Here is a 121,896-nt window from a genome sequence, read left to right as displayed (position 1 = left end):
TGGTAGGCTTTTAAAGGATGACAGTTCCACAGAAGTTGTTGCATCACAGAGAAATCCCTGCTTCTTGAAGGCTGTGGCTTGAATGAGGCTGTGGCTTGAAGATCTATTGTTTTAAGGAATCCAAACATTTTTATATTAGGGTAAAGGTCCCTCTGCTTTTCTTTTAGAAACAAAGCATCCAGAGGGCAACAGCCAACATCATGAGAGCAGATTTACCCTTTATATTCTATCTCTGAAGTCCCCTGCCTCTCAACATTCTGGAGGGTTCCTTAACCACATTTTATACCTCCACCCAAAAAAGTACCCAAACAGCCTGTTGGTAGGGAAAGGAAAACTAGGCATGTAGGAGGCGAATTCCCTGGATGACAAGATCCAGGTTTGGGGCAAGTACTCTTTGTTGAGAGAAGACAAACAAAGATTTAAAATCTACAAAGTAAAGTGTGGAAACACAGATTATTAGAGCTTTAAATATGGCTTCTAAGTCCCTTCCAAAGTTTCCAACTTCCCTTTGCATAGAAAAAGACCACACATTTGGTTAAAAATGGATTACTTACAAACTCTTCAAAGGTCAGAATCATGTGCTTTTCTATACAGCATTCAGAAAACCCGGGAAGCAAAACTTGGGTTAGTTCCAAAGTGGTGAAAGTTCCTACATTATTTGTATAGGGACACAATTATGGCTTTGTAGAAAGGCTTGGAGCAACCAGCTCAGACCTCTTTACACATGGAAGTTCACATAGTAGACCGAGGGAACAATAAACTTAACTTCTTACTTCCAAGGTGAGGGTGAGTGACCTAGCTAAGTGTGGCAGGGCAGCTTACTCTATGGCATTAACCCCTTCATGTATTAATTAGACTTAAGCACTTTGGTTATATGAGTGTCAGGGGCTGGGCAGAGGAGGAGGGGGAGTGCTGGAGATTGCCTCCCCATTCTGACCCTTCCAGGGAAGAGGAAAGGGAAGACTATAAATTTGCAACAGTGATTTGCGGGAGGTCACAGCTCAGAGGCAGGTGAGGGGGAAAGTTGGGAAATAATGGGAGAGGAGGAGCAGACAGAGCTGGAGCAGCAGCTGGCTTACATGTTGTCACTAGAAAGCAATCCAGACCCACCATCTCTTAGGACCCAGCAAGCCTTAAAAGTAGGAAAGCAAAGAGTTCAAAGACAGAGGGCACTTAGCGGCACCTGTAGAGGAGATTATGATGATGACAAATGAGGAAGTGGGAAAGACGGGGGGTGGAGATTCACTCGGGATAACGCCATTATCCAAGAGGCTTGGTTCTATAGCCTCTCTCTGTAAAGTTTGAAATAAAAAAGGATGGTAAGAAACTTTTCCTTATCTTTATACTTTCCTGGGCAACCAGCCAGGAGCTGCTGACAGCACCCTGGCAATGAGGCAGGCTATCCTACACAGCCACCATTGATTTAAGGTAGCCCAAGATCCTATATCCTTTTCAGAAACCTGCCATGAAAAATCCACTTTCCACAGGTTATCAGCTTTAGCCGCAGTTTCAGAGAACAACCTCGAACTTTTAAGTTCTTTTGAACTGGAAATAATGGATGACAACTGACTTTCAGGAATGACAGCTTGTTAACAGTTTCAGAGCAGCAAGGAGCCAACCAATAAACTCATGTGGATTTTTCCTCCAACACTAGCTGTCAGTCTCTCGATCTTCATTTGAAGACACTTTAGGCAAAGCACAGCATGAATGATGACCTATTTTGTCCTTTAAAAATATGCAGCGTAACTAAATGACCTTGCTTTCATCTTCATTATATCCATTGCTTTCAGCATCATATTGGCCACATTAAGCCAGATCTAATGATATGATAGAATTGTATTTATTGCCAGCATCAGAAACAGACTGCCAGCTGAGAAGTTATAAGCCTGAAAATGATCTCGGCTGGGAGGCAACTGCATCTCTTTGAGATGGAAAGGTGTCAGATTTGTCTGGAATATGTCCTGCATTTCCTGAGTACTTGAATGTCACTACCACAGGCTTTTGGTAGACATTGACTTAATGAAGGCAATTTTTTTGCCTTTAAAATATTAGGATGATTCTTGTTGGCCTGTCTAGTTATGGAGCAGATCATAGGAACATAAGAACCTGCCTTATTTGAACTTTCAAATAACCTTCTCAGGGGTCAGCAAACTTTTTCAGCAGAGGGCCGGTCCACTGTCTCTTAGACCTTGTGGGGGGCCGGACTATATTTGGGGGGGGATGAATGAATTCCTATGCCCCACAAATAACCCAGAGATGTATTTTAAATAAAAGGACACATTCTATTCATGTAAAAACACACTGGTTCCCATACCATGGGTGGGCCAGATTTAGAAGGCGATTGGGCCCGATCCAGCCCCTGGGCCTTAGTTTGCCTACCCATGCTTCAGATCATTAGTCCATTTAGCTCAGTAGTCTCTACACTGATTGGCAGTGGCTCCCCATGATATCAGGTGAGCAGTATTTTCTCAGCCTACCTAGAAATGCCGGACATTGAACCTGGAACTTTCTCCCTGAAAAAACCTGAAAAAACATCTGCAGAAACTGGGTTTAATTTATGCTCTGATATATTTTTCCAGGGTAGATGTGATCTTTCCCAATTAGCCTTCTTGCGACTGCAGTGGCATTCAGAAAAGCTAGGCATAAAAGATCCTGAGAGATAAGAACGGAATATAAACCTGCTGGGTTAGGTCAACATCCTAGTCCAACATCCTGTTGTCACAGAGGTCAATGTGGCGTTTGCCCTCCTATGTGTGTGACATCATACTGGGTTCGTAAGGAAAGGGTTAACTAATTGTCAAATGACTAACCAATGGGAACCCAGGGGGCACAGTTAACTGTGTATAAGTTTTAAGCACAGAGGTTTTTAGGGAGTTAGAGTTGTTGAGAAGACAGTCTGGAGTTAGAAGAGACAGAGAAGATAAGTCTGTGGGTTGGGTTGTCTGGTGTGAGAGAGGGAGAGAATTTGTTAAGAGGAGTCAGTCAAACAGTTGAGATAATCAGTCAGAAGGTATTAGGAAAGTAGAGGCCGGTAAAGAAACGAAAGTTAAGATACTGACAGGAATATTATCTGTGAAACCATAAACTTGTTAGTGTTTGTAAAATAAACTTGGTTTTTTGGTTCACTTTTAACAACTGACTGGACTCAGTGTTTTACCAGAGAGTAACTGGTTGGTGGCAGTGGGGAAGCGAGCACAGTGGTGGCACAGGGATCAATAGACAGTTAAATGTCCGGGGACCCTGTGTGATCGCCACAAAAAACAAGATGCCTTTGGGGAGCCTTCAAGCTGGACATGAGTTCAACAGAATGCTGCTCAGTAACTGATACTCTGAGGCATGATGCAACTAATAGAACGACTATGAAGACATGGAACAAACTGGCAACATTGGGCCTACATCATGTATCTTGCAAACTGAGGATTTCCCCCCAACTCCATTCATAAGCATAGCGTAGCTCCATGCATAGAGGATGGGATTTCACAGAATAACAGAATTGTAGAGTTGGAAGAGATCCCGAGTGTCATCTAGTCTGCCCCTGCAATGCAGGAATCTCAACTAAAGCATCCATGACAAATGGCCAATGGTGGCAAAGGGGTGGAGGTGGGGAGACTTCCTGGATGCCAAGATCCAAGTTTGGGGCAAGTGCTCTTTGGTGAGAGAACCACAACAGAGATTTAAAACCACAAAATAGGCAGAAAAGTAAAACTGGAAACATTTATTTCATTAAAATGTATAGACCACCATCTGTGAATCTCAGAGCACTCCACAACATAAAAACATAAGATAAGAACACAAAGCTTACCGATTTTCATCAGAGAAATGTTGGAGGGTATGGAGTTATGCGACCCCTGAGCCAAGGAGATTAGTAACTATACAACCTTTAGAAGACACCTGTATAAGGAAGTTTTTTAGTGTTTAAAGTTTTGTTATGTTTTTATATGCTGGAAACTGCCCAGAGTGGCTGGGGCAATTCACCTGGATGGGCAGGATATTATTATTATTATTATTATTATTATTATTATTATTATTAGCACCCCTATTTTCATGAGAGAATTCTTGCAGGGTATGTTCTCTCTAGATAATTGTGTCTGAAATTTACGGTGCAATCCTATGCGTGCTTCTTCTGCAACATTGTGCTCTATGGGAATGACTCATAGTAAGCGTGAAGGAAAAGGTAGTTCATGATGTGCTAGCATACTAATAATGAAGAGGTGTATACACATGTAGTTGAAGTTATTCTCCAGGCATTTAGATCAATGCTTGTAAAGGTAATCTTTACAGTTGCTTGCCTCTCATTACAACCGACAAGCAGCACTGCTTATTCAAACAAAGAGTAATAGATTTTTGACACACTGGGAATGATTTCTCAGGAGGCTAAGTTCTTTCTGTTCTGCCCCAAAGAAGTGTAATTATTCAGGTTCATGATTAGACTGATAAGCCAAATCTTTCATCTCCTTTCAGCAATTTATCAATGCATTCTTCATCTTACCCTTGCGTTTCTGCAGATATCTTCTGCAGGTATATGTCTGTGTAGGAAAATACATTTAACACAAGGCGGATATTAATAACCTCACTTTTTTTTATCTGGGGGTTGTGCATGTCCACAAGGTAATAATGTTATTAGTTAGTGTGGTTTGGGCACCTCTCCTGCATTCATGTGTAAGCTGGCACGCCCAGAACCTCAATAAAATTCACAGCTCTGAAATAATCTGCAGGAAATAAGCGAGTTTGTTTTTTCATGCCTTTTGACCATTTTTCTTGACCTAATTCCTGGCAGGATATATTGCTCAGCCAAGACAAGCTGACAAAAGGAATGGATAACTCAACTTATCATTTGCAATTCCAGCTTATTACATTGCTGCAAAATTTATCACAGGAATGCAATCAAAACTCAAATAAAGCAAATGTAGTGGGGAAATATGAAACAGGCATGAGATTCAGAAGCAGGAACTTAAACCTGCTATCAGGCCTGTGGAACAACGGTAGTTTTCTTGACCTGACCCTTGGCACTGTCTCATGTCACTGTCCCTTCTCAGACATCCTCCTCTTTACTGGGACATCTCAGTTGATAGCAGACTCTTCATACATACATATCACGTCCCATCCTGCATCTAGGCAAGCAACAGGCATTTAGAGTTCAATGACACATTCAAGGCAGGCAAAAACACTCAAGGATGGGGTGAGGCAGAGCTGGTGAGCTATACTTGGAGGCTTCCTTATTTCATTATATTGCTATGTTTGCTCCTTTCCTGTGAGAGATTCCTCCTGGCCAGTTGTAATACCCCGCAAAATATGTCAATGAACGATAGATGATTAGCTGGCCTCTCTTGAAAGTGATGCTATCATTATTACTCCTTTAAGTCAAAAATAATTGGTTCTGAAAACGGCAAAGATTTAAAATGCTCTACAGTTTTAAAATGATTGAAGTACGAATTAAAATTCAATATTAGGCTCCTGTAGAAACATTCCAGTGCAGCCAAATTGAATTAATGGTTGTTCATCTCCTGTGATTTGTGTGAAGACAGTAGCACAGACTCTGGTATCTAAGTTTGTATTAACATCTCAGCCTATATTTTAAACAACGAGCACAATTCAAAGCGTTGGTGCTGACCTTTAAAGCCCTAAATGGCCTTGGTCCAGTATACCTGAAGGAGTGTCTCCACCCCCATCATTCTACCCGGACACTGAGGTCCAGCGCCGAGGGCCTTCTGGTGGTTCCCTCACTGCGAGAAGCCAAGTTACAGGGAACCAAGTTACAGAGGGCCTTCTCAGTAGTGGCACCCACTCTGTGGAACGCCCTCCCACCAGATGTTAAAGAGAACAACAACTACCAGACTTTTAGAAGACATCTGAAGACACCTGTTTAGGGAAGCTTTTAATGTTTGATGGACTACTCTATTTTAATATTTTGTTGGAAGCTGCCCAGAGTGGCTGGGGAAGCCCAGCCAGATGGGCGGGGTATAAATAATATATTATTATTATTATTAGCCATCGTGGTTGTGACAGCATAAACTATTAGAATACTAGTTGAAAGGAGATCCTTATTTCCCTCACAGATTCCAGAGTTTTTTGGGGAAAGAGATTGATCGCTAAATGTCTCTGAGAACTGTAGCTCTGTGAGGTCCCCTGGCAGCTCTTCGCACAAACTACAGTTCCCAGGATTTAGGGGGAGAAGCATGACTGTTTAAAGTGGTATTATACTGCTTTCAATATATAGTGCAGTTGTAGCTTTAATACAAGTAAATGCTGGATTTAATTGATTCAGGAATTTACCCATTATATAAATGTCTCATGCATCAGTCATTGCTTTTATCCACATAATACAATCCAAGATCATTAAAAACAGGGGGATGGATGACTCCCAAAGACTCTTGCTTGAAACAAATAGCACCTCAAAGCAGATCATGCTGACAGGAAAATAGGACATTCTTCTCACATTAAAATTAATTGTTTTTAATGCAAATTTGTGCCCTTGAAGGCTAAAGCTTTCATTTAAGTTTATTATGAAACATCTGTGCCCATGAGGCCCATTAATAATTTGGAATAATTACTTAGAATAATAATTTAGAAACTGGAGTATGAGAGGCATTGACATTTTGAAGAATTGCTAATAAAAACAGGAACAGAATTCACAAGGAACATTTTATTGGGCAAAGACGGCTGAATGGCAGCATCAAAACACAGAAATTCTTCTTCAAGCATCTTCTCTTGATGCTATTGGGATATCACAGCCTTTATCATTATCTCTGGACAATGCCACCTGTTTGCAAATAAAAATGATTTATTTATTTTTTTAACATGGCCAAGTCTTTATTATCAAACACATGGGGAGTAAGTGACCAGCAAGATGATAGTTTGCCTTCATATAGCCAGTGTGGTGCAGTGCTTAAAGTACTGGCTGGGACCTGAGAGACCAGGATTCAAATCCCTGCTCTGTCATGAAACTCACTGGGAGACTTTGGGCCAGTCGGTTACTGCCTCTCAGCCTAACCTACCTCACAGACTTGTTGGGGAGAACCATGTTACACCACCTTGAACTCCTGAGCAGAATGGTGATCATAAATGTATTAACAAATAATTTATTTTTTAAAACACAATAATAAAATACAGCCAGATATCAGCGTTATAGGCATCTAAGATCCACCAGAAGGCAAGGAGGTCATTATAGGAGACTGAGTGCAATCTATGAGGCACTTTCATGCAAGCATCTTCTCCTCCTTACAATGGAAATTGCAGTCTGTGTGGAGATTTTTTTTTAAATGTAAAAAGTAGATAACTAAACATTATCATGATTCCCCTCCTCCTCCACAGTCTCCTCAGCAACCCAATAAGGATTAATGTCTTTATAATGTTCATTCGTGTTTCCACACATAATTTTCCTAAGCTGTCCCATCAGGCTTGTGTGAAAGCATCCATCCATGTGGGAAAAAATTACCAAGCCTGTGGACCAGGGGTGGAGAAACTCAGGCCTTCTCTTTCAGGCTTTTTTATCCAACCCTCAAGACCATAGGTAGGCAAACTAAGGCCCAGGGGCCAGATCCGGCCCAATCGCCTTCTAAATCCGGCTCACGGATGGTCCAGGAATCAGTGTGTTTGTACATGAATAGAATGTGACCTTTTATTTAAAATGCATCTCTGGGTTATTTGTGGGGCATAGGAATTTATCCATTTTTTTCCTTCAAAATATAGTCTGGCCCACCACAAGGTCTGAGGGACAGTGGACCAGCCCCCTGCTGAAAAAGTTTGGTGACTCCTGCTCAAGACCTTCTTCAAGCTATGGGCTCCTTCCTAGACCACCCCAGATTTCTCCGTAAGCCATCCTTGTAATTGGCCCTCACTCTGTAGTGTTTTGACCAGGATTCAGTATGTTCTTCAGCTGTGTTGATGCCTGGGGAAAATGTGCATCACTAGGATTGTGTGTAAATCTTTGACTTTTGTGCAGCTGGAAGGTAGCCTACTCTACAAAGAGCATAAGAACATAAGAAGAACCAGTTGGATCCATAGCTTTCAACGTTTCCCTTTTTTTAAGGGAAATTCCCTTATTCCGAATAGGATTCCTAACAAGAGAAGGGAAAAGTTGACTGCTATGGTTGGATCAGGCCAGTGGCCCATCTAGTCCAGCATCCTGTTCTCACAGTGGCCAACCAGATGCCTGTGGGAAGCCTACAAGCAGGAGACAAGCAAAGGAATACTCTTCCCTCCTTCGGTTTCCAGCAACTGGTAATCAGAAGCATCGCTGCCTCTGACTGATGGGAAGGATTCCTGCCTGAAACCTTGGAGACCCACTGCCTATCTGTGTTGATAATGCTGATGCAGAGGGGCCAATGGGCTGACTCATTATAAGGCAGCAATAATAATAATAATAATAATAATAATAATAATAATAATAATAATAATTTATTATTTATACCCCGCCCATCTGGCTAGGCTTCCCCACCCACTCTGGGCGGCTTCCCAAAAAATATTAAAATACTATAATACATGGTGGGAGGGCGTTCTACAGGGCGGGTGCCACTACCGAGAAGGCCCTCTGCCTGGTTTCCTGTAACTTGGCTTCTCGCAGTGAGGGAACCGCCAGAAGGCCCGCGGCACTGGACCTCAGTGTCCGGGCAGAATGATGGGAGTGGAGACACTCCTTCATATAAGTATGTGCAGAAAGATAGCATTAAAGAACTGTGTGAATAAGGGCTGGAACATGTTGTATCGTGTCCCTCTGAGACATACTGCATGTGTGGAGAAACTTTGTAGCCTGGGGTGGGGCAGATCTTTATCTCTCTCCAGCTGCCTACTTCCATCACTGGGCTCCATTGAAAACAACTTCTCTGTGCGAACCAGGAAGTGACCTCTCTAGACAACAGAACGACTTCTTATTTTCTTATCTCTGCGGCCACAATATCCTAGGTGACGTGGACGCCATTAGGCAGCTGAACATGCATGCATACTCCATCCATTTCCCTTCCACCCACCCCACTCTGCACAGCCCCAGGTGCTGGCAACCCACGCTATGCCACTGACCACTGCTATTTCAGTAGCTGTTTCAATGCAAACTGTTTCCTGCTTTTGGAGCAATTGGGAGCTCAGTTTTAAGCTCCTGATTGTTCCTTTATAGCCACATTGGAACCTGCCCCATACGTGACATCAAATATGACATTGGGTGTGGGGCAGGTGGATTTGGATTGTGAGAAATGCCTCCTGGGCCAAACAGGGATCACTGCTGGGTAAATTTGGCCCTTGGCCCTACTGTCTAACTTTGCCTTGGTTCTCATCACAGTTCTCACAGTTTTCATTCTGGAGCTAAAGTGGCAGAGAGAGCTAGAGAGAGATTTATTTGATTGCTTCTTAATTAGAGCCATGACAAAGCTTCTTGTCACAAAGGATAAAATCCTGGCATCCATCAAAGAACATTCTGCGTGTGTTTTCTCACTGGAGCAAGAATGTCGATAACAGCCTGTTTCTTGTTCAGGATGCACTGAAGGAATTTAGGATTGCATTTCTTCATCCAACCAGCTGTGCTATGCACCATGTGCAGTAACAGTGTGAGATATGGACAAATAGAGGCAGGATACTGCATTACAGTCCTTTCACTTTAATTTCCCCTCCTTGTTAACAGTCGGTTTCTATCCTGTTAATGATCAGCTAAGAGATCTATAGCAGTGGCGGCAAGCATTCATAATGTGTGCATGATTTTTCACAATTCACCAGTTTGCATACATTCACCTTTCTAGCTCTCTCGCACTCATTGCTTTTGCCCATCTGTGATGTAACCATGTACCCACATCAAACTGATTATGTAGCGCTATGCTGTCATTCCACCACATGATTACATATGGATGATCCAGAAAGAGCACTCTCTTGCAGTTTCTTTCAATTTGTTTGTTTACTGTGAATGACTTCATCATGTGGCTAAGTCAGATGTTGCGGTGTGACATCATCCTTTCATAATGTAATTCCTAACTGGCTAGAATTATTAGTGAGACTGATCCTGGAACTCTCCCTCTCTTAATTGATATGTTTGCTATAGTGCCATCACCATGTAACCCTATTAGCTTGGCTATATAATATGACATAATCCTTTCATTATATGGATTCCTAATTGACTAGAATCACCCATGTGACTGATTTGGAAACTAATTCTCTCTTCCCTCCCCCCCCCCCTTTCTAGGATTGTTTGCTCTCAGTGATAGGATCGTGTAGCACATCAGACAGGCTATGTTGAATTGTGGCATCTCTCTCTGTCAGTATGTGACTGCCATCTGGGGGAAAATAGCAATTAATGGGTTCGGAAATGGAGAAAATATTCTCAACATTAAAATGGTCCCCCTTCCCCAGAGAACAAGATAATCTTCTGTGTGGTGTAGCTATGTAGTCAGTAGGGGCCTATGCAGTGGTTGTTCTCCTGGAATCCAAACATGTTTTTAGTTTTTTACCTGGATATAAGCACCACTGAAATCAATGGGATTTCCTTCTGAATACAATATGCCTAGCAATGCACTGTGAATGTCCATTTCTAGAGTATCCCAAAAGTTAAATGGCAATATAATTATAGATCCCTGACAGTAGGGAAATAAGAAGGCATTGATTCCTGTTCCAGTGCACATTTGTCTCATGTAGTGCTGTTTCTGTTCCAACGTAGTTCAGCTTCCAACAAAAAACCCCCTACAATATTCATCTTGCTGTCCACTATGGCAGAGTTTTTCATAATTATCTGTGATATTTATTACTTTGTTATTACATTATTCCACAATGTTCATTCCAATGCAAAAGCCGTTCATTTAAGGGCAAAGCAAACTTAATGCAAATAGGTGGGGGGACCCATCAAAGTTTGCAGATAATATTCACTGGATTGATTTCCATTTGAGACATGAGATGAATAAGCAAACATCAATGATTTCCGATTCCATTTACGTTTCCGTCGCAATTCTCTGACATCCCTAATTGACAGTGATAAAGTACTCCAGCCACCAGCAGAATCGTTCAAGAATTTGGCTGTCTTTTTTATATCACTGATCAGAGAAACACCGGGTGGTTTTCCACATCAGAAAGTTTATTTAAATTTTTGTATTCATGGAGCCATGAAAAGTAAATTGGCATCATGCAGCTCCCATTACTGAGCATACTGACAACAGGTATCACCATGCTGTTCTTTCTTAAATTGATTTCACCCTCTCTAGCTCAAAGGTAACCAAGGAAGTGCCCTCTGGATTCTGTTGGACTACAATATCCCATCAGCCTCAGCCAGCATGGCCAATGGTCACAGACGATTGGAGTTGTATTCCAGCAACATCTGGTGGTCACTATGTTGGCTACCCTGGTCTAGATCAATAAGTACAAAGTCACCACTCAAAAATACTTTCCTCAAAATTAGGTCTCATAACAGTAACTAGTTTCATAACAGTAACTAGTTTCTAGGAGGATGATTCCTCCTAGAAACAATACAATATACAATATTATAAATAAAAAGCGGGCAGTAAAATGCACTTCTTCAGACCTTACAAAATTCTGTACACACTAAAACACATAATTCCAGCAACAGAAACACAAATACAAGAATAAAAATATTTAGTTCAAGCTCAGAGATGTTTTCCAACAGACACTTTCACAATGCTTGAACTATGAAAATGAGGTTCATGAATTTGAAATGCATGTTATATTTAATCACATCAGGTTTTGGGAAAATTCAAAGGGCAATATATTCTTCTGTACTTCGGAATGAGCTTTGCACACCTAGCGATAAATCATGATATTATGGTAATGCTTCATATGCAAAGTTGTCTGCAGTTTTGCATACCTAATTAATTCTGTTTCCACTTATATGCAAGCCACATTCAAACAAAAATGTTCACCATGTAATATTTATATGGCAAAGTCACCGCATAGAAAATAGGATTCAAGTTTTCAAAACAATGCACTATATGGATGTATGCATCTATTTCTGGTAACGACTTATATATCCTGGTTTCCAGACATAGGTTCTCAAAATGGCGAGCTTGCTGAACCTTGCAGGCCCCTTGCGAAGCACTGAACTATATACCACTTTGAAAGAGGCTTAGCAAGACCTGGCATTCATGTGAAGCCCCTTTCAAAGTGCTGCCTTGCAAGAGGCTTCTCAAGCAGGTCTTGTGGAACACTTTGCAAAGCACTCTGCAAAGACCTATGGGGGGGGGGATCACAAGCGATTGTGAGGTGTGTGGACCCACCCACCTGTTCAACTTGGTCCATGACCTGTGGATGATTCCAGACCCAGTTCCCCACATTTGCTTGAGAAAGATTTAGGATCGTCAGTTCTCTTTGGAACATTTCATGTGAGTGATTTTTGATGACTGAGAATGGGTTGGCATTCTGCTCTCAGGCTCATTTGAGTCCCACTTCGCACAATTATTTCTTGACGTAACACACACAGTTAACAGCACACATAAGTATTTGTGCTAATGTGCTTGTAGCTAGCTAATTTTGGCTGAGTTGAGAGGAAGTCAAGAGTGGCTTCCGCCATTTAATTTTCATTTTAAAAGCTGCTCAAGGGCCTGTAGCCTGAGAAAACATTTCAGAGCCTTTTGTTGGAAAAGTGCCTTTCTCGTCTTAGTATTGTCTATTTCACTGGAACCCAAATTATATTCTATGTCACAAAGGGCCCGGAGTACAATGTAATAATATTAAAAATAATAATCTGAATAATGCTACTTTGAGGCTGTGCAAACTGGTCTCTGATTCAAGTTCACTCTTTGATTCTCGTTCTCTCAATTTCTCCACTATCAGTCGCTTCCCCCTTTTTTAAGAGCATGTGACAAAGAGAGAATGAGACTGTGGGGGCAGGGGATTCTGCCTGTAATTTTATGGCAAAATCCATCTGCTAAAAATGGCTAACTGCTATCACAGCAAACCCTCCCACCAAACATTGGTGAACTAGCTGCATGCTATGGAATATTCACAAATATCCAAAATTATGAAGGTGAAGGATAATTCACAAAACATTGACTGACCATGGTGACAAATACTGTTGAGCAGTGCAGAAAGAGTCAAGGCCTATTTTTCAGGGACCAAATAGGGGTCAGACTGTAGCTCAGGGGTAGAGAACATGCTTTGCATGCAAAGGGGCCCAGGTTCAATCCTTCGCTTCACCAGATAGGACTAGAACAGACCCATGTCTGAAACCCTAGCTGTCAGTCAGTGTAGACAATACTGAGCTAGGTGAAGCAATGGTCTGAACTAGTGAAAAATTGTGGTACCAGAATGATGGAATGTTGCTGGATCAGACCAATAGCCAACCTAGTTCAGCATCCTTCTCTCATTGTGGCCACCAACATGGATGGCTTTAAAAGAGGATTAAACAAATCCATGTAGGATAAGGCTATGTGTTCTGCCTCCATGGTCAGAAGCAGTATGTTTCTGAATGCCAATTGCTGGAAACAACACAAGGGCACAGTGCTGTCGCACTCAGTTCCTGCTTCCAGGCTTCCCACAGGCATCCCGTTGGAGGAGGAGGAGTTTGGATTTGATATCCCACTTTATCACTACCCCAAGGAGTCTCAAAGCAGCTAACATTCTCCTTTCCCTTCCTCCCCCACAACAAACACTCTGTGAAGTGAGTGGGGCTGAGAGACTTCAAAGAAGTGTGACTGGCCCAAGGTCACCCAGCAGCTGCATGTGGAGGAGCGGAGACGCGAACCCGGATCACCAGATTACGAGTCCACTGCTCTGAACCACTACACCACACTGACCACTGTGAGAAAAGGATGCTGAAGAGCCCTTGGCCCAATCCGGCAGGCTTTTCTTGTGTTAGATGTCCTCTAGCGCAACTTCCAATGATATGATTCTCCCTCCTGGTGGGGCTGGGGCTGGGGCAGAGTAGGCTGCATGCTGACAATGATCGTCAGATAGTTCAGCAGGGAAGAAAGAGAGGAGTTAGGATGCTGCAGAAATAAGACCAAGAGAAAAGAGTGTTGAGTGGATCTATCCTAGTACTTGGACGAGGGAAGCTACAGGAGAAGGGAATCACGAAACAGAATGCCAAGATGACAAGGAGGCCCCAGAAGAATGGGAGCTGAATTTCACGGAGTGAATTCTTGAATTGGGTTAGTGTGAGAATGCTAAGAGAGTAACAGGTCCTTTAACCCTCTTTATAGAGGAAGCATACATATATATACAGTTGTACCTTGGAAATCAAACGGAATCAGTTCCGGAAGTCTGTTTGAATTCCAAAATGTTCAGAAACCAAAGTGTAGCTTCTGGTTGGCTGCAGGAACCTCCTGCACCCAATCGGAAGCCACAGAAGCCCCGTCGGACATTCAGCTTCCAAAAATTTTTCGAAAACCGGAACACTCACTTCTGGGTTTTGATCATTTGAGGGATGATTTGTTCAGGAGCCAAGGTGTTTGAGATCCAGGGTACAACTGAATATAACATTGCTCAGAAAATTAAATTTTACTATTTGCTATGGAATGAAAAACTATTCCCCTCACTTTGCACTCAAGATCCCTCTGTAATTACAATTTAATCATTTTAAACTACAGTTGCATATGAGGCAAGCAACAGTAGCGGTCGGCCAGACTGGTATATTAAAACCCAAGAGAGCACTGCTGCTATGTACATTTTAAATCTGGAAAAGAAGCTTACTGCTACAGTGTAAATGTTTGCTTCTCTGTCAAGCACATTCCTTTCCTCTGGTTCTGCAGAGCTGTTTGCCCTGAGTTACTTACTCTGAAGGAACATCCGTATTATCTCCCAAGTGTGTTGATGTGTAGACTTATCTATATGGAGCCTGTGTGGAGCTGACTCCATACCCATAATGCACAGCTTCCTTCCACCAGTAGGAAACACATCTGTGGGGAAAAGGGGGCAGAAAACTGCTGTGCCTTGTGAGCCATCGTGGGGGATAGAGGGTGGGCAGCTGCATCAGGAAGAGGAACAAATGCCATTTTTGGTATTGTATCTCTGGGAGGGGACTGGGGGTATCCTAACAACTCTCAGCACCTGGGAGTTCTAGTCCAAAAACACGTCGGGATGCAGGTTTGGGGAGTCCTGCCCTGGATAATTAATTGGGCAGCTTTCGCTTCATAGCACATGGTTTAGAAAGGAATGTGTAACAATGCACACACTTCTGCCGTTTGCCTCTTAGTTTCCATATAGCAAGCATAGTTTAATGAAATGAAGCAGCTTCCCTGTGGTGTGAACAGGGTCAGCATTTGTAATATCAAGCTCGGTCACATCAAATATAACTAGAAAACAACCAGACTGTTTCAGAACTGGGTGGCTCTGCAAGATCAAATAAAGTAAGAGAGACAGAGCAGATGCAGATGCAGGCTCCAACGTCACAGCACCTGAAAGGAGAAATTGAAATAATGAGTCACCTGAAATGTCAGAGGTGTGTGCAGCAAGGAGGGGAAACAAGTCATGCAAATGTGACCCATCATGTCCTACCTCTTGACAGACCAACTTTCATAGTTTGTTTTTTTAAAAGGAGAAGAATAAAATACACAGGAATGCTGAATTGATGCATGAAGTAGCTCTTTCTGTTGCCACTTGACAACCAGGCTTTTGTAATTGCTCTGGAGTGGATTAACACAGACCATTACAGTGGTACCTCGGGTTACATACGCTTCAGGTTACAGACTCCACTAACCCAGAAATAGTGCTTCAGGTTAAGAACTTTGCTTCAGGATGAGAACAGAAATCATGCTCCGGCAGCATGGCAGCAGCAGGAGGCCCCATTAGCTAAAGTGGTGCTTCAGGTTAAGAACAGTTTCAGGTTAAGTACGGACCTCTGGAATGAATTAAGTACTTAAGCCGAGGAGGTACCACTGTACTTCAAAACACTCCAATGAAATAATAAACGATGAGTGGGATCCAGAGAGCATTTTGCACAAGCAGAAGTCACTTTGTCCACACAGACTGTGGTCTCCAATTTGCGCCTATTGACTTCCTGAGGTCACTGAATGTAAGAGCAAGTCATGCCAAAGGTCTATCTAGTCCACCACCCTAATTTCCTTCAATGCCCAACCCAATGCCTAAGAAACGCCCACAAGCAGCATTGGAGGTTGACATCCTTCTCTGTCGTTCCCCAGTGAATGGTATCCAGAGACCCATAGCCTCTGATCCTGGAGGTGGCAGGTAGCCACCAAGTCATCCATAGCCTTATTCTCCATGCTTTATCTAATTTCCTTTGAAAGCCAATTTGTTGATACAAAGTCCAGCCAGCATCTGGACAGAAAACTGCTCTGAGCTCCATCAAGAAGAACTGTGAGTTACAAAGGTGATCTGTGGATCAAAATGTTGTTAAATATGTTAGGAGCCCCCTGGATAGCTCAGTTGGTTAGAGCATGGTGCTGATAATGCCAAGGTTGCAGGTTTGATCCCTTTATGGGACAACTGTATATTCCTGCACTGCAGGGGGTTGGACTAGGGTCCCTTCCAACTACAATTCTATTATTCTATGGGTATTGGGGTAAGCAGGGATGGGGAATCTATGGCCATGCAATTGTTGTTGGATTCCAATGCCCTTTGGCCCCTGCCAGCATAAACAATGGATATGGGGTAATGGGAGATGTAGTCCAATAATACTTGGAGAGCCACACTATCCCCATCCCTTTATTAAAGACACAATAGGCCTGGATTTTGGCTTCTAGTCATCAATTCTACCTCTGTCAAAAAACCTTCCACAGTTACACCTTTTTCATGGACCTTAAGATGAAGGACACATTTAAAGCTTTGTAGTGCTTCTTTACCTCAGAAGACACACAGGTATCATCAAAAGACACTTTGCTGGATGACAGATAAGCATCTGTGACGGTGATGTCTTCTAGCTCAGTGTGGAAATGGTCTGTCTCCTTGATGACGCTGTAGTTTAGGGCCACGCTGTAGTTGTTGGGCTTCTCCGACTGCTTCTGCTGGCATTTGCAGAGTTTCTTGAAGGCTGCTCTGAATTTTTGGGACATGAGGTTGTAAATCACAGGGTTGATAGCACTGTTTAGGTAAATGCAGATCCTGCAGAACAGCAGGAACCAATTTTCTTGGAAAGGGCGAGACAGGAAAGAGTTGATAACCACCAGGGTCCTATAGGGCATCCACAAAAATGCAAAGAGGATTACAACCACAGCCAGCATCTTGGTAACCTATGGGGAACAGGAAACAAACCATGTGAGCAACAGAGAGGGAGGGGAAAGTAGGGAAGGTAACACAGCAAACAGTTCAGGGTTTATTTCAGCCTTCCACAACTCCCAGCAGCTCCAGCTCAGCAGCGTAGCTAGCCGCTCTTGTGCCTGGTGCAAGGGGGTGTCCTGCAGCCGGGGGCGAGTTGATCCACCCATGGGGGCGCAGCGAGCCTCTCTGATGTTTGGAGCCTCTCCACTGCCTCCCCCTCAGCTGTAGGGTGGCTGAGGGAGAGGCAGTAGGCAGACACAATTCTCATGCTGCTGTTTCAGGGAGTGCAGAACCTGCAGGCATCTAAGCCACCACATCACTCCTAAAAAGTTTCCTGAGTCCATTGTCTTTTATTTAAAAAAAAAACCCCATCTTGTCACACACACCCTCTCAGTGATGACACCCGGGGTGGACCACCACCCCCCCCCCCGCATCCCCTTCCTCCACCACTGCTCCAGCTGCCATAGTTGTGTCGGGGTTGACGTTAACAAAATTGTAAAATCTTAGAATCTTAAGATTATATGTAGAGTCCAGTCCAACCCCCTGCAAAGCAAGATTTTTTTTGCCCAACGTAAGGCTTGAACCCTTGACCCTGAGTCTCATGCTCTACCAACTGAACTCTCCATTGGATGAAGAAAGCAAGCTGGAGAATGTGAAAACCAGATTGGGAAAGGGTAATCTGGTGGAATGCATATTACTACCAGAGACTGTCACCTCGGCGAGATTTCTTCTATGCTGATTAAACATCTGCCTTACATCAGATAAAGAGCATCTCCTCAGCGAAGTTTTGTTAGACCCCTTTCTTTCCCCAGGGCTACAACAGTTTAACAAGAAGGTACAGCAACTTGGGTTGTCAGTGGAACTTTTGCGATCAATGTCCCTACCATCTGCCAAGGCTATAATAAAAACTAGATTGTGGGATATTGAGTGCCAGGAATTAACAGTAGCAGCAGAGAAAACATGTTCTAACCACAATTACCTTGAAATTCTGCTTAACCCTCAAGAAAGAAGGGAATTTTCGCTGGCCAGGTTTAATTCAAATCCATCAAACCTCCTTTGGGGAAGCTTCTCAGGCAGGGTGGAAGGAGAAAGAACTTGCCCATGTGGAAACCCTTACACATATTGTTCTTAATTGTAAACTATTTGCTGATCTCCATCAACTCTGCATCCCCAAATGGAAACCAGAGTTGGAGGTCATACATTTTCTATTACTGGGGAATGTTCAGGAGCTCACCAAGTTAGTGGCTAAATATCTCTATTTGGTTTTTTGTCGTCGAAATACACTGCAGACGTCTGATCTCCCTGGAGACCTAGAGATGCGACGATAGACTGCTCTGCCTCCTTTCTTTTAGCAAATGTTTGTGCCACTGGGGAAGTGGTAATTCTGTACTGATTTGTTTTGGATGTTTGGTTGTTTGCATGCGATGCCAATAAAAGGTTTGATGATGATGATATTACTACCAGGGTGGCAGCATGAGAACAGGCCTTTTCTGTGGTGGCTCCTTCTTTGTGGAATTCTCTCTCCAAGGAGGATCGCCTGACACCATCATTATATATCTTTAGGCACCAGGCAAAACCTTTCCTCTATAACCAGGCGTTTGGCCTTTAACCACCTGTGGCATTTTAGAAGTGGGAGGAGTGTTTTTAATGTAGTTTCCTCCCACTTGGTTTTAATTGTATCTATGTGAGGTGTTTGGGGTTGGTTGGTTGATTGATTGGTTGTAAGTTGCTGTAGAGAGCCTTGGGCAAGATAAAGAGACTAACAAATTTAATAAATAATAATAATAACAATAATAGCAGGCTTTGATTGCTGAATTAAATTTCCCCTATCCCCCCACATGTTTGTGGAGCTCTGAATGAGTTCCAATACTTCGGCAAACCTATAAAATTAATATCCATCTCTATAACATGCCATCAAATTCTGAAAAAATAAAATGCAAAGTGTTCTGCTGCTTCTGAATAATCATAATTGTTTTCTTATCATTGAAACCAAGCCCCAACACTCTCATTAATGTGCTGCAGTGACTCAGTCCTTCAAAGAAAGGTCAATGGATAACTTGCTACACGATACTTTTCCCCATGCTAGAAGCTTTTTGTCTGAGACTTCAGGGGTTACGCGATACTAACCAATCATAAGCAATTTAAGCATCTCAGTTATTTCAGCACAACCTCTGCCCAAGAATTGTCCAGAGAATAAGAGAAATTATTTTAATCTGATGCAGTTACAAGCTCGAACTCGGCGTTCTCCCACTGCACTAAATTAAGAGTGCTCCATTTTATCAGGAGCGAAGAGCCAGCCATTAATGTAGTAGTGAATGGGATTGTGGGACAGAACTATTACAGAAATGGGGCAGGGTGGCAGAGAAAGAGAAAAGAACTGAACGCAGAACAAAGCATTATCTATTGAGGTCAGGCTGAAGGCCTTCTCCCCCCAAGCACTTACTGTAGAGGAAGCCAACAGAAGTTAATGATGATGCCTTAAAGCTAATGGTTCGAGAAGTGCAATTTTCTATCGATTCCCAAAGGGGATACATTTTTGAAAGGCACTGAAGTCAGGTACTTTACAACGTGAGCTGAGGATCTCAGAGTCTAAGGCTGGTAAGCTACTGTGGACTGCATGCTGCAGCTTCTGTATTAGGGGGTATGGACATTATTTTCACTAATATATGCATTTTTATGTACAGATGAATAATAATAATAATAAATAAATAAGTAATTTATGCCCCGCCCAAACATTAAAAACTTCTCTAAACAGAGCTGCCTTCAGATGTCTTCTGAAAGTCAGATCGTTGCTTATTTCCTTGACATCTGATGAGAGGGCATTCCACAGGGCAGGCACCACTACTGAGAAGGCCCTCTGCCTGGTTCCCTGCAACTTCACTTCTCACAGGGAGGGAACCGCCAGAAGTCTCTCGGAGCTGGACCTCAGTGTCCAGGCTGAACAATGGGGGTGGAGACGCTCCTTCAGGTATACTGGGCCGATGCCGTTTAGGGCTTTAAAGGTCAGCACCAACACTTTGAATTGTGCTCGGAAACGTACTGGGAGTTTACCCCAGTACATGAATTTTGTACACATTTATTTGTCTGAAGAAATGGAATGCGAAAATTCAGAGAACTGCAAACTTCGCTTATTCATTTATTTCACATAATATATATATATCACTTGATTGTTTTTTTTTTAAAAAATCAAAAGTTACAACACTAAAACAGTTTAAAATCACCTCAGCTTTCTGAGCATCTGGTAAGCTTGTCTAAACAGGGATGCTTTTAGCAGGCACCAGAAAGAATACTGTGAAGGCACCTCCGTGATCTCAAAAGGCAGGGAGTTACAAAGTTCTTATAGACTCGGGAACGGATATTATGTGGCCCCTGTAGTTGTGCCAATTCTGCAGATCTAAACAGTCAAGTGGGCACACGTGCTTTTTTTCTGGTGGTACTCAATGGTACACAGTACCGTAACCTTCCCCTCCCCCCAAAAAAATCTTGCCATAAGGTAAATGGAGGGTGGGGAGAGCAAACAAGCAACCATGTTTAAGAGGGGAGTTGTTGTAGGAATGATCACTGGGTTGTGGAGCACACTCCCCCTCACAGATAAGGCCACAGCTGTCTGAACATCTTGCCCTCTGTCTAACCTTTTGCGGTCTCAGTAGTCTGCCGTGTCCTGTCTGTGACCTTTGTCTTTGAGACCTTTGTCTCCTTCGTCATACATGGTGCAAGGGGAAAAAATGGCGCTGTGGAAACAGGTGCCAAAATAACTTTGTACCACCCCACGATCTCAGGACTGGAATATGGTCACAGCCCAAAATGTACCTGCCTTGGTTTGCATACTGTGTCAATAAAAGGAGCCTCTGCAGACCTAGCTGGCAGCTTGCTTGTGCACAGCTCACCCGCATTATCAACTCCTGCCTCATGTCCTTCACTTCAGGAGGCTGAGACAGTGGCGAGGAAAACAACGCCCTTGTTTGGGACTGTAGTTGCCACTCTCAGTCAACAGGTTGCAGCACTCTCCCTCAGCTGCCTCGCAATGTATGCTCCCCACCGGATGTGCCGCTATACTGCTGCCTTGTGCACCACGAGCAGCCGGGCAAGCAGAACCACCGCTTCCCTTTTGCCTCTGCTCATTCTTTCCATGTATGTGGGAAGGGAGGAAAAGAGAGAGAGGGGGGGGGAGGCAGCCTCTGCTGCTAGCGCCGCAGTCCTCTGTTCTGTGGCTGCGTGAGCGTGGATGCTGCAGGTGATGGCTGGGAGGAGAGGAAAGGAGGAGAAGGAGAATTGGGAGGGTGGGATACTGGGTAGGTGTGAAGAGCAGATGGGTCAAGGTGGGGGAGAGGTTGAAGAAGGGGGAGGGTCGCACAAAGTGGGGCTTTAATTAATTGAAGGGGGACAGGAGAGAATGAGAGAAAAGGGGGAGAGGATCATGGTGATTACTGACACAGTTTTTTTAAGGAAAAAAGCACCGGGTAAGGCGATCTTGACAGCAGTCACGAAATTAAAGACGCCTGCTCCATGGGAGAAAGGCGATGGCAAACCTAGACAGCGTCTTAAAAAGCAGAGACATCACCTTGCCAACAAAGGTCCGTATAGTTAAAGCCATGGTTTTCCCAGTAGTGATGTATGGAAGTGACAGCTGGAATATAAAGAAGGCTGATCGCCGAAGAATTGATGCTTTTGAATTATGGTGCTGGAGGAGACTCTTGAGAGTCCCATGGACTGCAAGAAGATCAAAAGTATCCATTCTTAAGGAAATCAGGCCTGAGTGCTCACTGGAAGGACAGATCCTGAAGCTGAGGCTCCAATACTTTGGCCACCTCATGAGAAGAGAAGACTCCCTGGAAAAGACCCTGATGTTGGGAAAGATGGAGGGCACAAGGAGAAGGGGACGACAGAGGACAAGATGGTTGGATAGTGTTCTCGAAGCTACAAACATGAGTCTGACCAAACTGCGGGAGGCAGTGGAAGACAGGAGTGCCTGGCGTGCTCTGGTCCATGGGGTCACGAAGAGTCGGACACAACTAAACGACTAAACAACAAAAGGCGATCTTGTAGATAAACTGGTCCCAAGTTGTTAAGGGCTTCACATTCTAATAGTACCACCTTGAACTTGGCCCAGTAGCAAATCAGCAAGCAGCACAGATCTCTGAGCACAAGGCCTCACTCCTGTCAGCAATCGTGCTGCAGCGTTCTGCACTGACTGCAGAATCAGAGAAGCCCCACATAGAGTGCATATGGTAGTAATCCAGTCCTGAAGTAACCAGCACATGAACTACTTTGGCAAGGCTAGGAAGGCTGGCTGTGTTTCGGCTCATGTATTGTTTTGGAAAGTGTGCATTAATTAGGTTATTTTAACATGTGCACTTAATCAGATTTCTCCCCCAATGTACCAGGAGTACACTGGGACAAAATGCATATTTAAATATTATTGTGTAAGAAAATGCATATTGAAGCATGGCAGGTTGATGCAGAAACAGGACAGAATGGACTTATAAATGAATACATGGAGACAGGGATGAAGAATAGTCTGATTCATCCATCATTAAGACATTGAGCATCGCCAAGACATTTGGCCTTGATGTGGGTTTTAACATAGCCACAGTACTTAGAAAGGAGATTAAAAATATGTCATTGAAGTGTTTTGACCTAATCCATTATTACAACCATTCATTAATGCCCTCTCAGGAATGGCAAGATGCTTCCCTCTGAACAAGTCTTCCTTAAACAGCACTTGAAAATTCAATCATCGGGGGATCTTTTTGTATGGAAAACATATTGAATAGGCCTTATTAAGAAGCCTATTAAGATTTCAATTTAGGGATGAGATAGACCTTTCTTTCCCTGCCCCCCCCACTTTATGGTAAAAGTGTTGTACTTTTAAAACATGAAAACACTCCAAAGTGTACAATATTCTCATTAGGATATTGCTTCCTTTGAATTTCGTACTTTTTATAGCAGCTAAGGAAAAAGGCTGAGCCCTCCTTAATTAGCAAAGCAACTCTGCAGCAGGCAAACACTCTGCCATATTAAGAATGCTGCTCTTGTTTGGAATTGCACTTCTGGGTTTCTCCTCACCCCAAATTAATCACCAAACATAGGATCTACCATACTATTCTGGGAATGTGCATGCTAACCCTCAGAAGTGATCGCCAGTACAGTGGTACCTCAGGTTAAGTACTTAATTCATTCCGGAGGTCTGTACTTAACCTGAAACTGTTCTTAACCTGAAGCACCACTTTAGCTAATGGGGCCTCCTGCTGCTGCCGCGCCGCCAGAGCCTGATTTCTGTTCTCATCCTGAAGCAAAGTTCTTAACCTGAAGCAGTATTTCTGAGTTAGCGGAGTCTGTAACCTGAAGCGTATGTAACCTGAAGTGTATGTAACCTGAGGTACCACTCTACAAGGCCCATTATCTGAAAGAGTGTTTCTAATTAGCTTTCTGTGGGAACAGGGGAGGGCTTATGGCCCTTCTGTTCAATACAACATGGATCTTGAGAACTTGCCTTTGAGCCTTCTCTGGGAATAGGGAGCCCAAGGCATCCCAGATGTCGCTGAACTTCAACTCTCACCAGCCCCAACCAAACACAGAGAATCATCAGTGATTATGGAAGTTGTAGTCCAGCAACTTCTAGAAGCCCACAGACTCCAGTCCAAAACCCAAAGGCTCCCATTGGTAAATGAGCACACTGCAGTTCATCTGCTGATGCGACCAAGAATGGATAGCCTGTGTGTGTGTTTACATTCCTGTATCTCACACAACCACCCTTCTGTTTTGTTGCATGAGGAAAGGGTCGTTAACAGGGCTTTGTGGGAATGATATTTCTATAAAATTGCAAGTTCTGCAGGGTAGGGACTTGACTTCTTGGCTTATGCTACTTTGTGAAGCACCAAGTTCATTAATGATACCATGCAATTACTCCCTCTTGCAGTGAATTCAGGTGTGAATGGAAATGTAGCCACTAAGAAGCAAAAGGGCTGTTGCAGCATGCTGTGGGGAACCCCAATGCTTATAGAAGCACAAAAATGGGGGGATCGAAGGTCCCATAACCCCCAAAACCAGCCAAATGAGAATGGGGCAACACTCACTGGCCTATTGCAGGGGATGGGTGTCTGGGGGAAGGGGAATGGAATGTAGTATTCGGGGGGGGGGGTCCAGACCCAGCTGCTTGGAAAACATAGCGTTCCACTTTTATTCCAGTCTGCATCTGTATTGGAACTATTTTGAACTGTGTCTATATTTTATTATTTTTAAATGTTTGCATTGATTTCATATATGGAAATGTTTCTAATTGTTGAATGGATGGAACTGTTTTGATTGTTGTAAGCCACCCTGGGACCTTAGGGTAAAAGCTGGGGAAGAAACAGAATAAAGTAAAGAATCCTTTTATTTATTAAGGTTCCACTTGTTTATGGATGTACCTGTTGAAGAGAAAGAGAGGGAGAGAGGGAGAGGGAGAGGGAATACCTTCCTTGCCTCTGATGCTAAAGAGTTCTTTTCTGCTTGAATTTTGTAGAGAAACATTATTGCAGGAGGTTCAGGTGAACTTAAGGACAGCTGTGCTCTTTCCAAACTGTGCAGTTGACATGAGGCAAATTGCACGTATATATGATACGTGATTTGCAGCCAACTCAGGTACTGATGTTGGGATATAGGGTCCTGGCAGTCGCCTTCTGTGGCCTTAAATGACCCTTGAGGTCCACAATGCTTTCCCCACACTGAACAGAATTACCAACCCTCAATTAGTCTCACCAAATACCTGATTTGATTCATTCATTTGTTAAGGTTCAGCGGCTGCTTGTATTTCAGTATTTGCTGTATTAAGAAGAAGAAGAAGAGTTTGGATTTGATATCCCGCTTGATCACTACCCGAAGGAGTCTCAAAGCGGCTCACAATCTCCTTTCCCTTCCTCCCCCACAACAAACACTCTGTGAGGTGAGTGGGGCTGAGAGACTTCAAAAAAGTGTGGACTTCCGGGTTGGCGCCTCCGGCAGAAAATGAAGGCAGATTTTGTAACTGAGAAGGGCTTGGCAAAGGTATTGGCCACAGTCCCCCAAAAATGCAAGTTAAGATTTCTGCATGGAATAATTATTTAGTATTCTTTTGTTTCTGAATAGCAGCATGTCACAAGTCACGCAGACAAGATAGCAAGCTGTTTTTTTAAACTGAGCGAGTGGAGGGCTAATTGATGTCTCTCCCCACCACGGCTGCACATTTAAAAGTAGCATCTGATGCTGTTCTAAATATGAAAAACGTTCCACTCCATTCATTCAACGCTTTTGTGTGCAAATGAGAGGGCTTGTCATATCACAGCTGCTATATCTGTTTGGCTTTCAAACCAATGTTTTAATAAAAGGTTTCACTTTTTAAAAGAGGGGGGAGGAAATCATCCACATCGGTGAAAACAGGATCCTTACTTTTTTTGCAATCCCAAAACCTATCAAACCACAATCGGTTGTATCCAATCATTTCCTTCCATTTGTGAGAAACTGATCTCCTGGAGGATTCTGCTGATGGAAGAAGATTAGAGGTGATGTTTGCCTAGTCCCTTTCTCCTACAGCCCCCGCCCCATTTTCCAAACTGTTTCAGGCAATCCTCCAACCTTATGGAGTAGATTTTCAGAAGCTGCATATGGAATGAAGGAGAAGTTCTGTTCACCATGCATTTAAAGCAAAACCTATCAAATCCACACATTCCAAAGCAATATGTGAAGTGAAACACATGTGTCCTGCAAAATTCACACTTATCCGAATTTTGTAACGCAGGTCTTCACCTAATGTTCACAAAAATGCATATATTAGGGAAAACTGCTTTCAAATATGTGTATATTAATCAAAACTGTAAATCAAAATGTGTTCATCCGGAAAAATCCACATTAAATGCTGGTGAATTTTTATGATGAATTAAATTAAAATAAAGTTGCCAATTGCTACAAAATGTGGAGAACTGAAATTAGGATTGGAAAAATAAGCAAGCAAGAGGACTAAAATCGACAATTATAATTTGGAAGATAATTCGACATTTTTATTTTATTTTATTATTTTTATTGGATTATGATTTGATATGTTAATTGGATGTCTTTTATTGGAAAATTAATAAAAACAATCTAACAAAAAAATTGACAGCTCCATAGCGGCAGGGAATTTCAGGGAAAATTGACAAAAAAAAAAATCCCATTAGTAGAAGCCTCTGCTAGATCAAAGATGCCTCCACAAATGGAAGGGCACATATTATTTAACATAGGATGCAATTTGACCTTAACTCCCACTGCCCATGTAGGACTGAACTTTCATTGGAGGATTTTAAACAGAGGGTGGTTGACTATCTGTCAGGGATGTAAGTTCTGCATTGCAGGGGGTTGGACTAGATGACCCTTGGGGTCTCTTCCAACTCTACACAAATTTTGTTGTTGTTTAGTTGCTTAGTCGTGTCCGACTCTTCGTGACCCCATGGACCATAGCACGCCAGGCACTTCTGTCCTCCACCGCCTCCCGTAGTTTGATCAAACTCATGCTAGTAGCTTCGAGAACACTATCCAACCATCTCGTCCTCTGTCTCTCCTTCTCCTTGTGCCCTCCATCTTTCCCAACATCAGGGTCTTCTCCAGGGAGTCTTCTCTTCTCATGAGGTGGCCAAAGTACTGGAGCCTCAGCTTCACAATCTGTCCTTCCAGTGAGCACTCAGGGCTGATTTCCTTAAGAATGGAGAGGTTTGATCTTCTTGCAGTCCATGGGACTCTCAAGAGTCTCCTCCAGCACAATAATTCAAAAGCATCAATTCTTCGGCGATCAGCCTTCTTTATGGTCCAGCTCTCACTTCCATACATCACTACTGGGAAAACCATAGCTTTTACTATACGGACCTTTATTGGCAAGGTGATGTCTCTACTTTTTAAGATGCTGTCTAGGTTTGTCATTGCTTTTCTCCCAAGAAGCAGGCGTCTTTTAATTTCGTGACTGCTGTCACCATCTACAGTGATCATGGAGCCCAAGAAAGTAAAATCTCTTACTGCCTCCATTTCTTCCCCTTCTATTTGCCAGGAGGTGATGGGACCAGTGGCCATGATCTTCATTTTTTTTTTTATGTTGAGCTTCAGACCATTTTTTGCTCCCTCCTCTTTCACCCTCAATAAGAGGTTCTTTAATTCCTCCTCACTTTCTGCCATCAAGGTTGTGCCATCTGCATATCTGAGGTTGTTGATATTTCTTCCGGCAATCTTAATTCCGGCTTCGGATTCATCCAGCCCAGCCTTTCGCATGATGAATTCTGCATATAAATTAAATAAGCAGGGAGACAATATACAGCCTTGTCGTTCTCCTTTCCCAATTTTGAACCAATCAGTTGTTCCATATCCAGTTCTAACTGTAGCTTCTTGTCCCACATGGAGATTTCTCAGGAGACAGATGGGGTGATCAGGCACTCCCATTTCTTTAAGAACTTGCCATAGTTTGCTGTGGTCGACACAGTCAAAGGCTTTTGCATAGTCAATGAAGCAGAAGTAGATGTCTTTCTGGAACTCTCTAGCTTTCTCCATAATCCAGCGCATGTTTGCAATTTGGTCTCTGGTTCCTCTGCCTCTTCTAAATCCAGCTTGCACTTCTGGGAGTTCTCGGTCCACATACTGCTTGAGCCTTCCTTGTAGAATTTTAAGCATAATCTTGCTAGCGTGTGAAATGAGTGAAATTGTGTGGTAGTTGGAGCATTCTTTGGCACTGCCCTTCTTTGGGATTGGGATGTAGACTGATCTTTTCCAATCCTCTGGCCACTGCTGAGTTTTCCATACTTGTTGGCATATTGAGTGTAGCACCTTAACAGCATCATCTTTTAAAATTTTAAATAGTTCAGCTGGAATACCATCACTTCCACTGGCCTTGTTATTTGCAGTGCTTTCTAAGGCCCATTTGACTTCACTCTCCAGGATGTCTGGCTCAAGGTCAGCAACCACATTACCTGGGGTGTACGAGACATCCATATCTTTCTGGTATAATTCCTCTGTGTATTCTTGCCACCTCTTATTGATGTCTTCTGCTTCTGTTAGTTCCTTACCACTTTTGTCCTTTATTATGGTAATCTTTGTATGAAATGTTCCTTTCATATCTCCAATTTTCTTGAACAGATCTCTGGTTCTTCCCATTCTGTTGTTTTCCTCTATTTCTTTGCATTGCTCGTTTAAGAAGGCCTTCTTGTCTCTCCTTGCTATTCTTTGGAAATCTGCATTCAATTTCCTGTATCTTTCACTATCTCCCTCACATTTTGCTTGCCTTCTCTCCCCCGCTATTTGTAAGGCCTCGTTGGACAGCCACTTTATTTTCTTGCATTTCTTTTTCATTGGGATGGTTTTAGTTGCTGCCTCCTGTATAATGTTGCGAGCCTCCACCCATAGTTCTTCAGGCATTCTGTCCACCAAATCTAAATCCTTAAACCTGTTCCTCACTTCCACTGTGTATTCATAATGAATTTGGTTTAGATTGTATCTTACCGGCCCAGTGGTTTTTCCTACTTTCTTCAGTTTAAGCTTGAATTTTGCTATAAGGAGCTGATGATCTGAGCCACAGTCAGCTCCAGGTCTTGTTTTTGCTGACTGTATAGAGCTTCTACAGAACTAGGACCTATGATTAAACACAGTGGGGTTTGCATTTGGATAAACCTGCATAACATTGTGCTGCACACCTGCAACCCCAAACATACTTTTCTAGGAGTAAGCCCTTTTGAATTTACCAAACTTTTCTGTGTATAAGATACTCCCATATATAAGACGCCCCCTATTTTGGGGGACTAAATTTAAAGAAAATGAGGGGAGATGGCCCAATGTTGATGAGCTTTTTTTAGGGGGAATTGCGCGCGCGCCATCACCCCAGCAGGGCTGTTGCTAGGGGTTGGCAGAGTTGGCCGCTCCCCCATGCCACTAGTGTGGGCTGCCAACCAGCTGACTGGTGGCTCACAGCTTCCTAGAGCACGCTCCTCCTGCAGCAGCATGGGAGGGAGTTGCACGCCCCCCAACCAGCTCGCAGCTTCCCCCCCATCCATGTATAGGATGACCCCAGTTTTTTGACATGATTTTTGAGTCAAAACACCCTTGTCTAATACATGGAAAAATAAGGTAATCCTGTATACATTTGAGTAAATATTAGGAGGATTGTGTCAGAAATGTTTGCTAATAGCAGAAGATGCAAAACAGGCAAAAACCAAACACTTCTCCAAATAAAAACAACGGGACTTAAAAGTGGGTTGTGCCCGGCATGTTCCAAAGATTGAGTATTATCCATTTCAGAACACAAAGGGAGAAATGTGTTGTGCGTATTCAGTCAGAATGATACTTGGGACCCCTGCACATCTCTTCCTTCGCAAATTGCATACCTTTCTGCAAAAGACTGCAGATGCTGAACGGCTCATCATGTTGAGATAATAAACACTCCCTCTGACTCCCATTCCATCACAGTGCCATTATAGATGTGCTTGTGGACCTGAATGCATTATTTCTTCTATACAGCTACTGTATGTTGATCACACAGATATGGTCATTTTGAAAATTCCAGGAAGGTTTAGAAATATTGCGGGTGGTTCCTCATTAGGACATCTCATTATATAATTATCACGTCTTATCGCTTCAAGCGGTATGATGTGGCAGGCACAGCCTTTCCTAAAAATATTTTTCTTGTTAGAGTAGCAGCTGAGAACCCTCTTTTAGGCTGCGGATTTGGAACTTGTTAAATGTAATTGTTTAATTGCACACTGGAAAATGCCTGTATGTGTATTGCTAAGGGTTTAACAAAGGAAAATTCCATTAGGGTATACTAAAGCAAAGCAGAGCTCTCTAAGTACTTTGATGGGTTAATAATTAACTGTTGATGTGATTTGCTCTTTCACGTGCTGTTTAACCTTTGTTGTTGTTGTTTAATCGTTTAGTCGTGTCCGACTCTTCGTGACCCCATGGACCAGAGCACGCCAGGCACTCCTGTCTTCCACTGCCTCCCGCAGTTTGGTCAGACTCAGTTTTGTAGCTTCGAGAACACATGACCTTAGATCACATGAATAAGGTATTTAGCTGCAAATCACCATTTTGAAGGGAATTGCCTTTGGTATTTTGTTTCCAGCCACATGAGAGAAAGATGTGCTAATGAGGTCTTTCTAGGAGAGATAACATTTCCAGCCAAATAGAGGTTGTAGGAAGAGAAAGACTTTTGATTTCAGGTCTGTTTGGAGTAATCTAATATTACTAAGAAGATGAACCTATGCTTTGACAAGTACATGCCTTATGGAAGTATCTGGATGTATCATTATTTGTCTTTGTATCTGTTATGAAGAAAGTTCTGGATAGTAAAGCTTTTGAATCATATTTATGGGTCTGGACAATTTTTATTCCAAAAGAAGTCAGTTTTTATACATCCTATTGCTTCAAGTCGTGCAATATTAATATCTGCAACAGAACTGGCCCACCCTCCACAGACCATTTTTCACAAATTTCAAGCTGGGAGCAAAGCAAAGGTTTACCTCTAATCTTAGCACTGTATTTTTTTTTTTTTTTTTGCAGTCACATTCAGATTTATTAGCAAGGTAAGCAAATACAGGCTGTAGCCAAACAGAAACACGGGAACATAACTGATACATATGAATCATACATAAAGATAAAAACGTGACCTATACAATAAATAAAACATACTTTTTTTGAGGGGGGCTTATATCACAAAGGAGGCCACATGGCCTTTGTCTGAGCAGCTTTCACTGCAAATTTATTTATTTTTTTTTTAAAAAAAATATTTTTATTAATTTCCAATTTTTAACAGAAACAAAAAACAACAGAGAAAACAAACAAACAAAAAACTCATATTTTCATAACCTTATTTTCATAACCCTCTTTTCCCGGACTTCCCCATACCTTTCCCTTTTTGCATCCTTAGTTTAGTGCCATTATTCAGCAACCTATCTTACCCAATTAAATATAAATTTGTCCTCTTTCTCTATTCCACCCTAAATTTTTAAACCCAATTATCGCTGCAATTCTACGTCTTCTTTTCCCTCAGCATTTTAACACTCCTCAGTTTTATAATAATTCTTAAGATACATCTTAAATTTCTTCCAATCTTCTTCCACAGTCTCTTTCTCTTGGTCGCGGATTCTGCCGGTCATTTCTGCCAGTCCCATAAAGTCAATCACTTTCGCCTGCCATTCCTCCAGCGTGGGTAGCTCTTGCGTCTTCCAATACTTTGCTAGAAGAATCCTTGCTGCCGTAGTAGCGTACAAAAAGAAATTCTTATCCTTCTTCGACACCAACTGGCCGACCATACCCAAGAGAAATGCCTCTGGTTTCTTGTTAAAGGTGCACTTAAGCACTTTCTTAATTTCATTATAAATCATTTCCCAGAAGGCCTTAATCTTTGGGCAGGTCCACCAAAGGTGGAAAAAGGTACCCTCAGTCTCTTTACATTTCCAGCATTTGTTATTGGGCAAATGGTAAATCTTCGCAAGCTTGACTGGGGTCATGTACCACCTATAAATCATTTTCATAATGTTTTCTCGTAAGGCATTGCATGCCGTAAATTTAATACCTGTGGTCCATAACTGCTCCCAGTCAGCAAACATAATGTCATGACCTATGTCCTGTGCCCATTTAACCATAGCAGACTTCACTGTCTCATCTATTGTATTCCACTTCAACAGCAAGTTGTACATTCTTGATAAATTCTTAGTATTGGGTTCTAACAATTCTGTTTCCAATTTCGATTTCTCCACCTGGAAACCAATTTTCCTGTCTTGTTTGAAAGCCTCCATTATTTGAAAATAATGGAGCCAATCTCGTACCTTGGACTTTATTTTCTCATAACTTTGTAATTTAAATTCACCACCTTCTTGTTCTAAGATCTCAGAGTATTTCGGCCAATTGGTTGTCATATTAAGTTTCTTTACTTCCTTAGCCTCCATAGGTGAAAGCCACCTGGGAGTTCTGTTTTCCAGTAAATCTTTATACCGTATCCATACATTATATAGTGCTTTCCTGACAATATGATTTTTGAAACCCTTATACACTTTAACCTTGTCATACCAGATATATGCATGCCAGCCAAAATTATTGTCAAATCCTTCCAAATCTAGAATGTCTGCGTTTTCAAGAAGTAGCCAATCTTTTAACCAGCAGAAAGCTGCCGATTCATAGTAAAGTCTTAAGTCCGGCAGGGCAAACCCCCCTCTTTCTTTAGAGTCGGTAAGTATCTTAAACTTAATTCTGGGCTTTTTGCCCTGCCAGACAAATTTAGATATGTCTTTCTGCCACTTCTTGAAACAGTCCAGTTTATCAACAATTTGTAATGTCTGAAACAAAAATAGCATTCTAGGCAATACATTCATTTTGATCACAGCAATTCGACCTAACAAGGAAAGCTTCAGGTTTGACCATATTTCTAAATCTTTCTTTATCTCAGTCCAGCACTTGTCATAATTGTCCTTAAATAAGTTCACATTCTTAGATGTCATGTTAATCCCCAGGTATTTTACACTCTTTGCCACCACTAACCCAGTTTCCTCTTGGAATCTTTCCCTTTCAACATTTGTTAAGTTCTTTTCCAATACCTTGGTTTTTTGTTTATTCAACTTAAATCCTGCGACCTGGCCAAATACTTGAATTAATTCCAAAGCTCTTTTGGTACTAGTGTCTGGCTCTTACAAGGTCAGTACTAAGTCATCTGCAAAAGCCTTTAATTTGTAATGTCTGGCTCCGACCTGAATCCCTTTTACCAGCTGATCTCCCCTAATCATATTTAACAGGACCTCCAGGACCGATATAAAAAGTAATGGGGATATTGGGCACCCCTGACGTGTCCCTTTTTCTATAGGTAGTTCATCCATAACCACATTATTTACAATTAACTTCGCCTTTTGCTCAGAATAAATTGCACTTATACCACTTTCAAACCTTTGGCCTACTCCCATCCCATGGAGATTCTTTTTCATAAATTTCCAAGATATATTGTCAAAGGCTTTCTCCGCGTCCACAAAAATTAAAACTGCCTTCGTATTAATGTTCACTGTCAGCATTTCTATAATGTCAATTATGTTCCTTACATTAGTAGATATATGCCTACCCGGGAGAAAGCCTGCCTGGTCTTTATGAATCTCCTCCACCAGCACCTTCTTTAGTCTTTTTGCCAAAATGTCTGCAAAAATTTTGTAATCCACATTAAGTAGTGATATAGGGCGGTAGTTCTTGATCTGTTTTTTATCAACCTCAGTCTTTGGTATAAGTGTGATGAAGGCTTCTTTCCACGTCTCAGGTGCCCTTTTCCCCTCTAATATCTCGTTGCAAACCTCCTTAAGTGGCTGAATTATCCAGTCTTTCAAAACTTTGTAATATCTGGAGGTTAGCCCATCTGGCCCTGGAGATTTCCCCAATTGCATGTTTTGAATGGCACCCTCGATTTCTTGTTCAGTTATTTTCTCATTTAAAAACGCTGTACTTTGTTGCGAAATTTTTTGTAATCCATATTTCTTAAGAAATTCTTCAATATCTCTTTCGTTTTCCGGCCCTTGTGCATACAGTCTTCTGAAATAACTCTGAAAACAGTTACTGATCTCATTTGGTTTCGAAATATTCTTTCCATCTACCTCCAAACTTGTAACTGTGTTCAATTTCAATCTCTTCTTCAATTGCCATGACAGGAGTTTCCCACATTTATCTGCCGATTCAAATGTCTTTTGTCTCATTCGTTTAATTTTCCATTCAATCTCCTGATTCATCAATTCCATATATTGCTTCTGATACAGTTTGATTTGTCTCAAAATCTCATGTGACTTTGGGTTGGATCTCAGTTTCTTTTCACTGTCTTTTATCCTTTCCAAAATTTTGTCTTTCTTCTCCTGTTGTTTCCTCCTTTTCAAGGAGTTCTGCTGTATCAGGAAACCCCTCATCACGGCCTTGCTTGCGTCCCAGATCACTCGTTTCTCCACTTCTGTCCTTAGATTTATCTCGAAATAGTCCTTCAAAGTCTTTTGGGCCTTTTGGTACACCTCTGGATCTTTAAATAGGGTGTCATTCATTCTCCATCTGAAAGAGCCAGCTGTTGTTGTTCTCATTTCCATCTTTACTGCATTGTGGTCGGAGCATGTCTTTGGGCAGATTTCCACTTTCTTTATCTTAGGAGCCATCCCACTAGTAATCCATATTTGATCTATTCTTGTCCAGGTCATCTGTGATTCTGAAAAGAATGTTCCCTCCCTCTCGAGAGGATTTCTTATTCTCCAAATGTCGATCAAGTCCAAGTTGTCAGTCATTTCAAAAAAAGTCTTAGGTAGTCTCCCGTCCTTGGAGATCACCTGTCTTTGCGCCTTGTCCATGTTTGTAGAGACAACCCCGTTCATATCGCCTAATAAAATCACCTTGTAATCCAGATAATTTGTTAATGTCTCATGTAATTTCTTATAAAATTCTGCCTTCCCTTCATTTGGTGCATAGATTCCAAATATCAAAATTTTTTCTCCTTGGATCTGTATCTCAATTGCCAAGATTCTGCCCTGTTCATCTTTAAAAATCTGTCTTGGAGCCAATTTCTCTTTTGCGTATATCACCACTCCTCTTTTCTTGACTTTATCTGATGAAATGAATTCTTGTCCCAATCTTTTATTTATAAGAAGTCTTCTATGTGCTCTTGTCACGTGGGTTTCTTGTAAGCAAATCAGATCCAATTGTTCTTTCTTCAAAATATGAAAAACCTCACGCCTTTTCCTGGGAAGGTTCAGTCCATTACAATTCCAAGTTAAGATTTTCAGAGACATTGTTAATTAGTTACCTCCAACTGCACCCTGCAGCTGTTCTTCGTCCGTTGGTGATTTGAGTCCGAATGTCAAGTTCCCCAGGTCTGTGTCTGCAGTTGAATTGAGGACCCCTTTCACCAGGTCTTCTCCGTATTTATGTAGGAACTGTTCTTTATCTTGTATAGTTTTTATCTTGACTTTCTTTCCTTGGAAGTTAAAAGACAAACCCTGTGGAAATTCCCACCTGAAGGGTACGTTGTTCTTTTTCAGCAGGTCCACCAGAGTCTTGAACTGAGTTCTCACCTCCAAAATGTATTTTGGAATATCCCTGTAGATTTGCACAGAGACGTTTTGAATCTGAAGTGTTTTCTGGTAATGCAAATTAAGTATCTTGTCTCTCTCCTCTTTCGACCTCAATGTAATCAGGCAATCCCTTGGAATCTTCCTGCCTTGCCTTCTACCCAATCTGAAGGCGGTTGTAATCTCAAATTCTGTTCCCTCTAGATTTTCCTGCCAAAAGTCTGAAATTTCTTTTGTGAGAAAGTCCACTAGGTTGTCCCCCTCACTCTCAGGAACCAACCTAAGTCTTAAGTTCTTCTCCTTACGCTGCATGTCCCATAAGGAAAGGGTCGCCTCATGCTGGTCAAGCCTCCTACAAACAGGAACTAAATTTTCCTGTGTAGATTCCGCAGTAGATTTAGCCTCTTCTGCAATTTTCCTTATTGTGGCGTTCTCCTCTACCAACTGTTGTATAATCTGTGTATTAGACGTTACGCTCTTCGTGTTTAATTCCAGTTTTGCCGTTAGATCTGCCAATTGCTTGGTATTTTCTGTACTCTGTTTATTCAGTCTTTCTAAAGATTCATTTATCTTCAATAATGCCTGTGTCACTGACTCCATGAATGCACTTATTCCCTTTTCCTGTCCACCTGGGCCTGTTGGCAATAGTCCTGATAAAGAGCCCCTTTTCTTTTGTGCTGCCTTAGCCTTGGATCTTGTTGCTATCTCATCTACAGGGCCGCTCATGTCCCAAGGTCGTTCTCACAGGAACAGGTTTGAATGGAAAAAGCCAGTGACTAACAATCGTGTTGCAACTGTTACTTCCAGCCCTCTAGAGGGAGCTGAGACCTTCAAAACAGCAAAGAAACAATGAATCCAAAAGTCCTCAGAGGGAAAAGTTACTAAAAACTTCTCTCAGCCTTTTAGTTGCAACCATATAATTTTTACAAAGTCTCAATAAATTGTAGCAAGTGAAGTCTCCTCTTTGCAATGTCTTTGACAGCTCCCTGTCAAAATGTATCACTCAGGCAGTCCGTTCCCAAGGATAGAGTCTGCGGTAGATTGTCCTTTAAAAAGTTTCCCTGCAGGTTTCCTTTCTTTTTCACCCCCCCCCCCCGTTCCTGCTCCCTAGGGGGGAGGACTTAAATCAATGCTGGGGTTGATCCTTTTTTTTAAAATTCCCTTAAAAAATATCAATTGCAGCTTACCAAGTCCGTTGCTTTAGCAGTCATGCAATCTGGGGAAGGCAGACTTCCTTTGTTTACCGTCCCCACTTTCGGCCGAATTTTAAAAGAAGTTGAATTTAAAGTCCCGAAAGGGTTGCCAATCCTACTCACGGGAATCTCTTTCAGTCCAAATAACAGGAAGAAGTCAGCGCTCTCCGCTAATGGCGATGCGGCTTCACTCCGCGAGCTGGGTAGTGACTCTCAGCTCAGCGCTCCCCCGATGCTCCTCCGGAGCCTTTAAAAAGGCTCTTTCGCAGTAAAAGGGGGCGCAAACGATGCCCACCGAGTCTCCTTGTTCACAGGCTTCCGCGCCTGTGATTTTAAGGGTCCCCGCTTCGCCGCAGCGGTCAGACCCGAACTCGCGGAGCAGCTCTCTCTCCGGAGAACGGAGAGCGAGCCGCCATTAGCGCCGGCGCCAACCGGAAGTCTCCTAATCTTAGCACTGTAGTCCTACAGCACTAAGCTTGGGGATAAGCCTCTGTTCTTTAAAAAGGTAGCAGGCAGACATTCATCTGTCGTCTTAGTGCTGTGGGACCACAGTGCTAAGACTAGGAATATGATAAATCCCGCCAGTTTACTATTAAAGAGCAGGCAGAGGATAATCTGCAATCTTAGTGCTGTAGGACAGTGTTTCCCAACCTTGGGCCTCCTGCTGTTTTTGGACTGCAACTCCCATCATCCCTAGCTAGCAAGACCAGTGGTCAGGGATGATGGGAATTGTAGTTCAAAAACAGCTGGAGGCCCAAGGTTGGGAAACACTGCTGTAGGACTACAATGCTAAGATCAGAGGTCTAGTTGAGGTGACATGTGACCTGGCCTGCAAGGGATCAGGACAGGCAGGGCACCACTGTTCCTTGAGCTGGGTGTGTGTGTCCTGAGACATATGGTGCTCAAGGTGACTTTTACCTGACCTATCTGGAGATGCTAGGGTCTGAATTTGGGACCTTTTGCATACAAAGCATGCGATCTGCCATTCAGCTATAGTCCCTCTGGCTTCCAGTAAGAGTGACCACTAAATCTTTAGGTATCAATCTATACAGAAGTATAGGGAGAAAGTTATTTCTTAATTTCACAGAGAGAAATGACAATATGCAATAAGGCTGTAACAATATAAAAGAGAACCTTTAGAAGCAAACCAACGGAATTTTTATTTCTAAAAATGTTGCCGCTATCACATTTAATTTCTTGCACAACCTTTCCCTGAATGATCACGCCATAGTGAAATATGCTCCAACGTGGAATTTGCATTGAACTTGGCCTCTTGAGTTCTGAATGAGGGAAATGAGACTTTGATCTTCCAAGCTTCAAACAGCCAGCTTAGCCAGGGTGATGTATTATAGTCTCATTGAACGTGACCCTATTTCAGTTACAAATGTTAAATGTCATGCTTCTGAACAGGTCTAATCTGGGAAAATAATAACAATTTGTTGCCTGCTAATGTCAGAAGGGTGAAATTGGGGAAGAGGGGTGTTTTCCATTCATTGGTGGACTCATGATCAGAAACGTTCATTTGCCCAGTTTCAAGAGATTTTTTTTGGAGCTCCTCACAACCACTCCTCTCCACCTTTATCTTGTTACTGTTGTTGTTGTTGTTGTTGTTGTTGTTGTTCTTCTTCTTCTTCTTCTTCTTCTTCTTCTTCTTCTTCTTCTTCTTCTTCCCATCCTAAGCAGTTTGGTGTCATCAGCAAACCTGGCTATCTCACACCTATAGGTGAATTATGACCAAGTTGAAAAGCACACATCTCATCACAAAACCTTGGGTGACCTCCACACCTTACATCCCTTCAAGGTAAGAACTGTCTGTTTATTCCTACTTTCCACTTCTTGTCCTTTAAATTGTTACTGATCTTCTCCATATTCCATGTGAGTCTTGAAGGGGTTTATCAAAGGCTTTTTTTGAAGTACACAGTGTCTGCTGGATCACAGCCTACCCTTATGCTTACTGACACTTGTAAAGAACTCTAAAAGGTAGTTAGACAGGACTCGCCCTTGAAGAAGCCACACTGGTTTTGCTTCATCGCAATTTGTTCTTCCATCTGCTTACTAATTCTACCTTTAATAATGCACCATAGAACTTTTCCTGAAACAGACATCAAATTAACTGACCTGTAATTTTTCAAATCCCCCTGGATCCCTTTTTAAAAACTGGCACCACATTAGCCACTTTCCAGTCCTCTGATAGGGAGGCTGATCTTAGGGAAATGTTGCACATGCTTGTTAGAAGAACAGCATTTTCACATGTGTGAGTGCCTGAGGGCACTGCTCCTTCCTGCCACTTACCACCTGGCCCGGGGCGGGGCCTGACAGACCTCACTAGGACAGTTGCTGTTACTGCTGGAGGGGCACAGAGTGTTTTTAAAATGTTTTTAAATTTTTCTTTTGAATTTTTTGTATGTGGGGGTGGGGGCGGGATGGATGTTTGGTTGGGCTTGGGGAATTTTTTTGATTTTGATGTTTTTGTAATTTTTACAGTTTTTTGTTTGTATTGTTTGTATTGTTTTATTGGTTTTGTTTGTTTGTTTGTTTGTTTGTTTAAGGTGTTATTTTGTTCTTAAGGGGAGGGTTCAGGGTTGCCGGGGAGTGGGCCCCAACCCACAAAATGGCTGGGGCATGTTCCACAGGGGGGGATGCACTGGGACAACCGATCTCAGTGATCACGGGTAGGAGAAGGAGTTACGCTAAGACCAGACCATGTCATTACAGAGGAGGCAGGTTTAGTCGTTGTCTGAGGACTATTCCTGCCTCCGGGTCTGGTCCTGACCGGATGGATACTAGAATCAGCAAGGGATACCCACATGACCTGAAGGTGCTGCTGTGCAATGCCAGGTCAATGATTCACAAGACCACTGCCATCCATGACTTGATCATGGATGAAGGACTTGACCTGGCATGTGTAACAGAGACTTGGTTGGATGAAGCAGATTTGCCTGTCCTTGCCGCTGCTTGTCCACCAGGTTTCTCTTACGCACAGCAACCCAGGTCATGTGGGCAGGGAGGAGGGGTTGCAGTTATTTTTAGGAAGTCATTAGTTTGCACCAGCCGTCCTATTGGGAAGACCCAGTTTTCCGAGTGCATGTTCTGGAAGTTGGGCAATAGGGGCAGTACAGGATTCCTTTTGGTGTACCGACCTCCCCGCTGCACCAAGGATTCCCTGCCCGAGCTGCTTCAGGTCGTGGCGGATGTTCTCCTGGAGACACCTAGTTTGGTTGTCCTAGGGGATTTTAACATCCATGCCGACACGACCTTACAAGGGGCTGCTCGGGACTTTGTGGAAAGCATGGCCTCCATGGGGCTGTCCCTGAATAAGTCTGGCCCAACCCATAGCCGCGGACATGCCTTGGACCTGGTGTTTACCTCTATGGATGTTGGTGATCTGACACTAAGTAAAAGCGAAAGAAGAAGAAGATGGTCAGATAACTTCCTGGTGCAACTGGACTTCTCCACGACCCATCCCCTCTGCAGGGAGGTGGGACCAATTTGGATGGTCCGCCCCCACCACTTAATGGATCCAAATGGTTTCCAGAGAGTGGTAGGGGATGCTTTATCCCATGTTGATGGCCTTTCAGCTGATTCCCTGGTGGCCCGCTGGAATGTGGAGTTAACCAGGGCTATTGACTGTTTGGCTCCGAAGCGCCCTCTTTGATTGCATGGAGCCCGGACAGCCCCGTGGTTTTCCACGGATCTGAGGGCAATGAAACAATCGTTGAGAAGGCTAGAGCTCCGGTGGCGGATAACTCATTCCGAATCTGACCGGACACAGGTTAGAGCTCAACGTCGAGCCTACCAAGTGGCGATAGCGACGGCGAAGAAGTTCTTCACCGCCTCTATTGCATCTGCAGAAAACAGTAGCAGGAGACTTTTTCAGGTGGTTCACAATTTAGCAGAACCACCTGCGACATCGGGGCCCAGTATGGGCCACATGTTCTCCTGCAATGATTTTGCAAAGTTTTTTGCAGATAAAATCACTCAGATTTGGGAAGATGTAGACTCCACCGTGGGAGCAGGGCCGGGGCGGGAGAGTGCTAGAGTTTTGTCTAGTCAAGTTGAGTGGGATCAATTCCAATCTGTTACCTCCGAGGATGTGGACAGGCTGCTTGGACGAGTGAAACCAACCACCTGTCTCCTGGATCCTTGCCCATCCTGGCTTATAAAAGCTAGCCGGGAAGGACTGAGCGATGGGATTTGTGGGGTGGTGAATGCTTCCCTCCGTGAGGGAGCCTTCCCAGACCCGCTGAAAGAGGCGGTTATTAAACCGCTTCTTTAAAAACCATCTTTAGATGCGGCCACGATGGCCAACTATCACCCAGTCTCAAATCTTCCATTCTTGGGCAAGGTGATTGAGCGAGTGGTTGCTGAACAACTCCAGGCATGCCTGGAAGAAGCGGACCATTTGGATCCCTTCCAGTCGGGATTCAGGCCTCATCATGGGACTGAAACTGCCTTGGTCGCACTGGTTGATGATCTCCGGCGGGCTAGGGACAAAGGTGAGAGCTGTTTCCTAGTTCTGCTGGATCTCTCAGCGGCGTTTGATACCATCGACCATAACATCCTTCTGGACCGTCTTGAGGGGCTAGGAGCTGGGGGCACTGTCATACAGTCATTCCGCTCCTTCCTCCTGGGCTGTGTTCAGAAAGTGGTGGTGGGGGATGAGTGTCCAGACCCCTGGGCTCTCACTTGTGGGGTGCCCCAGTGTTCTGTCCTCTCCCCCATGCTTTTCAACATTTACATGCAGCCACTGGGAGAGATCATCAGGAGGTTTGGGCCGGGTGTTCATCAGTATGTGGATGATACCCAGCTCTACCTCTTTTTTAAATCAGAACCAGTGAAGGCGGTGAAGGTCCTGTGTGAGTGTCTGGAGGCGGTTGGAGGATGGATGGCGGCTAACAGATTGAGGTTGAATCCTGACAAGACAGAAGTACTGTCTTGGGGGGACAGGAGGCGGGCAGGTGTCGAGGATTCCCTGGTCCTGAATGGGGTAACTGTGCCCCTGAAGGACCAGGTGCGCAGCCTGGGAGTCATTTTGGACTCACAGCTGTCCATGGAGGCACAGGTCAAATCTGTGTCTAGGGCAGCTGTTTACCAGCTCCATCTGGTACGTAGGCTGAGACCCTATCTGCCTGCAGACTGTCTCACCATGCTCTGGTTATCTCCCGCTTGGACTACTGCAACGCGCTCTACGTGGGGCTACCTTTGAAGGTGACCCAGAAACTACAACTAATCCAGAATGCGGCAGCTAGACTGGTGACTGGGGGTGGCTGCTGAGACCATATAACACCGGTCTTGAAAGACCTACATTGGCTCCCAGTACGTTTCCGAGCACAATTCAAAGTGTTGGTGCTGACCTTTAAAGCCCTAAACGGCCTCGGTCCAGTATACCTGAAGGAGCGTCTCCACCCCCATCGTTCTGCCCGGACGCTGAGGTCCAGCGCCGAGGGCCTTTTGGCGGTTCCCTCTTTGCGAGAAGCAAAGCTACAGGGAACCAGGCAGAGGGACTTCTCGGTGGTGGCGCCCGCCAGCAGATGTCAAAGCGATAAACAACTACCTGACATTCAGAAGACATCTTAAGGCAGCCCTGTTCAGGGAAGTTTTTAACATGTGATATTTTAGTGTATTTTTGGTTTCTATGGAAGCCGGCCAGAGTGGCTGGGGAAACCCAGCCAGATGGGCGGGATACAAATAATAAATTATTATTATTATTATTATTATTATTATTATTATTATTATGTAGGTGGATGCCATCTGAACTCAGTGATTTGTTTGTTTTTGATTTGTCAGTAAGGCCTAGAACTTCATTTTTTGTCACCACTGTTTTCTTCGAACTTCATGCCTAAGAAAGTTAGTTCAGGTGCAGGGATTTGCCCTACTTTGTCCACTGGGGAGACAGATGAAAAGAATTCATTCAGCTTCTCTGCGATCTCTTTTTCCTTCTTTAGCACACCTTTGACTCCCTTGTCACCCAAAGTCCCAACCACAACCCTAGGTGATTTCCTGTTTCTAAAGTGTTTACTTATTCTATTTTTTTCTACTATTTTCTTTTCTTTTTGTCCCACTGTAGATCTTAATATTTTTAGTAATGTGTTGGTTGATTTTCGTTTTCATCCTCATTTTGCATTTCTTTGGCCAAAGTAGCTGTTCTTTTTTTGTTCTCCGCATTTGGACAAGACTTCTCCTGATGAAAGCTTGCTTGCCACTAATACTTTCCTTGACTCTGCTTGTTAACTATGCTGTCTGTGAGCTGCTTTCTATGCTGAGAAACCAAGCCAGAAGCTGTGGTTAAAACCACATGGCTCCTCAGGTGTAAGAAGCCAGGAAAGACCTGAAACTAGGGTACCACTAGCTTGCTTCTAGCCACCTTCTCCTCCTCCAAATAAGCCTGGTAGACTAAGTTCTGTGCTTTAAAGTTGCCTCCCAGGCTGCAGAACAAGCCTGTCTGAGTCAGCTGTTCCCAAGGACCAATCCTTGTCAACCAAGCCATTTAAAACCCTGGCTTTTCTCCCCAAGCAACTGGTTTCTTGCATAACGTGACTTCGGCCCCATCCACACCATGCATTTAAGGCATATAGCTTATGGGAATCATAGTTTGCTAAGGATGCTGGGAATTGTAGCTCTGTGAGGGGTAAACTACAGTTTCAAGAATTCTTTGGGGTAAGCCATGAGCGTTTGTTTGTTTGTATGTTTGTTTGTTTGTTTGTTTGTTTGTTTGATTGATTGGTATACCACCCTTTATCCAAAGATTCCAGGGCAGTGTACAACATTAAGAACATATTTTACAAAATATGATACTAAAAACATAATACATAGCATAATAGTGGACCAGGGGTCAGCAAGGTTTACCGGTCATGGGCCAAATAACTCCCACGGAGATCATCCGTGGGCCGGACTGGTGCAGCGTGATGCTAGAAATCACATCTGTGCATGTCTGAAAACTGTACCTGTGTCTGGACATGCGCAGATGCAATTTCCAGCACCTTTCAGCAAGTCCCCGCACTGTTCTGGTTTAGTGCAGCACGTGGAGGATTCACTGAGTGGGCGGCTTGGTTTGGGGGCGGCTTGTGGGCCAGTAAAACAGTCTTCGTGGGCAGCATGTTGCCAACCCCTGTAAGTGGGCAGCATAATGATGAAATAATCATACTAACAGCCCTCCGCCCCACACACACAGTGTTCAAAATTCACCGGGTGTGTTTTGCACCTGGCTATGTGCTTCCTTTCCCACCCTGGATACTAAGCCCTGTCTAGTTGTGAATGTGAGTGACTCGGCAGATCATTCCTACAAGTCTTGCTCTCTGTGTGTGTTGAAAATATTTTAAAATCCTGATCAAAGGAGTGGAGTAATAGAAGGGAGATGGTAGTCTGAATGGAAGGCCTAATAATAGTCTGGAAGGAGGAGGAGGAGGAGGAGGAGGAGGACGACAACACCCTTTCAAGGCAACTTCCAACACGTTAAAGCACAATTTATAACAACATTTTACAAACCATATAATATTGAGTGCCTAATTTAAAACACACCATCACATCTTAAAAATATCATCACTGCGGCAGGTAAAAAAACTTATCAGCAGAAAGACGGTGGAAATTCAAAATTTAATAGAAAAGCAGCCAATAAATAGCCTGCCTGGAGGGTTATAACTGGATAAGGTAAGATAACACGGTTCAGTTCTTTAAAAGCGGAGAACAATTTGGGAGAGAGTGTATTGTTAGGCTGAACAATCTGCTTGCAGCATACACTGGAACAAAATCACAGGTGCTTGGCTGGTTTGAGAAAATTCTCAGGGCCACAGCAGAGACGGCCTTAGCAGTGCGATTGCACTGAAGAGTTTGACACTTGCTTCAATAAGTGCAACACAAACACGGTAGCCCAAAGGGAATTCTGTAAAAGGATACGAATGAAATACTAGCGCAAGAAAAATTTGGCATTTACCTTTCTTGCACTACCCTTAATGAAACGGACCATTGTTGTTTATTGAAAAAAAGTACACTTCTCTAAGATTCTGCTGTGCAAACTTAGAAGAAATTTGTTAGTGTCAAAGCTGATCACCTATTACAGGGGCAATGAACCTGTGGCCCTCCAGATGTCGTTGGACTCCAACTCCCATCATCGCTGGTCATTTATTTGCTGGCTTGCTGGGGCTGATAGGAGTTGAATTCCAGCAACACCTGGATGGCTCCAGGTTCACAGCCTGTTAAAGGTAAAGGTAAAGGGACCCCTGACCATTAGGTCCAGTCATGGCCGACTCTGGGGTTGCAGTGCTCATCTCGCTTTATTGGCCAAGGGAGCCAGTATACAGCTTCCAGGTCATGTGGCCAACATGACTAAGCCACTTCTGCCGAACCAGAGCAGCGCACGGAAATGCCATTTACCTTCCCGCCAGACCGGTACCTATTTATCTACTTGCACGTTGATTTGCTTTCGAACTGCTAGGTTGGCAGTAGCAGGGACCGAGCCACGGGAGCTCACCACGTCGCGGGGATTCGAACCGCCGACCTTCTGATCAGCAAGTCCTAGGCTCTGTGGTTTAACCCACAGTGCCACCCACGTCCCTCACAGCCTGTTAGAAGGACTCAAATTTGCAAAGGATATGAAAACAGCTCCTCCTTTCCCCTGAGTTCTGATGAACAGCATTGTCAAAGCAGACCACTGCCTGGCCATTGTGTACAGGCAGAAACCACCACCAGAACAATATGTTATCAAGGTCATGTTGCTAACATGAGCTGCCCTAAGTTCTGATAACACTTCACTGAACAAAACCAGTGTATAATTTGAGGAGAAAGGAATGGAGAGGTTTTGCCTTTCTTAGTTCAAGCCTTATATGAAGTTCCTTCTGAACTACACAGCCAATCAGAGCACTTGATCCCTCATTCAGGTTGTTCCGCCTGGTTGCTAAGCAACACTCCACCCACCCCCTTGGCTCATTGACTTTACATTGACAGAATTCACCTTTTAGTTGCAAACTGAATGATTTCTGCTGTGGCACATGCCGCACACAATGGACACTGTTCTATGTTTAAAACAGAAAAACAAAACAAAACATCCTAACAAAAATTACATGTAGTTATTAATCAGATTAAGATTCATACATGGGACCAGATGTCTGTGTTTGGCATTCTGCTGCCCCAGCTATAAATAAAGAAAATATGAAGCTATGAAGCCACCTTTCACTGGATTAGACCATCCACTCACTAAATGCAGTTTCATCTGCTCTGAGTAATAGTGGCTGGGATTCCACCATCCCCTGCTACTTTAGCTGGAGATGCAAATATCTGCACCTTAGACCTTGTATAAGCAAAATATTGCTTTGGTAATACATTCCATCCTTTCTTCTCTGGGACATGACAAGAACACAGCAGGTGGAATTCAACATAGCAACTAAGGCGATCATTCTGTCAGCGCAAGCACTTCTACCTGTGTGATGCAACAAACTTCCCTCTTATTTCCCTGCACACTTTTTGGGGTGTTCTCTTGACCCTCCGGCAGTGCGGTGTGGTGTGGTGTGGTGTGGTGTGGGAGTCCCACTGCATGTTTGCTAGTACAACAATTTCTTTGAATCCAACTCAGAATGTTACAGTGCAATGCATGTTTGGAGTGTAAGTACCGCTGAGCTCAAGCACTCCAACATTCAGGTATGTGTTGTAGTACTGCAGCCTAAGCGCCAAATGACATGTTATATCAAATGCCAATTTATATTTTTACCCACAACTGTTGGCGAGGCAGGGCTTTCCTCCCGCATTGTGATCCTGATGACAATTGCCTCCTATCCAAAATTAGCCTTGAGAGGGAAACAGTTACTGATGCCCAAAGATAGCGTTCTGACCTCCTCTCTGCTCCCATAACTAGCAAAAGCACTCACCCCCAAGTTTAAAAGGCCAAAGGCAATGTTTTTGCCTTGTGCTTAAAGATATACAGTTATACCTCGGGTTACAGACACTTCAAGTTGCGTGATTTCAGGTTGCGCACCACGCCGAACCTGGAAGTACCGGAACGGGTTACTTCTGGGTTTCACTGCTTGTGCATGTGCAGAAGTGCTAAATCATGCTTTGCGCATGCACAAACGCGGCACTGCGGGTTGCAAACGTGCTTCCCGCACGGATCACATTCGCAACCCGAGAGTCCATCCTTGAGGATGATCTGGAGACTACAGCTAGTGCAGAATACAGTTGTTAGGTTGGTAAATGGAGCAGCCTGATGGGACCATGGGACACTGGTCCAGAAAGTTCTGCACTGGCTGCCAATGAGCTACCATGCCCAACTCAAGGTGCTGGTGTTGTGTATCGAGGCCCCATGACCACTCTGTTCCCCAAGATGTAAATCACTAGACACTACACAGGATATTGGATTGGGAATCAAATAAGGCCACAACTTTATTGGTTACAGATGTGAGGTTTGGCCATAGGCATAGCAACTGTGCATGTCACTCCTGCCCGTTCGCTGGGAGAGTTTCTACAGGTGAAGCCGATGGGGGAATGCCCTGTGGCCTACATCAAATCCCAAGCAGTTCCTGTTGGAGGAGTGGTATGGCCCTAGCCTCCATCTGGGTAGAAGCCACTCCTCCTGGATGCTGGATGATTTTAACAGCATACCCTTCCCTGTGGAGGGGCAGGTGGAGGCTACAACCTCCCCTCCAACCAAGACTAGGCTTACCCAATGCCTATCCGCCTTACAAAGTTGTGACAATTGCTATGAGGTTGGCAAAAACCCAAATGGCGGTGCCAATTAGCCAAGTTAGGTTAGGAGACCGACATTGTCCATAGCAAGGTCAAAGTGTACATGAAAACCCTAATCTGAGGGAGGGAGGGTGGGAGAACTGGTGCGGTGAGAGAAAAGGCTGAAAGGCCTCACCCGTCGGGCATTTAAACTTCCCCTGGGCGCGGTTGGTCCCATGTCCAGGGGAACGTCCCCTTATTCCTGCTGCCATTGGTCCATTTGGTGACAGGAATATGATACGGCCTGCGATAGGCCCATTTGCCAGGGAGGCCCAGGGCCCACCCACCAAGCCACCTGCCTGAAAAGGGGGTTAACAGACCTAGTAGGCAAGACCCCCAAATTGCTTGGGACCCCTTAATTGCTGAAGCAACAGCTCTCATCTTAGCTCTAATTTCTCAGACCAGTGGAAAATGTGCACCCTAGAGACTTGGTTCACAGAGCTCTGGTCTTGGACAAAGGATAGCTACCCACCTCTGGATATATATTTTATTTGTTTGTTCAATTTATATACCACTCTCTATCAAAAGATCCCATGGCGGTGTACAATGTTAAAAACACATCACAGAACATCCATAATAATATAAAAAGCATACTGGCAGACAAATAATAAAACAGTTAATAACAGTCCTCTCCTTTAAAAGGTGAATGATGAAATTCAGCACATGGGAGTGCTACCCGTTCCAGGCAAATTTTGTGAATTAAAAAAATAAATTGAGATGACTCAGGTGCACTCGTGAATGCTGACATTCACCCCCCCAAAAAAAAAAATCACCTAGAGCAGATCTGTGTTCACATATCTGAAGAACATTCTAAATCTCAAAGCACCCCAAGTTAAGTATTCCATATCTCTACAGAATTTGACTAGAAGAAGAGCCAATTTATGATATACAAAAGGCACAATCTATGTGAGCGTTGGAAATTGATAAGTGTTGTGATGAGGCTTCAGTGAGGACTTCTTTCCAGCAACACAAAGGTATACGTTTTGTAAAGGATGCCGTTGATTTCAAAGGCTGCATTGAAAGGATGCTCCTTGTTAACACCTCTCTTTCTGTCAGCATGGAGCCCGATAATAAAGAAAGGGCACATGGAAAGAATTTTGTTGCTGCTGTTGTAAAACAGCAGCAGCAGCAACCTCAGGCATTCATGTGGGAGGAATGAAGTGATTGTGATGATACAATGAAAAACAAATCCCAGTCTTACAAATGCAGTCAGCATCAGGACCACCTTGCATCTCGGAGGACTTGAACCCAGAAGCTCGTCACACCTGCAGCACATTATTCTGCCAATATTGTTTATAAGCAAGCATATTTTAGGGATGTAGAGAGAAAGAGAGAGAGAACGAACGGATGAACTGTTTCTCTATCACATTTCATCCCAAGGAACCAATGCTATATTTACAACAGCCCTAATTAGTAGGTCTAGGGACGCAGGTGGCGCTGTGGGTTAAAGCCTCAGCGCCTAGGACTTGCCGATCGAAAGGTCGGCGGTTCGAATCCCTGCGGCGGGGTGCGCTCCCGCTGCTCGGTCCCAGCGCCTGCCAACCTAGCAGTTCGAAAGCACCTCCGGGTGCAAGTAGATAAATAGGGACCGCTTACCAGCGGGAAGGTAAACGGCGTTTCCATGTGCGGCTCTGGCTCGCCAGAGCAGCGATGTCACGCTGGCCACGTGACCCGGAAGTGTCTCCGGACAGTGCTGGCCCCTGGCCTCTTGAGTGAGATGGACGCACAACCCCAGAGTCTGTCAAGACTGGCCCGTACGGGCAGGGGTACCTTTACCTTTACCTTTTAGGTCTCAAGAAAGTGCCTAAAGCCACACATTTACAGCACAATCCTCTACTGGTTAACTGGATGAAGGCCAATAAATTGAGTGGATGCTAACAAGTTGGAGGTCCCATGGGTAAGTGGATCTTGGGGCTGGGAATTGGGAGGATAACCTTCCAGGTTGGGGCAGATGGTGGTGGTTGCACATGCCCTGAAATAGCAGGCATGTAGTCTGAGAGTACCTCTGTCATTGGAGCCCCAGGTAGCCTCAGTGGCACGGAATCCCTTTGCAGTTTGGACTGCTATGCCAGCTATAGCTATTGCTAGACAAAGATAGCATAGGCACAATGACCCCTGGCCCCCTGCTCTGGGAACTGCTTACATAGTTACTTACTGTAATGAAGCTGTCCTTTTATTTTTATGTACAAGCAGCTCCTCATTCCCATGGCGGTTTCATTCTGGATCAAAGTGCACATCAGTGGAGCACACATAAGCCCTCCCCCACCCTGCGCCCATTTCCATCCCTTCTGTTCCACCCCCATTGCTTCCTCTTCCACGTCCAAAAGGACCCATACATTAGCGCCTGCACATCAATTGGACACGCCTAAAAGCATCTCGGGCAGGTGGCTTTGTGGGCAGGTCCCGGGCCTCCACTGAGAACTGGCTTATTGCAGGCCAGATCATCCTCCTGCCGCCAAATCAGCCAATGGCGACAGGAATTTGGGGGCATTGCCCTGGGTGCAGGAACAACCAACCAATAGCAGTGCTTGGCTCCACACCCAGGACAGAGATAAATCCCCGGCCTGCGGGTCCTTTCACCCTCAAAATGGGTGCCACCTTATTTAAAAGTATATATAACCCACTTAATATAAACCTCCCTGAGATCTTTCAAAAATGCAGCTGCCAGGGAACCAACAGAGATAGCTGTCAAGGATCAAATAACATTGCTCCTGAAGGATCCACACTGACTGTTGACCTTTGACTTACAAAGAAGAAGAAGAGAAGAAGAAGAGTTTGGATCTGATATCCCACTTTATCATTACCCTAAGGAGTCTCAAAGTGGCTAACAATCTCCTTTCCCTTCCTCCCCCACAACAAACACTCTGTGAGGTGAGTGAGGCTCAGAGACTTCAGAGAAGGGTGACTAGTCCAAGGTCACCCAGCAGCTGCATGTGGAGGAGCAGAGACGCGAACCCTGTTCACCAGATTACGAGTCTACCACTCTTAACCACTACACCACACTGGCTCCCAAAGCCTCAAACAACTTAGGGCTCAGGTATACGAAGGAACCTTTCTCCCTGTGTGATCCTGTCCATGTCCTCAGCAAAGCCTACTATTTGTTCCATCACCAGCGGAAGTACATTGGATCTTCCCCTGTGGTGGAAATGGAGACAGGGTCTTCTCTGTGGTGGCTCGCTGACTTTAAAATGCCTTTTTTAAAAAAAGTGTGCCTGGTACCAACTTATTGACATTCCAGCTGTAAGCTGGAATCTATCTACCCAGGCATTCAGGAATGGTTAGTTGCTGCTGGTGATGAGAATGTGTGGCTTCTGTTCATAAGGTAACTTATGAGATTGTGCATGAGTGCATACAAAAGACAGCAAGGAGAACCTCAAAGCTAGGCCATAAATTTGGCAACAAACAAACAAACCTCTAGTTAATTTTACACTAAATATAGAAGAGGAACCATAACTGGAAGCCTCATTATAGCCTGCTGAGATCAAGCACCAAATGTTTCTTTTGCATTTTTTTTCCCCATCTTGGCAAAACTAACCATTTTCCTTGCCAGCTTCTTTTCACTTCCATAAGTATTGCATCATAATTAGAATATACTGGCAAGGATGCATTGCACTTGCTATTGTACAGTGTCTAGTTTATAATGGACACTGTATAAAACTGTTAAACTATGATGATAGCATGATGACCCCTAGATTAGATCAGTGAAGGCCTAACTTGGCCCTCCAGCTGTTTTGGGACTACAATTCCCATCATTCCTGACCACTGGTCCTGTTAACTAAGGATGATGGGAGTTGTAGTCCCAAAACAGCTGGAGGGCCAAGTTTGGCCATCACTGGACTAGATAGAGCCTATCCTACAAATCCCAATATTACATTTGCTATAATACTGCCAGCAAGTAAAAACTCCATGTTCTAAAGCAATCACCCTGATTACCAAATCATGGGAGAAAATTTAGGGGACCTCTATCACCTATTTGTGAGTTATCCTTAGGCATCTCAGTTGAACAACAAACAATGGAACTCCCATCCCTTTGGATTTGATTTCTTGAGGTGCTTTGGCACCAGCGTTTGCTTGGCTTCTTAAGGGTTTCCCATATTCTGCAGTGACAATATGGGTTCATGGCTGAGCACATAGTAAGAAGCTACATCTGATCCAGGAGTCCATTATGGCTGTTTTGAGGCCAATCCATACCATACTGTTATGAGTTTGTAGGTGCTAGACACCCTAAATTCCTGGATACAGTAAATGTTAGAATTTAAACAATGCTTGACATGTTAAAACTGGATGCTAGACATTGGATATAGCAAGCATTAAAATTTAAGCCAGACCAGTTTCCTGCGTCAGGAAATCCCCTGGGAGATGAGCAATTAAGAAAGACAAAAGGAAGGTAATGAACCATTAGGGTAACCAGAGAAGGAGGACTTTGTGGCAGACAACAAATGGGAGGAGCCCCTTCCTCAACTCAGACTTTAGTTTGGAAGGCAAAGCAGAGTTTAAAAGTAGAGTTTCAGAGTTGGCTTACAGGTAACCTGGGGGTGAAAGGTTGCATGTAAAAGTCAGCAAGCTGAAGAGAGTCAGAGCCATGGCTGGGGACTGTTTGAATTCAAGGCTGCAGCTATGAAAGAAGCAAGACACTCTTGGTTATATATGTGTATATATATATATATACATGTGTGTATATATGTGTGTAAAGATACTGGAGTCTCCTCTGTGCCTCACTCCCAAAAGGAAACACGAACCCTGGGTATGCACCTGGAACTCCTAGGATCTTATAGGACACAACAATATATATCATTTCTGCTCAAAGAGAAGTGATAAGACAAAGAACAACCCTACCCAGGTGTAGCTCCTGAGAACAGCACCCAGTGATGTCACCACGCCCATCTTTGACTGCAACTGCAGACACATGAAGGGCTCTTTGCATGTCCTAGGTCAGGTATTGGGACTTTTAATAGAAAAGTTAAGATGTTCTCATTATATCAGACCATAGTCAATCTAGTCCATCATGCTAACAGTAAAAGCTGTGATGCTCTCCAGCAAGACGTGAAGCCACAGCTCCATTGCTTGTATTCAGAGGTAAAGGTAAAGGTAAAGGTAAAGGGGCCCCTGACCATTAGGTCCAGTCATGACCAACTCTGGGGTTGCGGCACTCATCTTGCTTTACTGGCCGAGGGAGCTGGCGTACAGCTTCCGGGTCATGTGGCCAGCATGACTAAGCCGCTTCTGGTGAACCAGAGCAGCGCATGGAAACACCATTTACCTTCCCACTGGAGCGGTACCTATTTATCTATTTGCACTTTGATGTGCTTTTGAACTGCTAGGTTGGCAGGAGCAGGGACCAAGCAACGGGATCTCACACCGTCATGGGGATTCGAACCGCCAACCTTCTGATCGGCAACTCCTAGGCTCTGTGGTTTAATCCACAGTGCCACCCGCGTCCCTTGTATTCAGAGGTACAATGCTCCTAAACATGTTGGTTCCATTACATCCAAAAGCAGCAGAACACCCACCCACCCCAGCTACAACTACAGTTTCCAAAAAAAAAAAAAAAAGCCATTGGCAGGCCATTTACCTACCTGCCTTCTGGAAGCCACAGCACTGTTGATACCCTTGTTGGTTGTTTTGGTCTTGTTTGGGGCAGCCACATCATTCTTCCACATCTTGGAGTTTTCTTTTGGGTCAGCCGAGATGGGATTTAGGAACAATATCCTGGCAATCAACCCATACAGGACAGTTGCTAATATCATTGGCATGACGTAAAATATCCCAAAGTCCATCATATAGATTGGAGAATAGTAGCTCCTGGGCACTTTGTACCCGCAGGACACTACAGTAGCATCTTTGTAGGCTACCATGTTGAGATCTAATAAGAAAAACCAGAGCATGCAGTAGATGGAGGTGAAAGCCCAGACAAAAATAATTATCTTTTTGGCTCTTGAGAATGTACATAGAAACTGGGCTTTGATTGGGTGGCAGATAGCTATGTACCTCTCAACGGTGAAGGCGGTTATAGAACAAGAAGAAGCGTTGATGCCAAGATATTGGAGGTAAGTGATGCAGAGACACCCAATGTAGCCATAGACCCAGGATCCATAGATGCTCTCCGTGATGTTGGGAAGCCCGGCAGCCACAAGCACCATGAGGTCCGCCACAGCAAGGCTCACCAGGTAACAATTTGTAGGGGTCCTCATATGCTTCGTCCTGAGTACCACGAGCACCACCATGATGTTGCCTACGATGCCTAACCCGCAGATGAGGAGGACCAAGAAGATGGTGACCACTTGGTATTCAAGGGTGGCCACCTCCCGGATCGGCAAGAACTCTGTTTGATTCTGTCCACTGTCTGTAGTGTTCTCCATCTTCACTCGGCTGCTTCTGCCCATCAGCTACTGGTCAGCACATTTCCCCCCTTGTCTCCCTAGGAAAAGTTGATCATAGTGAATGGAGTATAAGATGCAGGTCCCTTGTGTGGTGATATTTCACACATCACAGTCCTTTGTTCCAAACAGCTTGTTGACCACCTGCCCCAGCAAACACAAATACACACACAGAGCTATGATACAGGTATGTTCATCTGTTTCATTGGGTGGGGATTTGTATAAAAACAACAACAACAACCAGGCACTGATAGGTGTGGAAGAAGGACTTTTCTCTCTGCTGAAAAGACTGCCCCAGAAGACAGGGGTAACATGATGTGTTAGACTATTCTCTTTCCAGCAAAAGTGAATCAAAGGCTGGAGACAAATTAGGCTAGGTCTCTCCCCCCCCCCTCCAGTGTTTAAGACAATACAATAGTCAATTTCAAAAATCTGCTTGAGTCGACACCACAGCAGGACAAAACAAAATATGTGTGTGCACAGCTGGTGTTCCTTAGTTCTATTACTTTCTTTTTAAAAGTCTTATGTGACTTGAGAGAGGATTGAATTGGGAGTAAAGATTGAACAGAGTGAACTCTCCCAGCTTAAGACATTCTTTATAGGAGATGACCCCAAAGAGTCATGCTGAGGGTTCAAGGAAAGGGATTGCATCCAAATATTTAGAGTTAAAGCCCTTTCATACTGTTTTATGCTATCCTGCTGGTAGCCACAGCCATTGGCATTCATTGATCAGCCCTAGTCAGATGAAGGCAATTCTATCACTGCAGAAGAATAGAGGGTTGTTTGTTGATAATACATACAGATATTTATCTATCAGATACCCCAGTCCATTCCTCCCTCCTGTCCCTGTATTCAATATGATATATGGGACTTACCTTCAGCTTTTTTGCAGGGACTTCAGAGCTGTGCATGTCCAATCTGAGTTGACGACATAAGCTCCGCTCCAACTTTGGGCAGTCAGAGAAAACCCAGCACATCACACTTCACTCTGCAAACATGCTGCAGATCGCTGCCTGCAAAAGCTTCGCCGCTCCAGTCTCCCCTAAGCCCTCCAAGGGAATAGGCTGATCATCTCAAAGCTACCAAGCTGCCAAATCACAAACAGCCTATTAATGAGAAAGATACACAAAGTGTCCATTGATCCACAGATCTGCTTTTCTCGGGAAAGGCAATAGAACCTCTTTTGGCGACACAGTTTTAACTCGAGATGTCTATGTAAAAAGGAAAAAGGGGAAAAGCGACAAATGCGCAGACAGACAAGGCAAGTACCACTCTACTCTTTTAGGACTGCTAATGGAGCACCCAAACAGGTATGTGCAATGGATGCTCCCTTATGAATCTACACCTGGAAAGTATACGTGGCAACTCCTCTCTCTCTCTCTCTCTCTCTCGCGCTCTCTCTCTCTCTCTCTCTCTCTCTCTCTCTCTCTCTCTCTCTCTCTCTCCCTGCTCTGAATCCTGCTCTGAATTTCCACACTTCAGAGAAAATGAGAAAGAGGAGGGGGCCTGCCTCCAAATCATTTCTTTTCTTTTTTTGAAGTGCTCTGTTAAAGAGCCACAGACACTATTCTATTTATATATTATTTTGGTATTCTGTCGTATTGGACAGTCAAAAGAAACAGAAAAAAAATCCAATTTTCTTTCTAATGTGTGAAGCATCACTTGTGCTTCTTTGCCTTCAGTTGCAGAACTCCTAGAAACAACCAGTTATATGAATGGAGGGAAAGAAATTGGATTTCATAACAAGGTTTGAGGTGAAAAGGTTGTTGTTAAAGGAAGCATATTAAACAATATACTTAAAGCAATGTTTTTTAAAGGAAGCATGTTTCCTTTAAAGAACCATACAGTGCACATTTTGGGAAACATATCAGGCTGTTATCAGTTCATGCTAACAGTTAATGACTGTTGTGAAGTGAAAAGAGTACAGGAATCAGTTGCAAGCACTCATGCAACAATGCAGTGCTACACTCATGTACCACAAGCATAAGAAAAATATGCTGGATCAGGCCAAAGACTCCTCTAATCCAGAAACCTGCTATGGCCAGCCAGATGCCTCCAGGTAGGACTTGAATGCTACAATTATTATTATTATTATTATTATTATTATTATTATTATTATTTACTCACCCATCTGGCTGGGTTTCCCCAGGTACTCTGGGTGGCTCCCAATGGAATATTAAACAGAATAAAACATCAAACATTAAAAACTTCCCTAAACAGGGCTGCCTTCAGATGTCTTCTAAAAGTCAGAGAGTTGTTTATTTCCTTGACATCTGATGGAAGGGCGTTCCACAGGGCGGGAGCCACCACCGAGAAGGCCCTCTGCCTGGTTCCCTGTAACCTCATTTCTCGCAGTGAGGGAACCGCCAGAAGGGCCGAGGCCATTTAGGGCTTTAAAGGTCAGCACCAACACTTTGAAGTGTGCTCGGAAACGTACTGGGAGCCAATGTAGGTCTTTCAGGTCTCGGCAGCCACTCCCAATCACCAGTCTAGCACTCTCTCCACTTTGAACAACTGGTATTCAGAGCCATGCTGCTCTACATTCTGCTATTGATAGGTAAAAAAAGGTAAAGGACCTCTGGATGATTAAGTCCAGTCAAAGGTGATTATGGGGTTGTGGTGCTCATCTCGCTTTTTAGGCTGAGGAAGCCAGCATTTCTCCACAGACAGCTTTCTGGGTCATGTGGCCAGCATGACTAAACTGCTTCTGGTGCAATGGAACACCGTGACAGAAACCAGAGCGCATGGAAACGCTGTTTACCTTCCCACCGCAGCAGTACCTATTTATCTACTTGCGCTGGTGTGCTCTCAAACTGCTAGGTTAGTAGGAGCTGGGACAGAGTAATGGGAGCTCACCCCGTCGCAGGGATTTCAACTGCTGACCTTCCGATCGGCAAGCCCAAGAGCCTCAGTGGTTTAGACCACAGCACCACTCGCGTCCCATTGACACTTACCAATGGTTCATTTAAATTCTCCATGGTGCTCCTTTACCTGCAGGGAAGCTGCTTGTGAAGCAGCACACATACCCTACAGGATCAATCCCTCTGCTCAACAGCTATCCCACAGGGAGCAGGCTGTATGAAACCTCTGGGAGCTGTAAGTCGGAGACGTGAAGTGCCATCAATATGCAGATGACACCCATTCCATCGGAATCAGGAAAGATGCTTGAGGTGTTGTTAGGCTAGTGCTTGGAGGCAGTGAACAAATGGATGTGGGCCAATGAACTGAAGCTGAATCCTGAAAAGGCAGGTGCTGTGTGTCATGTGTTCTCATGTCCAGCTGGTGGGAAGACAGCCTGACCTGGATGGATTTGCATTCAGTGGCGGAGCGTGGGTCATCAGCACCCGGGGCAAGGCAAGTAATTTGCGCCCCCTAACCCATTGATTTGCGCCCCCTAACCCGTGGATTTGCACCCCCTAACCCGTGGATTTCCCTAACCCCCAGATGTTGCGCCCGGTGCGGCCGGCCCCCCCTGCACCCCCCACGCTACGCCACTGTTTGCATTCCCCTGGAAAGAGCAGGTCCATAGCTTGGGTGTGCTTCTAGATGTCACTGGAGAGTCAGGTGACTTTAGTGGCCTTTTCCCAGCTGCTTCAGCAGCCACAGTCCCTTTTGAACAGCATTGACTTGGTCACTGTACTCATTGGCGGAGGAAGAGGAGTGCAGGGAGAGCGCACCGCTCCCGGCAGCAAGATCTTGGTGGGGTGCCATTGTGGCTGCCCCCCCGCCTACATTGGGTGCCACGCCCCCACATGCCCCCCCCCCCCGTGCTGGACCATGAAGCTCCACCACTGACTGTACTCCATGCTCTGGTAACTTCCAGATACTACTATTGCAATGTGTCCTATGTGGAGTTGCCCATGAAGATGACCAGGAAACCTTTACTGGGTCAAAATGCAGCAGCTAGATTACTGTTGGGATTCTGTTTATATCTCACATAAGCTTTTTTTAAAATAAAGAAACCAAAACAGCTGCATTGGCTCCCAGTCAGTTCCTGGATGCAATTAAAGGTGGTCACCCTGTTTAAAGACCTAAACAACTCAGAATACTTGAAAGAGTGCCGTCTTTCTACAGACCCTCATGGGTGTTAATATCAGCAGAGGGGTCATTCCAGCACCCTCAGATGCATTGAAGGGACAGGAGAGCACATTTCCTGTGCCAGCCCAGAAATTGAGGAACACTCCCCACAAAGGTGCATTATACAGCATTTGGCAAATGCTGAATATATACCTTTTTACCCTAGCTTTTTGTTTTTGCTTTTTAGAAAAGAAATCTTTATTGATATTTTGTTATGAGAGAAGAAGCATGTGTTGCATAGGTGATTTTCACAACAAAGGAGACCATAATGAAACATAGCACATACTAATTCAAGAAAAGGGGAGAGAGAAATCAGGACATAACAAAAACAGGCAGTGCAGCTTTACATAGTGATCATAAATAGAATGTACAGGGAGAAGAATAAGAAAGAAGGCTAATCTCCACATAGTAACCTGGGAAATTGGAGGTCTGGTGGGTTCTGCATTTGTGTTGACAAAGGAAAGGAATTTATGTCATATCAAATGAAAATGGTCTATTTTTTACTTGCCTCTAAGGGCTCCTGTTCACTGCATTAAAGGTAAAGGTAAAGGTACCCCTGCCCGTACGGGCCAGTCTTGACAGACTCTGGGGTTGTGCGCCCATCTCACTTAAGAGGCCAGGGGCCAGCGCTGTCCGGAGACACTTCCGGGTCATGTGGCCAGCGTGACATCGCTGCTCTGGCGAGCCAGAGCCGCACACGGAAACGCCGTTTACCTTCCCGCTGGTAAGCGGTCCCTATTTATCTATTTGCACCCGGAGGTGCTTTCGAACTGCTAGGTTGGCAGGCGCTGGGACCGAGCAGCGGGAGCGCACCCTGCCGCAGGGATTCGAACCGCCGACCTTTTGATCGGCAAGCCCTAGGCGCTGAGGCTTTAACCCACAGCGCCACCTGCGTCCCGTCGTTCACTGCATTAGGTATTCCAAATCTTTCTAAGCCACTCCTCCTGAGAGTGGGGTTGGCTAGATTTCCAATAAGTCACAACTGTGAATATGGCTGCAGCTAGGAATGTGAATACTAAGGATTTATCAGCAATGGAGAAATTGTTGCCCACTTCCAAGGAGAAGACCACCAGAGCTGAGTCTGGGATTAGCACTTGAGCTGTGATCCTTGAAATAAAAACCAAACCAAACCAAAGATCAAAACTTCTGAATGATACACCACATATAGAGTAGCGTTCAAGTGGAATCACAGTCTCTCCAGCATGGATTAGCATGGCATTTTCTAATTTTTGATAAACGGAGTGGAATCCAGTGCCATCTCAAAGATAAATTATTAATCACGTGTCAACTATTTTAACTGGAAAGCCTCATAATACAACTTAAATTTTGGGGTACCAGTACCTCCCTTAGTTAATACATGGTCAGACAGTTCTTCCTGCTTCTTTTACCTCCTGAAATAAAATTATTAATCAAGTGTTGCCATCAAGTCAATTGAGAATGAGGGACAGGTATGGGCAGGATCCGAAAATAATAAATAAATACGGTAGAAAGTTAGGAAGAATGCGCATGTTCACTGCTGCAATTCAACTTAACCTGCTTAAATTTAAACACTTACAAGAGTGAAGTTTTTCTGTGGTCTTCTTGTGGCGATCCCTATAGTTTCTTTACAATAATGCTGAGGTTATAACTACACCAAGACATCTATACCCACCATGTAGCAATTTAAAGCCAGTGTTAGAGCATAACTAGTTGCTTTCTGAAATCTTGGAAATAATAGGCAGTATGATCAATTTGTTGTAATTGATTTTTAACCCAGCAACATCAGCCTGCTGTAAAGACAGAAGAGCTTTTTTAGTATCACATATCATTAATAGCAGATTGTTCAGTTCCTTGAATTTGGATAACTTTAATTTCAGTGAAGAATATTAGATCCATAGTTGCAAACAGAAGAGGCAATAGTGAACAGGCTTGTTTGGTCCTTCATTTCATTATGAAATGAGCTGAATCAATTCTATTAATGGTAATGTTAGCTGGGGATTCCAAATAAATTTGTTCAATTAAGTGTAAACATCTATTCCCAAACAACATTTTTTATGAGTCTATTGCTATAGCTCCATTCAATACAATCAAATACCTTGAAGGCATCTAGTGAAATAAAAGTTGCGGAAGGGCAAAATTAGTATGCATTGTGAATTATATTGTGAACCCTTCTAACAACAGTAGGAATATTCCCTTGAGGAATTAAGCCAGATTGGCCTAGAGCTATATAATTAGAAATAAACACACTGAGTCACTGGGCTATTACAGATAATAGTATTTTTGCAGCAGCATTCAATAATACATTAGGGGCATGCATTACATTTGGAGATTAATACAATTCTAGAGGTTTTCCACAAGGAGGGGACAATACCACCTGACAGCATGTCGTTAAATAAAGCATTCAGTTGAGGAGCTAATGCCTCACAAAAGGTTTTGTAAAAGTCTCCAGTGAACCCATCAGATCCTGGAGATTTACCTTTTGTTAGTTGTCTAATTGTATCCTTTACTTGTTTTGGAAACAGTGCTTGTTTTGGAAAAAGCTTACTTGTTTTGGGAAAAGGTCCTGTGGTCATCGGTCAAAGTCAGCAGTCCAGTTTGTAACAGGTAAGAGTCAATATCATCCTTAGATGGATCTGCAGATATATAGAGGTTTTGAAGACTGGTTCAAATTCATGGTTGGTTTATGATGTTCATAGCAGAGGTAGCCTTCAGTGTTGTGTATGCAGAGAATCAAGTTTCTTGAACACCACTTCTTTAGTGTGCACGCTAGTAGTTGCGAGGCTTTATTTCCAAAGTCATAGTAACTTCTTTTGGTGCATGGTAGAGCTTGGAGAAAAAGCAGAGACATCACCTTGCCAACAAAGGTCTGTATAGTTAAAGCTATGGTTTTCCCAGTAGTGATGTACGGAAGTGAGAGCTGGACCATAAAGAAGGCTGATCGCCGAAGAATTGATGCTTTTGAATTATGGTCTTGGAGGAGACTCTTGAGAGTCCCATGGACTACAAGAAGATCAAACCTCTCCATTCTTAAGGAACTCAGCCCTGAGTGCTCACTGGAAGGACTGATCGTGAAGCTGAGGTTCCAATACTTTGGCCACCTCATGAGAAGAGAAGACTCCCTGGAAAAGACCCTGATGTTGGGAAAGATTTAGGGCACAAGGAGAAGGGGACGACAGAGGACGCGATGGTTGGACAGTGTTCTCGAAGCTACCAGCATGAGTTTGACCAAACTGCGGGAGGCAGTGGAAGATAAGTAGTGCCTGGCGTGCTCTGGTCCATGGGGTTACAAAGAGTTGGACACAACTAAACGACTAAACCACAACAAGAGCTTGGAGAATGTGATCTGTCTCTAGAGATTCAAGCTCTGCTCTCTTAGCTCGTAGAAGTTTGAATGTGCTGCATTCTCAGGTTAATAATAATAATAATAATTTTATTATTTATACCCGATCCATCTGGCTGGGTTTCCCCAGCCACTCTGGGCGGCTTAGAGCACATATTAAAAATTGTAAAACATCAGACATTAAAAACTTCCAAATACAGGACTGCCTTCAAATGTCTTCTAAAAGTCAAATAGTTGTTTATTTCCTTGACAACTGATGGGAGGGCGTTCCACAGGGTGGGCACCACTACTGAGAACATAGGCACTCCAAATTCTGTATTTCCTTGTGTAGTCAGGAGGAAAGAAGTTCCCCTCTCTCTTCCTATGGTTGCTTCACTAATGCATCACCCTCTAATAACTTGTTTCATGGCATGCCATGAAATTGAGACCTTAGTTTCTGGAACGGCATTTTCTTGGAAATAGAGCTTATTGTAATTTTTATTTAGCCAATTTAGCTGTCAATAAAAGTGAGTGAAAAGTCCATCGGAATATCTTGGAGGCAAAGAGACCTTGATCTGAGACTGAAATAATTCCTATGTCTATCCATGTTACTTTAGGCCAAAGGCTTTGTGAGATGAAAAGACAATCAAAACAGGCCACTGAGGGAGATCAGTATGAGTAGAACATGAATTCCTTATCAGTAGGGTGCCTTAGCTGCCAAGGCTCACAGAAGTTATGGTTGAGAGTTTAGACACTCCTTCATATCTCCTCCTAAAATTATTTCACCCTCCTGGAAGTGTTGTAGAGTTTGGGTGTAAGATTCAAAAAAAAATCTAATTGACAAATATTAGGAGCATAAAGCAAGCAACTATGAGTTTATATGCCCTTAGAGAGCCCTCTGCCAGAAGGTATCTACATCTTGGGTTTGCCATGAGTCTTTAGCAACAAATGGCACTTTCACTGCGACACCCCCCCTCCCCTTTTTAAGATCACAGAAGTTGCATAGGGCATTGAAGATGGAATTTTTGAGCTGATATCTTTTGAAATGCACAACAATATCCCTAGGTATGTCCGAAGCCCTTGTTTGGGGTCTGCCTACTCCGTGAGCTTGTTCATTGCCAATGGAAATGAGTGGTGGCAGGGGCAGGGGGGGGGGTCTATGCTCAAACTGCCAAACCAATTCAAAATAAAAGCAATCATGTCCTCTATTTCCTCCTGTTCTGGAATCCTGCGTAGACAAAACTTTTTTGGTCTATCCCTATTAGACTGATCCTCAATCTTTCACTCCAGATCTTCCCATGTCATTTTGAGTAATTGCAATTCAGATTGAGTGGCCAGGCTAACATTAAGCGCTTCATTTGCTGGTTAGTGTTACATCAGCTACGCAGTCAGGTAACATTTTAATTTTAGTTTCAGGTGGCTGCAGAGCAGCAGACCACTCACTCGCTAGAACCTATTTTATTTTGGCAATAAATTTCACCGAATCCCTCTCCTCAGGGCTGCTAGAGGTTTTTGTGCTCTTTTTCCTGGAAGTGCTGGGCGCCATGTTTCCTTCACCAGCTTTGTTTGACAGCTCTGACGGGTCAGCCTCCAGAGTGTGCTGAATATTGAGCCTCGTTAATTTACTTTTTGGACTGCGTAAGCCCTGCAACATAACCTTTCGGGGGAGTTCTCAGAGAGGTGGAAAACCACATTTCTGCAGACATTCGAGCAGTTTTAATCCTGAGGATAGTGGAGGTTTGAAATCAAGCTGTCTTTCAACTTCAAGGCACGGCACACCCCTTTTCCCTGGCTTTTGATGTTTAAGGTATATTTTAGGACCCACCTTATTTCCATAATTGTAAGCTGCTTTAAACTGTTCTTAACATTGTGTTTTAATTGTTGTCACCCACCCTGGGACCTTAGGATGAAGGGTGCATGATTAATAATAGCAACAATAATAATAGCAAAGACTCACTTTGGGAAAAAAATGCATATCAAAAACAACACAGTACTTTTCTTTTTTGCTATTATATCATCTCTCTCTCACACACACAAACACACACATACATATTCTTCCACTGATATGTTTCTGCTGGAGAGTTTATGAAAATACTGAGACAAAATCGTATGATTAAAAGCTCCGTATACGTACTATGGCCAATCACAGTATGCATTTATCTCCCTAATAACAGCATATAAATTTCCCCACAGTTATTCTTCAGTTTCCCAAACTTACTAAAGAGTTATGATTATTACGCCCTTAAAAGGACCCCTATGCCAGAGTAACACCCCAGGCAGCTGACCTCAATAACCTCATAGGGCAATCATAGCATTTAGCAGTGGCAGTAACAATGCTGCAAGAGGTCATGCTCTCTTGCTTATATCACAATTTTTTAAAGCCCACAGACAAAGGCAGATTTCTTATTCTGCAAGCCACCCACATGGTTGGTTTATGGGCTTTTAATGAATTTGTTCATTAACTTCCTTGGGCCCCATCTTATATGAATGTTTTTTGCCTCCATTTAGCAAAAAGGAAACACAGTGGGCTCAGCACCATTTGTCTGAATGCCACTTTCCCATGGTAAACCATTTTCAGACTAGCTCACAGCATCAAAGAGGAAGTGTTCATTAGGGAGGTTTCACCGTGAAATGTGAACTGAATATAATTCTCCCCATCCCTAGCAAAACAGCACTACATGTGAGGAACTTCTCATGTACAGACTCTGTATACAACTGGGAAGAAAACCCACACGTGGTGATTTTCAAGAGGACACAATTAACCCAGGTTGGCAAATGCATGGCGGAAGCTTGTTTCTTCTGACCAACCCCAACTGTATATAATCATTCAATGTTCTGCCCATGCCTTTTGTTCTCTGCTGTTTCCATGCTGATTAGCAACTTCCTTGCTTGGTTTCAGTTCGAAAGCAGCAGGATATAAATCATATTTGGCATGTACAAGCTAATGATGAGCTGTCAGTACTTTTTGAAACTGTTCATAACTCAGCAGTTACTTGCTTGGAATGCTAGCATTCTGATCCTACCTTGGTGAATTTCATACATCTTAATTAATTGAAATTAATTAACGCAGGTGGCGCTGTGGGTTAAAGCCTCAGCGCCTAGGGCTTGCCGATCGAAAGGTCGGCGGTTCGAATCCCTGCGGCGGGGTGCGCTCCCGCTGCTCGGTCCCAGCGCCTGCCAACCTAGCAGTTCGAAAGCACCTCCGGGTGCAAGTAGATAAATAGGGACCGCTTACCAGCGGGAAGGTAAACGGCGTTTCCGTGTGCGGCTCTGGCTCGCCAGAGCAGCGATGTCATGCTGGCCACGTGACCCGGAAGTGTCTCCGGACAGCGCTGGCCCCTGGCCTCTTAAGTGAGATGGGCGCACAACCCCAGAGTCTGTCAAGACTGGCCCGTATGGGCAGGGGTACCTTTACCTTTACCTTTAATTAATTGAAAAATACAGAGACCCTGAACCTCTACCATTCCATCTCTCTCTTTTCTTTTCTTTTTGCAAAAGTAAGAATGGCCAGGCACGATACTGAAATTATTTGATGTGTTTTAAATTGTGTGTTTTTTTGTTTTTTTTTGTTAGTTAAAATGTGTTGGTGTTGTGTAGTGTTTTTGTGTTGTATTGTATTGTCTTTCTTTTTTGTAGTGTTTAAAATGTTAATAAATATTATTTTAAAAAAAATAAAAATAAAAAAAGAATGGCCAGGCACACACACCTCTATTTTTTTTTAATAATTTTTATTCATTTTTCAAACACATAATAAAAACAAATCACAAAACAAAAACTCAAATCGCAAAACAAAAGCATACATAACAATTAAACCAATATAACTTCAAAATTGTATTTTCATACACCTTCTTTCCTTCGACTTCCCCATACCTCCCCATCCCTGCATCCTTGTTTTTGATTCTTTAGCAACCCTTTGGTCAATTTGTCTTAATTCCCTTTCATTAAATTTCCTTTAGTTTTTTAGTTACAGCTGTAATTCTCTGTTTCTTACCCCTTGACATCTTAGCATTCCTCAATTTTACAACAGTTTTTAAGGTAAATTTTAAATTTCTTCCAGTCCTCTTCCACTGTCTCCTTCCCCTGGTCACGGATTCTGCCCGTCATCTCAGCCAGTCCCATAAAGTCCATCACCTTTGTTTGCCATTCTTCCAGAGTAGGTAGTTCTTGCATCTTCCAATACTTCGCCAGTAGAATTCTTGCTGCTGTAGTAGCATACATAAAGAAAATCCTATCCTTCTTTAACACCAATTGGCCAACCATGCCCAAGAGAAAAGCCTCTGGTTTCTTAGGAAAAGTCCACTTAAGGACTTTCTTAATTTCATTATAGATCATTTCCCAAAAAGCTTTAATCTTCGGGCAGGTCCACCAAAGGTGGTAAAAAGTACCTTCAGTCTCATTACATTTCCAGCATTTGTTATTTGGCAGATGATAGATTTTTGCAAGCTTGACTGGGGTCATGTACCACCTATAGATCATCTTCATTATGTTTTCTTTTAAAGCATTACATGCAGTAAATTTAATACCGGTGGTCCATAACTGTTCCCAGTCAGCAAACATAATATCATGACCGATGTCTTGTGCCCATTTAATCATAGCTGATTTCACCGTCTCATCCTGTGTATTCCATTTCAACAGCAAATTATACATTCTTGATAAGTTCTTAGTATTGGGTTCTAACAATTCTGTTTCTAGTTTTGACCTCTCTTTCTGAAATCCTATTTTCCTGTCCTGTTTAAATGTCTCATTTATCTGATGATAATGCAGCCAATCTCGAACTTTGGGCTTTAATTTCTCGTAACTCTGAAGTTTAACCCTTTCACCATCATATTCTAGTATTTCACAATATTTTGGCCATTTAGAGTCCATATTAAGCTTTTTCACTTCCTTAGCTTCCATTGGTGACACCCACCTGGGAGTTTTACTTTCCAACAAATCTTTATATCGAATCCAAACATTATACAATGCTTTCCTTACAATATGGTTTTTAAAGCCTTTATACACCTTTACCTTATCATACCATAAGTATGCATGCCAACCAAAGCTATTATCATACCCTTCTAGATCCAAAATGTCTGTGTTCTCAAGAAGTAGCCAATGTTTCAACCAGCAAAAAGCTGCCGATTCATAATAAAGTCTTAAGTCCGGCAGGGCAAATATTAAATATTATTTAAAAATAAATAAATAAATAAATAAAGAATGGCCAGGCACACACACCTCTAAGACCGGCACCACCTTAAGAAAGGGAAAGTAAATTTGTGAATGTCTTACAATGATGACATGGTACTACTGTATGTTTCACATTTTTTAGTATAGATGCGATAAGAGGTATAAGAGTAGATGCATTATATGGGACAGAGAAGAAATTGTTTTATGCACCAGGTGAGGGATGAAATGGTATGCCTGTGCAATATATTGAATTTTTGTTTTATGTTTAGTTTTGCTCAGCTAGATGGTGAGTATATCTATGGCAGGCTCTATGAGACTATTATGGCTTAATGCCTGTGCGGCCCAGTGGCATGACTGATTGTTTGTTGAGCTTATCTAGCAGAGGGTTCTGTACACAGGATGTGTCTCAAGGAAAATACATCGGAGAAGAATGTTGTTGGTTGACGTCTCTCAGTGATGAAGGAGCAGGGTAGAGGGAAATGTCGGAGGGATGATAAAAGATGCTTGCACCCGATATCCCGCACTGAGTTCCTTCCTAGTTGTCTTCCAAGTTGATGAGGTTCATTTGACACTGACATGAAACCGAGCCTTTAGTTTCTCTGGCCCAATCCTGTGGATACTCTTCCAACAGAGATTCAACAGGTGTCATAAATATTCACCTTTAAACAATGGCTGACAACGTACATCCTGGTCACCTCTCATCACTGCATCATTACCGGTATCTCTGTGGGCAGGAGCATCCATATCTCAGTCCACCATTCCTCCAACTGGAAGTCCTCAAATTAGCACTATGTATGGTGTGAAAGTGTCCTTGGAGGGCCATTCTTGCCCCATAGCACAACAAAAGATAAACCAGAACATTTGTGGTATAAACAGTTAACAGGAATTTCAGCAGGAAGTTACAAGATGTGAACTGATTGGAAACAAAGCAGTATGGTGGCCTGAAACCTTTGCAGGCGCAAATAGTGTTGAATACAGGAATGTGTATAACTCTCTCATACATTATGGATGTCTGGAGGGGCCCTCATTCTCCAAGTACTGCTGAGAAAGTCCCCTGTCTGAACTCACTAGAGCACAGTGCTACTGTTTTTAATGAGGAAGGGAAATATCCCCAATATTTTCTTTTTAGAAAAGAATTTACATACTGTGCTTGCAGACCGTCTGCTTACTTTGCTGCTCCGTTTGCATGATCATTTTTAGCACTGAGTGGGTGGCTTTGCTACTTTATAATTGCTACAGTCCAAGACCATATGCCCTCTTTCCTGAAAGCTTTATCTTTCCATTTGATGTATCATCATATCTGAAATCTTCTGGGATTGTTCATAAGAAGAAAAAAATACGGAGCCAGATGCTGCATAGCCTGAGGTTATTCCATTGGTATCTCAGATTCAAATCAACAAGCTTCAATCCTGGTTCACACCTGCATGTACACTGCAATTACTCTGTAATTGACCTGTTTTTAGGAGGTAATTTAATTATTGTTTGATTTTATGTTATATATTTGATGTTAGTCACCCTGAGCCCAGCTTCGGCTGGGAAGGGTGGGATATAAATAAATTATTATTATTATTATTATTATTATTATTATTATTCAGTTGCTTTGTACTTGGCCCTCACCCAGGGCCATCTTACCCATAGGCGATAGGGGTGCGGGGCACCCAGGTACCGGGCTCTCAGGGGCGCCAGGCTGAGAGCGGAGTCCGTCTGTCGGAGCACCGCTGCAGGCTCTTCTGCTGCAGGCAGCTCTATACCGCAAGTTCAGGGGTGACTGAGCCAACAAGATGCTGAGATGGCCAGCTGGCTCCACCTTCCTGCATGCCTGGGACTGGGCAACCTGGGGGGGGGGGTGCTGGGCAGATCTTTGCACCGCGGCACCACAAATGCTTAAGACAGCCCTGCCCTCACCACATTCACATCATAAATTTAAAGTGTTATAGTACCATTTTAAATAGTCGTGGCTTCCCCTAAAGCGAGCTGTAGTATTTTACACAACATACTTACCATGACAATTTATAGCAACATACTATTTTATCTCATCCGTCTGGGAGTTTTCTAGCTTGTTTTGCTCTCAGAGGTAAAGAAGACAAGGTCTAAAATGGTCACAAGATCGGGGTAGGATTTTAGCAGCCTCAAGTCAGCTTCTGCTGACCATTGCAGTTTTTGACGTACATGGGGGAATGAGTCAGTAGGGTTAAAAAAAGGGACAGAAAAGTCTACAGCTTACACTCTTCTCCATTCAAGCTGGGTTAAAAGGTTGCTGAGGAGACCAAAGCTATGCTTTGCTTGCAAAAGGCTGATTCCTGAGGCAAAAAGCTAAAGTCTACTGTTTTGGAGCAAGATGGAGTCTCTAGCTAATGTCTGGTGTATGAGACAAAATGGGGTCCTTTGGGTCTCCCCTTTCTTGGGCTCCTATCATCTGTGCTATCACCAGCTGCTCTTTGAATTGCTGCTGTTATTAACATCATTATTCTCACTGTTTGTGCTTTCTGCATTTCACTTTCCTTTGCCTTGTTTACTATCCCTCTTTAATTGTATGTACCTGTAACTCAGGATAACACTTCATGCATCTGATAGGAGTAGACTGCAGTACATAAAAACTTGTGCCATTAGTTAGCCTTCATGTGATGAGGATTTTATATGTGAACTATCCCTATGAAATATTCCAGTTTAGCTTCATTCTCTTCCATGCTGAAGGGAAGATGGGAGGGGTGTAAAATCAGGAAATGTCCTTTATGTGTGAGACATTTTTGGGTTGATGTCAGGCTCAAAATAGGATAGATATGTCTGAAATATAGCAAAGGCCACATTGTGGATCTCAGCTAAGTAGCATGCAATCTGCCATGCAGTATGTTTGTGAAGGATAGTTCCCAGTTACATATTAGTGCCTCGAACCAAAAATATGATATCTTAATGAGACAATATTCAAATCTTTTTAGCATCCAAAAAAACAGATTATTCAGGTTTATTAGCACCAAACTGTCAAAATGTGGCTAACTAATTAGCAGCTGTTATGGTTTTATTTTGAAATATTAAACACATGTTGCTAATTGCTAGTTCTAAGGACCAAGGCTGGGTATCCATGCAATTAAATTTTATTACAGAAGTTATAGTTTTCAAAACCATTCTGTCAACATTGCAAAATGTATTGTCCCAAATCAGAGAGGTGACACTGGGGTCAATAACCTGAAGACACATGGTGGATACATGTCCTGATACTAACACCTTCAGGTGGAGACCTGTAGAAACCTAACATACAAACATTGTGCAATAATCCCATGAACACACAGGGTGTGTCTCCAGACTCCCACTCCTTTGTGGGAGAAATATCAGTATATATTAGAACTTTAGCTTTGCACCAATTAATTGGATAACATTGCTATTGTAGCACCCTGCTTGTGGTTAACGCTTAGCTGGAATGAAATATTCAACGCAGCAATAGAGAAATTAAAATAGTAATTTATTTGTCAGACAAATAAATATGAGGCACAGTGGTATATGGTTACCAAGCTCTGGCCTGGCCTCTTGCCATTCTGGCCAGCACTTATATTTCCTTAATCCAGCCCCCTTGCTCCTCCTGTGGCTGCCTCTGTCCAATCAGCCTGGTTAAAATTCCTATTGGCTGTTTGCTAGAACCAATCACAAAAGATACACCCATTTCCTCTTGCCTTTTATGGAAATCAAAAAGCTATCTATAAATGACAAATAAGTAGTAATATATCTTACATGTGTCTCAACAAGGAATCTTAATTACCAGCTCACCTCTTGCCCTCCTTGCCCTATTGCCTTCCAAAACAGATAATTAATCTTGAATTTTTATCTTATGCATGTGTCAAGGATTGAGTTCACATCAACATTGAGAGATCTCCTTCATTTGAAGGTTTCTAAACAAAAGGCCTGACAACCATATATCAGGAGTGCTCGATTGGCGTCTTCTGTCTGGCAAGGGGGCTTGGCTGATGGCCCCTGTGATCTCTTCCAACTATATGAAATAAGAATCTAGAATTTCTTAAATCCTTTGCATAATTATATTTAAGCTAATATATTTAATACATAAACAACCTTTTAAAAGGAAAAGAAATCTTAAAAGGATCTTAGTTTAAGAAAGAAACAGCTTTAGAAAAGATTTCCCAAAATGTTCTCTTTCTGCCAGCTAGATGCTTTTTCACTGCTCTTGACCTTCTTAACCTTAGGAAGAAGATATGGCTCATTTTACTATTTATCCACCCTTAATTTGTAGGGTCAGTGTAACCTTGGCTGTCAGCCTGTAATTCCCTTTTTATGACTTTGAGAATTGTTTTCTGCTATAAATCAGGGGGGGCCCTTGTCTAGGAGTAAAAACATTGCCAAGGTTGTTCTAGGCAGCTGGTCTTTTGCCTGGCATAAAACATTTTAAGCTCATTTTTAAAATACAAGCCCTGATTAAACATATAAGCTTTAATAAAAATGCAAGCTTATGATTAGATGCCTCACTATGTTGCCCCAACGAACAAATCCCCTTTTTAAAAAGAAGAAGCACACTTTTTGTAGTTTGGCTGATGGGGAAACTCATTGAAAAGTGGAGGGTGGACAGATGACTAATGAAAGATATAAATGCCCTGCAAGTAAAGCAAGATGGATGTTCATTGACATATAACTACTTCCGTTCTTGGGTAGGGATAGACTGCTCATGGTGAGGCATGCACTGATATCCTTAAGAGACGACTACTGCAGCTAGACACTTGATGGGAACAGACGATAATCAGCCTTTATATAACTCCAGTGCTCAAAAGACTTCTCTGGCTTCCCATACATTCCTTGGCCTGGGTCAAGGTTCTTGTATTGATTTGCAAGCACCCTAACAATTTGGGTCCAGTATACCTGAACCGCCTAATCTCTTATATCCCTGGCCAATCACTGAAGCATTGTTAGTGATCCCCCATGGCTCAGATGCACAGCTTAGATCTACAAGTTTAGTAACACAGGCCCAGTTTTATAGATCTTCCTTCCAGCTGACATCAGCCAAGTCTTTTATATGTGGTAAAAGGGTAAGAGAGTATTGGGAAATAATGTTTAAAAGCACTCCCCCCACCCCCAGGAAAAAAATCCCAGAGTCCTTTTTGTTGAGGATAATTCATATGGAAATTCCCAGGTGTCAAAAAACATTATTTATTAATGCCACTACTGCATCCTGTGTTTTGTTAGCCCTAAAATGGAAAATGAGTGAAGTCCCAACTAAAGAAGAATGGCAACTTAAACTGATGGAATATGCGCAGCTTGAGGACCTAACATATAGAATAAGAGAACAAGAAGAACATACATTTTAAGAAGATTGGGAAATATTTATTGAATATACGGGGGGGGGGGATTGAGTACACTTGAAATTGTTGGCAGCATTAAAATAAATTCAACAGTGTAAATAAGTTTTGATGGATGTAATAATGCAGGGATGTTCAACAAGTCGACCGGTCAATCACTGTCAATCATGGGCTCCTTTTCCTTTGATTTTGCCTAAGAGCATCCAGCCCCGGCCCCTCACCCCACCCTCAATTTCTGCATGATTGCTGGAACGGAAGACTTAGTTTTGGCTGTGAGTCAGATTGTTTCCATAGCGATATTTCAGTGAGCATCTAAACCCCTTTTCCCTTGACTGCAGTCTGGCAGTTTCCTCCCTAAACTCTAAACTTTGCTCTGCAAAGTTGCCCCCCCCCCTTGGATCCACCCTAAAAAAAGCTCAACTTTGACCTGAGGGGAGATCACTGCCAGTTGTTGTTTTTTTCATGTGAGTAGATCACAGTCTCTTGGGAGTTGGATGTCCCTGTAATAATGGAATATCAAATGGTTTAGTTTATGTAAAATATGTAGGGATTTTTGTTATGCAAAATGAACCATGGAAAGAGAAGAAGGCAAGTCATTGATATTCTAAAGTTGTTTAAATGAATACCCTAGTTTGTAAAATAGAATATATATATATATATATATATATATATATATATATATATATATATATATATACACACACACAATCAGCCAAGTCTCCTTCCTACTGAAGTTCTAACTGCCGAAGACTTAAAAAAAATAAAAATATGTCACATATTTTTATTGTATTGCATTTTTATTTCATAGTTTCAACTGATCTTTATTTGTTGTACTGAACCTTTGCAAGCCACTTAGTGACTATGGTTGTAGTTAAGTTGGTAAACACATTGTTTAAAGAAGTAGTTTAAATAAATAACTGCTGCACAAACAAATCAGGATGGACACTCTATAAAGAATGGATATAATCTAACCTCCGTTGAAGCCTTGTGCAAGCAAATCAGGATGAACAAATAGGTTGCCTGGAGGAGCTTGCAGTAATAAAGACTCATGAAATGTACAAGTTAGCTCCTGCCTGGACACAAATGCTTTTCTTTGTAAGCTCTGGCCAAAAACAACCCTTCAAGACATCAGTGGAAGAGCTGGATGTGGGATGTTTGGGGAGTCCCTTTCTCTGCACTTCTGAAAGCAGCTATTTGACAGATCTCCCCTCACTGTGCTTTTAAAGGTTATTGAGCCTCCTCCCTGTCCATTCCCTTCGAGGGATTTAGCTGCAGGGTTTGCTGTTCAAAGAAGTGTGTTCTCATGGCCTAGAGTGTGCTGGCCACAGATCAGACTTGCACTCTCTGAAGGCAAGAAAGGGAACATTGCTCCTATGCATGTTTATTCAGGCCTGTCTGGTTTAGTGGGAAGTACAAGTGCATGCACATATCGTCAAACTGCAATTGTAAACATTGCCCCATTTGCCTGTCCTTTGGTTTCCATCCACCAAGCATATTAAACAACCTTCAAACCTAAATTGATCTCTGCAGTATTCTTAAATCCATTGTGGACAGAGGATCCAACCTTGCTTTTTTAAAAAATAAATAGCATTTTTATTTGGTTTTACCAATACAATTTTAAAACAATCCAAATTCATATCCATATATAGAGATTACTCTGAATCTTGAGATTTCCCCCCATTCCCTTCATAGGCCCTATTGTTAACATTTAAAACTGCATATTATTCTGTAGTCTACATTTTATATCAATCCACATTGTCCATAACGTTTGTTACAATACAAGTGAGATTAAAATTCTGTTAATGGTTTCATCTGCTTGCAGTGGTCCCCTAAGTAGTTTATATTTTTTCCCTATTCTTTTTTAAAGCTTTTGTCCTCTTGGTTCCTGAGCTATCCAGTCAACTTTGCCATTTAAGCATAGTCCAACAGCTTGGTTTGCCATTCCTCTCTGGTAGGAACTCTTTCGGATCCAACCTTGCTTTAGCACAGGAATAGCTGGTACTGAGGTAAGAAGGAATCCGGGAACTGCTGTTTGTGGCACATTTGAAGAGTGCATGCCTCTTGCGTTCTTCTCAGGTCACCCTGCCAGCATCCCCACCCACTATGCCTGTGGTCCAAGGTCTGCTCAGCATAGAATTTGGCAGGGTGGGACCAGGGCCAGATTTAGGTTTGATGAGGCCCTAAGCTACTGAAGGTAATGGGGCCCTTTATATGTCCAGCAGTCCTTTGTCAACAACAAATTGTCACTGTTTTTTGTGTGGAATATATGCTATATGGACCTAATAGGTATCTAAAGCCATTTGCACGTAACAAATACACAACACAAAACACTAGTGCTGTATGTAGGTTTTATTTTATTTGTTTTTTATCTTATATTTTGGAAATGTACATCCAGGTTTTTTCCTTTAAATTTTTTTGGCCCCCCCAAGAGAGTGGGGCCCTAAACTATAGCTTGTTTAGCTTATACATAAATCTGGCACTGGTTGGGACCTAGAATCAGAAGCAAGAAGCCAGAGACCCATGTTTTATCCAGAAACCTTATATATTCTACCCTCCCAGACAATACCCTAACCACTGCTGGTGACAGTAAATGAGACTTAGGGACTGCTTATTCTTGAATAAACCCTTACTCATGACCCACACAATGATTCTGGGTCCATAGACACATCCTATGTCATTGCTCTTTGTCCAGGCCTGGACCTTACAGCAGTGGGTGCTAGTTTGTACTTTTTGCATGGTTTATGTCCTTGGAGCATGGCATCATTGCAGCTGGCATAAATTTAATATAACATATCCCCGCCCCCTGTGCCCCACTGAACTAAGCTGTTATCCCTGTACAAGCTCCTATCTCAAACATAACCTGATAAAAGTAATTAACATCCTGACCCTAATAGCTGCAGAAAAGATCAGTGTACTAATGCTTGTGTTTACCAGCCGTCCTTCTGTAAGCACGAGACGAACTTCACGCAGACAATTAAATCCCCTTTCATGTGAATTTATTGTTCAGAAATTAGAGAGATAAAGATACGGTCACCCCAAAATTAAGGTCATGTACTCTTCACTTCAAACTTATGTTACAAAACACAATAGTGCACCAGAAGGAAAAAGCATTTCAATGGACTTAAGTGTTATATTATTCACTCGCTATGGAAGCCCCCTCCCCACTCCACAGAAGTTAAAGTATACATCAGGTTCTCAATAGTTAGTTAACTCACAACTCCAGCAGGACCCCCTCTTTTCTCCTCAGCAATATCAAGGATCAGCCCTACACTCAACTGGATTATGGACCAAGGAATGAGTGAGGGCCACAGTTGCCTTGATGGTTTAGAATTCTGTAATTCTTGTGGGAAGCATAGATCCCAGATCTCCCAGACTTTGTGCTTCACTTTCTCCAAGATCAGCTATATGCCTCCTTCCCATTAGTTCTCTTTATTTTTAGCGTGAGTCTGCAGCTAACTGCTGCGCTCATTCTCTATTTATTATTTTATTTATTTCATAAAAAATTATATGACTGTAAAAAATTATATGATTGATTGTAAAAACCCCCCCAAAAAACTCAAAGTGGTTTATAAAAAGATAAAACAATAAACTCGAGAGAGAGAAATATCACAACCCTGATTTAAAACATACAAAAGTGAAAAAAACTAAAACAGATTAAAATTGCCTCAACTTTCTAGGCACCTGGGTAAGCAAGAATGGTTTTAGCAGGTGTCAGAAAGAGTACAGTGAAGGCACCTGCTTGATCTCAATAGTCAGGGAGTTCTAAAGTGTAGGCACTGCCACACCAAAAGACTGAGTTATTACAAATGTGGAATGGGTAATATATGGCTCCTATAAAAGTGCCAATTCTGTGGATCGAAGCAGTCGAGAGCGCACAGGTTAGGTAAGGTGATCTCACAGGTGAATTGGTCTAGGACTTTGGGTAGTTATGAATCCTTTCCTTTTTAGAATTAAGCTGTGTGATTAATTGCTGCCCACTTTTTATAACCCTGCTTTCTGAACCAGTACTCATATACTCTCTTTTCATATCCATTTTTCTACTCCTTTTTGTGCCACAACCTTTGCTGGGCATAAGGCTTGAATGTATACATGCAAAAAGTTCCAGCCCTCCCATTAGTGTACATTGGGTCTATACCAGTGGTTCCCAACCTTTTTTTTGGCCATGCCCCATCTAAGCATCTCTAAAATCCTGATGCCCCACATATAATTCTTATTATTGAAAAAGTGAACTCCTATTCATGTGGAGGAAAGCTAAAAGGCCATTAACTGTTATTTTTTTTTTATAATATTTATTAAATTTTAGTTTAACAATACAATACATAGATAGTAACACAGTCTTTTCCAGTATCCACATTTCACATTCATCTTTGGACTTCCTCACGACCCTTGTTCCTGCTTTCTAAACTCATAAATTTTACCAGCAAATTATTAACTTAGTTTGATTCATATAATATAAATTTCCAATATTTAATATCTCAAATTTTGGGATTTAACATACTCTTATTGAAGCTTAATCATAAAATATTACTTATCCACAATTTATCTTTTCATCTTCCAATTAAATTTAAATTTATGTTCTTTATAACTAGTTTGTTGGAGCCATGTTTTTGCTAATCTTACATCTTTCTTAACATTCATACAATTTGCAATATTTTTGTAGATAGTCCTTGAATTTCTTCCAATCCTCCTCCACCAGTTCTTCTCCCAGGTCTCGGATTCTGCCAGTCATCTCGGCCAGTTCCATATAGTCTATCAGTTGCATCTGCCATTCTTCCAGTGTGGGTAATTCTTGAGTTTTCCAGCTTTTAAAAGGCCATTAACTGTTAATAACTCATTCTCGAATTGCCCTCCTGTGGACTGTGGGCCCTATGTTGATGGATGTGTGTGGGTTCATACTTACATCTTGTCACAGCCTTTTGGTGCTGATGTTCTCAAGGAGTGATGGGTGACTCGACCTCCTCCTCCAAGGCTTCTTCAGGAGGATCTCCCACCAGAGAGCCCTTCCCCCAATCAAAGGGGATCTGCAGCTCATGGTCCTCAACCTGTGGAACGTTTGATTCATCTTCTGAGGACTGGAACCAGGTCAGAGCTAGACATGACAAGAGATAGCAACCTTTAACCCCCACCACCAACACAACCTTTCCACCAACACCACCCAAAAAATTTATGGAACCAATCCATTATTTACAGATTTTATTCTTCTCATCAAAACGGATGGATGTGCTGTCTGACTTTACTCTTTGAAAGCATGCGATGTACAGCAGATGTGATCAAGAGGACCCTTCTCTGATTGCTTGCTCCTCATTCCCAAATCTTTATGTTAATCTCGACAGCTCTCAATTATCCATCTGTGGGACATGCAAGAACATGCTTATCCAGCTGAATGACCTTGAGCAATCCACTACCTTTCCACTTGGGACACTTCCTAGGATTATTCAGAGACGCGAGGACTGGGAACAGATGTTGGTGCACAAACAGACAAATAACTTGCTTGCAGTCAGTTGCTGCCATGCCAACCTCTTATTCTGTCAAGATATCACTCCCTGTATTCAGCGTAGATTATGGAAGGTGTAAGATTTTTTTTTTCTCCTTAATTTTTTATTTATAAAATTTTCAAATTTAACAATAAAAGAAAAACATTCCATTTGAATTATACATCCAATTCTAATCTTTCCACTTTCAGACTTCCTTCAGTCTATCTGGAAATTTTCATGTTTTCACAGTTATTCACATTTCTTGCATCTATATTGTTTGGTTTTTTTTAACCAAATTAATCTTAACAATTATTATAAAACAATATTTCTTTCCATTATTATCACAGAGCTTCTTGAAAACCTACAAACGTTCATTGACCTTCACATATATTCTTAATATACTCTGTAAATTTATTCCATTCCTCGGTAAATCTCTGGTCTCGCTGGTTCCGAATTCTCCCCGTTAGCTTGTCTAATTCTGCGTATTCCATCAACTTCATTCTCCATTCTTCTTTCGTCGGGATTTCTTCCTGTTTCCATTTTTGTGCCACCAAAATTCTTGCCGCTGTTACTGCATATAAAAACAACTTCTCATTATTCTTTTTTATGTCATTTCTTAGTATTCCTAACAGAAAAGTTTCTGGTTTTTTAACAAAGGTATATTTCAACATTTTTTTCAACTCATAAATCATTTCCCAGAAACCTTTCATTTTTTTACATTCCCACCACATGTGATAGAATGTTCCTTCTTTCTCCTGACATTTCCAACATTTATTAGGAAGGTGTAAGATTTTATTCTTTTATGTTGATTCATTCCATCATGGAACTCAAGGAGGGAGGAATGGGGTTCTCAGGTGGTAGCCCATCCAGGCACTGAACAGATGCAAACCTATTTCAGCTGACCTTGGGATCCATACCAAGGACATAAGCTGGGTCTAGGCAGCAGAATGAAGTGGAGGAATTTAGAGGCGATAGAACATAGCACACTGCAGAAGTGTGCTTGACACATTTGTAAAGATTTCCCCATGTTACAAATAGAAAAAACACCTTCTGGCCATAGCTGTCAACCTTCCCTCTTTTTTTGCGGGAAATTCCTTTATTCCAGCGCCGTTTCCCGCTGCTTTCCGCTGCTATCCCGGATTGTTAGATATCCCGTAGACTGTCCCTTATTTTCGAGGCTGCTGATCCCTTATTTTCAAATCTGAAAGTTGACAGCTATGCTTCTGGCACAGTGGAGCTAAAGCTGATCTGGAACCTAATATACTAATGTTAGATATGCATTAATTACTTATAGAGTGTTCTGGCACAAAAAACATTCAGAAGTTGCAATTCCTATTGTTACTCTGAAGTGGTGCAATCCATTATTCCACCTTTGCTCGCCATCATCTTATTCTGCCAGTGTAGTGTAGTAGAGCGGTAGACTCGTAATCTGGTGAACCGGGTTCGCATCCCCGCTCCTCCACATGCAGCTGCTGGGTGACCTTGGGCTAGTCACACTTCTTTGAAGTCTCTCAGCCCCACTCACCTCACAGAGTGTTTGTTGTGGGGAAGGAAGGGAAAGGAGAATGTCAGCTGCTTTGAGACTCCTTTGGGTAGTGATAAAGCGGGATATCAAATCCAAATTCCTCCTCCTCCTCCTCCTCCTCCTCCTCCTCCTCCTCCTCCTCCTCTTCTTCTTCTTCTTCTCATGTTGACCAGGCTGGGGTGAAAGAGAGCAGCTTTCTTTCCTCTTTCGCTCAGGGATGGGAAACATTTTTCAGCCACAAGGACCTCTTTCCAATCCGGGCAAACTTCTGAAGGCTACATGCGAGGGGTGGGTAGAGCCAGAGACCCAAATGGTCACAGAAACGAATGCAATATATTATACACACACAGTAGCACACCCCTCTCTTTCCTCCCTCCAGATGAGGAAGAGGGATTGTGATGGTGGTTATTATTATTATTACTGCTACTATCTCCCTTCACCAGCAGGTCCCAGGGGCAGGTTACCACAATTAAAAATTAAAAACAGTCACAGGAATACGGCAGGGGCCTGAAAACACACACCTCAGGTGTCAGAGGCTAGGGCAAAGAGCTAATTATCAAATATTATGAGAATTCAAGGACAGTAGGCAAAACCACACAGATTGCAATGTAGGGTCTGCGAGGGGTGTGGTCTGGAAAAGGGGAGAGTTCTGAGGGCCAGAATGAAAGGGCTGGAGGGCCATATACAGCCCCTGGTTCCCCACCATTGCTCTTGCTCTTTGAGTAGCTGGCTGGTACAACACAGCCAGCTCCAAATATTTCACTGCCGGAGGTGGACCAGGCAATGGCATCTGCTCCCACCCCAAGGCAATGTGCATAGTCATTTTGGCAGCTGAGGCAAGCAATTCCACAAGCATATCTTCCTGGTTTTTTTTTGGGGGGGGGTGGTGCAAAAAATTAAGTAACCAACAATGTCTTGCCATTTCAGGACACCTATAACCAGAGGCCTCCTCTTCACTTGCCCAATAACAGGGTTGGCAGCAAATGCCACGGCGCTACAGCTTCTCAACCTTTAGACATTTTCATTTCAAGTCAGATCAGAAGGGTACATGAAAAGAGGAAGCAAGCAAGCACACTTTAAACTTAACTCCCTTCCTCAAATGGAACATAATACATTCTCTGTAGGTTTGTCACCTATTCCTTGATTTAAAAACCCAGAAGCGCACTCTAGGCAGCCTGGAGCACAGCTGTGGCTTCCTAGGAACACAGCAGTGGTGAAACCAAAAGCGAGCAGGGAACCGTGGTCATTTTAGCAAGCTATGCCGCCTCACTCTCATGTGTCCCAGCATTTTGAACGCTGCATTTTTCACCCTAAATAAGTCATTTTAGCTTTTGTGTGATATCCAGGGAAAAACTGATGCTGCATACATTAGGCTGCTTCCACACTAGATGTTTACGATGGAATAACAACAGTCCATTCACTCACTTTTTACAGGACACAATCTAGTGATCAAAGCCTCTTCATTTCATGTTTTCCCTGTTTGGCTTTCCTCACTCTTTCCTCCCTAAAGCTCAGCAAATCCAACTTCTTCTTATTTTACACAATGGATCACCTGTGCGCTGTAATTATTTCCTCAGGCGTAGATAATCCATTACCTAGCTGTTCCAGCCTACACAAGCTGGTAATGGATTGTAAGTAGGGATGGGGCATTTTTTAAATTATTATTATTATTATTATTCAGATGGCATTTAAAGGCAAACCTACCCAATTCTCACTTCCTGAAAATGATATGTGAATCGAAACGCAGTTGTTCCTCAAAATTCCCAATCCCGTGAATTTTGCAATGCAGCTTTCCAGCATGCCAACATATACAGAAATGCTTATACTAGCAAAATTGTGTGCACAGAAATGCATGCATTGTGTGAAATAACATTTAAAATGCATTTTATTATAGAGCACTGGTGCAGGAACTCAATTTGGAGCCCTTTTCGAATTTGGTAAACCTCTGAAATAATGTATATGCTACTGCGATTCAACAAATAGAAGTTTTTTTTATTTAGACGGCAAAATGTTTGGGCTTCCATCTTCATCTGCTGCTCTGATGAAAATTACATGGTGCTGTTTCCAAGGTGGGAGTTATAGAGAGCTTTGAGGATGTATTGCTCAGAATGACTTCATTTGCTGAGGCGAAGCGATGCTGTTACAATCCTCCAGGCTGAGTGAGGCAATACAGCGTTAATGTCTCCAGCACATTAAACCAAGACTTGTTCCTCTTTGCTAACATTGTTGGATCTGTTGGCATCTCTATAGCAATTATTGTTGAGCCTGACCAGCTGTGGTGCTCAGAAACAGAATGTGCTCCACCAGACCGGTCGCTCCACTTCTTTGGTCCAAATTGCCAATTTGTGGTTCCTGGAATGTGTGCATAGGTTGGTTGTAGTCCTTGATGTATTGCATCCCAGTATTTTTTGGACTCAGTGATATGTTATCTTGCAGGGCCTGCAGGTGATATTTTGTATGCAAAAATATCCACCATGTTAACCCATCTGTTCTACCCGTCTTGGGGCTTTCAAAGGTAGCTGTCTCTGTGAGACAATCACAGGTTATAACAGGGTTTGGAATTACAAGGGTGAGATCCAGAACTGAAGTTCAGCTCTCGCTAATCATTTGCATAGATTTGGAGACTGGTGAAATGCTGTAACAGGAGGCTTGTTGATAGCTTTAGCAAGCTGTTTGAAGTTTGCTAACAATTGGTAGCTTTGTCTGATTGCTTGGTGTGTATATATATAAATAAGCACACAAATTTGATGACTTGTGGACAAATTTAAGCCAATATGGCGTAGTGGTTAAAAAGATTCCACCAGCCCCACATGTTATATTTCTGAAAGAGAAATAATGTGACTTCCCACATTAGTGCTCTCATCCCAAATGCATTTTCACTGAAGGAAGTCCTATTGATTCCAATGGGGTTACTTTTCAAGGAAGCATGTTTGGGACTTCAGCCATTTTAATTTCGTCATTCCAATTGTATGTGAAAATATATTTTTAATGTAATTTTAGGATTTATGTAATCTTGGGCTACTGCAATGCACTCTACGTGGGGCTACCTTCGAAGGTGACCTGGAAACTACAATTAATCCAGAATGTGGCAGCTAGACTGGTGCCTAGGTGTGGTTGCCGAGACCATATAACACCAGTCCTGAAAGACCTACATTGGCTCCCTGTACATTTCCGAGCACAATTCAAAGTGTTGGTGCTGACATTTAAAGCCCTAATGGCCTCGGTCCAGTATGCCTGAAGGAGCATCTCCACCCTCATTGTCCAGCCCAGACATTGAGGTCCAGCTCAAGGGCCTTCTGGCGGTTCCCTCACTGCGAGAAGTGAGGTTACAGGGAACCTGGCAGAGGGCCTTCTCGGTAGTGGCACCCGCCCTGTGGAATGCCCTCCCATCAGATGTCAAGGAAATAAACAACTATCTGACTTTTAGAAGACAGCTGAAGGCAGCCCTGTTTAGGGAAGTTTTTAATGTTCGATATTTTATTGTGTTTTTAATATTCTATTGGGAGCTGCCCAGAGTGACTGGGGAAACCCAGACAGATGGGCAGGGTATAAATAAATAAATTATTATTATTACAATTACTACTACTACTACTACTATTGGATCTGGCAATCAAGGAGCTGTTTGGAGATGGTAGTGGTGGAGTAGACTCATAGAATCATAGAGTTGGAAGGGACCCCATTGATTAACTAGTCCAACCCCCTGGAATGCAGGAATGTGCACCCACACAAGGATAAGCACCAGGCGCTAAACAACCAAGCTAACCTGCAAGAGCTGCTTGTCCATAAAATTGCTTACCTTAACCCCTTCTGATGCTGCCTAAGGCCCTATTGAATTTAACAGACCTCACTTGTCTGTACATATGCATAGGATCAGGCTGCATTTGAACAAACACAAATATATTTTTTACACAGCAAATATATTTTTTACACAGCAATTTTTTACACAGCAAGGATTTGAAATTGCATTTATAAATGTAATTACTTTAATTGTTTTTTATGTATGTAACAGGTTTTTATTGAATTTTTTATGTATATGCAGTAGTTTTATATATGCTGTTATTGTACTTTGAAATTGCTTTGAGATGCTTCATAGGAGGTGATTCATAAATAGCACAAATAATAGTAATAATGCTCATGCAGGGTGAATGAAACAGAAGACAGCATTGGATGATGTTAACGTCCAGAAAAAATACAATTATTTTCTACAGTGGGGAAAAGGTGACCGGCAAAGTGTTTTGGAACAACTCTGTAGCTATATGAATCAATTCATATTTTTTTCCTATGAATAGACTTCCCCTGCAGTGATCTCAGATCCACTCTTTTGAGTCAACAGCAAGAAGCCTTCCAAGAGGATACTCAATACAGGCAGCTAATAATTTCTAGCCTGGCTCTCCCACCGCTCTAGTGAACGGGTGTTTTTATCGGCACCATAAACCTGTCTTAAGACATTGCCTGGGAAACATGTTTCCTCTGCTAGGGCTCTTCCAGATGACCTGTTTATTGAACATTCATCCTGATTTGCTTGCACAAAGCTGACATGGCGGTCCAGCCTTTATTGTACGTTTGTTCTGATTTGTTTGTTTGTGGCGTGGTTATATGACAATGCATATTCCTCCTGAATCAGAGGTGCCATATTTTCTAGTTGATTGAGGTGGTCCAGAGTGATTATAAGAAAAACACTGGGGCCTAGTTTAAACAGTAGAATGTCTGGCATCTGGTGGGCAGGGCTTTTGTGTTCTGCTCTGGAATCGGCCCCTCCCTTCAGGTATTCAGTTAAGTTCAGTTAGAGAGACCAACTGTCATTTTTGCCTCATTACTCATTACTTTCTCTCAGATAGTTAGGGCTGCCATATTTCACAAAGTGAGAATCCGGGCGCAACTTTTTAGGCCAAAGTAGCTGACGCTGTTTAAGAGGAAGTATAGGTGGTATATCACATATCACAACCCTATAGATGGTATGTTTGCGTGTTACAATTTTACTTATTATTAATCAACCAATCAATCTTTATTATGGTCCTGAGACCCAACAAAGCGTTACAAAGCAATACAGTAGGAGTACTTATTATTAAAGCTCAAAGCTCGACATATAAATAATAATAATAATACATTTTTTTTATACCCCACCCTCCCCGGCCAAGACCAGGCTCAGGGCGGCTAACACTGAATAGAAATACAGTAAAAACATTCAAAACAAAACAAAACACAGAAACAAACAATTGATTAAAATATAAGTTAAAATTCGGTTTAAAATGAACCTAAAATCCAGCCTCGTTTTAGTGGTAGCCTATAGATCAAAGCCATAAGGGGAGAAAACATTAAATATTCATAGGGGCCAACTATCCATGCAGGTCCTACACAGGCCAGCAAAAAGTGTCCAGGGAAAATTTATATATCCCATATAAGGGGTTCCATAAAAATAAAAATGAGAGGGGGGGGGGTTAGATTGAGTCCAGCCCAAAGGCCAGGCAGAACAGCTCCGTCTTGCAGGCCCTGCAGAAAGATGTCAAATCCCTCAGGGCCCTAGTCTCTTGTGACACAGCGTTCCACCAGGCTGGGGCCAGAGCTGAAAAGCCCCTGGCCCTGCTTGAGGCCAATCTAACCTCCTTGGGGCTCAGGACTTCAAAAGTGTTGTTATTTATGGACCTTAAGGTCCTCCGCGGGACATACCAGGAGAGGCGGTCCCGTAGGTACGAGGGTCCTAGGCTGTATGAACCGCTTACTCTGCTGAAGGAAAAGAAACTCTGCTCAAGAATGGTGGAATATCCCTAAACTGGATGAGTGAGGAGATATTCCCAATCGGACAGGAGGATTTATTTTTTAATCACCCCACCCTCCACAACAGTGATGTCCTGACTCTGGAAAACTGTTGCCAGTCAAAGCAAGAGCTCCATGAACCAAAGTAGTCTGACTTGTTATAAGGCAATGCCATATGGTTTTCTACATATTGTAGATCAGGGTTGGGGAGCCAACAACCATACCAATGTCATTGGACTCTCAGCTTCCATCTACCCCAGCTGGCAATGCCAATGGTCAAGGATGATGGAAGCTGTAGTCCAGACACAGGTTCCTCATCTCTGTTGTAGAGTAAGAATCTGCTCTGGGTTATCCCATACCAATGTTCTACCCATAGGTAAGCACCATAAGCAAGTGGCACCCTGAGAGCTGTCAGCATCTCAATGCTATTGAAGGCCAGACTGATGGTGCTGAAAAAAAGTATTGACCCGCCATAAAGAAAAAGTGTGGAGAAACATAGAGTGGTTGATGTCTGGCCCCTGAAGACTAATACGCATGGAATGCCACACATGCAACTCATTATCTGGGAGGGAAAGATCACTTTGGATAATGACCCTTAATTTATTTATCGGAAAATGTAGAATATTTAGCCAAGCCTATTAGGAGATAGTTATCAGCAAACCTTTATTAGCCTTAAAAACATAATTTAAAGTACATTGGAAAAGTTAGCTTTCTGAAGCACTGTTTGGCAAACTCTCTGTTGTCATAGAGATAAACATCGTGGCTGGTCACCCAGAAAATGGAGGTTAGATTTGACTGATTTAGATCTGGCTAAGCTAAAGAGCTCTGCGAAAAAGAGAGACGCACAGACCGAAAAGTCTATAATAACATCTGCCTCTCCAGTTAGAAATTGCAAGGGACAATGGGGGTGGTTGGTGTGTTGTCATTTTGGCCATGTTGGGGGCACTGACACATGTGGTGGAGACAAGAGAGATATACCAAGCAGACATCATAGAAAGCGAAGGGCGTAAAAGTGAGGGACCCACTAGAGTCAAAGCAGATGGCAATGTAATCACCAGTCAGGAGCAACAAGAGGAGGCTGTTGACTGCTTTTGCGAATGAGAGATGTAAATGAATTTTGTAGGGGTTTCGTGCTCTGAAACTGTGAACGAGCAGCTGAAAGGTGACTGTCGGACACCACTGTTAGCAAAGTCACTTAAAGAACACAGATGAAGCCCAGAGAGAAAAGTCCTCATGACACTTTACTGAGCAAACTGAACAAAAACAGTGTATGATTCAAGGGTACAGGAGGTTTTGTCTTTTCCTGGCCCATGTAGGACCAGTCTGGATAGTGAGCCTTGGTGAAGACTTGATGTTTTCATCCCCAAAAAAGTTTTTTATTTGAGTTTCCACTGAAATGAGGCTGCATTTTAATGTTTTCATGTTGCATTTTAATCTTGTTTTTAAGTTGGATTTCAATCAATTTGTTTTTATATCGGGCGTTAGCCACCCTGAGCCCGGTCTTGGCTGGGGAGGGCGGGGTATAAATAAAATTTATTATTATTATTATTATTATTATTATTATTATTATTATTAGTTTAGGTGTTGTACATAGCACAGAAACATATAGAGAGAAAATTTTCTCCATAACTACGGTACACAGCCATTTGGAGCAGATCCTACTTCACTGGCGAACATACCACTCTGCCTAAACAACAGTTTCACCATTCTTCCTCTTTGCCTCTGGGCGCACCCATAAATTGCACACAGCCCCTGGAAGAAATGTGTCCCTCAGATGAGAAGGCTTGCCCATCGCTTCCACAGGATCATAGAGTTGGGGGCGGACCTTATAGGCATCTCCTCCAACCTCCTGCTCAATGAGAGAGATCCAGCGCTAGAGTGTACCCAGCATTCCTGTCTCTGCTTCAAGATCTCCAGCTTGGTTGGAAAGGTGTGTATAAAGATTAAGAGTCACATTTGTTGCCGCACCCAGCATTGCCATGCAGCTCCCAGAAGGTCAACCACTAGGGCATTTGGCCCTCAAGTTGAAAAAGCTTACCCTACCCTACCCTAGAGAACTGCTGCCAGCCAGAGTAGAGCACACTGATCCAGATAGACAAATAGCTTTTGGTGTTCAAGTCCTGTTTCTTGGGTTCAACCACATGGGAATAGAACAGGCCCATAGCAATTGAAAGTCCTACTGGAAATACAGTAATGAAAAGGCAGCCTTTTCAAAAGGAAGTAAAATAGCACATACTCAATAGCTCAAGCACTATTCTTTTCCTAATAATATGCCAGCTCAAGTGAACAATTCCAAGCAGTAACTTTTGTAAAACTTTCATTTAGTAGAGACTTTTTCTCTCTCTTGAAAGGCAATCATTTCAGTGGGTTACTTCATTTTGGAAATCCAGCCTGTTGGAAAATTGGAAAACTACTCAATTATTTGGCATTGCTCTTGGGAGGGAAGGAAGCTCAGGAGGAGGAATCGCTCCTTATGTGCCTGCTTTTCCTTTTCTTTTTGCAGAAACTGATTACATTGAGTGGAGTGTCACCTGCCCCTTCGCCACACCGTTTGCCTCAACCCCCAGCTCATTTTAAAGGTAAGGGAGTGTCTTCACATAGCAGTTTGCTTAACCAGTGTGTGAAGCGCCCCCCCCCACTTTATTAGACCTTGCTGCAGTCACATTTAACAGAGGGAGGGGGACTTCACAGAGCAGCTTGTTAAACTGCCCTGTGAAACACCTCTACCCTGGGCTGTCTGCCACTAGCATGCTTTCTCACTCAAATGGCTGTCGCTTATCATGTTGGAGTCAGTGTGGTCTCCTACATGAACCGCGGTGTGACAACAGCCTTACATTTTTATGTATCTAGGGATATATGTGTATCTACTGACATAGCTGGTGGCGCTGAGGTCTAAACCACAGCACCTAGGACTTGCCAATCGGAAGGTCAGCGGTTCAAATCCCCGCAACAGGATGAGCTCCTGTTGCTCGGTCCCTGCTCCTGCCAACCTAGCAGTTCGAAAGCACGTCAAAGTGCAAGTAGATAAATAGGTACCGCTCTGGTGGGAAGCTAAATGGCATTTCCGTGCACTGCTCTGGTTCACCAGAAGTGGCTTAGTCATGCTGGCCACATGACCTGGAAGCTGTCTGTGGACAAACGCCAGCTCCCTCAGCCTATAGAGTGAGATGAGCACCGCAACCCCAGAGTTGTCCACAACTGGACCTAATGGTCAGCGGTACCTTTACCTTTACATTTACTTTTACCTTACAGATATAGCTAGCTCTCTCTCTCTCTCTCTCTCTCTCTCTCTGTGTGTGTGTGTGTGTGTAAGTTTTTAATGTTTGGTGTTTTACTGTGTTTTACTGTGTTTAATTTGCTGGAAGCCACCCAGTCAGATGTGCAGCATAATAAGAATAAGAATAATCTGCAAACTAGAGGTAAGGATCTTTTGCAGGTGACAGGGAACAGCTCTTGCCAAAGAAGTAATCCCTGCAGTGCCTCAGAAGATGCTGAGATGCTGCTGGGGGAACAACTATTGACATCCAATATCCAAGTCCCGAATCCTAGGTTCTATTTCAGCATTGAAATAGAATAGCCTAGTGTCTGAGCAGTGGCTAGCAGTGGCTGTCCAGAGTTTCAGACAGGGGACTTCCCCAGCCCTACCTGGAGATGATGGGGATGGAAGCCGAGACCTCCTTTGTGGAAAGCAGATGGTCTAACACTGAGCTACATGTGTCAGTTTGTGTGGTGGTTGTGCTAATTATTTTGAGCCAACCTAGGGTATCTCTTACATCTTGCAAAACCTTTGGGTTATTGTTGTTGTTTTTATTCCACTTTAATTTCACAACATAATAATAATAATAATAATAATAATTTATTATTTATACCCCGCCCATCTGGCTGGGCCTCCCCAGCCACTCTGGGCGGCTTCCATAGAAAGCAAAAATACAATAAAATATCACACGTTAAAAACTTCCCTGAACAGGGCTGCCTTAAGATGTCTTCTGAATGTCAGGTAGTTGTTAATCGCTTTGACATCTGCTGGAAGGGCGTTCCACAGGGCGGGCGCCACTACCGAGAAGGCCCTCTGCCTGGTTCCCTGTAGCTTTACTTCTCGCAGTGAGGGAACCGCCAGAAGGCCCTCGGCGCTAGACCTCAGCGTCCGGGCAGAATGATGGGGGTGGAGACGCTCCTTCAGGTATACTGGACCGAGGCCGTTTAGGGCTTTAAAGGTCAGCACCAACACTTTGAATTGTGCTCGGAAACGTACTGGGAGCCAATGTAGGTCTTTCAAGACCGGTGTTATATGGTCTCGGCGGCTGCTCCCAGTCACCAGTCTAGCTGCCGCATTCTGGATTAGTTGTAGTTTCCGAGTCACCTTCAAAGGTAGCCCCACGTAGAGTGCATTGCAGTAGTCCAAGCGGGAGATAACCAGAGCATGCACCACTCTGGCGAGACAGTCCACAGGCAGATAGGGTCTCAGCCTACGTACCAGATGGAGCTGGTAAACAGCTGCCCTGGACACAGATTTGATCTGTGCCTCCATGGACAGCTGTGAGTCCAAAATGACTCCCAGGCTGCGCACCTGGTCCTTCAGGGGCACAGTTACCCCATTCAGGACCAGGGAATTCTCCACACCTGCCCGCCTCCTGTCCCCCAAAAACAGCACTTCTGTCTTGTCAGGATTCAACCTCAATCTGTTAGCCGCCATCCATCCTCCAACCGCCTCCAGACACTCACACAGGACCTCCACCGCCTTCACTGGTTCTGATTTAAAGGAGAGGTAGAGCTGGGTATCATCCGCATACTGATGAACACCCAGCCCAAACCTCCTGATGATCTCTCCCAGCGGCTGCATGTAAATGTTGAAAAGCATGGGGGAGAGGACAGAACCCTGAGGCACCCCACAAGTGAGAGCCCAGGGGTCTGAACACTCATCCCCCACCACCACTTTCTGAACACGGCCCAGGAGGAAGGAGCGGAACCACTGTATGACAGTGCCCCTAGCTCCCAGCCCCTCAAGACGGTCCAGAAGGATGTTATGGTCGATGGTATCAAACGCCGCTGAGAGATCCAGCAGAACTAGGAAACAGCTCTCACCTTTGTCCCTAGCCCGCCGAAGATCATCAACCAGTGCGACCAAGGCAGTTTCAGTCCCATGATGAGGCCTGAATCCCGACTGGAAGGGATCCAAATGGTCCGCTTCTTCCAGGCGTGCCTGGAGTTGTTCGGCCACCGCTCGCTCAATCACCTTGCCCAAGAATGGAAGATTTGAAACTGGGCGATAGTTGGCCATCGTGGCCGCATCTAAAGATGGTTTTTTAAGAAGCGGTTTAATAACCGCCTCTTTCAGCGGGTCTGGGAAGGCTCCCTCACGGAGGGAAGCATTCACCACCCCACGAAGCCCATCGCCCAGTCCTTCCCGGCTAGCTTTTATAAGCCAGGATGGGCAAGGATCCAGGAGACAGGTGGTTGGCTTCACTCGTCCAAGCAGCCTGTCCACATCCTCGGAGGTAACAGATTGGAATTGATCCCACTCAACTTGACTAGACAGAACTCTAGCACTCTCCCGCCCCGGCCCTGCTCCCACGGTGGAGTCTACTTCTTCCCGAATCTGAGCGATTTTATCTGCAAAAAACTTTGCAAAATCATTGCAGGAGAACATGTGGCCCGTACTGGGCCCCGATGTTGCAGGTGGTTCCACTAAATTGTGAACCACCTGAAAAAGTCTCCTGCTGCTGTTTTCTGCAGATGCAATAGAGGCGGTGAAGAAATTCTTCTTCGCCGTCGCTATCGCCACTTGGTAGGCTCGACGTTGAGCTCTAACCTGTGTCCGGTCAGATTCGGAATGAGTTATCCGCCACCGGCGCTCTAGCCGTCTCAACGATTGTTTCATTGCCCTCAGATCCGTGGAAAACCACGGGGCTGTCCGGGCTCCATGCAATCGGAGAGGGCGCTTCGGAGCCAAACAGTCAATAGCCCTGGTTAACTCCACATTCCAGCGGGCCACCAGGGAATCGGCTGAAAGGCCATCAACATGGGATAAAGCATCCCCTACCACTCTCTGGAAACCATTTGGATCCATTAAGTGGCGGGGGCGGACCATCCGAATTGGTCCCACCTCCCTGCAGAGGGGATGGGTCGCAGAGAAGTCCAGTTGCACCAGGAAGTGATCTGACCATGGCACTTCTTTCGTTTCGCTTTTACTTAGTGTCAGATCACCAACATCCATAGAGGTAAACACCAGGTCCAAGGCATGTCCGCGACTATGGGTTGGGCCAGACTTATTCAGGGACAGCCCCATGGAGGCCATGCTTTCCACGAAGTCCCGAGCAGCCCCTTGTAAGGTCGTGTCGGCATGGATGTTAAAATCCCCTAGGACGACCAAGCTAGGTGTCTCCAGGAGAACATCCGCCACGACCTGAAGCAGCTCGGGCAGGGAATCCTTGGTGCAGCGGGGAGGTCGGTACACCAAAAGGAATCCTGTACTGCCCCTATTGCCCAACTTCCAGAACATGCACTCGGAAAACTGGGTCTTCCCAATAGGACGCCTGGTGCAAACTAATGACTTCCTAAAAATCACTGCAACCCCCCCTCCCCGCCCACATGACCTGGGTTGCTGTGCGTAAGAGAAACCTGGTGGACAAGCAGCGGCAAGGACAGGCCCATCTGCTTCATCCAACCAAGTCTCTGTTACACATGCCAGGTCAAGTCCTCCATCCATGATCAAGTCATGGATGGCAGTAGTCTTATGAATCATTGACCTGGCATTGCACAGCAGCACCTTCAGGTCATGTGGGGATCCCTTGCTGATTCTAGTATCCATCCGGTCAGGACCAGACCCGGAGGCAGGGATAGTCCTCAGACAACGACTAAACCTGCCTCCTCTGTAATGACATGGTCTGGTCTTAGCGTAACTCCTCCTCCTACCCGTGATCACTGAGATTGGTTGTCCCAGTGCATCCCCCCCTGTGGAACATGCCCCAGCCATTTTGTGGGCTGGGGCCCACTCCCCGGCAGCCCTGAACCCTCCCCCTAAGAACAAAATAACACCTTAAACAAACAAAACCAATAAAACAATACAAACAAAAAAATGTAAAAATTACAAAACATCAAAAAAAATAATTAAAAAATAATAATCCCCAAACCCAACCAAACATCCATCCCACCCCCACCCCCCACATATAAAAATTTTTTTAAAAACATTTTAAAAACACTCTGCCCCTCGGGCAGTAACAACAACTGTCCTAGTGAGGCCTGTCAGGCCCCGCCCCAGACCAGGTGGTAAGTGGCAGGAAGGAGCAGGGCCCTCAGGCACTCAGGGGAGTCCTCCTGGGCAGCAGGCAGCAAACCGCAAGCAGTCCTTGTGAGGCTTCAGGCCCCGCCCCAGGCCAGATGGTAAGTGGCAAGAGCAGGGCCCTCAAGCACTCACTCAGGGGAGTCCTCCTGGGCAGCAGGCAGCAAGCACCACGCAGTCCTTATGAGGCTTCAGGCCCCACCCCAGGCCAGATGGTTAGTGGCAAGAGCAGGGCCCTCAAGCACTCACTCAGGGGAGTCCTCCTGGGCAGCAGGCAGCAAGCACCACGCAGTCCTTATGAGGCTTCAGGCCCCACCCCAGGCCAGATGGTAAGTGGCAGAAAGGAGCAGGGCCCTCGGCACTCACTCAGGGGAGTCCTCCTGGGCAGCAGGCAGCAAGCACCACGCAGTCCTTATGAGGCTTCAGGCCCCGCCCCAGGCCAGATGGTTAGTGGCAAGAGCAGGGCCCTCAAGCACTCACTCAGGGGAGTCCTCCTGGGCAGCAGGCAGCAAGCAGCAAGCAGTCCTTATGAGGCTTCAGGCCCCGCCCCAGGCCAGATGGTAAGTGGCAAGAGCAGGGCCCTCAAGCACTCACTCAGGGGAGTCCTCCTGGGCAGCAGGCAGCAAGCACCACGCAGTCCTTATGAGGCTTCAGGCCCCACCCCAGGCCAGATGGTAAGTGGCAGAAAGGAGCAGGGCCCTCGGCACTCACTCAGGGGAGTCCTCCTGGGCAGCAGGCAGCAAGCACCACGCAGTCCTTATGAGGCTTCAGGCCCCGCCCCAGGCCAGATGGTAAGTGGCAAGAGCAGGGCCCTCGGCACTCACTCAGGGGAGTCCTCCTGGGCATAATACTTTTCACATTGTGCTTATTTATTTATGGTTAATGAGCCGTGCACAGCTTTGGAACATGAAGTGCTGGTCAGCAGCCACCCACACACATGCTTCTGCTCTTCCGTTATTTAGAAAGGGAGGGAGGTTCATTTATTTTTCATTATGCATGCAAAGATCAGCCTGACTTCCTTGACTTTTTTCATTAGTGAACTATCCTGAAAGAAAATGTATGCTGCAACCGATCTCTTCTGAAAGTGCATTACATATGTTAAAAGGGACATTTCTTTTATACCTGAAGGAGCGTCTCCACCCCCATCATTCAGCCTGGACACTGAGGTCCAACTCTGAGGGCTTTCTGGCAGTTCCCTCGCTGCAAGAAGTGAGGTTACAGGGAACCAGGCAGCGGGTCTTCTCGATAGTGGCTCCTGCCCTGTGGAACGCCCTCCCATCAGATGTCAAAGAAATAAACAACTATCTGACTTTTAGAAGACACCTGAAGGCAGCCCTGTTTAGGGAAGTTTCTAATGACTGATGTTTTAATGTATTTTTAATCTTTTGTTGGAAGCCGCCCAGAGTGGCTGGGGAAACCCAGTCAGATGGGCGGGGTATAAATAATAAATTATTATTCCAAAATGAGAACAATAGAGTTGGAAGGGCTTTTGGAGGCCCCCCCTAGTCCCACCCTCTGCTAAATGCAGGTTGTGATCTTAAATGGATGGCCATCCAGCCTCTGCCTAAATGCCTTCAGTGACAGAGAGCCCACTCCCCCAGGCAATCTCCTCCACTTCTCTTACTATAATGTCACCTGACATTTTGCCAAAATCTGCTTCCTTGCAATTTCCACCCATTGGTTCTAGTCTTGGCCTTTGGAGCACCAGAGAACATGTTTGCTCCATCTTCTGTGTGGCAGCCCTTCAGATCTTTGAAGACCTCAGACGTCTCTTCTCTAGGCTAAACATAAAAAAAAAAGAGTTGGTTTCCAGATCACCCTCCCCTGAGCAAGTTCTAGATCAGAAGCAAGGCTCTCTCCCAGTTTTTTGCTGTGCTAGTTTCCAGTTTGTGGGCCAACTCATGTGTAGTAAAGAGCTTCTATGGCCACTTTTTAATAGGTAGTGAACAGCTCTTTCTGAAAGCAGCACCAATTATTTCTTTCTTTACAGCAGTGATGGGCAGCCTCTGACCCACAAACCAGATTAGGCTCAGCCAGGGTACTAACATGACCTTCAAGGTTGTTTCTCCAAAACAATGCACACATGACCCACAGCTGACATTCCCCAAAGGCTGATGGGGATTATGCATAATGGCCAGAGAATGTACAAAATTCAGTTGATATATGCAGAGTCCCCAAAGCCTTTTGGAGATTATGTATATTCACTGGGAAATGTGCACAGTTCTTCATGAGCAGATTATGTGCATATTCTCCATGTGGCCTGGGGAATGTGCACAATGACTGGTTGTTATGCACATTAACTGCTCAAATTACATTGTGTATGTATGTGTGTGAATGGATATGATTAGTTCTGTTGAAGTAAGTGTGTGTGTGTGTGTGTGTGTGTGTGTGTGTGTTTATACACATACTTGCTGTTGCTCTTTGTCATTTCATGAAGTCCTTTGAAGTCTTTTTTCTCCCCCACAAGCTCATATTAAGATTGACTGAAACCTGAACACACAATTCTACCTTCACAAAAAATATGGGCAAGCCTGAGCCATAAATAAGCTTTTCTATTATGTATCAGCAGATCTCCTGGCATGAGGAGTTCATAAAAATATGGCTGATGGGCCAACAATTCTGCACTCAGCCAAAAGGAATGGATGGGGATTAGATGTGAGCCATTTTCAAGCATTCAGCCTAGCCATATCCGGGGAAAACTGTGTACAGAGCTATGTGTCACCCCCCATCTCTCATGCACTCCACACGCACATACACACACACAGAGAGAGAGAGAGAGAGAGAGAGAGAGAGAGAGAGAAGATGGCTTGCATGTGCATTTGCCTGAGTAATCTTACAAGCCTCTTTGGAACTCGGATAAGGCTGGGATCCTGATCCTAAGGCTCCCAGTCACAAAACACATTCTGGCAAATATATATTTACAAGTCCTTCAAACCCCCACATTAGACACATGAAGACTGGGGGTAGAGGAACGACCCCTGAAAAAGTTAGTAGTGGGGAGAAAGTGCATGCCTGTACCTAACCTGGCACCTTCCAGGTATTTTGGATTTCATCTCCCAGTAGCACCAGGTGGCTGAAGGTGCATCCATGTGTCTCCAAGAGGCGTGCACCAAAGATTAGATCCAGTTTGCATTTATATTCTGAGTTTGGCTTGGATTGCTCAAGAGGACACCCACTTCCACTCGGGTGCAAATCAAAAGCTCACTCCAGAAAATCCAAGGCTTCCTACTGTATTTCTCCCCCACTGAATTACAAGAGAAATGAACAAAATGGCTATACTTTTTATGTTTTGACAGAAATGGAGGAAGTTTGTAGCCATAGTAGTCCTTTTTGATGAAGCCTGCTAAATTCCAGACAGATGCATGCAGTGGTTTTTGTGCAATAGGAGTCACCAGTTTGTCTCCAATACTGCGCTTCTCCCTGTGCCCCCAAAATCTGCTGCATAGTGTCCCCCAACCATATGGAGCAGATTCTGAGGGTGTGCAGGGAGCTGCAGAGAAAAAGAAAGGAGGAGGAGTTCCACCACTCAAATTATTTGATTCTATGAAACTACTAGGGTACACAGGTGACGCTAAGGAACTACTAGGACGCTATGGAACTACTAGGGTACACGGGTGACGCTAAGGGTTAAACCACAGGGCCTAGGACTTGCCAATCAGAAGGCCAGTGGTTTGAATCCCCCCAACGGGGTGAGCTCCCATTGTTTTGTCCCTGCACCTGCCAACCTAGCAGTTCAAAAGCACATCAAAGTGCAAGTACATAAATAGGTACCACTCCGGTGGGAAGTTAAACGGCTTTTCTGTGCGCTGCTCTGGTTTGCCAGAAGCGGCTTAGTCATGCTGGCCACATGACCTGGAAGCTTTTATGCCGGCTCCCTCGGCCAATAAAGCGAGATGAGCACTGCAACCCTAGAGTCGGTCACGACTGGACCTAATGGTCAGGGGTCCCTTTACCTTTTATGGAACTACTGAGGATGCAACAGTAGAATTTGAGTGTTATTCTTCTAGCCAGTGGAAAGTGGGCAGTGAAAAGATGGATATAACATTTTTCTTAGATTTGGCTTTTAAATGTGTACATAAATAACACAGTAGCCCACAAGTTCCCTCTCAATATTTAGACAACTGCTTCCAGTAGGCACTTTCTCTTCAAGCCAGCTCTGTTTGTTACATCAGGTGGGAAGATTTGGCATCAGCTACAGAAAAGGGATAATACATTTCACGGGCAATGCTGGAGGCAACATACAGAATATGATGGTCCCCAGAGCTATTGATTCATCAACCATCTGTTTAGCTTTCTCCTAATACTTTCAGCCCACAACTCTACTTTATTCTCCAAACAATATTGCTCTTGATTTGATTTAGAAAACAACCTTTTGAAGCAATTTTATGCCACCTAGGCTACAATCCAATACACATTTATCTGAAAGAAAGTCTCATTGAACAATGAGACTTGCTTCAAAGTAGAAAAACCAGCTGCACAAATATAAGAGGGGGGTACCTGGCTTACCAGTAGTACATGTGAAAAGGATCTAGGGGTCTTAGTAAGCCACAAGCTTAGCATGAGTCCACAGTGTGAAAAAGCTAATGCTATTCTAGGCTGCATCAACAGAACTATAGTGTCCCGATCAAGGGAAGTAATAGTCCCACTCTATTCTGCCTCGGTCAGGTCACACCTGGAGTTATGTGTCCAGTTCTGGGTGCCACAATTTAAGATGGATGTTGACAAGCTGGAACATGTGCAGAGGAGGGTGACCAAGATGATCAAGGATCTGGAAACCAAGCCTTATGAGGAATGGTTGAGGGACATGGGTATATTTAGCCTGGAAGAAAAGGAGACAGAAAGGAGATGTGATAGCCATCTTCAAATATCTTAAGGGCTGTCACCTGGAAGATGGAGCGAGCTTGTTTTCTCCTGCTCCAGAAGATAGGACTTGAACCAATAGATTCAAGTTACAAGAAATGAGATTCTAGGTAAACGACAGGAAGAAGTTTCTGATGGAAAGAGCAGTTCGAAAGAGGCACCTCTCTTTGGGGGGGGGGAGCAGCTCAGAGACTAGGGGGTGGCAGCAGCGGCTGCCAAGAGGACTCCCAAGGAGAGGGGAGAGGAGACTGAGGGAATGCTCCACAAAGGAGGGTGTTTGAAAAAGGGTGAGAGGCTGCCAGCTCCGCAGGCAAGGAGTGATATAACTGGGCTCCTGAGCCCCACAGGGGTGCCACAGGAAGAATGCAGCTGGTGAAGAGAGCTGTGGACTCAAAAAGATTGAAAACCTCTGCTCTAAGATATGATCAGGTATATAGAGCAAGGATGGGGAACCTGTGGCCTTCCAACTTTTGCTGGACTACATCTCCCATCATCCATTGGCCATGTTAGGGAGAGCTGATGGTAACAGCTGGAAGGCTGCAGATTCTTTGTCCTTGGTATAGAGGCATGCAAGAAAATCACAGGTTGTACTATTCAGCTTCCTGAGTACTAGTCCATTTTATACCAGCCTAGGCTATTCCCCTCCGCCCCTCCTTACAGAGTGCTCTTGTATGGCTTCTATATGACAACCCTGAATTTTAGAATTTTAAAAACAAATGAACATTGCTTAGTCCCCCTCTGTTTATATCACTGTAAATTAAATCTTGGCTGCCATTCACCTCAATCACGGAATGTCGCCCCTGACACCTTGTGGAAGTTTTGCAAAACTACAAGTCTGCTTTTTAAAAGATTTCATTAAAAGATTTTCTTAGGTAACAAAAGTACATACAGCACCTCTGTTTTCAGTTACATTCAGTGTGAGACATTGGCAAGTTTGGGGTTGGGGATAAAAGAAGTGGGAAGAGAGGCGGGAGGAAAAGGAGGGAGAGGTGGTAAACTTTCATTTTTGATTTATTATTTTTTTGCATAGTATATGGGCGGGGGTTTTGTGTCAGCATCAAATAAATAGGTGTCTTATTTTTGTTGGCAGTGCAAGAGACCAGAGGGATGGTTGGTTGCAGTCGGTTTGTTGCAGTGTGATTTGTTTTTGAGTGGGGGGACAGTGTTGTTGGGTCAAATTAATTCCAACCCTCTGTCACTTCTGAGATTCTCAATCAGTTTGCTGTTGCCTGCCAAATGGTGTTGAGCTATGCCTCCCATCATCCCTGACCATTGTCATTGCCCATGGTAGGAGGTAGCATAAAAATGAGGTTCATTTTTCAAAAGATATTCATCATCCAGTGGTACCACTGGAGCGGGTGGCGCTGTGGTCTAAACCATTGAGCCGCTTGGGCTTGCTGATCAGAAGGTTGGTGGTTCGAATCCATGCGATGGGGTGAGCTGCTCTCTCCCAGCTCCTGCCAACCTAGCAGTTCGAAAGCATTCCAATGTGAGTAGATAAATAGATACTGCTGTGGTGGGAAGATAAACAGAGTTTCCGTGTGCTCTGGCACTCATCACGGTGTCCCGTTTCACCAGAAGCAGTTAAGTCATGCTGGCCACGACCCGGAAAGCTGTCTGTGGACAAACACCAGCTCCCTTGGCCTGAAGCGAGATGAGCACTGCAACACAGTAGTCGCCTTTGACTGGACTTAACCATCCAAGGGTCCTTTACCTTTTACCTTTTACCATTGGAGCAGAGGTTTAGGGAAAAGTCAAGAGAATGAGTAGGGTGTGTGTGCCAAATTCAGCAGGCTGGCTTACTACATTTTGAAATAATGTTCATTGCCCTCTAAAGAGCCACACAGACACAGACAAACACACTGACCATTATTTCCAGAGTCTGGTTAAATACGGCACCCCTGTTAAATTCCAGAGGTTAAATAGGGCACCACTGTTTTATGCACCAGGAGCATAATCTGTGCTTCCCATCAAAAATACAGCATGATAAAACAACTTACACAATAAGCATGTGGAAGGGCCATAGCTCAGTGGCAGAATGTCCCACTGAAGAAAGGTCCCAGGCTCAACCCTGGACATTTCCAGATAAGGCCAGGAATGTCCCCAGTCTGGTACCTTGGAGAGCTCCCAGCACCCAGGAGAGACAATACTAAAATGGTAGATGGATCAGTAGTCTGGCTTCGTGTAAGGCATTTTCCTATGCTCTGGTAACATTTTTTTTAAAAAAAAATCACCATGAGTTTCAGTGTACTGGATGTTCTAGTTACAAATGTGATAGGGAGTTAATATATAATTAAGATAGTGACAGAATAAAGGGATTTCAAAAACTGAGATCAGCGTCAGCTGTGTAGGAGGTTTGGGTTGTCTAAACAATGTGGGAGGTGAAAAACAGCCACAAATTAAGAAATTAGCAGAAAGCATTAGGAACAAATTATTATATACTAACAGCATTAAGAAGGGGGCTACAAGGACAATAAAGCTGATTTTTCTCTGTGCTGTTTCTGGTCCTGCCCCCCTCAAAACCCATAATGTGTTTCTGCTTAGAAAGTGTCTGTCTGGCAATATCTCTTTCCATCCAAGGCTCTCCCCCCTCCCCACTTCCCAGCTGTGTGTTGTTGTTGTTATTGTTTTAAAAAACCTGCCCCTTCTAAGACTGGGTGTTTCTTAACCTACTCTGGCAAAAATAAGAATAGAAATCTCAAGGTCCACCAATCATACCCAGCTGAAAATTAGACTGTCTATGTGTAACAATCCTTTTATCATTTGTAAAAGCTGAAGTTCTGAGGTGAGTGTTTGCATTGTTTATTGTTGTATGTTAAACTTCAGTTTAATATATATATATAAATAAACAAATTGTCCAGTAGCACCTTAAAGACCATTTGTATGTGTGTGTGTGTGTATATATATATATATATATATATATATATATATATATATATATGGCGGGACGCAGGTGGCGCTGTGGGTTAAAGCCTCAGCGCCTAGGGCTTGCCGATCGAAAGGTCGGCGGTTCGAATCCCTGCGGCGGGGTGCGCTCCCGCTGCTCGGTCCCAGCGCCTGCCAACCTAGCAGTTCGAAAGCACCTCCGGGTGCAAGTAGATAAATAGGGACCGCTTACCAGCGGGAAGGTAAACGGCGTTTCCGTGTGCGGCTCTGGCTCTGGCCAGAGCAGCGATGTCACGCTGGCCACGTGACCCGGAAGTGTCTCCGGACAGCGCTGGCCCCTGGCCTCTTAAGTGAGATGGGCGCACAACCCCAGAGTCTGGCAAGACTGGCCCGTACGGGCAGGGGTACCTTTACCTTTTATATATATATATATATATATATATATATATATATATATATATATTTTGACTGTGTCAGACCAACACTTGAATTCAGTTAAAAATGTTATCTGAAAAGTTAGTGGCTGGCAAATTAAGGAGTAAGGGGACTCTGAGAACATGTCAGCCTAGGAATTTGTTTTCAGTATCAGAACTGAGCTCATAATCCTGTCACAAAGCAATCCACTCCTGCCACAGCCACCCTCCCCAGACCTTACTTCAACAACCTAATTTAGAAGGTGGGAAGAACCTTTTGGTTGTCCCTGCTATTGTTAAACAATTGGGAGGCAGAAACAGTTGGGGACCTGTTGTATGTAAGGCATCCAGAGATCTACCAGTAGAACTTGATCTCCTTTTCTACCCACCACTAGCTCTCCTCAGATGTTCTCAATCTCACGTGCGTTGCAGGAGAGCAAGGGTGAGATCACTGGCTCCACTGCCCACATTGCTGCTCATGGGCTGGAGGGATGATTTCTTCATCAGGAAGTCTAAACAAGCAGATATGAGAAGTCACACATACCCCACACACTATTTGTGATGGTGACAGAAATAAACGAGGTGGGGAAATGAACCCAGCAAACTATTCCTCACTCTCCCTTATCAAATGATGAGCTCAGAATGTTTTAACAGGGCTTTAGTGTCCATTAGTCCATGTATTTGTCTTAGGCAGGACATAAGGCTGTTATATAGGTTTTCATCACAGTAAGTCTGTAAGTCAATAATAGCGCAATTCCAATGCTGCACATGAAAACCAATGTTCCCACTGTGAAAGGACATGTGGATCCAGAACTGACCTCCACAGTCACTTACAGACTCATTGTTAAAACCGTGTTGATTGAAGACAATCTTACTTGGCTACAGGTGATCGCCGAAGAAGAAGAAGAAGAAGAAGGCATGAAAGATATGGACAGCAGGTGGCAGCATTCCATTTGGAAGCAGCCAAATCCTCCTGGGGGTGTTTGTTCTTTTTTACCATACTTTGCATGTGCTGTTTAAGAGAAGGACAAACATCATGCTCTGTTCCTGCATGGATATTGCTTCTGTGGAGAGGAGACCATGTGCACTGTGCCTCCACATTATTTATCATCAAGACTGAAAAATGCATTTGTTTCTACTTTTCTGAAATCTGCACCCAAAATAGTCTGGCAGGTCATGCTCATATAGGAGAATAACTTTGCATAATGCTGTTTGGCCAATTCTGCAGTGTAAAAGCAAAGGCGCATTAAACTCATAACAATGAAGCAAAAATAATCCATTCAGTGTGACATTTGCAGTATTATCAGCCCAGCAGTTTCTCTTTTACCATGGATATGGCTGGTTTTGTTATCCCAATAACACCAGGGACCAGGGTGTTAGAAAATCCATTATCCACAATTCAGTTTGTATGTTTAAGTTGGGGCCAAACAAGTTTTAATGAGGACTTCCGCTGGTCCATGACCAAACTGTTTGGGAAAGGTTCAATGACTTTTTGGCCCCAGCAACCTCTGGTCCCCCAGCAGAGTCTGAGAAGATTGGCTACTACTGTTCAGAGAGCAATATATACAGTGTCTTAGCAAGGGAAACATAAATAGATTAATGATTGCACTACAAAATAAAAGACAAGGTGGGATTCACCTAACTACATCATCAGTCGAAGCTGTGCACAAGGACTTCTGCTTCTGCAATGGGGCTTTTCCCATCTCAATCTTTCTATCCCATATCTGCAGTCCCATTGTACTTCAGGGAAGGCAACTAAGGGTCAAAATATTGTTGCACTTTATCCCCCTTTTCCAATCTCTGAGTGGTGTGAGATTCTAGGGAGTTCCAAGCACGCTTACTCAGGGTTCATGTTTCCTTTTGGAAAATGAGAGACAGCAGAAACTGTGGTGTCTTTATGATATATGGTTTATTACATATATATAAAACTGAGCCTAGGATGGGGGGGTGTTCACAGCACTGTCATCCCAAGAGGGTCTTGCTTCTCCCATAGCTATAGCTATGGATTCAAACTGACATCTGACCCTCTCTCCAGCTTGCCGCCTTTACCAGACTGCAACTTTTTCCCTCCAGGGCACATCCAAGCTATTTCTAAAACTCTCGCTCAGAACTCTGCTTTGTCTTCAGAAGTATCTCTAAGTAGTGGGAAGGCCTGCAATAGCCCCCACCCACTTGCCATCTGGCACAGAGCCCCTCTCCATAGCTTTCTTAAAGGGCCATTACCTTCCTTTGTTTTCCTAATGGCACATCTCCCAAGCGATCACCTCATCAGGAGACTGAGAGAAAGGATATTGACAGATCCTTCCATCCTGACTTCCAGCTCCACCCAGAGATGCTGGGGATTGAACCTGAGACCTTCTGCATGCAAGGCAGATGCTGTACCCAAATCAATAGAAATGATACTTTTTGTAACAAATGCGGAGGAGGCCGTTAGGTGTGCACACACCCATCTTCCACTAGTGCAATCTTGGCAGGACATACAGAAAGGAGAGCCATCTGCTATCAGTTCTCTCTCCCTGCCACCACTTTGAGATTGCTCTGCCCATGAACAAATACGACATTTCCTTTGTTCCTCTTAATCTTCTTGGCTGCTATAACACAGCTAGCAACATCCTCGATTCTTTGAGTGTTTGTATCCCACAATAGAAATTCTAGCTTTTTTCTTTTTTAAAAAAATAATAATGCATGCAGTGATTTATTTATTTTTAAAGGCCTTTTCAGCTAGAAGGGGTGAGGACATTTTTGTAACCTTCCAGCAGAGCAGAAAGCAGGCTGCAGAAGATAACAAGAGAATACTCCACAGTCTCGAATCCACGAGGGTGCTACTGCTCATCTCAGGTGACAATATGCATAAACGGAGAATCTTCCTGCAATGACATTTGAGAGAAAGGTCTGAGGTCTCTGGGAAATAAATGCACTTTAAATGCTTTTAAATATTTGATACCTTTGGAAAGCAGGAGACAGACAGAGATGGACAGCTGAGAGTGTCATACGAAACAAAGGATGATAGGGCTGCTGTAGAGGATGTTTCATCCAGTTAAGCTGTTTCTACCTCTCCATGATAAGTTAAACCTGCAAAATATATATACTGTACTGTACACTGGGCATCCTGGCAACCAACACATAAATAGGCAACAGAAGCCAACAGGTAACCCCAACTCTATCTTCATTTGGGGCACAAACCACTGTGGGGTAAACAATTCTGGATCAGACACAATTGCGGGACATAAGAACCACCTGCCTTCAGGTCTACAAGATTCCAGGTCCACATCACATGCACCACCATGGAAAAGTGTGTGCATGTGTAGCATTGGAGAAGGCCAGCCAATTAGGACCTAGTGGAGAGCTTTCCAAACTGTGTGCCATGACACGTTAGGGTGTCAGCTGCAGTGTGTAGGTGTGTCGCACAAATGCTCCCCATGCTTCTCACAGAGCTGTAAATAATAATAATAATAATAATAATAATAATAATAATAATAATAATAATAATTTATTTATACCCCGCCCATCTGGCTGAGTTTCCCCAGCCACTCTGGGTGGCTAAACCTCTGGTTTGATAGGACAACTGAATTACTGTGTCATGAAATGATGCAAAACTGAATTATTGTGCTGCAAAAGGATGCATGTCTAAAAAGTGAGTCACCGACATGAAAAGTTTGGAAAGCTCTGGCCTAGTGCCTGCATTTTGACAGCATTTGAACGGCATTACGAAATATGGAGAAGTGTGGGTTTTGAAGGACCAGCTGTATTTCGATCTATGTTTGAGGAAGTGCTGATTTGGTTGTTTCTCCTTCAGATCCAAAGTGAATTGGAATCCTCCCCCAAACCCCAGGCCTCAGTTCTGGGGTGCTTTTTCAACTCTCTGGATCCTAATGGATTCATTAGTTTCTCATACAGCACTTATTGATTCTCTTTCCCAACCCAAAATCCAATTCACAACAGACTGAGTAGAGCAGCTGAGGATAAAGGGCTTTATTTGTGCCAAGCATCCCCAAGGCATAGCCCTTTCCAAGAAGCAAGGGGCAAACATTGGCGCTAAGGGGAGGTGGAAGCCATGTGCCTTTAGCACGCTTGCCTGCTAAATATATATTGAGCCAGGCTCGGCACTCCTGTTCCATCGCAACAGTTGTCACATGTACATCAATCTAGAATATGAGCAGGCACACTGCCACCCTAACAGATGGGCGTGAATGAAGGCATGCCAGCAAACCAGATTGTGTACTGGGGAGCCCATATTCATTTAAAGGCATGTGTGCAGAGCGCAAGCTAAGAACTATTGCAGCAAAACACCCAGGGCTGCACACATCACATGTGCAGCATGAGCTTAAGCGTGTTTGCTTGGAAATAAAACCCCACCAAACGTCCTGGTAGAGGGATCATTAATGTGGCTATGTTCTGCTTCCAATGTCAGAGGCAATATGTCTCTGAAGACCAGTTGCTGGGAATCAAAAGGGAACAGAGGTTGCTGTGCTCAGGACCTGCTTGTAGACTTCCCAAAGACATCTGCTTGGCCACTGGCCTGATTCAGCAGACTCTTCTTATGTGGTCTCCTTCAGGAGGAAGGGTGGGAGATACATTGAATAAGGAAATGAAGAGTGAAATCCAGAGGTTGTTGAATTCTAGCTTCCACCACCCCATGAAGCACATAGCTGTCAACTTTTCCCTTTTCTTGCGAGGAATCCTATTCGGAATAAGGGAATTTCCCTTTTAAAAAAGGGGAGACATTGACAGTTATGATGCAACATGGCCCACAATCTGGGGTGATGAGGGTTGCAATTCAACAGCATTGGGAGAGCACCATGTTGCCTATTCCTGTTTCCAGTCTTACAATTAGATAAAGATGTCGAAAAGACTTAGACTCCACATCTGTAGAATTCACTGTGATCCAGTTGCAAAACAATGAACCATGGGACGGAGCAATGGAAAACTTCTGGAACAACAATGGGATATTAGCTCCGCCCAAGGCATGATGAAGAGCAGCAACGGCTGAGAAAAGATGGGCATAACATTTTACAAGGACAGGAAGAAACATCACAGACGAAATAATTATCACACACAGGAGAAATAAGGAAATAGTTTGAATGCTTCACCTATGGGCTTATAAATCATTTAATGTGTCAAGACGAATGGATGTTGTTAATATTGCAGTTGTTGTATAAGGGATTGTTATTTTGAATGGAATGTAATTGAGATGAATAAGATTTTGGAAAGCAGAAACAAAGTAAATCATCAATTCTAGCATGCGGGAGGCCACCTAAATTATATAATTTGGCATCTGAATGATTGGGATTAGTAATGGTCTTATAATTTGGCATTGTTATAATGAGGCTACCATTGGATTATTGTAATTGAAAACTAATAAAAATTATTGTCAAAAGAAAAGAAAAAAAATCCAGACAGTCCAGACAGTCTTAAGTGCTCTTTCATGGATCTGAGAAGGAGTTTTTCTCTTCCCACTAAACTCTATATGACTTGAAATCATAAAATCATATATGACTTGAAATCATAAAAGTGTAGAGTTGGAAGGGACTACTTTCCCCTAATATGTGATTTTTATGCTGATCTTTTTGCTTGGAAACTGCATTGCAACTTTTGGAGAAATGTGAATTTGAAAGGATGGCTGCATTTCAGTTCACAATATATGGGATCTCATGGTGGTATACATGGTTCTTCCCACCCCATTTGATCCTTACAACAACCCTGAGACAGATAAGTTATGTTGAAGAAGAAGAAGAAGAGTTTGGATTTGATATCCTGCTTTATCACAACCCGAAGGAGTCTCAAAGCGGCTAACATTCTCCTTTCCCTTCATCCCCCACAACAAATTGGTCCAGTGAATGGCTGGGTGAGGATTCAAACCCTGGTCTCCCAGGTCATAGTCCAACATCCTAACCATCATGCCACTCATTGGTTCAGGAAGGGTGGATGAGTTTGGCTTGCATTAAAATGCAAACCAAACAATTTTTCCCTCTATCTCTAGTGGCGCAGCACTTCCACAGTCTGGTACAGATGGAATATTTGTGCCAAGTCTGTAAGTCAAAACTGGTTGTGTGGTTTTCAGGGTGGGGCTCAGGCAAGGGAGAAAAACCTCTTGCAATTTATGAAGCCGGTCCTTGGGCGGACCCAACTCCTTTTAAAACTACTGTTAGCTTTTACCCGGATAACTTCTTCCCCTGTGGGCAATCTATCAATAGTGTGATGTGCTCAATGCTTGAAAATTCGAGCTCTGCTTAGTTAAAAAAAGAGAGAAAGAGAGAGCTTCACAACAAATGGAATGTTATTTGTGATTCTGACACATTGGACTTGCTATTTTGCAAAGGAGCCATTTCATTGACTTTGGCTGAGTGCCTGACAAGAGGAAGAGAAATGTGTTGAACAGCTTTTCACACACACAAAAAAGTTGTCCCTTCGATCACCACAGAAATAAGCTTGCTGCTGGATTGAAACCAGATGTAAAAAGCAGACTCAGAACTTGTCACTTCTACAAAATTCACTGGCATCTTAATTATAGGAGAGGCAGGCTTAAAATATAGACATTCTGCAAATGACTTTAGCCTTTAAATCAATCGTGGCAAGGAAAGGATTTGTAGTCTTCTCGAATATGGCTCTTTTTATTTCTGAAGGGGAAAGGGACATTATTTGTTTTATTTATTTTTGCTGTTGTAAAATTTGCATCCTGCCTTTCAGCTAAATGGCACACAAGGCTCTCACCCATCACCTGTGGTTTCACTGTCCAGATCATTCTTACAAAATAACTGATATGAACAAATGATACTCTCTCCTTACGTTTCTCTAGTCAGTAAGGTGAGCTCAGACTTCTGAGGTGCAAAATTCTCTTATTACTTCTATATATTTGCTCTGAGGAGGTTGTGGTAGTGTTCATAGCTCTTGCTTTCCCCCATTTTACCTCAGCAACAACACTGTGAAGAAGCTGAGACTGATGGGTAGTGGCAAAAGATAGAGCGTCAGCCATGGAGCACAATGTCTGAGTGAGAATTTGGACTTGGCTCTTTTCAGGCCTAGTTCAACCCTCTAATCCACAGGTGGTTCTCAAGATGTTGCTGGACTACAAATTCCATCATCTCTTGCCATTGACCAATGGCTCACTCCCAGAGGAGGCAGGGATAGTCAGCAACTTGGATGCATTTAAAAATGTGAAGACACTATTGGGACTGAAATAAATCCTGCATTGTAAAAATTCTAAAACCTTTTAGGCCAAAGACACAGAGTTCGATTATAAGGAGACAAAGGTCAGAAGTTGAAGATTTAAAGTGTGATATTAAGATTGAAAACCTGTTGAAGGGCATGAGGGAAGTCACAAGCTTGGCAGAGCAAAGGATATAACTGTTTGTTCTGATAATGTTGGAAATGTTCTGTTAAAAAAGAAACCAATCAAAATTATGTACAAAAGAATAAAAGAGGATTGGACAAATTCATGGAGGATAAGGCAAATTCATGGAGGATCAGTGGTGACTAGCCTTGATGGCTCTGCTCTCCAGTATGCCTCTGAGGGTGAGAGCGGTCATGTTCTTGGGCCCTGCTTGCCCATTTCCCACAGGCATCTGGTTGGCCACTGTGAGAAGAGGATGTTAGACTTAATGGAACACTGGCCTGATCCAGCTGGATCTTCTTATGTTCTAGATGGGGCTGATGGGAGCTGGACTGTTGCTCACCTGTTGCTCATCTGTTGTCCCTCAGGTGTCTTTGAACACCTGAGGTACTACAGGTTAGCAACAGGTGGCCCTCAAATGACACACACACACACCTGTCATGGTTGTCTGAATAACTCTCCCTGTGTGAATTAACTCTAGATGGGTTCCCATGCAGAAAGGTTTCCATTGATTAGGTATAAGTGACTTTCTCAGTCACTTGCTGAGATTAAACGATCCTGAAATTATTATATAGGTACTTTTTTTATTTATATCCCACACTGTCTCTTCTGGAAAGAACCGCCAAAGTTGTTAGCAGGGTCTTCAGAAGAGAGTAAAAATCAATACACTTGGGTGAACAAAAGTTTAGTGAAATTCCACAATAAAGAATTAGTTTATATTTTATTAGGTGAACAAAACCTGAATTAAGTAATTCTTTTGCTGGGGATGAGGGGAAGAGAAACAGTCTCTGTGGTAGTGGGCCCAATACTGCTGAACCAAACCAAACGTCTTTCAAAAAATATATTAAACAAATGCATGTCATCAGCATTCATTATGTTCTACATTAGTAATGGAAATACATTCCCCATATATGCCATTAGCTAAATACATTTGAACATCACCTTTATCTAATTTTGCAACATGACATAATCCCCTAGACTACTTACATACACATTTACATGGAGGAAGGGATTTTTGGAAATGCATTTCAATGTATGAGAGTTACTTAGAGAAATGGCCAAGAACAATTTTGAATAATGCGCATCGTAAGGGTGACTCACAACCTTCCCATCTTCTTCTCAAGCTGTGACACATTTATGATACAGGAATGCCCTGCTCAGAGGGCAAATGAAGACCATTAGGAGGCTGGGCTATTAGTGCAAATGGAGCACTGTCTTGGCCTTGTAGGACTCAGCAAGGTGGCAGAGCAAGACAAAACTGGTTTTAGTTGGCTCTGCCTGTCATTCCCTCTGGCTCCACCTACTGTTGGCCTCCCTCCCTTCCACCCTACTAGTCCCCATGGCCTCACTGCTCAGGAGACATGCCATCCTGGAAGCAAGGGAGGAGGCAAGCATGGAAACTTTGACTCTGCTAGACTCTTCCCTGTGCCTATAAGCACAAAGCAAGCTTGTCTGTGTTTGTTGAACTATGGAAGGCCAGGGGCAGAATCCAGCATCTGTTGGGAGCCCCAGGAACCAAGCAAAGCCTATGGTTGATGGTAGGCCTTGACTTCCCATGCTAGGTCTGAGACCGGGTCTCAGAGTTGTGTGCTACTTTTATTCCTCACAATGCTTCCCTCCAGGACACATTGGGAAATGTCAAAGTTGATTTGTTGTTGCGACCATCCTGGTCATTTCAACCAAAAAAAGGGAATAAAAGTATTCTATGCACATTTTGCAGAATATGCATAGATATACTGTTAAAATGTCTCTGCTTGTCTCTACAAAGCAGAGACATCACCTTGCCAACAAAGGTCCGTATAGTTAAAGCCATGGTTTTCCCAGTAGTGATATATGGAAGTGAGAGCTGGACCATAAAGATGGCTGATCGCCGAAGAATTGATGCTTTTGAATTATGGTGCTGGAGGAGACTCTTGAGAGTCCCATGGGCTGCAAGAAGATCAAACCTATCCATTCTTAAGGAAATCAGCCCTGAGTGCTCACTGGAATGACAGATCGTGAAGCTGAGGCTCCAGTACTTTGGCCACCTCATGAGAAGAAAAGACTCCCTGGAAAAGACCCTCATGTTGGGAAAGATTGAGGGCACAAGGAGAAGGGGACAACAGAGGACGAGATGGTTGGATAGTGTTCTCGAAGCTACCAGCATGAGTTTGACCAAACTGCAGGAGGCAGTGGAAGACAGGAGTGCCTGGCGTGCTCTGGTCCATGGGGTCATGAAGAGTCGGACACGACTAAACAACAACTGTTAAAATACAGTGATAACCAATTTATACTTATAATTTATACACCTTAAAATACAGACTTGCACAAATCCGTTTCTACATTACAGGTCATGCTGTCTTTGATGAACATATTGTCTTTGATTAACATTATTCTCAGTTTGGGGGCTGCAAGCACGAATCTTGCAACGTTGTCTGTCACAAACTTATTGGAGCGAGACAGCAAAGATGTGATCTTCACTCGATCGTCCACATCAGGCATCTTACACAATACAGTGGTACCTTGGGTTAAGAACTTAATTTTTTCTGGAGGTCTGTTGTTAACCTGAAACTGTTCTTAACCTGAGGTACCACTTTAGCTAATGGGGCCTCCCGCTGCCGCCGCGCCACCGCCATGTGATTTCTGTTCTCATCCTGAAGCAAAGTTCTTAACCCAAGGTACTATTTCTGGGTTAGCGGAGTCTGTAACCTGAAGCGTCTGTAACCTGAGGTACCACTGTAATTCACAAAGGAACTTTCTGTAGCAACCCTCTAAATACTGTGAGGGCACATTAGGAAATTAAAATGACAATCAGATGTGATCACAGTGTTGCTTCCAACCGGCTCCACTACTACCACCAGGTAATCCTAATGAGGCCTCTACCTAAATAGAGGACACTTTGCTAGGGAAAGCTGGAACCCGCAAGTAGTTTTGGGGTAAGCAACAGGAGAGGACAACAGATGAAATGTGCAATTCTTATTCAAGGCATCTTTTTGCCTTTAAGCACCAGCTCCTTACCTGGAAGTTCTGTAACAAACTGGGCTCAGATTGGAACTCTCACAAATCATAAAATCCTATTTGTTCATACAACTTAAAACAGTGGTACCTCGGGTTACATATGCTTCAGGTTACAGACTCCGCTAACCCAGAAATAGTGCCTCAGGTTAAGAACTTTGCTTCAGGATAAGAACAGAAATAGGGCTCCGGCTGCGCAGCGGCAGCAGGAGGCCCCATTAGCTAAAGTGGTGCTTCAGGTTAAGAACAGTTTCAGGTTAAGAACAGACCTACGGAACGAATTAAGTACTTAACCCGAGGTACCATTGTAGTTTTCTATGGTGACCAGTAGTAGCTCTTTGATTTTTTAGGCTACTACTTAGAGATTTGGAGAATTGAACCTGTGACCTCCTGCATGTAAAGCTGATGTTCTACCACTGAGCTATGTCCCTTCTCCGGTTATTGCATTTGTACCTCCATTCTAGCTGGATTGAAATATTCTGCCCCACAGCCAGGATGGGAGCTCCTCCCTCGCAGTGTTAGGAGAGAGGGAGAATGGAAACAGGCCAATGGCAGCTTCCCTCCAGGTGCAAAGGAATGTTTTAGAAGAGTGCAGTATTCCTTGGGACTGTGGCAAGTAATGGAAGCGTTAATCTCTCTCTCTCTCTCTCTCTCTCTCTCTCTCTCTCTCTCTCTCTCATACACACACACACACACACACACACACACACACACACCATGGGTCTGATTCCGATTTGCCTTTCCTTACCCACCAAGATTGCTTTTAAGAGAAGAAGGAGTTAACAAGGAGGACCAAAATATGCATTTAGCATACTGCGTGGTTTGGCTCTGAGCAACCAGGAGAATGACTCTCAGATGTGAGAAAGATGGGCACACTTTCATGCCCCTCTCAGATCAGAAAACGCCAGTGGCAAAAACAGCACCTCCTTTTTCCCCCTATAGGCACCTCTTTTTTTGTATGAACTTGGAGAAAAAGAACTTCAAGTGTCCCAGATTTTGATTTTTTGAAAATGTAATCACCTTTGGTGCTGACACTGCATAATGAACTCAAGTGAAACCTATGAATATTAACTTACTGTAAGTATTATTTAAAGCAGGGAAGGAGAGTGCATCAGAATAGTGTTGATAATATAGGATATAGAACATATGGTAATAAATGAAATTCAGTTACAAGCAGCCTTTTTTCCCCTCCTCAGAAATGGAACTTCTTGTGGCCAGTTTGCATTCACATAGTATCATAGTCTAGTTGCTTGCTTGTAAATAATGTTTGATGGGAGGTTCTTGTTACACAGACAATTCAGTTCAGCCTACATAATCAATGGTCAGGGTTGATGGAGGGCACTAGCTTTCCAAACCTGGTATATAACTTCATATTAACTTACCCCCTCCTGCTTAGGATAAGTTTCCATTTCTTGCTTCTAAGCCATTGCTTCTTGGAGCCTGCTCTGTCGTTCTACGGTTGAACTTTCATCCATACCTATGTGGTTTCTTTCCCGCAACACTCACTATTGTTGCTCAGTGTAGGACGCAGTGATGTTTCAATTAAAGGCTTTGCAGGAAATAGCATACCCCACTCTTATTCAGTGTGAGATTCCTCTGTGCTATGTCAGTGCATTTATAGTCCTGGTTTACTATTCTTTTTCTTTAAAAGAAGAAGGTTGCAAAAACATATATTTTTAATTAGATTTCTGAAAACGAATTCCAGGGGAGGCTCATTTAACGTTCTGCACAACCTTGACATGACTTCCAAAAGGCCAATCAATCAAAATGTTCTGCCCCTATGAATATGGATAATGTTTCAAGAGCAATGATATAATATAGAAAAGCTCTGAATGTTAAAGAGAAGAGAGAAGAATAGGGCTGGCTATAGGGAGGCCCCTGCGAGGTGCTTGGAGCAGCTGGCTGAATGGAAGGGCTATTGTGAGCACGTTGCAAAGCATCCTTTGAGAAATTGCTGAGCTGGGAAGATATTAGGTATTGGAGAATATTATACCTAATATACCTGTGTCCGAACAGTTATGGCTGTATTGCTGGATGATCTTTAAATCTTGATTTTGTGTTTTAATTTTGTAGCATAAAATAATTAATTTTGTTTTTCTGTTGTTAGAATGTTGCAGAGATCTTCCCTCCCCATTCCCTGAAGCTCTCTGGGTGACTTAAAACCAAAAACGCTGTCTTGGTTAGTGATGGGGGAGAATTTCGTTTCAATTCACATTTCACGTTCCTCCTACCTAATTTGCACTTTCCAAAAAATATATGCCCAAACTGAAATACCGCCACACTTCAGAATTTCCACTTCTCCAAATTTTGCAGTGTAGTTCCCCAGACAAGTAATGTGTACAAATATACATATGGAAGTGGGAAATGTTCGTTAAAATGCATATATTAGAAAATAACAAGCAATAATGTATTACATGGGGGGGGGGGAGACTGCTTTGTAAAAATGGGTATAGGAAGCAAAATTGCACACAAATACACATCTATTAGGAGACATTTGCATTAAATTGCTGATGAATTTTCATGAGGCCATTAAAATGCAAACTGAGGTCAAAATGTGGCAAGGGCATTTGTGAGGGGTAACAAATATTCCAAGGTAGTCAACATGGTACCCTCTGGATGTTGTTGAACTGCAGTTCCCATCATCTCTGATCATTGGCCATATTGGCTCAGGCTGATGGGAGTTCAAGTTGAACAACATCTAGAGGGTACCACATTGGCCATCCCTGTCAGGAGTAGCCAGACTACAGCTCCTGCCTTATCTGATCATTGGCTATGCTGCCTGGGACTGATGGGAGCTCAAGTCGAATAACATCTGGAGGGCCATGGGTCCCCATCCCTGCCAGAGAGCAACTAGCCTGAAAAATGAAAGAATTACAACTTCTAGATTATTCAAGGAAGCCATTGGTGTCCTCGTGTGATAAGGTGATGAACTCACTGATGCTTCTGAGCACTTTCCATGCCTCTGGCAAATCCTGGTCTCATGCATCACTGACTAAAATAACCTGTTGATTTTATTATTTCTAAATTTTACCCAGGAGAATCTGAAGATGATAATTATTTTGACACTTGATTACTTCTTTTCCTCTTTGGAGAGTGTGCATAACCTTGGGCAAAAAATGTCTCTGATCTGCAGCTGACAATTTGTCTCTAGAGTTCTTTTATATTGAAGAGTCCCTTTTGGAGCAGCCCACTTTAGATATACAGTGGACCCTCTGGATACGAACTTAATTCATTCAGGAGGTCCGTCCATTCGTATTCAGAGGCGCCGCTTCTGTGCACGTGCGCAGAGTGCTTCTGCGCATGCACGCGTGGTGAAACCCAGAAGTATACACTTCCGGGTTTGCCATGCTCGCAACCCAAAGTAGAGGTACAACTGTAAAGGTAACTTACCTTCTTATGTCTCCAGCTTATCATAGTTCACCTCCTGTGCCAATAGGAAGTGTCCTACTTGGTGTACTTCTGGATCCTTCTAGATCTTGGCTTTGTAAAGTGAACACATATATGGCTTTGCCAATTGGCCCACAGGATTCTTCCAAGCCACATCCCTTCTCCCTAGGCCACACCCCTCAACGACTCTTCTTTGACCCCGCCTTGAGTGTTTTTGCCTTGCTGGAAGACACCCTTAAACTTTCATAAGGTCTCCTGCCTGGATGGATGGAGGACAGCGAGGGCTGTGTTTAGAAACTACCCTACCATACAAAAGTAATGTTTACATCCATTGCCCACTTTTGACTCTGAACCACACACCACTGACATGTGTGACCCTGAGAAGGTCGCTGAGGAGGGGATGCAGCCCACAGTCTGGTAAAGTTGTCCCCACCCCCCGAGAAAGAAATCAAACAAATTAAAACCAAATTAATGAAAACAAAGCTATGGGTTGTAGCCAAAACCATGGGTTGCATCTTACTATCAGAATAGACCTACTGAAATGAATAGAAATGACTGGCTCAGGTCCATTCACTTAAATATGTCTGCTTTGAGTTGAGCTTAGTTGGATACAACTCTTTTTCCCCTCACCGTAATCATTTTCAGATTGATCTGGTCATAAATGCAAACCAGTGTACTGTATGTTCCATGCTCTTTAAATTTGTTCTTCTTTGCGGACATAGAGCAGATGCATTTACTGTACATAAGTAAACATTGCATGCCTTTGAAAGCCAATTTGCACTCAGTGTGTCATTGTGCAGGACACTACAAATGACATGCATAATTAATAATGCACAAGAATAGTTGTAATGTTTTATTGCTTCCGTTGGGCACTGGTAATATGTGAGAGGCTGACTCTGAAAAGAAATATTGCTCATTACATCAGATCTTTTCAGCCTTAGCACTGAACACGCCAGCATAAAAATGGGGGAACTCATCATATAGATTCTCGTGGTCTCAAGCAGCTTTTCTGTGGAAGCTAAACAGCCCTTGTAAGAGATCCCATCTATAAACTAGATAAGATTTTCTACCTTCCGAAGAAGAAAAATATCACCAACTCTATGCATATTTACTCAGAAGCACATCCCATTGTGTGCAAAAATGGGCTAGGGTTACTTTTAACAATGTGCTAAGCCTAGGGCACCCACAGGCCCAAATGCACTCACACAGAGCTCCCCTGGTGTCCACAGGATCCCCCCCCCATGAAATTCGGCTCACAATAAGCATTCTCTTATAGCCAGTAAGTTGTGGTATGTGTGTGGTATCCATGACAGTTCCTCTGGTTGGGAAATGTGCCAATGGATCCAAAAAGGTTGGGAGACAATCCCAATAATGGACCCTCCCAGACATACACTTCCAGAGTGGTTTAACTATCAATCCAACTTAACGCTGACTGGACTCAGTATTTTACCAGGTAGGGCCTGGGTGGTGGCAGTGAGAAATAAAGTGGTGGCACAGGGATCAATAGACGGTGAAATGTCCGGGGACCCTGTGTGATCGCCACAGTCTCAGATAAGCATGGACAGTTTTGCATCTCTAGGCATAAGGACTATAGTACCTCAGCTTTACAGGGGGAATCTTATGATGGGCAAATTAGCCCCTGTGTTATATGCTAAAACAAAGCATTAACTGTGCACTGTCCCCAGCCCCCCAGCCTTCTCATCGCCCCTTGCCCTAGGAGAAAACTTGCTGCAGACCCGTGTCCTGGTCAGTGAATTGCAGAGGACTCTGCTACCAAATTAGTTAAATCCCCAATGTATGTGCAGCCCCTGTAATCAAGGTTCAAGAGACAAAACAACCCTTATGTCAGATCATCCCACTATAGTGACTGAAGGGTTGGTTCATCCTTAAGGCAGATGTCAAGAAAAAATAATATCCTAGGACCAACTGCAAGAAGTCATAGAGACTTGGGCAGGAGTGGGGGAGCTTCTAAGAGTCTGTTAAATATGGCTTATGGAATTGAATGTGTTAAACAAAACAATAAATCTCCAAGTGATATACATTAGAGGTTTTCTGCAGTGCAACCTTGCCATAGATCCAGCTAATGCATAACTAAATTTAGACTCAACAGTAGTTATGATTCTACTTATGAAGCTACAGTACTTAGCTAATGATTTTTCTAAGACTGGAGAGCCACGAAGCAAGTGCATAATAAGCCACATAAGAGCTCTTTGTCTCGAGTCACCTCTGACATGCTTCCGACAGTGAATAAACCCTGATAGATGTACAGACATTATATCAGACAGCACAACATACATCTGTTGCTTACAACCGCTGCTGAAGTTATCCCTCTGGGAACCAGCCACATTTTTTGGCATATCCCTTGGTTTCATCTCTGAGTTGCTCACCTGACTGCTTTCTCTTCTGGAAGGACGAGGTGCACCCCAACACTACTTCAGAGAGCCATATTGTTTGCTAGAAGATTCCAAGTGCTTTGCAAAATGTCCGCAGGCCCCAGAGGCATGCAAACCATTCCACACAATGCCACATTGTAGAGAAGTTGTGTGTTGGAATCTGGAGGACAAGGTTGAGTTGAATGGAAGGAAATGTGAGTAAATGAGACATACACGTTAGGAAGATACTTCCAACAAAATATTTTTGTTGTTTGTTGGAAGAGGAAGAGGAGGAAGAGGAGGAGGAGGAGGAGGAAGAAGAAGAAGAAGAAGAAGAAGAAGAAGAAGAAGAAGAAGAAGAAGAAGAAGAAGAACTTGATATTTGCTTGTTACTCAAAGGTCTCCAAGCAACTTCCAACAAAAATATAGATATATTATACCACCAAAACAACCCCCATCCATAACAGCTGCAGAAAGTTTTGGCAGCACAGTAGTCATGCCAACTTATTTTATCAAAATCCAGGGAAGAAAGGTAAGTATTTATGTGGCACCAAGATGATGTCAATGAAGGCACCAGGTGGACCTCACTGGAGAGAAGATTCCACAGGTGGGAGCCACAACTGAAAAGACCCTCTCCCTTGTCACTACCCTCAGAGCGTCCCTCAGAAGAGGGACAAGGAGAAGGGACTCAGAAGATTAGCCAAGGGTCTGCAGATGTTCCTATTGGGAGAGGCATCCTGAGTCATAAAGAGCTTCATAGCTTAGCATACATGGTACTTGGTTAACCAGAAATCAGGATATCCTAGTTCACAACCAAAAGTAAACCAAGTTTACCTGTTTAATGAAATGCAAATGCAAGGCAAAACTAGCTTTAAGTAAGTAGTAGCTCCAAAAGTAGTGTATGAGGGGAGGACAACAGGGGAGGGGCAGGAATTGAGCTTAACTCTTGTTTCTGACAGTAAACCATGGCTCACCGAGCTGAATTTGTTATACTGTATCTGAACCTGTGTGCCTTCTAAGTGAAAGTGAAAAATGTGTTTAAAAGTAACCTAATGGGGGGAGGGTGTTATTGTTTTTCTTTGTTACTATGTTATATATTTTTGTTGTTACATTGCAAGCTGTCCTATGATCCTCAGATGAAGGGTGATAAAGAAATGTAATTGATGATGATGATGGTGATGGTGATGATAACTCAGACACCAAAAATACTCTTAATTGGGCACACTTTTTTAATGCAAATAGCAGCTGCAAGGTAACCCAGGCAGCATTTGGCCTATGGATTTAAAGAGGAGGATTTAAACCCCATCCCTGCCATGGTCCCTACAAAAATCCCACCCCCTCTGCTTCTATTTGCATTGAGTGGAAAGTCTCTGGGCTTATCCACATTCCTCTTGTCCTGCTGTTTTCCCCTGGGGGCGGTGGGGAGTCCACCCTTTAGCACTCAATCAGAGCAAACAGCAAATTGATTTTTCTCTGGATTGATATTTGCTCTGATTTAGAGCTAAAGAGTGAGTTTTCCCTGGGAAAGGAGTGGAATAAGGGGGAAACTGCTTGAACCTGTGCTTTCTAAGCATGGGACAAGCAGAAATGTGGACAAGCCCTCCATTGGCACCAAAATGGACGTTTCCTTACTGATGTAAAAAAACAACCGTGATGAGAGAGGATGTTCATCCCCCTTAACCCTCTCTTGTTCCAGCCCCCAGTCTTACAACAATGCAGAACAATGCTCCATCATAAAGACCTGCCTAACAGAGTTGCAAAATGCCTTGAAATGTAGAGGATAAAATGTTATGTAAGGGCAAAGTGTTTCTTTTCATTTCAGTGTTAGGCTCATTATCTTGTAGTTGCCCACTTGGCTCCTAAAAGGGGTCCTGGATAGCAAAGTGATGAAAAGGTGGGAGAAAGATTTCTTAAATGAGAGGCTTAAATGTTCAGCAAGGTAATCTCAAATAAGGAGATAAAACACACAACTCATTACCCAGAACCCTTTGAAAACACACAGCCTCTTGTCCAGTAATTCCTCTTAAGTCTCATAAAAAAGCACCATTCTTTCAACTGCAATATATATATATTACGGAGGGCTGTGCATCCTTGGCTTGTCACAAATGGCAATCTTCCCTTCCTCTTCCCACCCATTGTTTTACATGTGCATAGCTTAAGAGATAAAACTGAAGCGTCTCTAAGTAGCTTGTTTCCCCACCCCCAAAATCAAATGATAGAATATCATCACTTTTTAAATAGTAAAACTTTATGGTAGATTAAACTCTCTGTTGTTAAGTTTGTCCTTGTTGTCTCATTATGTGCAGATGGCTGCAAGAAACTACACCAACCTTTTTTGGGGCCTGTGGGTAGATCTGGGTTTTTGAATAAGCCTCTTGGGTACCTACCTCCATCTTCCCTTGGATAAACTCTCCACCCTCATGAAATAGAGAGAATGTGCATGGACAATTCACTTTTCCAAGGGATCTGTATAAAAGAATTAATCTGAGAACATAGATGTGAAAGAGGAAGTGGGATAGGGTATGACTCTTTCCCACTTCCTCCTTTAGTTCTAAGCACTTTTCACAAGAAAAATAGTGACCATTGTCACTACCTCATGACCAAGAGGCAATGTGTGGGGCAGTGGTGGTAACAGAAGACCTCAAGGGTGCCATTGTGGCTACAGGCACCAAACTGGTGACATTTGGAATATTTAATCCAGGTTTGGGAGACTTTTCATCTTTCCTTCATTGCATGGGGGTTATAAAGATGTGCTTGGAAGTGTTTGGACAATGCCTGGTGACATTTGTAGGCAAGAGAGAAGAGTGTAGTCTTTTGCTGGTTACTGTAGTTCATTTGTTTGGCCACAGTTCAGTGGAAAGGATGACAAAAACAGACACTTGAACCCAGCCATCTGCTGAGTCCAGTGCTGATGCTTTTCAAAGCTGAATGTCTCTCTCTCTCTCAATACTCAAAGTATGACACTTCTCAAAATCTCGGGAGCAATTAGATCCTGGAATCTTGCCAACTTTTGAATTGGTGTGAAATTTAATTGCAGCCTAATATGATGTACAGCTTAACCCCATCATTCCACATTGCATAGTGCGTTGACTGCATTGGTTCCCCATCCTCATGCTGCAGGTGAGTGTGATTGCAAAACCGCAAGGGGCATGCTCTGCAACCATTCTTTATTGCTGACGTGCTGTGTCTTTTCCCACCCACCAAGCTTAATGGTGCAAAATGCTTTAATGAAGTTGTTGTGTTCAACAAGAAAGTAGGAAACAATGAAGCATAACAGGGGTGGTTAAGCTTTTCTGGCCTAAGGGTCACATTCAGGCTTGGTCAACTCTCCAGGGCCAACTGTGCTGGTCCAGGGGGGAGGTTACTGTGGGGCGAGGTCCAGGACCTGAGTTGAGGGTCAGCAGACAGTCCTCCTTGGGTGAAGCGGGGTCCACAGAGGGAAGCCGGGCAAGGACAGGAACTCTGGGGGAACACGACTGGGTGCTGGCCGAAACAGCTCTTCAACGACGCTGCTCCCGCAACCTGGGACCGGGCTGACTGGCCTTTATCTTCTCTGAGGCCAGGGGTGGTCCCGGCTCCCAGGAGACCCGCCTCTCCTGGCCTTAAGGCGAGCACTCCTCCTGGGAGAAACCAGTTCCCTTCGCCTCTCTGCCCTGAGCCTCTGCAGTTCAGGAGAGGCTGAAGGGTTACTGGACCCAGAGGGAGACTCACCTGTAGACACTGAGTTCTCAACCGCCTCCGGAGCCAGAGTGGATTCACCTGGTGCCTGCTCCTGAGGATCTGGCACAGGTGCAGGCGCTTCAGAATCAAGGCCCTGCCCCAATTCAGCCAGCACTGGAGGCGGGGACTCCTGTGCAGGCGGAGGACTCCTGGGATTCCTCCGGTTCAGCCTCTGAATCGGATTCCCAGGCCATCACACCAGCAGTGGAATGGTCCAAAGTGGTCACATTCATTCTCTCTCTCTCTCTCTCTCTCTCTCTCTCTCTCTCTCTCACACACACACACACACACACACAGTCTCCCTTGCCAAATATGGTGGAGTCTTGGGGAGCAGAAAAAAAATGCTTGTGAGTTGGATTGCACCACCATACTGATGTGAAATAAACTCCAAGTCACCATTTTCTTCCTTGATGGGTCACTAACTGCACAAGCATCAGAAACTGCCTTGGGTCCTGTCAAGGAAAAGGGTGGGGTATAAATAAATACATAAATAGTATTAATATATTAATATAAGGTGTTACACTCAATATGCCAGCAGTGGCCAGAGGATTGGAGAAGATCAGTCTACATCCCAATTCCAAAGAAGTGCAGTGCCAAAGAATGCTCCAACTACCACACAATTGCACTCATTTCACACGCTAGCAAGGTTATGCTTAAAATGCTACAAGGAAGGCTCAAGCAGTATGTGGACCGAGAACTCCCAGAAGTGCAAGCTGGATTTCAAAGAGGCAGAGACCAAATTGCAAACATGCGCTGGATTATGGAGAAAGCTAGAGAGTTCCAGAAAGACATCTACTTCTGCTTCATTGACTACGCAAAAACATTTGACTGTGTCAACCACAGCAAACTATGGCAAGTTCTTAAAGAAATGGGAGTGCCTGATCACCTCATCTGTCTCCTGAGAAATCTCTATGTGGGACAAGAAGCTACAGTTAGAACTGGGTATGGAACAACTGATTGGTTCAAAATTGGGAAAGGAGTACGACAAGGCTGCATATTGTCTCTCTGCTTATTTATCTTACATGCAGAATTCATCATGCGAAAGGCTGGGCTGGATGAATCCCAAACCGGAATTAAGATTGCCGGAAGAAATATCAACAACTTCAGATATGCAGATGACACAACCTTGATGGCAAAAAGTGAGGAGGAATTAAAGAACCTCTTATTGAGGGTGAAAGAGGAGAGTGCAAAATATGGTCTGAAGCTCAACATCAAAAAAACTAAGATCATGGCTACTGGTCCCATCACCTCCTGGCAAATAGAAGGGGAAGAAATGGAGGCAGTGAGAGATTTTACTTTCTTGGGCTCCATGATCACTGCAGATGGTGACAGCAGTCACAAAATTAAAAGACGCCTGCTTCTTGAGAGAAAAGCGATGACAAACCTAGACAGCATCTTAAAAAGCAGAGACATCACCTTGCCAACAAAGGTCCGTATAGTTAAAGCTATGGTTTTCCCAGTAGTGATATATGGAAGTGAAAGCTGGACCATAAAGAAAGCTGATCGCCGAAGAATTGATGCTTTTGAATTATGGTGCTGGGGGAGACTCTTGAGAGTCCCATGGACTGCAAGAAGATCAAACCTATCCATCCAGCCCTGAGTGCTCACTGGAAGGACAGATCGTGAAACTGAGGCTCCAACACTTTGGCCACCTCATGAGAAGAGAAGACTCCCTGGAAAAGACCCTGATGTTGCGAAAGATTGAGGGCACAAGGAGAAGGGGACGACAGAGGACAAGATGGCTGGACAGTGTTCTCGAAGCTACCAGCATGAGTTTGACCAAACTGCAGGAGGCAGTGGAAGACAGGAGTGCCTGGCATGCTCTGGTCCATGGGGTCACAAAGAGTCGGTCACAACTAAACAACTAAACAACAACAATGGTTGTGTAAACCCCACTAACAAGGGATCCAATACCAGCTGGCTCCCACTGACAGTATAACATGTCTCATCTTGTGGTGTAAAGCTCTCACTCTTTGTGTACATTTGGGAAGAAAGATACCTTCAGGTGTACCACCTGAAGCTTTGGCCTCCTTCCCCATAGGAACACCAGAACTAGGAGGGAAGGAATTTGAATGAATAAACTAAAAACTGTGTACCAGCTGGTAAGAGCAGTCAACTCCATTCTGTACCACCCTGCTATCCTCTGTAATCAAGGACATAACTTTCGATTAGTGCCAGATGATTATTTGTAGTCAAGGCCAACTCCACCCAGTACACTGAGGCCCAGGGAAGGGCAGGTGCTGGGATCAGAAGTGGTTGTATAATGTATCCCTGCAGTTGCTAGGCATCTTTGCTGTGTTTCCTTTTTCTCTTTTGCCTGTATTTTGCAAAAGAGTAAAGTGGGGTTGTTGTGAATATGCATCAGGAGTTCAAGGGGAAAGTACCAGACCTCAGTGAGCAGAAAGCACAAGCCTGACCTTGTCTATCTTGAGGTTACTGAGTGGAAGTTGTTTTCCCTTGAGTGGATAATGTAAAGCGAGCATTTATTTGCCTCATGGGAAAATCTTCTGAAACTCACCTCTCCTGAACCAAGAGATGTACACAGAGATTAACAATGATGTGATCAGAACTATGGACAGCTCCACTTGAAATCTAATGTAAAATCCGCATGACAATAAGTGA

The 121,896-nt window shown here is 43.5% G+C and overlaps 1 protein-coding gene across 1 annotated transcript; it reads right to left on the bottom strand.

The window, feature by feature from the left end:
* Positions 1-15,106: 15,106 nt before the first annotated feature.
* On the bottom strand, positions 15,107-55,031 carry TRHR (thyrotropin releasing hormone receptor). The gene is made up of 4 exons (XM_079984423.1): positions 54,321-55,031; positions 52,645-53,486; positions 16,719-17,105; positions 15,107-15,314 (listed from the first exon to the last, which is right to left on the bottom strand). The coding sequence occupies exons 2-4, from the start codon at positions 53,449-53,451 to the stop codon at positions 15,306-15,308; spliced, it is 1,203 nt and encodes a 400-aa protein (XP_079840549.1). The 5' UTR covers positions 53,452-53,486; positions 54,321-55,031; the 3' UTR covers positions 15,107-15,305.
* Between the last annotated feature and the right edge of the window lie 66,865 nt (positions 55,032-121,896).

This window comes from Podarcis cretensis, assembly GCF_951804945.1.
Source record: "Podarcis cretensis genome assembly, chromosome: 7".
Taxonomy (NCBI): Eukaryota; Metazoa; Chordata; class Lepidosauria; order Squamata; family Lacertidae; genus Podarcis; species Podarcis cretensis.
Note: the sequence above shows the minus strand (reverse complement) of the source record. Positions and strands in the feature narration are given on the sequence as shown.

Bases quoted from the DNA above. Each gene is read 5' to 3' on its own strand.
- TRHR (XM_079984423.1), bottom strand. From the start codon at position 53,451: ATGGGCAGAAGCAGCCGAGTGAAGATGGAGAACACTACAGACAGTGGA. The intron at 17,106-52,644 runs GTAGGTAAATGG...TGTTCCCCATAG, and splicing joins CTGTGGCTTCCAGAAGGCAG to GTTACCAAGATGCTGGCTGT.